The sequence below is a fragment of the Polypterus senegalus genome, chromosome 17 (genome assembly GCF_016835505.1).
Source record: "Polypterus senegalus isolate Bchr_013 chromosome 17, ASM1683550v1, whole genome shotgun sequence".
Lineage (NCBI taxonomy): Eukaryota > Metazoa > Chordata > Cladistia > Polypteriformes > Polypteridae > Polypterus > Polypterus senegalus.
Window position 1 is genome coordinate 36,650,859 of NC_053170.1, and position 144,179 is coordinate 36,795,037.

General features: G+C 39.3%; 5 protein-coding genes across 6 annotated transcripts; 2 read left to right on the forward strand and 3 right to left on the reverse strand.

The window, feature by feature from the left end:
* The first annotated feature begins 5,364 nt into the window (after positions 1–5,364).
* Positions 5,365–16,037, forward strand: tbxta (T-box transcription factor Ta). The gene is made up of 8 exons (XM_039740056.1): positions 5,365–5,652; positions 6,560–6,824; positions 8,744–8,878; positions 8,966–9,027; positions 9,688–9,749; positions 11,067–11,240; positions 12,962–13,085; positions 14,738–16,037. The coding sequence occupies exons 1-8, from the start codon at positions 5,468–5,470 to the stop codon at positions 14,997–14,999; spliced, it is 1,269 nt and encodes a 422-aa protein (XP_039595990.1). The 5' UTR covers positions 5,365–5,467; the 3' UTR covers positions 15,000–16,037.
* Positions 16,038–27,515: 11,478 nt separating this feature from the next.
* Positions 27,516–40,250, reverse strand: gpn2 (GPN-loop GTPase 2). 2 transcript variants are annotated; one of them, XM_039740241.1, is made up of 6 exons: positions 40,155–40,250; positions 38,054–38,499; positions 31,833–31,989; positions 31,545–31,705; positions 27,822–27,952; positions 27,516–27,667 (listed from the first exon to the last, which is right to left on the reverse strand). In XM_039740241.1, exons 2-6 carry the CDS (start codon positions 38,471–38,473, stop codon positions 27,595–27,597), a joined length of 942 nt encoding a protein of 313 aa, XP_039596175.1. In that variant the 5' UTR covers positions 38,474–38,499; positions 40,155–40,250; the 3' UTR covers positions 27,516–27,594. The 2 variants fall into 2 exon arrangements, with proteins under 2 accessions (XP_039596175.1, XP_039596176.1); XM_039740242.1 differs by lacking the exon at positions 40,155–40,250 and adding an exon at positions 40,087–40,106.
* Positions 40,251–44,997: 4,747 nt separating this feature from the next.
* Positions 44,998–64,739, reverse strand: gpatch3 (G patch domain containing 3). The gene is made up of 7 exons (XM_039739742.1): positions 64,104–64,739; positions 60,705–61,144; positions 55,855–56,029; positions 52,962–53,021; positions 52,381–52,502; positions 48,268–48,395; positions 44,998–46,034 (listed from the first exon to the last, which is right to left on the reverse strand). The coding sequence occupies exons 1-7, from the start codon at positions 64,489–64,491 to the stop codon at positions 45,833–45,835; spliced, it is 1,515 nt and encodes a 504-aa protein (XP_039595676.1). The 5' UTR covers positions 64,492–64,739; the 3' UTR covers positions 44,998–45,832.
* A 32,806-nt stretch (positions 64,740–97,545) lies between these two features.
* Positions 97,546–115,926, reverse strand: nudc (nudC nuclear distribution protein). The gene is made up of 9 exons (XM_039739991.1): positions 115,719–115,926; positions 114,906–114,983; positions 108,868–109,077; positions 107,314–107,379; positions 106,311–106,424; positions 103,918–104,112; positions 103,028–103,111; positions 101,152–101,270; positions 97,546–97,977 (listed from the first exon to the last, which is right to left on the reverse strand). Exons 1-9 carry the CDS (start codon positions 115,791–115,793, stop codon positions 97,926–97,928), a joined length of 993 nt encoding a protein of 330 aa, XP_039595925.1. The 5' UTR covers positions 115,794–115,926; the 3' UTR covers positions 97,546–97,925.
* A 13,964-nt stretch (positions 115,927–129,890) lies between these two features.
* On the forward strand, positions 129,891–132,261 carry LOC120517944 (nuclear receptor subfamily 0 group B member 2-like). Its single transcript, XM_039740469.1, has 2 exons — positions 129,891–130,525; positions 130,703–132,261. Exons 1-2 carry the CDS (start codon positions 129,979–129,981, stop codon positions 130,942–130,944), a joined length of 789 nt encoding a protein of 262 aa, XP_039596403.1. The 5' UTR covers positions 129,891–129,978; the 3' UTR covers positions 130,945–132,261.
* The last annotated feature ends 11,918 nt before the right edge of the window (positions 132,262–144,179 follow it).

Genomic DNA, 144,179 nt, shown 5'->3' on the forward strand with positions numbered 1-144,179 from the left:
ATGACCACCTCTTCTGAGTTTTAAACAAAGAGAACCAACTGTAATTAGCCCTTTTTGCAGCATATACTTTATTAACAAGAACTATTACACTGGCACTGAAACTTAGAAATACATTCCATCAAAAGGCCAAAAATACACAGGCATCAATCTACTCTTCAATACAAAACCCTAATGTGTGTCTCTTTATTAAATTGTACTGCCTTACTCTCCTTTCTGACTCAGAAAAAAGGTTATTTGTTTCCATCTCCATGAATCATGACTATTAGACTATTTACTAATTTCAGACAGTGTAAGTACTGCAGAAAATATGTAACATATTCCAAGTGTTTCTGTGTGGAATACCAAGCCTCTGTAATATTTCCCACCTATGTGACTAAATGCAGGTTTTGAGCTACAAGTAATCTTAACTCTTTTATGCCTGTGAAGTAGTGTGGCACTCAAAGACAGGCCCATGTGTGCATTAAACAGATTAGTGTTGAAATTATCATGAATTAGGTGGTCTTCACAATATAATTATAGATAGATAGATAGATAGATAGATAGATAGATAGATAGATAGATAGATAGATAGATAGATAGATAGATAGATAGATAGATAGATAGATACCCATCCATTTCCTAAAGCCACTTCTCCTCTGCAGGGTTGCTGCTACCCAGGACTCTATCCCAACAAGTGTCAGGCACAAAGCAGGGGCAATCAGCCCATCGCAAAGTGAAAACACAGACATCAGGAGCTGATTTAGCAATACCAATCCACTTAACCTGAACGTCTTTGGGCTGTGAGAGAAAACTGAAGACCCTAAGTGAACACAAGGAGAACATTTATTGAACTGGCACCTCATCCAGAATTGGCTCCTGCCTTGTGACTCAGACAATCTCCACACAGATGACTGGGCATAGGATTTCATATTGCGAGGCGGCAACACTAACAACTGCCTCACCATGCCACTTCAGCATTATTTTTTTAAAGTGTAATTAGTTGCTATATTATGAAAGGTTCCAGTGATAAGGATGAATAGTAGAGCCACATCCAGTCAAGTAATTTTTTCCATCATTTAGGAAATATATAGCTTCAGTCTTATTGACTCCTCAGCATCAGGGACAACATTATTGTTGTTGCTTTAACAGATTGGTGTAGGAAAGTATAATGTGAAAAATTGTTAACTGCAGATCAAAAATGATACATTGGGGTCAAACTTGCAATTTGATCATGGAAAGGTGCTATATAAATTATTATTATTATTATTATTATTATTATTATTATTATTATTATTATTATTATTATTATTGTTGTTGTTGTTGTTGTTTTCTTGATGACTCTTCATCCAGCTCCAAGAAAAATGTAGAAGATGCATAAATATGGCTGGGGGTTAAAGGAAATATTGTATCTGAACACTATAAATACCTTGACAATGTATTGTTATTATTATTGTTGTTGTTTTCATCATTGTCATTGTTGTTAGTTATTTAGCAGACTCCTTTATCCAACATGGCTTACAAAGCAAGTTACAATAAAGGCAAGATAAATTAGGAGGTGCAAGAATCAAAAGCGACAGAAAACAAAATTAAAAAAGCAAGCAAGAGGGAGCTGCTCTAATACTACTACTACTATATAATTATACCTGCAGCTGGACTAAGGCAAAAATCTGAATACTAAACTGTCTGTCAGTACAACAACAGCCATCCCATAGGAGAGACTCTAAGCCGTGACAACATATTTGATGAAAAGGCGCGTTTTCAAAAAGACATCTAAACATAAGTAAATTGGGTGTAGTTACAATTGCCAAAAGGATATTATTCCATAATTGAGAAGCATTGCCAGTCTTGGCAAGTCTGGCAAGAGGAAGGAGAGTCAGCAGGCAGAGGCAGAAAGGAGACAATAAAGAGAATAAGAGACAAAAAGTTCTCGGTTTTACACATTTCCATATTACATACCATAAAACAATCACAATTATAAAGTGGATCACATAACATTCCCAAGCTGTTTAATCCAATCACATGCTGGATCCCATCCCCGCAACTTCAGACAGAAGGCAAGAACCAATCCTGGAAGAGGTGCCATTGCATCACACAGCCCACTAGTGCGCACATCCAGAGAAAACAAAACTGACTACACCACGCTGCGGCTTGTAATGCATGCACTCAAAAAAATAAACTTGTAGCGAATTTGTGTATTATTTATTATACAGTGTATATGTATTTATATTATATATACTTGTATATTTAGATGTTTTAATACTTGGAGCACATGATCACACAGGAAGGCATTAATGTGGACTGAACTGATGGTCTTGTGGATTAAACTCTTAACTCATTTAAAATTATTGGTGATCTTACTAAATTAGTTACATCATGAAAACACATTTTAAAATGTATGTATATTTCTTTTAACTGCAATATTGCACTACCAGTATCCTTTTTTAATCCATTTATTTTTATTATAAAATGTATTACCTAATAGTTATTGCTAATATCCTTTTAAAGCACACAACAAACAGCTTTTCCATTCTGCTGTCCTTTTGAAACTGCTTTGTTAGTTTTTGTTAGTATTACCTAAAGTATAAGCTCTGTATGTGTTCTAGAGTATTTGTTTTATGTTTCCCTCATTATTTACTTAAATAAAGTCAAATTTTTATATTTGATATACAACACAATAAATTGATGCTACACAGCAAAATAGCAAGTGCAAAGTTAACAGAGCGTTTATACAGAAATACTCTTTCCAAACGTAGACTTTAATAGTTAAAAAAACCCTTAAACATATATATGGCCAAAGAATATTTCCACATACACATTTTAAATGCTAGTTTAACTCTGCTGTACTTAAAGAAATCTGCTCATAAAGGTAATTAATGTGGCCCAGGACAGGTCTTAAAACCCATGATCAATTCTCTAACACCTAGAAGGTCCTATATAGAATAGTAAACACCATGCTAATTGAGCGGCGTTAGGGAAGCTGCTCTGATTGTCTGAAAAAGTGTTTTGAAAGACTCATCCAACCTCTTAGAGTTTGTGAGACCTACCAACAGGATCTTCAAAAGACAGCAAGCTGGGGTTTAAGGATTGCGGGTGCATCAAGTTCTTTTACTGCCCACAGGAAGTCTCTCCATAAATTGAGTCATGCTTCAGAGGCCACACTGAATCCCCCAGTCAGAAGCACCTTCAAGAGCAACATTAAATTCAAAAAGAAGGTCACTGCCAGAGCTGATTCTTTACCTACTGTTCAGATTAAAACCCATGATTCTCAAACCTGCATAATCAACTTCAAACCTGGCTGGGGTTTTATATTGTATGCAAAGTGATAAATGTGTGAAATGACAAGTAATAAACATAAAATGGACTTCCAGTTAAAACAAAGGATACTGAAAATATTAAACTAAATATGCCACTTCATATTCAAAATGGCTAAAATTTAAGCAAGTAATTAATAATATAACCAACAAGATATGGGAAGAAGTACTAATGAATGTTGAACAGTGCAATGCGTGTTTCTAATGTTTTGTTTTTTTTCCTCATGGAATCAGCATTCACCTGCTTGCTATTTTTACAGATGCATGTTGATAAGACCCCTTACTAATAACCAACAGAAAACGTCTACCAGTATGTTCATGTGATGTATGGATGGATGCATTTTATTTTAGGATGGGGGTTAGAGAGATATGTTTTGGTCTATGGCTGCTTTCATTTCACTATAAGTGCAGACATATTGGGAAAGCTTGAGCTCCTGACAAAACTGATCGCTGTCGGACTGTTCGACTTGGCTTTCTGCGATTTACTAAATAGATGCACTCTGCTCTAAAACATAACTGACAAAATACTTCAAGAAAGATTAGCCAATATAAACCATGCAACCGCATTTGTAAAGTGCACAAGCAAGAAGAACTTCGACCACCGTGTCAAAACCCAGCTGCTGTGAACTTCTCGAGAACCAGTTAACGAATTAGGACGTCAGGTGAGGACGTAAGAAACCGGTGAGCATTCTTTGATGTGATTGCTAAAAAAAGGACAATTTCTTGGTGAAATCATACGGCTGGATTTTTGTATTTCTGTTTCATTGACACTTTGTGGCAAATTTGAATTAATAGTTTCAACTCTTTTCTACTCTAAAAGTAAAGGATAGTACACCACTACCTCAAAATAAATTCAGTTTTTGGTCTTTTTTGAATAAAAAAAATAAAAGGACACGTTTTTTTATGGTTTTTGAAACGAAAGAATTTCATTTAGACGTGAAAACTCGTTATATATTTTTTAAAACCTCTTCGTAATGAAAGATGCGAAAAGTTGGGGTCTATGTTTTTTTTTTTAATATTAAGATACTTGTGTCTGTTTAAATCAGAAGATTCGTATGGTCCCTTCAGAATGGACCGGTTCTTCTAATATTTTAATGTGCGTTTTACCTGAGGACTTTTCACAACACTGCGCCAGCATTCAGTGAAAAGCGCTACAGAAAAATAATTTGAATTAAATAGAAGAATGTGCCTGTTGAGTAGGTTTGCTCTTCTCTCCTTAAAATAAAGAAAATCGCGTAACAGCCCTGCAGCCCATTATGTACTGTTCAGTATGCCTCCATTTGCTAAGAGCAATTATTTTAAGGATTGCATGTTGAGGGTGTATATTGATTAATGGTTTAGATAGAATTGTAATATTTCTATAGATCAATTCTTACAAACTACTCGACTATAAACCAAATTAATAAACCTTATAGGTGCGGAATTTGATAACAGTTGATTGATACAGTGGATATACGAAGGAAGATTCGTTAAATACAAGTTTAATTGAAAATATTTAAAAACAAACTGAGAAAAACAGTTAAACCAAATGCATTAACGGATACTTTATTTAAAAAAAATCAAAATTGATCCTAAATGAAAATCCCAATAAATCCGAATATTATAAGGATCGGGGGTTGTTTTGCATGTTCTCACTTTGTCAGCAGTTAAGTGAACTGCTACAAGTTCTACTTTACTTGTCTCATATGAGAAATCAGCTTATAATAAATGTTTAGTCTTTAAAAGAACTTGCGTGGTGCAAACAGACTAAAGCTGTAACAGCACCAAGATACTACAGTTAACATGAAACATAGAGGGGTGAAGAGATCGTCAAGTACCCCAAAAATAATACACCCGCATAACGCTTTGCCAAGGGAATTTTATATATTTGCGCAGTGTTAACATTACTACCCAACCGTGGTAAAGGAAAATACCACCATGTCAGTTTCCTCTTGCATTTCCAGATCGTTGACGTTTATTTCGTTTACAATAAACCACCAAGGTGACTGTCCTGCAGATGAGTTGCCAGAGTTGCTAATGACTCCGCCCGGTGGGCGTGGCGCGGGAGTTCGGCACGTGGGTGTTGGGGTGGATTTAAATTCCAGGGTGCGAAGAACAGACAGTAAAAGCTACGAGACCTTGGGGGTAGGACACTTGCACAAGTGTGACCGAGTTTGATTGTAAAGAAGTGGGACACAATGACATCCGGCAATACTGACCAGCGCCTCGACCACCTTCTAAGCGCCGTGGAAAGCGAATTTCAGAAGGGTAGTGAGAAAGGGGATGCTTCGGAGCGGGACATTAAGATTGGACTGGAAGATGTTGATCTCTGGATGAAATTTAAAGAACTCACCAACGAAATGATAGTAACCAAAACCGGCAGGTGCGTGAATGGTCTTGGCCTTGCTTACTTAAGGATAAAAAGTGAGAGATCTAGCAAAGTTGGAAGATGAACATATTGTTACATGGCTTCTTTACAAAATCTTCAAAAAATGGCCTTTACTTGAAACATCTAGGAAACCTTTATAGGTTTCAGAATAATAATCGATTATTACTATTGAATTTCAGAATGTAACTTTTTGTGTCTGGTAGAAGTTAATACAGTTAGTTTTTATTGCTGTATAGATTGGATAGCGATGTTACATAAATATTACATTTGAAATATTTTAACGGGTGAAGAAATCTTTTACATGCTTACCATAAATGTAAGAGCATGTCTTACAGATGAGCTTTTTTGCATCTTTTTATTTGTAAGTGTAAATAACAGACATTTCATTCAGTGAAGTGCGCTAGATAAAATATAAATGAACTGAATTTTAAGTTACTCTTCAATATCGGACTTATAATGTACATTCAAAGTCACACGTATAGTTTGTAGGTATTTTCTATTTTTCCGTAATTACAGCACTGTTACCATCATCTTGTTAAACTGTAGTATTAAAGCATCTGATTTTAGAGAAGAATAATAATGCATACGTAAGCAACTACATTTAATTGTTGTACAATACAGCGTTTGTAGAAATATGGGATATGATGAAATTAATAGTATTGATTAAAAACTTCCGAATAGGCGTAAACGATGTACGGGAGAAAAACTTTTGATTCTGGGTGCAAATGCGACTGGTAATAATATGTAATAAATTTTTATACAAATTTGTCTTTAATATTAGTGTTATTTATTTCAGGACAGACCTCGTAAATATATTATTGTTATGCTATTCAGTGTTTAAGTATATTAAAAGAGTACGCAGAATAACAACTAACGTGTCCTTCTTTTTGCTTGTTTTAAGGAGGATGTTCCCAGTCCTCCGAGTCAACGTTTCTGGATTAGATCCCAATGCCATGTACTCCGTCCTACTGGATTTTGTGGCCGCAGACAACAACCGTTGGAAATACGTTAACGGGGAGTGGGTCCCCGGGGGCAAACCTGAACCTCAGAGCCCCAGCTGTGTCTACATTCACCCCGACTCCCCGAACTTCGGAGCCCACTGGATGAAAGCGCCAATATCCTTCAGCAAAGTCAAACTTTCCAACAAGCTTAACGGCGGCGGACAGGTAAGCTGATTTCAACAGATGTTAATAGGACCCCCGTGACTGGCCCGAGAGGGCACATAATGAGGCAAAGGCCGTAGAGACTCAGTAAACTATTTCAGCCACTCGTGTGGTCCCCGTGCATTCCATCAGACAGTCCCAGGGAGCCCCTTAGCCTCTGTCAGCATGATAGCCGCAGAAATCAATCAATTCAATGTCGCCCGAATTTGAACCTTTCATCTCCCTACCCCCGCTTTTTGATTCTATATTTCATTTATGCATTTGATTCACTGCTTAGTATTAGCACAAAAATATTCAAAGCACGACGTAAATGATTAAAATGTTGTTTTGGCAACATAAATCACTACTGCCATGAATTCAAATATAAAATGCTTTTTTAGGCTGAATGATTAAAACTATTTATACCAAAGGTAAGGTCCTTTTGCATTTGTGATGTCTTAAATTACAATTCCAAAACGTTCTATGGATTTAATTAACCACAGCCAGCTGAAAAGAACGTTTGATACTCAATTATGCGCATGGAGCAATCGTCCACTTTTCGTTATTAGAAACACTACTAAGATGTTGAAAATATAGGCGAATAGAAATGTTCCGCTTGAAGAAAGTCATGCATTTATTCTCCTAGATCGTTTTTCCAAAACAGATGCATAAACCCATAAACGTGTTTTAGAAAAAAATAAATAAAACACACCGACATTAACTCCCTGATTGTAAGTTTTGTGCCTGCCTTCACATTTTAAGGCAATCCTACTTAACTCATCCATTCTTTATGAATTCCGTGAAAATCGCAAATATCTCAAAAAACTTTTTTTTTTTGGAAACAAACTACTGTTAGTAAATATATTTAAAATGTGATTTACTATTGTTGAAAACCATAGTTTTCGGGCAAATATCTAAAGGTTGGGAAAATAATATTGCAATATAGAGATCCGTATTTGATGATGATTGCTATGGGGAGATAGACTATATTTATAAAATAAACATATATTTATAGAACATTAATCACTTTGTTGACTATAGTTAAAATAAATCCATCCGTTATTTAAAAAAAAAAAAGAAATCTTCGGTTCAAATTGTTAAAGCCACAGCCCATCCAGGCAGCTCGAGCACAAGGCAGGAGTGGCGTCCCAGCGTGGGCTCTCCATCTCAAACCCTCCGGATGCAATTGGGGGTCATGGCTGCAAACCCAATTTCTGAACAATAGATTAAATAAACAAATGCATACATACATTTTATAATTTGCTTTTAATAGTATCACAGATAGCCAGATTACATTCATAACATACAATACAAGCAATGTAACTATGTTAATAATTTAATGGACCTCTGCCCTATGCTGGACTGGTCTAAGAATGTTACAAATTGGTATTACCATTAAAATAAGGTTATGCGATGCATTTTTAAGATTTCTTAATTCAATTCAGGGTTACAGCGCACCTATCCCAGCAGTGCTGGATCTAAGGCAGGAAACAACCCTAGACAGAATAACAGTTCATCTATCGGACCAGTAACTCACAGTCACAGACACACAGGGACAATTTAGAACCACCAGTCAGCCTGACCTGTAAGTCTTTGGGGGTGTGAAAAGAAAACCAGAGAAACTACGAGGACACTCACCCTACATGCACACAGAAAGAGCACGTGAACTCTACACAGACAACAATCAGAGGCAGCATTCAAGTCCAGGAAACTGCATATTGGCAGCAACACCACTAAAGCACTGCTCCTCTGTGCCACCATATACTACCACATTTTCAAAGTGAATAGAAAAATACAGAAAATGTAAAGGAAATGGTCAAAATCACAGATTGAAATCAACTGCTAGATTGATCATAATAAGGGGCAGACAATAGTTATTCTGTTTGGATGGAAATACATCTTGGAAAAGTTACAAATGAATGAATCCTGTTTTCTCTTCTCAGATAATGCTGAATTCACTTCACAAGTACGAGCCACGTATTCATTTGGTAAAAGTCGGAGGAATTCAAAAAATGATCTCCAGCCAGTCGTTTCCTGAAACTCAGTTCATAGCAGTGACTGCTTATCAGAATGAAGAGGTAAAACATCCAAGGCTACATCTGAGACGTCAAAACCGATGTTGTGTTGTAAAGGCCTTTACTAACTTGCTGAAATTTTGTTTTCAGATCACAGCTTTAAAGATTAAGCACAATCCTTTTGCAAAAGCCTTCCTTGATGCTAAAGAAAGGTGAGCTAAATTTGAATGATTTTTGTTTTTGTACCCTTTAGATATACACATGAATTTAAACATGAGTGTTTCTCAAAAACATGTTTGTAATTAAATCAAATCAATAGGTATCTAACTTGAAAAGCTTGCATAACAATCACATATAGTTAATGTCATATAAACAGTACTAATAATCAGAATTGGAACAATTTAGAGCATTCCAAATAATGCAGGGCTGTTTCCCAGCATACATGAGCTAAGTGACTATCTATCTATCTATCTATCTATCTATCTATCTATCTATCTATCTATCTATCTATCTATCTATCTATCTATCTATCTATCTATCTATCTATCATATAGTGCCTAACATATCTATCTATCTATCTATCTATCTATCTATCTATCTATCTATCTATCTATCTATCTATCTATCTATCATATAGTGCCTTTCACATATCTATCTATCTATCTATCTATCTATCTATCTATCTATCTATCTATCTATCTATCTATCTATCTATCTATCTATCTATCCAGTTCTTGGATGCCCCTAAAAAAGCTAGAAATGCCCAAAACTGAGGAGTTTTTTTTTTATTATTATTTTATGTTAGTCATATTGATTTCACAAAGTTGTTTCCAGCATTTACTTTTAAATATGCCATTTTCATATTTTCCCAGAAGTGATCATAAAGACATTCCAGAGCACATCAGTGACAACCAGCAATCTGGATATTCACAACGTAAGTGAATAACTGAATTGATTGAAGAAGTGTTATGGCATAACAAATTTTGTTATTAGCCTTGTTTTTCAATTTATTTTATTTTGGTTCAGCTGCATGGTGGTGCAGAGGTTGGCCTGGTCATTGTCTGTGTTAGGTCTGTATGTTATTTATGTTAAATGGGAGATGTTAGCCTTTTATCCCATCCAGGGTAGGTTCCTGCCTTAGGTCCAGTGCTTTTTTGAACGGCTATGGCTCCATGCAGCCCTAAAATTAGACTACGTAGGTCAAGTAAATGCATGATAGGACACTTTATACCAGTTCTGGCTCCAGCCCACAATGGTTAGAGCGATGTCGGAAGTGACAGGTGGGGCATGGCATGATAAAGTTCCCAAAAACCCAAAAAGGAGCAGTATACCTGACAGCATGGTTTGGAGGGCTTGACGTGATATTTATAAGGGCCTAGCCCAGCTAAATGACTCCCTGGAGTCGGGTCTGCTTCATTCTAGGAGTGAAGTTCTCTTACAGCTTAAGCAACTAGCAAGATGGGGAGTACCCTGCTTGCATTGCATTTGATGCCTCTAGGGTAAGTGCCAGGTCCCCAAGACCCTAAAATGTGATTAAGCCAGTTCAGTAAATGTATGGATAGGTGATTTATATTGGGACAACATGTTGGCTTTATGGTTAGTGCTGCTTGGGTTGTTATTGCGGTTTCCTCTCACATTTCAAAGACATGCTTGTTAACTGGTGACCCTGAACCTGAATTGGCTCAATAAGTCAGTATGAGTGTGGCTTAAGTGTACCATGCAATGAACTGGCATCATAACTAGGATTGATTATTATTTTATACCCAGTTGTAATGGAAATCACTTCTTAATAAAGTTAGCATGAGAGAAGAATCTGTGTGCCATCCCAGATAAGAGTTAGTCAGGTTACTGTCCTAGTGTTAGTTATCGCTGCACTAATAATGGGGCTCACTCGTCTTTTTAAGTAAGTTGATTTATCTGCAGTGCAGGTGGATTACTGTGAGTGATCCATTGCCACCAATTTAAAGATCCAAGAAATGACAATAATTTAATGATGACATTAATGAGACACAAAATTAACACACATTTTTGGGACCGAAAGCCAAATGAAATAAACCTTTAAGCCCACCTGATATTGAAAGCAGCTGTCCCTTCACAGCTTGTTCATCTCAAAAAAAATGAAACCACCAGGACTTAGCAGTATTAATCTCTCATTCTGGCTTTTTGAAGAGTATTCATTATAGTAAGAAAATGTTGCGTCTTTAATTTCCTATTGGAATTTACGTTCTAACTGACTTCTTTTCTTCCACAGTTGGAGGTTGGTTCCTGCCTGGCAATGGCTCAGTGTGCCCCAGTCCAAACCCTGCTCAGTTTGGGACAGGCCCTTCACTTTCCTCCGGGTCTTACTGTGAGCGATACTCCAGTCTCAGGAATCACAGATCGGCGCCCTACTCCAATCACTACTCGCACAGGAACTCCGCAACAAGTAAGAGCTCCGGCAGTTTCCAGAAAAGCCATCTTATGAATAAAGAGTATTAAGATGTCACCTTGCTGATGTATGTTGCGGCCTTCTATGGCCACAGTTCATCCAATGCGTTCAAAATCTTTTTAAGGGAGTCACACGGAGCCAGTAGTGGGTCAGTTCTAAAGTACTCAATTGGAGAATTAGCTCAGCCTTTTTTCCAAGACATTTTCCTATTTAGTGTGCTTTACACAAAGTACCACATTTAATATTTAATCAACAACATTTAAACTATTGTAGAATGAAACAAATGTTACTATTAGTAGAACACGTTCGCAAAAGAAGTCAATCCACAACCTGTCAATGCAGGCCTCTGCCAATGCCATTGACGTCTGCGCTAGCCAGCGGAGGTGGCCTCATTTGTTATCTAGCTCTAAAAAGATGCTGGAGGTCCTCAAGTTTATGATTTGGCTACTTTAGTACATCTACTGAAGGTGGGAGGTGAAGCTCAGATAATATTATTATTAAGTGAGTGAGCCCTGCTATGCGTTGGTCCCATCCAGGCTCAGTTCCTGCCTTCTGCCAAATGTTGCGGGGATATGCTTGTGACCCCCAAGACCTGACTTTATATAGGTTATATGCCTCATATTCTTATTAGGAAAAATGCTTTGCGCGTATTACAACGGCAACTCACAGCTGGGACACAGATCACCCAAACAGTATTTTTTTACATCGGCGGTCTTAAACTCAGTTCCTGCAGGGCACCAGTGGCTGCACATTTTTGCACTACCCAATTTTCTCAAGTAGAACTGTGTTGCGTCTAATACAACTTCACTTGTATCATTTATTCCCCTCACTTAAAATTTAAAACCCTTTATTGATTCGTTGGCCTTTGAACAGCATCACACATTTTGTGCCTTCTGCCACATACAAGTGAGATGTAAATGACTAAAGGGAACAAATGCCAATCTAGTGCAATTTTTCATCATTCAATAACATATCTGGAAAGACATTAGAGCACTGAGACGGCTCAGTCTGCTCAGATAAATAAAATACTCTTATGAAAGCTGCTGATAATTAGAAATGGCAGAATAAGGACATACATATGTCCCCAAATTAAACATTTCCTTAATAGCTGGGATTAGCATTTGATTTAAAAACTGGCAGGAGTGGAAACCTGCATACACTACAGGCCTCCTCCGGCCGATCTGCTTTACAGCTTTAGACGGCCATTCACTGCAGCGAGTGCTTTCATCCTGTTCACTTCAGTTGAACAGAAATCCCCCAAGTTGAGTTTTGAAGGTCCTCTGAAGTCTTGCTATTCAGCACACTACTTGTGTGAAGAAAAGCAGAATTTCCAATATTTCTGTGAAATCTGCCCTTAACAAGTTTCTAACTGTGTCTGCAAGTTATTGTTGCTGAATTGACATTAAAGTCACAACTGGCATCCACTCTACTAATTCCTTTCATAATTTTAAACACTTGTCAAGTCTTAATCAGTGCTTGCTTAAACTGAGAAACTTCAACTCTTCTAGTCTGTCCAAACAGCTCATGTACAGTATAAAGGACTTAAAGCAAAGATATGTCTGAAGAGCACAACAATAAAAACATAGCAATATACGTAGGAAATGGCCACACATTGCTATATTTGTACTCACGACTGAATGAATGAACATCTTGCTAATGGGTGTTAAAAAATGGATGAATAAATCACTAAGTGCATGTCTTTTTGGTTTGTCTCTTAGATAATTATGTTGATAACGGCTCAGCAGGACTGACATCCCATGACAGCTGGTCTGGAATTCAGATCTCAAGTTCCAGTGGAATGGTTTCTCTTTCCCATGCCAACAATTCCACATCGAGCCCCAGGTGAGCAAAATTACTGCTTGTGCCAACTCTTAAATATTATCATTGTCGTACCAGCAGATTGTAAGAGTGTCTTGTGTAAGAAAGAGATTGCTATACATAAGAGAACTTGATGTGCCCAAAGGCAGAGTTTAAAACACCACACAGTATGTGCTAGTGGTGGCAGAGCACAAAGCTGTCAAATGAACTGAAGTCCACCCGTGACCCTTAGAGAATCTGCTGGGGTCTCAGATATAGAGAGAGAGACAGCGACAGAGGCATCAGTTACGCATGCTGTGTATAATCTAACACTGACCTGATAAAGCTATTATCATGCATCTTTAAGAACATAACCTTAAGTATGTTCAATAATAACACTGCCTTACACGCACAAAAAGCACATTTACAACAATCAAGCAGGTTTGAATAATAACAAGTTAAAAGAAGTGTCCTGCCAATGGTGGTTTTAAGATTGGTAGGATTAAAATGAAAGACAGAATACATGATAAGGTACTATATGATAGATAGATAGATAGATAGATAGATAGACTAGAAGTGACTAGATAGATAGATAGATAGATAGATAGACTAGAAGTGACTAGATAGATAGATAGATAGATAGATAGATAGATAGATAGATAGATAGATAGATAGAAAATGCACTGTATACGATAAGGATAGATGATATGAAAGACACCATATGGATAAACCAATAGACACGGGCACTTTTCCCACGTATGCAGTGATTAATTAAAGGCAGGATGCCTATAGAAGTCGGAGTTTCCTGCACACTGCAATATCAGAAGACATTAAGTTGCAAAATGTACAAAAGCCCTTCATCCAGCACTCTCAAAATTGTCCTCAGCCAAAAAATGTTACTTTTACCAAGGAGGGCACACTGTTCTAAGGCAGTTTACTTTTGCACAGACGTAACGTGTACGTACTTTTCCAACAGTTGGAGCACAATCCTGTTAAGTGACCTGCTAGAGTGTGGAGATCAGACAGGCAGCACTGTGGTTTAAAGTCTACAGCTATCTGTTGCTCCCTAAATTTTTTGAACTCATTTTATGTTTTAAATGCCAGAGCCTAACAGTTAAACATGTACTGAATGATAACACAATACTGAAATCCTCCTAGCAAAAAAATAAAAACAAAAAAAAAAAACAAATCAACCTGACAGGGAATTTTACATTTTGCCCCCAGATTTTAATGTATGAATAGATGTTACCCATTACATTTATGACACCCGTATTGTCGGTAACGCTTCCTACACAGCAGGTAATTCCTTCTTTTGACACTCTCAGTTGTGTGGCTGGATAGCATGGTGGTGCAGTGTTTAGCAAGCTGACTCACAGCTCCAGAGCCTTAGGACTGAATCACTGCCCTTTCCCTAATTTCCCCGTTTTTTAATACTTCCATCTCAGGCACATGCAGGTACGGACGATGGTTCTCATCTTATTATGTGTGTGAGTGTGAGGGTCACGCCATTCTCACCTGTACCCAATGCTTCTAGAACAAGCACTACCTTCCTGCAAGCCTGAGCTAGATAGGCACATTAGAAAATGGATGGGTGGTTTTTGTCTTTCGTTGCCATTGGCACACCATTACAACTTGTGACATAAACAAAGAGGCGACATTGTGGATGCTAACATTGTGTTACTGTTTTTTATATTCAGTCAGTATCCCAGCTTGTGGTCAGTAGCTGGTACTTCACTTAGTCCCGGCTCTCCTTCTGGATCCATCACCAGCGGCTTGTCTTCTCAGTTCCTACGGGCTCCTTCTGTCTCCTACACAGGCCTTGCCTCATCAATGCCTCCTCCCTCACCATCTCCCATGTATGACAATACCTTGGCTGACATCGGAAGCAACGATGTGCAATTTGAAACCTCCATAGCAAGGCTTACTGCTTCGTGGACACCAGTGGCTCAGAGCTATTAGTCTGAGGCTCCAGCAGGCCAGTTGTAGGACCAGCGATCATTAGAGACCTTGTTCAGTACTAGGAGTAGGTGAGAGCTTCAGAATTTTGACAAGGACATCTACCTCAGTGCAACTGTCTCAGTGCTTCAAGAACTAAAGCACCAAGTGCAGTGGACATCTAGAGCGCCATCTTCAGGCTGGCCCAATGTATGACTGACGTCTTCCTGCTGCGCATAACTTCACCTCCATGACTCTTCGTGGCGGAGTTACCGACAGAGTGCCGATCACGGGGTGTTACTGTATATAACAGGCAGTTGCAGGTAGCGATGTTTCTTTATTCTCTGCCACATTACGCTTACTATTTCACTGCAGTATACGAAATTCATTTTTACACTGACAGCCTGGATATGAGTAACCCCACAGTAATATTTAAGATTTACACAATGATGGAAGAGATTTTGCGTTATTTTTCCATTTTGACCAATACTGTGTTAAAAATAATAATAAAACACAAGAACACTTCGGCCAGTTTTACGCTGCGCACCGCCTCTGTGAATCTGTCTGCCGCCATGAACGCCGCAATGCCTAGTTCAGCATCTCCATTGTCAGATTACGTTATCATTTGTCACGCTATTTTCAAGTTTCATAACAAGCTTGTAACACAAAAGAGTGATGAATGTAAACGGCCGACTGAAGGCGTTGCTGTAAATCGGGGTGAATACTGTGGCATTGTAAAAGAAATGGAGCTGGCGCGCGTGTGTGTGTGTGTGGCAAAGGGGAGTCGATGCAATTAAAAGTGGAAAACAATTGGGATTAAATTTCAAACATCTCCTCTTATTTATGTAAAAGACAAGATCATGGAAAACGAGGGAAGAGCCCATGTGAGAGAAAGCAGCAAGGAGGTGGTCTCACAGCGCAGGCCCTGTCGGAGATGTTTGTAAAAGTTTGTGCCGACTCCGGCTGACAACATCAGATGTGTTTTACGTATCACTGGATTTTGGGATATGGATATCTGTACATATATTTTTGTTGTTGTTGTTTCTATTGTATTCATCATAAGCGTACACATCCTTTATTTATGTTATAAAGTAAATTAATGACTTTTTGAAAAAAAAAAGTTTTCTGTTTTTTTGTACCTCAATGTCCATTTGCTTTCTTGCTTTAACTCATAAAATTGATTGGAGTTACACACAGAATGCGAGCCCACCATTTACAGTGAGCAGCAGAACTCGGATTTCCTGTTGACTTACAGTACAAGACAGCGTGGTGCAGGGGGCGGGGAATAAACAGCAGCGTCACGTGGCGGGACAGACACTTTACAGCGGCGCTCATAAACGAGGCCGTAAACCAGCAGGGCTGCTGTGAAGTGAGAAGCGGAGCCGGCGTCTGCAATCGCTGCGCCGCGGACAAGGCTGTTGGCCCCAATAAAATGGGAATTGATATCCAGGTAGAGATGACAATAGCGGCAATTACACGGCCATCGTCCTCGGCAGCCTCACAGGATTGTTTTCAAGTTCTTCACCTGTGAATCAAAATGCATACAAGACCTTCTAAAACAGCTTGGTGGCAAGCATGGCGACATCGTGATCTGGGCTGCTCCACAGTCCGGACTTTTAATCCACAATCTTTTGTCTAATTTGCATGTTCTCCCCGCGTCTCCCAGCATTCTTACTTTCTTCCCACAGCCCACAGATGTGTGTAGACCCAGTGTGAGAGAGTGTGCCCAGTGATGGACTGGCACCCCATCTTCTACCCATTACTATTAGAAAAGGCACCAGCTCTGCATGACTCTGAACTGGGCAGACACATTAGAAAATGGAGGGAGGGCATTAGCTGGTTTTCTTTTCTGCTTTCAGCTACAACACTTACAGTCCACCACATGTTAGACATTGCGTTTGAACCACAGTTACAAAGCTGCTATACGCTCTCTAGAAACTCGCATCTCCATTGCTAATTCATTTGAGCCTGCGCTGTGCTGGTGCCATGTCCAAGTGTTACTCCTGCCTTGGATAAACAGGTTAAGAAAAGAAAGGAATGGATGGATTAATAGTTCATCTTTTGCTGATGTATGATATGCTGTATGATTTAAGAAAAAAATATTGTATAACATAAGGCTTCTGGCCACCCCATCAAAAGTGTCCCAGCATGTGACAGTGACTCAATACAGTCCGGCGCCTTGTGACTCCCTGTGAAAGATCAGGTCCAGAAAGTCCAGAGAGACTTTAAGAGCAATGGTGGCAGCAATGCCATGTGTACAGAGTGTGGTGAAATTCTTCTTTGCATGTTTGACCAACATGGACGACATTGGAATAAACAGTCGTTGTCACGTCTGCATCTTAGAGACTCCGGGATTTGTTTCTTTCCATCTCTTAGTCACATAAGAATCATTTAGCCTCTTAATTCAAGGCGGCTGCTAGTTGGCGGTGCCACACGTCAGCACCTCCATCCTAACGCCGATCTGCCACATACTTTGTACGCCTAACTCGTAAGCTTTTGGCCACATCAGTACAGCACACAGCACTTCAACTCAGTTTGCTAATTTGGCAAATCCATTTGGAAAGAAGTGCTGCAGTAAAACCTGCACAGGACTGAATGGAATAAAAAAAATAATAATTTCCATCTACAGTGGATTCAGAAAGTGCTCAGATCCTTCACTTTTTCACATTTTGTTGAGTTGCTGCCTTGAGTTCAAATCCTTTAAACTCATTTTACGCCTCATCAAGCAACACTTGATACCCCAGAATGACCAAGTGGTCTCCTTCCACCTTGACAGAGCTTGAGATGATGAGCACAAATGGAAGAAAAAAATCCCCAAATCCAGGCGTGCAAAGCTTGTCATGTCATAACTCCAAAGACTCGCTCGCTGCAAAGGGGCTCCAATGAAGTGCTGAGTAAAGGGTCTGAATATTTGCGTCAATGGGGTAGTTCCATTTTTTTTTTAAATTTGTAATAACTTTGCAAACATTTCTAAAATCCTATTTTCACTTTGTCAGTCTGGAGTATTGAGTGTTGCTTGACGTGGAGAAAACCAAATGAATTGAAATGATTTGAGCACAAGGCTGCAGTGTAACAAAATGTGGGCCACGTGAAAGGGTCTGAATACTCTCCATGGCTGAACGTGGCAGCTTATGACCCCAAGCTGAACTACGTAAGTGGAAGTTAAAATACATGAATGGATGGAAGGTAGAGAAGAGGGTCACCTCAGCGTCCTCCAGCACTTACATAATTGGTGTAGTCGGCAGGATTTTGGGGTAACAGTGTCTTGTATATCATTTGCCAATACTGTTTGAGTAATAAAGTAGTTACGGGGTATCCAGTGCAGGATGATTACCACGTTCCTGCCCATAAGGATAGCAGGCCCACAGACAGAAAGGGCATCACAGTGACAATAGCGCATTGTTGGTCTGTAAGTGGCATTAATGCCACCAACGTCTATCAGCATCCACGTGTCTAAGTTAAAGCCGTCAACCAAGAAATACAAGCTGCTAGTTCTCGGTTAAATTTGTGGGCACCTCTGTGCTGTTTGTGCCAAAGCTACTGAGTCCCTAATGAGGAGTGATAGGCATCACTCATAACCATCGTTATAAGCGTAGATAAGACTGCACACGTGTGTTAGTTTAGCGGGCGAGTAGGCCAACCCATAGCAAACCTGAGAAGAGTGAGAACGGGGTCACCCAAGAGCCCTTCACGATAAAACATTTGGTGTAGTCAGCAGGATTGTGTGGTCTCCATGTCTCGTAAGCTGTTTGTCAACACTGCTCCGTTTGGTGATTGAGTAATAAAGTAGATACAGGCCACCTGGAGTGGGGAAGGTTGCCACTTTCTTGCCCACAGGAACAGCAGGATGAGGAGGAGGCCCCAACAGGGAGGATGTCACTCTAAAGTAACGCAGGTTGACATCTAAGTAATCAAGGTGGGCCTCAGTGTTAACGTTTGCAGTGCACCATTTTGTAATGCATGCAGAAATAAACCTTTGCATTTGTCATTCCAACAGATGGCACATCACAAATTTTTGTAGTAATAAATTACAAGGCTACAAATATTTGAAATGCGCCATCTGCTGGAATAACAAATGCCATGCGCCTGTCTCTGTTGTTTACCATTTAGTAAACGGTTCATAAAAGCTGTGTTAATGTTTGTGGTGCACCATCTGTTGGAATGAAAAATGCAACGTACACTCACCAGCCACTTTATTAGGTACACCTCTTCAACTGCTTGTTAACACAAATATCTAATCAGCCAATCACATGGCAGCAACTCATTGTCAAGACGAACTGCTGAAGTCCAAACTGAGCATCAGAATGGGTAAGAAAGGTGATTTGAATTTGACTTTGAATGTGACGTGGTTGTTGGGGCCAGACGGGCTGCTCTGAGTATTTCAGAAACTGCTGATCTACTGGGATTGTCAAGCACCACCATCTCTAGGGTTTACAGAGAGTGGACAGAAAAAAAGGAAAATATCCAGTGAGTGGCAGTTCTCTGTGTGAAAATGGCTCCTTGATGCCAGAGGACAGAGAACAATGGGTAGAGTGGTTCAAGATGATAGAAAGGCAACAGTAACTCAAAAAACCACTCGTTACAACTGAGGTGTGCAGAAGAACATCTCTGAACACACAGCACGTCAAACCTTGAAGCAATGGGCTATAGGAGACCACATTTGGGTGCCCCTCCTGTCAGCTAAGAACGGGTAACTGAGGTTACAATTCGCATTGGGCTCGCCAAAATTGGACAATAAAAGATTAGAAAAGTGTTGCCTGGTCTAATGAGTCTCGATTTCTGGCATGACATTCATATGGTAGGATCAGAAGATGAGTACACTGCGTCGTGCGGAGTGATGGCGCCACAGGGGACTGTACTTTCTCTGGTCCTGTTCAATCTATATACATCAGACTTCCAATACAACTCGGAGTCCTGCCACGTGCAAAGGTTCGCTGATGACACTGCTATCGTGGGCTGCATCAGGAGTGGGCATGAGGAGGAGTATAGGAAGCTAATCAAAGACTTTGTTAAATGGTGCGACTCAAACCATTTACAACTGAACACCAGCAAGACCAAAGAACTGGTGGTGGATTTCAGGAGACCCAGGCCCCTCCTGGACCCTGTGATCATCAGAGGAGACTGTGTGCAGAGGGTGCAGACCTTAAAATATCTGGGAGTGCAGCTGGATGACAAACTGGACTGGACTGCCAATACTGATGCTCTGTGTAAGAAAGCTCAGAGCAGACTATACTTTTTGAGAAGGTTGGCATCCTTCAACATCTGCAATAAGATGCTGCAGATGTTCTACCAGACGGTTGTGGCGAGTGCCCACTTCTATGCGGTGGTGTGCTGGGGAGGGAGCATAAAGAAGAAGGACGCCTCACGCCTGGACAAACTGGTGTGGTAGGCAGGCTCTATTGTAGGTACGGAGCTGGACAGTTTGACATCTGTGGCAGAGAGACTGGCGCTGAGGAGGCTCCTGTCAATCATGGAGAGTCCACTGCATCCACTGAACAGGATCATCTCCAGACAGAGGAGCAGCTTCAGCGACAGACTGAGGAGATCGTTCAGCCCCCACACTATGCGACTCTTCAATTCCACCTGGGGGAGTAAATGCTAACATTATTCAAAGTTATTGTCTGCTTTTACATGCATTTTTATTACTCTTTAATTTAATATTGTTTCTTTGTATCAGTATACTGCTGCTGGATTATGTGAATTTCCCCTTGGGATTAATAAAGTATCTATCAATGTATCTGGTAGGATCAGAATTTGGTGCCAACAACATGAAAGCATCGATCCATCCTGCCTTGTATCAACGGTTCAGACTGGTGCTGGAGGTGTAATGGTGTGGGGAAAATTTTCTTGGCACACTTTGGGTCTCTTAGTACCAACTGGGCATTATTTAAGTGCCACAGCCTACCCGAGTATTGTTGCTGACCGTGTCCGTCCCTTTATGACCGCAGTGTACTCATTTTCTGATGGTTACTTCCAGCAGGATAACTCGCCATATCACAAAGCTCAGATCATCTCAAACTGGTTTCTTGAACATGGCAGTGAGTTCACCCAACTCAAATGGCCTTCACAGTCTCCAGATCTTAATCTGGTTGAGCACCTGGAACAGGAGATTTGCATCATGGACGTCCAGCCGACAAATCTGCAGCAACTGTCAATATGGACCATAAACCCCGAGGAGTGTTTCCAGCACCTTGTTGAATGTATGCCATGAAAAATGACAGCAGTTCTGAAGGAAAAAGGGGGTCTAACCCAGCGTTAGCAGGGTGGACCTAATAAAGTGGCTGTTGAGTGTATATGTCTCTGTTATATGCCACTTGGTAAGTGGTTCGTGAAAGCAGTGTTGTTGCCTGTGATGCGCCATCTGTTGGAATGACAGGGAGAAAGCAAATGGATGGACACACATATACACAGACACTGATTTTTTTATTGAGGTGGGCAGATTCCATTTATATTTCTTTGTAACCTTTCGAGATTTACCTGGCAGTGAGGATGTGTGGAAGTGGGCACGGTGCTGGACTGCTGGCCCATCCCATGTGGGTTCCTGCCTTGTACCTGATTTTGCCCCTCGAGACCCTGAACTAGATTAGCCCAGTTTGAATGGGTTATTAAATCATCTTCAAGGCTCTGACCATGAACCAAACTATTTAAACGTGCTAAAACTTAACACATCGATTCTGAAAATGGTGCCAACACAACGACCTTCGGGCAGCCAGTGTTCTAACTGATCGCTCCACTTAGATAAATCTTTGATGTCGTTTGCACAGTTCCTGCTCCCCGAGAACAGACTGAGACAGTGGACGGCTACTCACACGGTACCGCAGCGTTATTCAGCCGGTCATGGGGACTGCAGCCAATCCTGGAAGCGTCAGGAGCAAAGCAGGAAGAATCTGTGGATGGTGCACTGGAGTGTCGCACGAGCCACTAATGCGGTTAGCCAAAGACGTTTGGGATGGTGGAGGAAAACCGGAGTACCTGAAGAAAGATGTGCAGCTGCAAGAAAAACTGAATTTGAGAGCAGTTGTAGCATAAAAACAGTGACAAGCGGCCTAGCAGTTGACCAAGGTGGGTGCCCCTCGTGTTTAGGGGGCGTCTCTTCTGCTCTTTATTATCTCTCATTGCTCCTTGTTTGCTTTTTAAACAGTGTTTTTACATGCCAGCACTTTCAAGGCTCAACATGGAAAATGCAAGCGGACATCTTACAGAAGTAATTTAAAACATGAAATGCTGAACGTCAGTGTCATTATTCATAGCTGGTTCCCCACAGCATTGTTTGTTGTGTTCATTTTCAGAAACAGACCCCCATAGTCATTTGTCATCAACCAACTAATCGCACATCCATCCAAGGAAGTGCCCACCAAAGGCACAATGCAGGGCTGCATGGGTCACCTCAAAAAAAAAACAGCGCTGAGGAGTCACATGTGCGATGTTAAACAAAAATGAAAAGCCCACTTAGGAAAGCCTGAGCAGAGACCACCTTAACTTGGCGCAGCATGGAATAACCAAAGCCGGTGAGCACTCGGCCTCCACCGAAAACAAGACGGCTCCATCCCACTGACAGGGCCATGTTAAAATCGCCACTCGAGTGCGATGTGCACTTTACAATATGAGAAGGCCAGCACCCACTTAGCAGGCCAATGACAGGGGGTTTGTGGAAGCTGCTAACTGTTGAGACAATATTTTTTAATTTAATTTTGTAAATCAAATAAACTTGAAAGAAGCTGTTAAACCAGAAGACAGCTGTCCTAATATTAAACACTGCAGCAGAAAGAAAGACAAAAGAAAAGAGGAGAAAGCCACCAGAGTGATCAGGCAGGGCGTCAAAGTATATCAAATAAGCCGATTCTTACAAGGAGGTGAATACGGGCATTGTGCGGAGAAACAGGGGCAGGCTGGGACTTCAAATAAATAAAAAGCCCCAATGTGTTAGTCAGTTCAAGCCACCGTTATATGGCGCAACCCCCCGCAGTTACCGACACGACAGCTCAAGAAAGACGGAATAAAATAGAAACCTCCAAGCTGTGGGCGTTATGCAGATTATCAAGAGTCTGAACAGCGGTGACATAAGAACACCGCACCATAAACTACAACAAAAGACGGATCTGGACATAGGAAGCTCTTAGGAGGAGGCAAACGGGGGTCCCTGTACCCCCACAGCAGATTACCACACAGGCTGGAGTTCATGATTTCAGTCCGACACCCATGGCAGTCGTTGGTGACGCTTATGTCTCCCACATAGTCCACGATCTAAATAAAAACAGGATGGATAGTAAGAAGAAAAAGACCCCCGCTATACTGTCTTTACTACAGAGAGGCAGCGCCAGGACCTTTACGTGTTCTCCTCTTGTCAGCGTAGGCTTCCTGTCACCCAAAGACACGAGGACTGGTCCTTTTCCTGATTCATATCAAGGACATTCACTTCAGTGCAGTCAGTAAACCTCTGAAATTCAAAGATGATATGAAAAATGGAGGAATGGCAAACAATTAGAACTGGGCAAGCGCTTACAAAATGCAGTTTAATGTTGAAAAGTGCTACACGTGGACATAAATACAAGATGGGGGACATCGACATACAGGAAGCGACCTCTGAACAGGATTTAGGAGTTTACGTTGACTCAATGCATATACATCTGATTGTTTGACGCACTAGTGAGGCCACATCTGGAGTCCGGTGTGCAGTTCTGGTCACCACAGTACAAGACAGACAGAGCAGCACTTGAAGCTGTGAAGAGGAGGGCAACTGAGAACATCCCAGGACTTGAGGACAGGCCCTACTGGGGCAGACTCACAGAATTAGACCTGTTTAGTCTCGACTGTGTGGGGGGCTCATCCAGGTATGGAAACTCCTCAAAGGCCTTGATAAAGAAGATCCAGCAAAAATCTTTCAGGGCACAAGTGTGAATCGCATACTTGAGGACCCCAGTGGCAATTACTGGGAAATGCATTTAAAACTGAAGCCAGGAAGAACACCTTTACCCATGGAGTTGTGGGACTCTGAAACAAACTGCAGAGACATGGAGTGAAGCAGAAACCTTGAAACCTTTAAGAAGAATCTGGATTCTGGATGAGATCTTGGGACAGCTTAGCTATTAGCTAAACAAACGGGCCAGATGGACTGCATGGTCCCCTTTCATCTGTCAAATTTCTTATGTTCTACACTGGCAAGAGTGGACCTGTGCTGGACTCTGCATCTGTGAGGCAGTTAGGTTAACCACCGATACACAACACACTAAAAAGTGTAAAAGAAGTGAAGGCGGTTGGCCTCCAGCTTTACATCGCACTGGTGAGGCCTCACCTGGAGTCCTGTGTGCAGTTTTGGTCTCCATATTACAAAAAAGACACAGCAGTCCTGAAGAAAGTCCAGAGAAGAGCAACTAGGCCGACTCCAGAACTGTGATGTGAGCTATGAGCAGAGACTGAAGGAGACGAACCTTCTCAGTTCTCAGAAAATGGAGATTAAGAGTGGACATGATTGAAGTATTTAAAATTAAAGGAAATTAGTAGAGCGGAGCCCAGCTATTACTTTAAAAGGAGTTCTTCAACAAGAAGATGCAGACACTGTTAGGAAGTTCACACAAAGTGCCGCAGACACATGGAATACATGACCAAGTAGTGTGGGGTGGGGGGATAGACTTTAAGGACCTTCAATACACGACTTCAGTGTGGAGAAATGAGGTGGATAGGATCGGTGAGCTTCGTATGTCTTGTTTTCCCAACATTCGAATGGGCAGATCTTTCCTACAGGAAGAATGGACTAACATTTAGGTTTGGAAGTTGTATGTGTACACCCCTGGCTGGTGGGAGCTCACGTGGACGTGGTATTCTGTCCTATGGCAGTTCTTACTTCACTGCCCTGCCTCCAGGATCGACCCCAAGTCCTAGACGCCCTGCAATGTGACAAAGCGAGCTTAGGAAATGGACGAGGAGATGGATGAATTCACCATCTAAATAAAAAATCCCACGCCACAAGAACAGAGTAAACCAACACCTGTGGATGTTCTTCACAGGCTTTCTGAAGGCCATCTGAAATGAAGATGTGCCACCTTACTTTGTATTCTTTTTCAGGTGCATATCCATGGCCATTTTCAACTCTTCTTATTGTTGTACACAGATGTTATTTTGTTAAAATGCTGTTGCCATTTTTTTGCCTTTGAATTAAATGTTATTAAAGAAAAATGCATCCAGTGCCGAGAGGATAAGCTCTGACTTTAAACTGGAAGGCCAATTTCCATTTTTAAATTGCACGGTTAGCATAAATTTGTACAAGGTGTCCATGGGGCACCGTGAGAGTTTTCTATAAAAGAGGCGAGATTTGCAGCTGCTTGACTGCCAACTCCCATTTCAATTATGAAACCTAACAGTCCCCTCCAGAGTTCTTTGATGGCTTTGTATGCCCCCCTCTAGAAGTGTAAATGGCCACCAGATATCACTGACTCTGGTTACCTTTCAGACCAGACATTTAGTTGCATGTGTGCACTTAAAGAACCTCTTGTCCTATCAGAAACAGATTTCCAGAAAACAAACATGGTGTTGACAAAGACAACAGCATCCTTTATAAATAGGCCTTTAACCTTAATTACTTGGAAGCTGTCAGCCCTCTGCGCCACAAGACAAAGTGGCCTCGAGCGTCGAGAGGAATGATTTTGCAGGCTGTTTGCTGAGCGTACAGCTGCTGCCGTCTCCCTCTCTGATTTTTGTGTGGTCTTCCTAATGAAGAAATTCTCATACTAGAGTGTGACATTACAGACAACTGAGCACACTTTCTCCAGATCAGCTCAGCATGTGTGCCCACCTTGCCAGGTCCTAAAGCCAGACGTTCAGCAGCAGGCCGTGGCCATCTGACTCCAGGGCAAATAGCGCGGTGTGTTTGTGAGGGCTGAATGTAGACGATGATGACAGGAGTCCTTCCAGAAACAAATAAAAATGGCTGATAATAACCTAGAGGTATACTAACTTATTTACAAAGAGGCAGAGCGTAAGCATCACTTTTATCATTTCATGGTAGAGAATATTAAAATGAATATTATAATTCAATTAGTCGACAAGAGAACGAAAATTGCATTTATCATGTATTAATTAGCATATATAAAAACAAACAAAAGTTACCACTATACTTTAGACCAGGAGTCGCCAACTTCGGTCCTGGAGGACCACCGTGCCTGCAGGTTTTCATTCTAACCCTTTTTTTTTTTTTTTTTTTTATGCGTGCCCTGTTTGTGCTGCTAATTAACTTCTTGTGAATTCATTTTAATTGAATTGCTTTTTTAAGATTTGTTCCCCTGAATCTCGTCATCATTCCTCTGAATTGTTTCATTTCCTTCCTTAAATGGCACCCAAACAGAAATGAAATGTGAAACGAGGGAGCCAACAGAAGACCAACTAAGTCAGGGCCTCAAACTCCAAACAATTTCACTCCAACTGACTGTTTAATGAGGTGCCGATTCTTCTTGTTAATTAAACCCCCCTGTTCTTTTATTCCATGGCTTTGTTGCCGCTCCTGCAGTGCATTAGCAGACATTCCTGAATTTGTTAATTTGTTAAAATGTTTTGGGTGACCTGAGAAGATCGACATTCCTGAGCCCTTCACCTTTCTTTATTTTCAGATATTGTGTGATGGACACCAGTTGTTTTGGCTCATTTTGTATCTCATTTTTGTTTGGCAGCTAATTAAGGAAAAAGAAACACTTAAGGGGTCTGAGTCTTCAAGAGCAAGTCGATTAAAATGAATTCAAAAGAAGTAGTAATTAGTAGCAAAAATAGGTCACTCATTAAGAAAATGGTTAGAATGAAAACCTGCAGCCACGGTGGTCCTTAAGGAACGAGGATGGCGACCCCTGCTTTAGACTGCTTGAAATCCCACCTTCCTCTGACACTCGGAGTCTATGACAGTCCTCCTCCTGCTCCTGACTGTCGAACTCCCCCTTGTGGACTTAGCAGGAAGGGCAGCCTGGCACAATTTAGGTTTACATGCATTTCTCTTACTCGAGTGTCACTACACACCATTATCACTACACAATGTACTTAATTTAACAAAAGCTCTTTTCACATATGCCGGTACTACAGTTAGCATTGAGGACAAATGTGTAGATTAGGTGGACTAGTGGGGGCAACTGAAGCACCAAATCACCATTCAGGTTTGGTTGCTCCATTGCAACCAATGCTGCCAGAATAGACTTTGCCCTCCAGAGAGACCCTAAGGTACAATGTGTGGATTTAGAAAGTGAATGAGAGCCTCTTTTCTAATTTTGTTGTTACATTTTGCACATAGGGATGAATCTAGTCTATAGCAAGGCTGACATAATTAAACCCTCCCAACAGTGGCAATAAAAAAAGTGCACTGTATTTTAGTAACAAAAATAGTTTTATTTTCAAGACAGCATTGAAAGCAAACAATGAGAATAAAAGACAGGATGTAGGAATTAAAACTTATTTGTGTCAAATCGCACAGTTGATAGGGGGTATCAATCAAACACCACTTCCGATGAGCCTCATAGTAACGCCTTTCATGTGGCTCACCTGATTAACGTGCTTCAGTTAAGATTATTTTGGTGCAACGTATACCTTTGAAAGATCTCAGCTCTCCATGGAAGTCTTCCTGTTACTTGAAGAAGTTTCACTCCTTTTATAATTCCATCATTTCCTCCTTCAAAGTCATCACGTTAGGCTCCAGATATTTTTCCTGAACAGCCAGCGTCGTTGAAATTAAGTTAAAGAGAAAACACATTTTCACAAGTAACACCTAAATAACTGATTATGAAAATCTTTAGGCAATGTGCAAAAACACAAACAGAAGAACCGGCACATTTCAAAACACTACTTCTATTAAAGCGAAACTGAAGCAAAGGATATGAGGAGAAGTGAAAGTCGGCTCCCACCGCGGCAGACATCAGGGCCTCCAGGCTCCTCTGTTCCATGTCACCAAAGCAGTACCCATTAGCCTTATCAATAGTTTTCATCACTTGAACCATACTTTCTTTGTCCTAAAAAGTTAAATTAGATTATTTAAAGTATGCGCTCAAAAACAGCAACAAGAAAAAAAAAAAAAAACTCATTTTTTACAGTCCCCCAATTGCAGCGCTGCTTGGATACATAAAAGTGAAACGTAACGTGTTGGTTAAGAAAGCAAAAGGCCACAAGCTCAAACCCTACTCAAGTGTGACATGGTGCAAATCAAACCTTCACGCTCAAGTTGCAACATTAAGGAACATGAAAGAGCATTACGAACACGTTCAGCACGTATTGGGGTCTTGGCGACAGCAGTAATTGGTTGATAATTATTTCCATTAAGAGCTCAACTACTTAGTTAGTAGAAACGAACATCCATCCTGTTTATCGATCCATTTTCTAATCCGCAACGTGAACAAACGGATGAATTTCAAAATTATGGACACACTGAAATTATGTAGTGGTTGCTTCGTTAAATGCAATTTAAAGTGTAAGAGAACAGCTTCTTAAGATGTTACAGTTTCAATTATCTGAATTTCAGCTTCTTCATTAAAATTCAAATTGTTAGTGTTTACTACAAAAGATGTAACTAACTAGCCAGGACCAAAAGAGCACATAGTAAACTTGAAGTGCCCATTCCTAGATTTTCTACACCAGTTGACAATTCTCTTATAGGGACTCTAGCTCACAATTCCTTCTTCCACATGTTAGCCACACGCATCTCATTTCTGGCTTGGTCACAACAACAGCAGGCCTCGGCCATTACAGAAGCCCATATTTCCGCAGCAGCCATCCTGTTGCATGTCTTGACTTTGTCATCAGACGAGGGTGTTAACAAATCCTATACAATTAGGCAGCTCCTCAGACGGGCAAAGCAGCCAGCCCAGAATGTGTTTAATGGCAGGTATGAGATTACTCTGGGCAAAGGAAGTGTCAAGAACAAAGCGATCTTTTGCGATTTCTTTATGTCTATTTGTTCTGTGAAGAGCACTTAACATTGAAAATTAGAGAGCAGAATGTGCGTGTGCTTCTCAACAGACTAAGTGATTTGTTGAGGATAAGGAAGGGGTCAAATATGTCTAAATTAAATCTTCAGGGTTTGTATATGCCTTTTCAACATGACATAGTTTTCATATGTAAAAACATGTTAAATAAATTAATAACTACATTTAAAATTTCACACAAGCATACTAAAATGCTCGAGTACTTGAAGGGTAAAACACGCCAGCAAATAGTGGGCCCACAAAAGCAACAGCAGCCACTGTGCCTCCAAGAAAGTCTTCAGTTTACCCTTGGCTGCTGGGATTCATGGCAATTCATTCCCTTTCTTTTAACTAAAGTCAGGTATTTCATGTAACTTGTACTTTTTACTTAATTAAAAGGACACATTATTAGATTTAGTCTAAAAGGTATGCAATTACCCAAGAGTTAGTGTGTTTGTGTGTGTATTTGTATTTATTGGCAGGCATGCATGCCTAGGGGGTGCTTTTTAGGTTCAGACGATGGGAGACGGTGTGACACAGGTGTGAACTAATTTTCCCTCTTTGCCCTTAGAATGAAGAAGCAGGAGGGCACTGCCAAAGAACAGCAATGTCACTTCTGGTCAGGGTTACGTAGCTCCAGCCCCTTCTGGTTTAATTGCTATTTACACAACCTCAACACCACAAGTCACTGCCATTTTATGAGTGGAGATTCCCCAAAAGCAAAACAAGTGAGGCCTCCAAAATTCAGCCAAGAAGCAGGTCAGGATCTTCACCATCCTGCCAAGTACAGGCTCACTAGACCAGCTAGGCCTCAAACACTGTTTGCTGGCTTTAGCTGGAGCAGGCCCAAAAATGGGGAGCTGGCAAAAATACTATAATATCACAATAAATACAGCAAAAGCCCCACAAGGGAAGAAGGTTACCATAAATCTCCAGTTTGATCACAAAAAGGGCAGATAATAAAAAAAACAAAACTCTCTACTACTTACAAAAATCCTGGGACTTTTTCAGAAGGATACTTTCAAGTCCCGCAAGACGACACTTTGTGCCAAAAGATTTAACCAGGCCTTGGGCCAGAAATAAAAGATAAAGAGTAGATGACATAGTAGAACGTCATAAAGAGGTTCAAAAACGTTGGCACGATACACAAGCAGAGCATGTTAGAGATAATGAAAGTACTAAAATTAGAAAGTCTCAAGAAATGATAGTAAAGATAAATTTTTATTACTCAGTTAAATAACGGAACAGCGAAAGGAGATTTAATATATTGTTTGGATTTAAACTTTAAGTCGGAGACTTGTAGACTGTCTAATTCGTGTTGTCATCAGGCAAAAGTAGTGTTTCTTCCCAAAGAAGAGACGTATCCACGACAATTAAAAGATTTGTTGTTTGGTGAAAGTGAAATCTAGAGACACGAAGCGGCTAGTGTGTTGCGCATGCTGGTGGGGTTGGCGAGCGCTTAGTCTTTATAAATAAATTATCTGAGAAAATAGAAAAATACAGCAAAATAATTAAAAGAGTAAAAAGCGGGGTGCCTTCATAGTAACCAAATCCCAATATGTTAACCAAAAGTCAAAAACATAAGTAAGAGGAGATCTCACCAACAGCAAACACATGAAATGTACTGCAGTTTCCACGAGCCTTTATAGGACTAGAAGAAGACCCTTAAAAGAGACGGACAGGCGGCCCCACCTCTTAACCACCCATAAAACATAAAGGACACGAAAGAACAAAACATTCACACATAGAAACCAAATAATAAACAAAACTGATGAAAAAATACTTAATTAAACGTATATAAACATAAACAACATCAATAACAAATTATAATAACCAAAAAATACATTTATACTTAAGACAGGGCTTAAACATAATATGTAGGCCCAGCTTCAAAAGAGGACGGATCTCAATATTCAGAGACATTTTGTGAGGTCTGGCAATGCCTATAAGACTTAATGACAACTGTGTGTGTGTGTGTGCGTGTATATATATATATATATATATATATATATATATATATATATATATATATATATATATATATATATATAACCTGCTTAGCCCAATTTTGGGATTGCAGGGGTTCCGGAGCAGATCCTGCAACAACTGGGCCATAGGTGTCAAGGACCATGAACAGAGCACCACTGTATCACAGTGAATGCATGATGGCTTTATCAAATGTAGCAAAGCTTAGCAGGATCTTCTAACTGGGCAAGTATCTTCTTTTTTAAACAGGCATTCACTTTTCACACAACATTTAGAGCAGGCTTGATTAGAAAATGACAATGACTGAAAGGCTAGTGAAAACACCCCAAGAGGAACTGTGTTAATCAAGAAAGCTGTACAGTGAAAACATACAGAGCGTCAATACAGCCAAATGTGAGAGAGAGAGAGAAAAGAGAGGCAGAATTAAAAAGAGGAAGAATAAGGATGAGGTTTCCCAGGACTACACCTGAAATGCAAGGAAAAGACGAAACAAAACTGAAATGTTTAAGAATCAAAAACAAATGTAGCCACTTCAATTGCAAATTTGAATTGTGTGAATTTGTCTAAAAAATACTGAGGCTATTTTAGTTTAGATGGGTAAAATTGCACGACACAGGAACACTTTACTTTGAAGAGACTTTGATATGGAGGAGCTTACCTGAACATTTAAAGGCACAAAAGACACTAAACTGTAATCTTCAATCAGTTCCACCAACTTCTCATTCAGGCACTTGAATTTTTTGAAAAATGGATCAGAAGTCAAGTGCTCCAGTAAATAGGACAAATCCAGTACGTCCGTATAAAAGTCTAGATTAAATGCTTTAAAAATAAAAATGAAATAACAAATTGGTATTGCAATTAACAATTACTTCCTTTAAACAACTACTTCTTGTTAAATGTACCACATTAACAAAGTCAGCCATCTGTAAAGTCACATAAAGCATACCCAGCTTTCCATATTGTTCAATTAAGTCCATCTTGGAAAGAACGTTCACATGGGGGAGCTCAACATGCAGCATGGTGGATAACGATGTACACAGCACTGAAATGAACTTGGCTGGGTCCGCACAGTAATGGGAATCCACTAAGTGGACGGCAGCGAGCTGAAGGGGACAAAAGAAAACAAGTTCAGTTTTAACTGGAGTGCTGTGATGAAAGCGTACATCTTTGTTGGTGGCGCTGAGAAGTTTAAAGTCTGGGTTAAGAAGAGCTGACCCCTCGGCAGGACTCCAGCATGAAAACCTAGAAACTGAATAAAGCACCAAATCATCAACACTCTTTGAAGTATTTATTTTAACCTTTACAACTTAGGACCTACAATAAAGAAAACCATCATGTCCTAATTAGTAGTTCACACCAATTCATTCATTCATATCAATTTTATTTACATGTTCCACCAAACAAATTGGCATTATTATAGAAGTGTACTGTAATAATTTCTCTAAAAAGGCACCTTTTGGTTTTTAAAAGCTGTGCTCAACTGTGATTGAGGGCTGTGGAGCTTGGGAAAATATGAAAAAGTCATTGATTATCGCTGCACACTTGAAAAATGAACATTTAAAGTATATTATTTTGAACACTTAGAGCAATTACACTATACTAGCCAACCCGCGGTGTACCATACGCCACATAATCAGGCCGGTTTTTAATGATTTTTAAGCACAGGGAGAAAATTAACATTTGAAAATTCGGTAAAGTAATAAATCAGCAAGAAAAGCAACATTGTAACAATGCACGGAACGAACCAACACACAATCGTCCGTGACTGAATACTGGCGGACCGCCATGGCTCATGTGCCCACCTACAACTTGTCACTTGAGTCGTTGTCATCTTTGCACAGTCCAGATGCACCTGTGACTCACGTAGACTTTCCGTGTTCCTGCAGGAGCATCTAAGAAGACGCATGTTTGTCGAGGATGCGAATTGCTGAATGTAGCGTGTAAAACAGTTTGCTATGGTGCACGCGGTTGTGCATTGTAACCGAAGACTCAGTTTTTAAAGACTGCTTACTTCATTGTGTTTTAACCTCAGTTGTAAAGGATTGTTTTAAGGACCCCAAGGGATACCCCTCGCAAACCGTTTCACATGCTGCATATGGCGATTCACCTCCGCGAGAAACATGCCTCTATGAACAGTCAACATGGCTCGGAGGTGCATGTGGCCTCTATGACAGATGAATATAAATGACGCCATTTTTTCTGTGTCGTCGCGTCCGAGTTGGTGGGCGTGGCTCTGCGAGTTGTCGTTGTATCCAATGGTCTTGGAGTTGGTGGGTGTGGCTCCTTCTTGCGTGCACCATGGGTGTCTTACTTGTCAGCGGCTTAGTGAATCCGCTTTCCATGGGTGTCTTGCCTTAGTGAATTATACATATAGATGTATGACTTCTGCAATAAATTTGGATCTATTAAGGGTGAATTAAATAATGCTCCAGGTAATTACATGCACAAAACAGGTACTGTGGAAGATTATAGTTAAACAACACATTTTCTGTCTAACTTTAAAAAGGTGGTCACTGAAAAAAGGAAGCATGAATGTCCACATGGAATACGTTATCAAGTACTGGGGCTGGCAGCAGTAATTTGGAGACCTTCGAAACTGAAATCAGGGTTAGTTTGGAGAAATTAAGTGAACAGAATTGGTGGGCTTGATAGGCTCTAATGCTCCGCTATTGTTGTAGTTTTTCTACGGCACTTTTTAAATCCTGCTTGCTCACTACAAAGGTGCAAAACAAAAAACTGAAACCACGGTGGATAAAGTAATCGAGTAAAACATGGAATGTCTTCTTACTGTCTTTTCTTTGGTCCCACTGAATTAAAATACAAATACACGAAGAACCTCAGTGGTGTGTACTCCATAAAATAAAATAAAAAATGTATGCATTGCTCTACCTCCCACATTCCAAAAATGTGGACACGGACTCTTAATTTGCCAAGTATGTGCAAGGGTGAGTGTGAATGCAAGTGTGCCCCGTGACAGACCGGCATACCACCCAAGGCTGGTTCCTGCCTCGTGTCTAATACTGCTAGGACTTGCTCCAGTGCCCCAGAGCCTTGAACCAGATTGACTGGATCCGATAACGGATGATGCCCATATGTGAATTTGTGGCTCACTAACTCAGATAGACTCGATGTGAACATGAAATTGATTAAAGTAAATGAGCTTCAAAAAGTGTGTTCTCAGTGCTGATCTGTACGACACGGCAGACACCTGTACAATGAAGTGCCCGTGAGACACACACCTGACATAATGGGAGCTGTGGAAACAAAAGATGGAGAGATCTGGTCTTTGTCTTTGCATAGGCTTAATTTACAAAATGACCAGGAAGGAGATGGGAAGTTGGCTGAGGTCTCCAGGGCTGTCACTGTGCCAGACGTTGTCTTTTGACTTTGTTATAACTGAAAGAGGACCTCCCCAAAGGCTCCTCCAAGTATGGTGTTGACACGCATTTACGTTTTTCTGTCCTCTGATGTCAACTGGCCATAATTCAATAACTTAATTAATGGAAACGTCATGTGGGGTTCTACTTACGCTGATCCGTTTAAAATTGCTTAGTTTTATTGTGTGCTTAAACAACTCTGTACTGTACCTTCATATGTGTGCATTATTATGGAAGACTATTTCAGACAACACTAAATACACAAAAAAATAAATTCACTGTGAAATGTGACATATAAACACAACAGCATGTAAGCATTAATAATTAAATGTTGCTTGAAATATTTTTTCCAATTTTTGTATGCATGCATTCTTTTCTTTAAGTGGCACTGCACACAATATTAAAAAAAAAAAAAACGCAATGAAATGAGAGCTGTCATTTCCACCGGTCTACGTTGAGAGGTTTGGCTCTAGCAAGCCCAGGGTTTCAATTGGTGAATTGCTGGTACATCAAGGGCCACATATACAGCGGACACTTCAGATGTAGACTGCTGATAAATATTTTGGTGCTTCTCAAATTAAGCAGCTGGTTCAACTTTTTCTTGCCCTTGTTTCCGCCACAGACATGCACTTCATGGATGATTTGCCAATCAAAAAGTAGCACTTGGTGGAGCCCACCCTCTCAACTCTGACAGGTGGATGACACTATCCATTTAACGGAGTACTTCACATTACGCTCGGAGTCAATGAAATAAACAGTTAAATAAGTACACCAATAAATAAGCAAACAAAATATATGTCATGACACATCTAATTATTTATGCTCACATATCATTGTGTTTTTATTTTTGATGATCACGTTTCAGAAGGAACTTATTTACATATTTGTTTAATTTTGCCCTCAATGTTCCTCCATACATTTTGTAATTAGTAATTTGTAGAACAGAAGTTACATTTTAACTGTGAACATGTTGCAGTGCTCGGAGCCTGAACTCTGTGAAGAGAGCTATTCACAAATAAAATGAAATCAACTGAACTGAATGTAGCCATCTCAAAATGAAGCAGTAGTCTGTAGAGCAATTCCAGCAACCCTCGTCACAAACTCCTGAGATACGTCAGCCAGTGCATTTTAGACAGGTATTTTCTGAGGGTGCAGAGGGAAACGAAGGTTAAACTAATTATTTTGGCCTTCTGGAAGAAAATCCATTGAGAGAAAGTGTAAATATCACACAGAAAATTAAGTATGTCTGGTATGAAATAAAGGTCCATGAAGCTGTGAAGCAGCAGCGCTAAGCACTGAGCCACTGTACTGCCCCCAGAGTAAATCCAACGACGCAGTTTATGGAACAGTTTGTCAGGGGAAACATCTAAGCAGGATTACAATAAAGAACAAACTGCATCAGTGCACTCAAAGTACCAAGGAGGTCTTAATTATTTAGGATCGCACTGATTCAATCGTGAGGCCTGAGGCCATGTCCATAATCTTTGTAAAATTGTAATAATACTCGTTTATGAAATCAGAGCTCTACTGTTGGTATGTTTAGTAAGTTTAGAGGGGAACAATACTGATGGCCGCTTTAAAAAGTCTGCATGGCTGCTGTCAAAGCTTGATGAAGGCTGTTAGTGTAGTTAATTATTTTACTTTCATTTTGGCAGTCGAGATACCTTTGCACACATAAACACAAATCGTTATTTTTACCATTTATTACGCTATGTTTCTTTAGCTTAATTCCAAGAAACTAAGGGTCCTGAAGATGATATCCAAGCTTTTCATATTACTCTGGGTTATGGATGGATGGATAGATAATTCCAAGGGGAAATTCACATACTCCAGCAGCAGCAAACTGATAAAAAACAATATTAAAGAGTGATAAAAATGCACGCATAACAGCCAATAACTTTATGTTAATGTTAACGTTTACCCCCCTGGGTGGAACTGAAGAGTCGCATAGTGTGGGGCCTGAACGATCTCCTCAGTCTGTCAGTAGAGCAGGACAGTGACAGCAGTCTGTCACTGAAGCTCCTCCTCTGTCTGGAGATGATCCTGTTCAGTGGATGCAGTGGATTCTCTATGATTGACAGGAGCCTGCTCAGCGCCCGTCGCTCTGCCACAGATGTCAAACTGTCCAGCTCCGTATCTACAATAGAGCCTGCCTTCCTCACCAGTTTGTCCAAGAGTGAGATTTCCTTCTTCTTTATTCTGTCTCCCCAGCACACCACTGCATAGAAGATGGCATTCGCCACAACCGTCTGATAGAACATCTGCAGCATCTTATTGCATCTGAAGGGCTGTTCAGAGTGATTTTTTATTTTTTTGACAGACTTTCCACATTCTACGAGTACAACATGAACCAGAAACCCTGGTGGGTTACAGTACCACATGAGCCACAAAGCCTGCTAGGTATGCCAGTACTGCCATGATTTGGTTATGTTAATTACTGCCATTAATTTCTGCTTTCTTCTATAACTTCATCTGTGTGTTGATGTATGCAAATTTTAAATGTACATTTATGTAACCATTTTAAGCCTGTACTTTGTGTACGGTGCGATCTTCTTATATAATATGCCATCGTGGCTGTCCTGTACACATATACTACGTGATGTCTACTATCTGCTTTCAGGGTGATGATTGACCTCCATGGTCAAAAGTCAACCCAGGAAGGTCAAGGCTAAAAGTCAAATAACCTGTAGCCTGAAATTTGGTACATATATACTAAGCTGAAACTCTGCACTACAGCTTTATATTAATAGCAAAGTGTTTTGGAATTATTACTCTTTTTATTTTATTGTAGAATCAACTCTCGGCAGCACACATGCAGTGTACTATCATTTCTGACCTGAAATTTGGCACACATATATGGTCAAGGGAGTATGCTCAAGTCAAGTGTATTCACTCCACGTTATCGTGCAGCGCGCCGTTATTGGTACAAGAATAAACTGAACTGAAACTGAAATAAAAGGCAATAAATGTGCACAGATGTTTTTGTTTGCTCACTCACTTCAGCCTTCATGTACTTCTAAGATGAACAAATTGCCTCTACACCAGGGGTCTCCAACCTTTTTTCCCCGGAGAGCTACTGTTACAAAATGAAAATGGCCGAGAGCTTTTCTAACATTTCTTTGCATTGCTTATTTCAACCCAAACAAACTGAATAAGCTTGTTTTGCCTGAACATTTACAAAATGTTGGGTGTCCACAATTTACATTTTGCATTAAAACATAAAAAAAAAAATATTTAGTTCTCCTGCAAGGGCATTTTGTATGTATTTTCAAGTGTATCTCACATTATTTAATTAAAACGTGAATGCGGTCCATAACAAAACAATGCAATTCCAAATACACAGATAGGACTTCTTCATCTGTCATTTTGTTTCACTTCACAAGAGTATTCACATGTGTGATTCTCCTCCCTCACTCCCCAGCTTCGGGTCGTGTTGCTTAACTCTGCTCAGCTAGCGAATGAGAGAACACTTCAATTCAACTTTGTTTGATATTTAAAATAAAGTGTTACTTAGGTCTTGATGAGTTTGAGTTCCGGATATTCTCTTAAGTGTATGCCACATTGAAAAGATAGATTGCAATTCAGATTGTGGATCGTGATATGATTTTTTGGAAGGATCGTCCACCCCTGATTTGACTAATCAAGTTTCCAGATTTATGTAGTATTCATTTAACCCTTTGGCGAGCTACTTGGAAAGGGTTGGCAAGCTACCGGTAGCTTGCGAGTGACGTGTTGGAGACCCCTGCTCTAGACAATCCCAAACTAGACCTCACATTAATAGCTTACTTACCCTGAAGTTCCATTTCACTAGCTGAGCAAATATGTTCTTTACTGAACTGTGGTGTGTGTAGAGCTCGACTTGTCCAGGGCAGTCAAAAAGAAAATAATGATCCTTGAATTTCTCCAGCTTCTCCTTTAGCCAATCAAAGTTAGCTTCCATGTACTCCATGCAGTATATGAGTCCACCATTAGGTCCCAACTTCAGACTGTCCATTACATCATCAAGGGTCACCAATTCCGCAATATTGACCATACACTCGTAAGGAAGGGTGTCATTGGCTGGGTCAAGGTTCACAACAGCCACCTTGCGACCAAGCTTTGTTAGAAACTCCTGCATGCCAAGGCAGTAGGTGGTTTTACCCGATCCGGGGGGCCCGATGACCACCTGGCCAAACAGCACAGTAGGAGGCTTTGAGTCCCTTTTCATCATTTTGACTGCACCAGTTATAACTTCTCCTAAAACGAGACCAACACATAGAAAGAAATTTAAATATCCTGGAAGTAAAAACGACACATAAATACACACCTCAGTCTACTGTGATAATTCATGAAGAGTTTCCTAAGGAAGCGTAGCAGTGTAAGTGTTCTCTGCATTACCATCTAAGAAATCAATCCTTTTTAATCCAGGAAATTACTGTTATCTATCAATGTACTGACTATCTAAAAGCAGTTCTCTCAAGAGTTAGAAAAACAACACCTGTTTAAGCAATTTGTGTAAATTGTGCAGGATTATTCCGTTGCAACTTTCATCCGTCTCTTGTAATCATTTTTGTGTCCCCTGATGTTCTCTGTCAGCTGCCTCTGGACACACTTAATGTCCTCCTTATCCTCTGGTCAGAACCCTTTTTGTAACTAAACAGTTTTAATTATTAGACATTTTCTCTGCTCCCATTCCTTGGTGGGAAATTCACAAGGCTTTTACAAAACCCAAAAACCTACAAGACGACAGACTGACAGCTAGATAGACAGAACTTTATTTGTCCCCAAGGGAAAATCTGCTCCTCAATTTTTATTTTGTTTTATTCCCCCTTTTTGGGGCTTGTGTGTTAATTTTATCAACGTGTAAACACGTCTCAAAGAACTGAGCAGACATGGTTGCAAGAAAATGTCAAAAAAGAGAAAAGATTTAAGTCTGGTTCCTGCTTATCAAGTGCTAGTAGGGTGTTGTAACGTGTTAGCTGTTATGGATGCAATGAGAAGTCGAGCATAATGACACCTCTTATTGGCTAAATGAACCAGTTACAATATGCAAGCTGTGGAAGCAGCTCGAGCCCCTCCTTCAAGCAAGATGTAATCAAGCAATACGAATCAATCAATCAATCAATCAATCAATCCAAGCTGCCTGGAAAGCTTGCATATTGCAGCTGGTTCATTTAGCCAATAAAAGGTGTCATTATTATGCTTGACTTCTCATGATCCTTATCAAATAAACAACCTAAATTTTTTAAGATGAACTCAAAACTTTTAACAAAAATGACGATGTTTTCTACATCTGTTTCACAACTGCAATAGAAGGAGATCCATTTTTTGTTGGAGTTTATTGAATTAAACACCACGGACAGAAACTGTTCGATACGTAGAAACGGGCCGTGAGTGGTCCGTAGTACAAACAAGCCATTCGGTGTACCTCTAGAACTCAGCTGCTCAGCCACCGGACTCGCACATCAAGGCTGTCAGCAAGCCTTTGGTAATTTCCTGCTAATTATTCCTAATCAATACGAGGTTTCATCATCACCTCGATCTGTTCACTATGTAGGCGCGTTGAAGGCAGACGAACAATTATCGATTAAAAATAAATACAACCCTGAATTAGGAAATCGGGAAGTAATGTTTAACCGTACGTTTAACATCTCCTGCCACACTCTTTTTTATTTATTTTTTAAAATTTCTAGCTTGTAATTGTGTAAAGATCAGATTTATGTTTCTAAAATCGCGAAGGCGTGAATAATCAATGTCGTTAGCGCATAGAGAAACAAAAGCGTTGGTAATGAAAACGAATTATTATTAATAACCGTGAACTGTATTTAGAACTAATAAGTAAACCTTGAGACTGTTATTCTGCAAAGTGTTTTCTTTACACAAGAACGATTAAACGCTGCTTGAAAACTCACCATTTTTAACACAGCCTGATGCGGACCTACGAGAACTGGACAGGCGTCCGTCATAGAAACTGTTCCGGGTGAAACCGACGTTATTTGGTTCCGTGGAGAAAATGGTCCCGTGCGCGTTTATTATGCTGACAAGTCCCACTGAACTAATTTCGAGGTATTCATAAATGAAGTGAACTGTGTGGTCATATATAACATAACTTACTTCCTGTAAGAAATACTCGCTATTTATGTATTTGTTTTAACCCGTTTAGTGCGAAAATTTTTAGTTTTGCACTGCTTTACTACAGTCATTCTGTATCTCAGTTGAGTTCATGTTGGTGTGAGTTACAGTGGCAATCACCTGAGCTGGGCATGTGTTATGGAGGCGCCTACCATGTGGCATTTGTTTGGATTCCAACTCCCTAGTGCAGTGACAGGGACACTGTACTGAAAAAAACTGCCACTGTCCTTGAGACGAAACATCAAACCGAGGTCCTCGCACTCTGAGGACATAAAAGATCCCTAGACATCTTCCAAATTGAGTAGGGTATACACAGAACTGATCAATCATTTAGCTGTTTACATTATTCAAGGTGGATGGTAGACCAGACCACCGATGGGGGAGCTACCCCCTTGGCCCACAAAATCGAACAGTACAGAATGAGCGTTATTGAAACTGAGGGAGGACCATTTATGCAATTTAGGGGATTGGGTGGTGGAGTAGAAAAGTCCAGAGAAGCCTGTCTGAGCTATGGACACTGAGGGGAGCTGTTTTGGTAACTCAAGAGATGTGCAGTCCAGGCACCGAGCGATAAACATACGTAGAGCTCCATATGGGCTTCAACCAGCACTGGATGTACCCCATTGTCCTGGCTAAATTACCCACAACAGCCTGGTCTATCTTGCCTCTAATCATCCTGTGACCCATATTGGCTAACTAGTGTATCTCCACTTCACCACCTAGTAGTTAATGTGTGGTGAGTGTACTGGTGCAGGAATGGCTACCATTGCATCATCCATGTAGATGCTGCACATTGATGGTAGTCAAAGTGCCATACCCACCAATGGTCTATGTACAGTCATGGCACAAATGTTTTGAGAATGACACAAATATTGGTTTTCAGTGTTTTTAGATCTTTTTGTCAGATGTTTCCATGGTATACTGAAGTATAATTACAAGCATTCCATAGGTTTCAAAGGCTTTTATTGACAATTACATGAAGTTTATGTAAAGAGTCAATATTTGCAGTGTTGGCCCATCTTTTTCAAGACGTCTACAATTTGCCCTGGCATGCTGTCAATCCACTTCTGGGCCAAATCCTGACTGATGGCAGCCCATTCTTGCATAATCAATGCTAGGAGTTTGTCAGAATTTGTGGGTTTTTGTTTATCCATCTGTCCCCCGAGGATTGACCACAAGTTCTCAATGGGATTAACGTCTGGGGAGTTTCCTGGCCATGGACCCAGAATTTCAATGTTTTGTTCCCCGAGCCACTTAGGTATCACTTTTGCCTTACGGCCCGGTGCTCCATCATGTGGGAAAAAAAGGCACTGCTCATCACCAAACTGTTCTTGGATGGTTGGGAGAAGTTGCTGTTGGAGGATGTTTTGGTACCATTCATGGCTCGGGATCGCGGGGCACCACCAACCAGTGTAGAGCTTGCTCAGGAATGGCACCAGGCAGGTGTGAGTGCATCTGCATGCACAGTGAGGCGAAGACTTTTGGAGGATGGCTTGGTGTCAAGAAGGGCAGCAAAGAAGCCAAGAAAAACATCAGGGACAGACTGATATTCTGCAAAAGGTACAGGAATTGGACTGCTGAGGACTGCTGGGATACACTCATTTTTCCCCTTTCCAATTGTTTGGGGCATCTGGAAAAAAGAAAAGGTGAGCACTACCATCAGTCCTGTGCCATGCCAACAGTAAAGCATCCCGGGACCATTCATGTGTGGTTGCTCCTCAGGCAAGGCAGTGGGCCCACTCACAATTTTGCCTAAGAACACAGCCGTGAATAAAGAATGGGACCAAAACATCCTCGGAGAACAACTTCTGCCAACCACCCAAGAACAGTTTGGTGATGAGCAATGCCTTTTTTTCCCACATGATGGAGCACCGGGCCATACGGCAAAAGTGATACCTAACAAAAACATTGAAATTCTGGGTCTATGGCCAGGAGACTCCCCAGACGTTAATCCCATTGAGAACTTGTGGTCAATCCTCAGGAGGCAGGTGGACAAACAAAACCCCACAAATTCTGACAAACTCCTAGCATTGATTATGTAAGAATGGGCTGCCATCAGTCAGGATTTGGCCCAGAAGTGAATTGACAGCATGCCAGGGCAAATTGTAGACGTCTTGAAAAAGATGGGCCAACACTGCAAATATTGACTCTTTGCATAAACTTCACGTAATCGTCAATAAAAGCCTTTGAAACTCATGAAATGATTATAATTATACTTCAATATACCATGGAAACATCTGACAAAAAGATCTAAAAACACTGAAGCAGCAAACTTTGTGAAAACCAACACTTGTGTCATTCCCAAAACCTTTGGCCACGACTGTAGACCTTCTTAGGGTAGATTATAAAATAAGTGTTATCAATTATTCTTATTATTGTTATTATTCTGTCCTCCACAACAGTCGACAGCACTCCCAGCCTGCCAATATATATAATATATATAATAATAATATAATAATAAATCATAAAAAAAAATATATAATAATAATTATAATATATATAATCCCTTGATCATTTCCTGGATCTGCTGCCACTTGCCTATGCCTCAGATACCTCCTGTCCAGGTTTGATCCTCACTTCTTGTCCAAACTGATTCAATCGATTCCTCTGGAGAAGCAGCATCTCTGCTCTGAAGTTCCTCCATATTGCTGAACTCCTCACACAAGCATAGAAAATAAACCCAGAAGCCCTGCATAAACAGCTCATCTCATCCTCTTGTACTTGTTTCTTAGGTCACTACACACGGCACAAGACCATGGGTGTGGTTGGAGAATGTGAGGCAAATAGAAAACTGCAATCTTCTTCCAAGAGCTTGCACTCCCTTTCTACCATCATGTAAAACATCACAAAGCATTCTGCTGCTGCTCTTGATAGCTCTTTGTGATCAGGTCTACGGTGCCTTCACTTGTGAACCACACACTGCAGTACTACAGCTTGTCCACTTGGGGCAGCTGCTCACCGCTTGCCTGGAAAGTACAAGCTGCTGTGAAGAGCTCAAATTTCGAAATGGTGGTTCTCATGCCAGCCACCTCATCGTCATCTTCATCTTCATACTGTTCCAGTGCACAGCACAGATTACAGAAGAGGCCAAGACAACATCATCATCTGCAAACAGCAGAGATGTGGCCTTAGGTTCTTGAGTTGGATATGATACACACCTCGGCTGTGTGATGTTTTAGCCAGGGTTCCTTCCCTGGCTTATGTTTGTATTCCCATTCCTTGTCTTTCGAGTTCATTTTTCAGTTTGGATTAAATAAACTCACACACACACACACACACACATGTGCATGGGAAACAGTCATGGGGCTTACCTAAAGCATATAAGACGGAACAGGGGTGGACGATAAGCACTAATGCCTCGTCCTCTTCCTCTGCAGCCCCTCAGCAGAAAAGTCCTCCTGATTCCCTCAGTTCAGCCTCCAGTACTGACCTCACTTCTGTGTCCTACCCCAAAACACACCATTCCTGCCATTCCTCTATAAGATACCATTAAGTTCTATTCTGGACTCAGCCTATTGAGATTACTCGTGGTGTTCATATTTGCTTGCGGTTATTCAAGTGCATGGGGTGGCTTCCCCAAATCTTTTCCTTTGTTTAGTCTCTTACAATGTGATTCTTTATGTTATATTGTTGTGTTCACTTATCATTTATGTTTATGATTGTTTTTGTTATGTTTATGAATATTCATGTGTTCTTTCTTTGTTTTAATTTTCCTTGTGTTTTGCTGGTGGAATGTACTTTGCTGCAGTGTCTTTGTAAGTTTTGCTACTGTCTTTAGACTTTCTTTTTTGTTTGTCTCTTTTTTCTTCTTTCAAAGGATTTCAGACTTGTTTGCTTTCAGATTGCCTTCTTGGTCACTCCTTCAGCCTCTTTTTTGATCTTATGAGCATACCTGTACTGTTATGTATTCTTATTTTTGTTAATAAATCTTCTTTTATGAAGATCATTGTCATGTATCTCTCTACAAGTCAGGGGTTTATGGTAATCCTCTCCTTTGTGGAGGCATTTTGATTATATTTTGAGACTTTTTATCTATGCTTTTTTAACTTTTGAAACCAAAGCCCATTTAACCCATTGTAGGCCAATGGTAGTCAGGCTACCAGGGAGTGAGCCTCATCTGGGAAGGCTAGTAATAATAATAATAATAATAATAATTATTTACATTCGGGTCCCAATTACCTCAGATAATTGGGGTGCTACTGTAGTTTTAAATGAAGCAATCCACCTCAATTTGAGACTAGAGCAGGAATCAGATTTAAGAGGTTTACACTTGTTACACAGTTATTTAGTTTATAATGATTTCTAACATGCGGTGGGCTGGCACCCTGCCTGGGGTTTGTTTCCTGCCTTGTGCCCTGTGTTGGCTGGGATTGGCACCAGCAGACCCCCGTAAACCTGTAGTTAGGATATAGCGGGTTGGTTAATGGATGGATGGATAGATGATTTCTAACAAGCAACATAACCATAAGCAAGGAAATATGCCAAATAAAACATGAAAGGAGATATGTCCTGTATATATTATATAAATATTTTATTTATAAAACAATACTTTTAAAAGTAACATTATCACAACAAACTGTAATATACAGCAATTAATCAAGTACAATATGTACAAACATTTACAAAAAAAAATATAGCTTTATAAAAATATAAAGGGATTGTCTCACTTTGGTATTTCCAACAAGAAACAAATTTAAGATGACATTTTAATTAGTCAATGTCCTTGATATATAATGCGACAGTATAATGCCAGGCCCTAGCAGAGGGACGAGAGTGTGCTGCTGCTGCTGGTGATGGCACGACAGATTCACATGTCATTTCTTCTTCGGCATAGAAAGAAGCTATGGGTGACAAACAAACTGCATGAAGAACTGTCTGTGAACTATGTTTGACAATGGTATCCTTTTGGGGACAATAGTTTCCCCTTAGGAATTAACATGGTGTACCAAACTCCACATAAAGGCCCCAACATTGTATTACGAGGGACAAGGCTGTCAGGCAGCTACCATGTGCGTTTGACCCTCTAATAAGGAGTCGGGGATCAGTTAGACCGAGGCTCCAGGACATTCACATGGTGCTCCTCTCCTGACCAATCCCGGGAGTAGTTTAAAGGCAATGGCTGCCAATTCAGGTGGTGGGAGCGGGTAAACAATCTGTTGGCAGGATTACGAGACGTCAGGGTAAGACAGGCAGAGAAATAACGAGAGGAGGTAGAAAGCGAGTGCTTGAGAGGGTCTGCAACCCCACCAAGAAGACAGGGGTTTGAAGTGTGTGGAGGGAGAGCGGACAAGCAGTAGAGTGTTTATTTATTCCCATTCGGTTTTATTTTGTACTCTCCCGCTGTCACAAGAATACATACACTCTCAAAATATTTAAATAACATATAAAAATAGATGGCATACTGTATCTTGTTAATATCAATACAAATAAAGTAAAGAATCACGCCACAGAGTCCCATCTAATTCTGTTTAGAGCTGCTGCTCTTACATTTAGGCACCCAGTTTTGCCGATACTTCATGCTGGTTGCAGGCTGACGCCGAAGTAATAAATCACCTTTGTCACCGTCTTCTGGCTCATCGTAAATAGTTGAAATTCGAACACCAGAATCACAAGGCCTTTTTTTCGTTTTAACAAAGGTGTTAAGCTTCTCTCCATGATATCTGTAAAATCCAAAATAGAACTTTTTTAAAAATATTTACCAAGTTGCACTTATGATCTGAATTCACAAAAAATGAACACACAAACAATAAAATACAATCATTTCATAAAAACAGAAGCAAAATAAATCGCAATATGGTTTGAAGCTAGTACTACAGGTATAGCTGCATCAGCAAAAAGTGTCCGATTAAATGTAAGACTTCACTTTTACTGGTCTCACTGTGCATCAAACAAGGAATTAAAGAGTCTGAGAGTGAAGTAAAGTAGAATCCGGTTTTAAATTCAGACTGCAAGAAAGTCTACACAAAGGAGAAAAAAAAACTTGATTTGATTAGTCAAGGAGGAAAGCATCCAATTTATAGAAGACGTTTTAAGAGGATTTCCCCCAAATAAACTTTAAACAAATAATCTAGAAAAGTGCTTTGTGTGGGAAAAGGAATCTCAATTATAAATACAAAGGGGGAGACAATGACCGACAGGAAACAACTTCTGAAAAGGATTTAGGGGTTCGTGTTGACATAACATTTTTATCATCAAAGCAATGAGCAGAAGGAATTCAAACGTCATATCATAAAAATTGTTAAATATAAACCAAGGAGCATAATGCTTTACTGTATCATCCACTAGTGAGCCCACATCTGGAGGACTGCGTGTAATTCTGGTCACCACGCTACAAGAAAAGACATAGCAGCACTTGAAGATGTGCAAGGGAGAGCAACCAAGTGCATCCCAGGACCGCAGTGTGGTGTTATGGGTCCACAGCTCGCTCAGCAAAGGCCAGCAGTTTTAGTTATTTAAATAATCACCACACAGCTAATATGTCCTCTCTGCATATATAGAGAAGCGCAAGTCAGTTAGGGAGGACGGTGTACGGAAAGAGAAAGAGACGGAGGTTGCTGAAGAAAGCAGGAAGTGAGTGAGTGAGTGTGAGAGAGAGCACGAGTGTTGGTACGGAAGAGCGAGCGAGCAAGAGAGAGAGAGAAGGCTCACATGGGAGAAAGCAGGCGGCTGGGAAGAGAGCCCACAGAGGGGAGTGTTTGGCGAACATTCAGTAAAGCTGAAGGCAGCGGTCGCACCAACTGAGTGATTAAGTAGCTGGAGTGACCGGTAGAGGAGTCGATTTGGCCGTCGATAGGAGTGGGAGTCCATGAGGCTTTGGGCTGGTGCAGTCCTGGCGTGAGCGCCTTGGCCGCTGGGAAAATTGTCCAAGTCTTGGTCCGGTTGGGAGCCCGACCTAGCCAAGGAGCGGAGGGCTACCAGACCTGAGTGAAGGGCAGCTGTTCCTGCAGGTAGGCGACTCTCTTGTTGAGCAGCCCAGATGGGTGTAGCGGGGAGTCGCCATGGTAGCTGAAGACACCGGGCTTTATGTGTTTGAAAAGCCTGCTTCCTGATGAACGTTTTAACCTCGTTTTAAAGGATTGTTTTTGTATTTTTTTTAACCTCCACGATTGTCTCTGTTTTAATGGATTATTTATTTGATGAAGACTTTGAAAACCACTGCACTTTATTTGAACATTTTGTTTTTGTTTTGACACTTTTGCACGTTTTGCGGTGTTATTGCCTCACTGTCTAGCTCATCGGTGACATTACCAACGGTGTTGGGTTCAAGGACTCCCAAACTGCTGAGGGAGCATGGAGCAGAACCCACATCATCACACGAAGGCCATGTTGTACTAGGCCAGTCTCGAGAATTAAACTTGCTTAGTCTCAAACAGAGAAGACTCCGTGGGGACTTCATCGAGCGATCGATAAAGTAGATCCAGCAAAATTCTTTCAGCTTATCGGTGAATCCCATCATCAAGGACACCAGAGAAAATAAACACATTGTGCAATTAGATCTGAAGCCAGGAAGCACTTCTTTACGCAATGAATTGTGGGAATCTGGAACAAAACTAACGAGACATGGAATTCAAGCAGAAACCTTGACGATGTTTAAGAAGTGTCTGGATGTGACATTAGAACGGCGTAGCGGTTAGCTAAATAAATGAGCTTGTTGGACTGAATGTCCACCTCTCATTTATCAAATATCTGATGCTCCTGTGTACAACATATTTCAAAATGTCTTCTGCTCCTTAAAAGATTACAAAAGTATATTTTTACAATAAAAATTCTCATTTTGTAAAAAAAAAAAAAAAAATATAATAAGCAGGCCTACAAACTGTTATCTGTGCTATTCACTGCTTGTGAAAATTTGAATGTAAAATGAACAAATCTGAACAAAACAGTAAAACCTACCCTAACCCCCTCTTGCACCTGGGATGCTGCCCATCATTTTCAAGAGCCTCCGTTATGCCAGGCTGGCTGTGACCCAGTCCACAGCCCTCTTTCCAGCCCTGCTTCTCCATCAGCCTCCTTCCAATACCCTACAGAAAGAAACACAAAATCAGATGAGGTACTGTAAAATCAAAACCATCATGTTTGAAGTGTAATCTGCACGATTTGGTTTTTGTAAATGTTTTAAAGTAAGATTTTTGTATACGATAGGCTCCAGCTACCCTACTACCCTACTCAGGAAACGCGCATTTGAAAATGGATGGATGGACGGACGAACATTCTACAATTACAACAGCCTAACAGCGCTGTTCAGATTCATTGCTGGTGGGATATACAGAAGAGAAAAATGAAAAACATACAAAGGAGAGCTTCTGTATTTCTGATGTCAGTTATCCAACATCAAATTTGTGGTGCCCCACTGACCACCACTGTAAGCCACTTTTTTTATTTGTAAATTACACGCAATTTAACTATTTAAGTTATGCCACTCTGATGAAAAAAATAGTAATTCATTTAAAAGTACTTTCCAAAAAGATGCACCAGCTTAGGGGCACCAAAATACTGAAGTCTGGCTGCAGATATTGGGTGCTAGCTGGACTCGTAAGTTAAACGTGTTTTTATTTCCCCATTGGCACCTGAATTAGGCTAATCCAGAAATTCCCAACTGAGGCTGATCACTGCTAAGACAATGGCGTAACAACTACAAACACACTGCAGGACTTCACACAGAGACTTTAGCTACCGGGGCGGCATGGTGGCACAGTGGTAGCGCTGCTGCCTCGCAGTTAGGAGACCTGGGTTTGCTTCCCGGGTCCTCCCTGCATGGAGTTTGCATGTTCTCCATGTGTCTGCGTGGGTTTCCTTCTACAGTCCAAAGACATGCAGGTTAGGTACGTGTTAGGTTAGGTGTCCCTAGTGTGTGTTTGGTGTGTGTGTGGTCTGTGGCGAGCTGGCACCCTGCCCAGGGATTTGTTCCTGCCTTGTGCCCTGTGTTGGCTGGGATTGGTTCCAGCAGACCCCCCCCTGTGACCCTGTGTTAGGCAGTAATTTTCCAACCCGGTCTATCCTGACTGACTTTGGCTACCGGGCTTGAAAATCCTGAAATGGTATACCTGCTAATATTAAAGAGACCCCCTTAAGGCGTTTTCATCATTGAGTTATTAGAGCCACTGGGAAGGCAGCACATATTGCCTTTTTTTTTTTACGGCAGCAGGAATCTTTCTGATTGGCTGTTACCAAGTCCTCCCCGTTCTCCCCTCGGTGTCACTATTGTTTAAATCAAGCTGTTCATCCTCATCTTGACATGAAGCATTGAATCGGATGCCTCTTTGCAAATGATGGACCCAGTTGCAGACCTTTGACGTGCAATGGATGAAAACTGATTAATAATGCATTATTATTATGGTTGCTGGAACTAAACAGAGGTGGCATATTTAATTTGATTTATGGGAAAGTAAGATATGTCTGCAGACAAAATGAGATGAATGTTACAGTAATAAAATCGAATTTCAGGAATTATCGGCAGACATGACTGAGAAAGGCTAGGAACAATTACATCTGTAACTGGTATCAGGGAAAATGTAAAAATGTCAAGGGCAGGAAAATGCAAACACTTTCTTACTTTATATCACACTGTTCGTAAATATACGCCACTACCTGTCAAAGCTGCCATTAATTTGGACATGCTGGTCTTTTGAAAGTGTTACAAATGCTGAGATCAGATGCAGTGTCTACAGAAAGCATTCGCTCCATGGTACGTTTTCACATTGTATTGTTATACGACGCTGAATCACACTGGATTTAGTTTGGCTTTTGTTTGCTATTGGTCGACAGAAAAAGACTCTTTAATGTCAAAATGAAAACATATCTCTGCAAAGTGGTCTAAATAAATTATAAATCTAAAACGCAAAATACATCTTCAGCCCCTTCAAGTCAGTTTTTAGTAGATGCACCTTTGTCAGCCATGACAGTCACTGTGCACAAGTCCCTCTGTCTATCAGCTCTGCACATCTGGAAACTTACATCTTTCACTTTTCTTTCTTCACAAGCTTTTTCAGTTTGCATGTAATTGTGCAGTTTTATCTGGTATAGTCTAATTCAAAATATAGGTTAATAATATTTTGTACCAGGGGGCTTTGCCCCCTGCTCACTTTGCTCGCCAGAAGCGCTACATGCCATTGTGAAGAGGGGGGCTGAATGCACCCCAAAAAGACACGGCCGCTCCCTTCTTGCATGCATCTTACTGCAGATGTTGAAGGATGCCAACCTTCTCAGAAAGTATATTCTGCTCTGAGCTTTCTTACATAGAGCATCAGTATTGGCAGTCCAGTCCAATTTGTCATCCAGCTGCACTCCCAGATATTTATAGTTATGCACCCTCTGCACAGTCACCTCTGATGATCACAGGGTCCATGAGGGGCCTGGGCCTCCTAAAATCCACTACCAGCTCCTTGGTCTTGCTGGTGTTAAGGTGTAAGTGGTTTGAGTCACACCAATTAACAAAGTCTTTGATTAGCTTTCTGTACTCCTCCTCCTGCCCACTCCTGATGCAGCCCACAATAGCAGTGTCATCAGCGAACTTTTGCACGTGGCAGGACTCCGAGTCATATTGGAAGTCTGATGTATATAGACTGAACAGGACCGGAGAAAGTACAGTCCCCTGCGGCGCCCTGTATTGCTGCACACAATGTCAGACCTGCAGTTCCCAAGACGCACATATTGAGGTCTGTCTGTAAGATAGTCCACAATCCATGCCACAAGGTGTGAATCTACTCCCATCTCAGTCAGCTTATCCCTAAGGAGCAGAGGTTGGATGGTGTTGAAGGCGCTAGAGAAGTCCAAAAACATAATTCTTACAGAACCACTGCCTCTGTCCAGGTGGGAGAGGGATCGATGAAGCATATAGATGATGGCATCCTCCGCTCCCACCTTCTCCTGGTATGCGAACTGCAGAGGTTCGAGGGCGTGGCGGACGTGTGGCCTCAGGTGGTGAAGCAGCAGCCGCTCCATGGTCTTCATCAGATGTGGCGTCAGAGCAACAGGCGGAAGTCATTCAGCTCACTAGGGCGTGATACCTTTGGGACAGGAGTGATACAAGATGTTTTCCAAAGCCTGGGACTCTCCCTGTTCCAGGCTCAGGTTGAAGATGCGCTGTAGAGGACTCCCCAGTTCCAACGCACAGGCCTTCAGCAATCGTGGCGATACACCATCTGGACCCACTGCTTTGCTGGCACAAAGTCTTTTCAGCTCTCTGCTCACCTGGGCTGCTGTAATTGTGGGTGGGGATGTCTCACCTATGCTGGTATCAGCAGAAGGATGGTTGGAGGATGCAGTACTCCGAGGTGAGAGTGGGTTACTGTGATCAAACCTATTAAAGAAGTTGTTCATTTGGTTTGCTCTCTCCACGTCTGTCTCGATTGCGGCACCCGCTTTGAGCTGCAGCCAGTGATAATCTTCATCCCATCCCACACTTCCTTCATACTGTTTTTCTGCAACTTCTGCTCCAGCTTTCTCCTGTACTGCTCTTTCGCCCTGAGCTGGACTCGGAGTTCCTTCTGCACGCACTTCAGCTCATGCTTATCACCACCTTTAAAAGCCCTTTTCTTCTGGTTCAAAAGGCCCTTGATGTCACTTGTAATCCATGGCTTGTTGTTAGCATAGCAGCGTACTGTTCTTACTGGAACTACAATGTCCATACAGAAGTTGATGTAATCAGTTGTGCATTCAACAGCCTCTTCAATGTTCTCACTATGTGATCTCAGCAATATATCCCAGTCTGTAGTTCCAAAGCAGTCTCTCAGAGCCTGCTCTGCCTCAGGGGACCACTTCCTGAATGAGCGTGTAGTTGTAGGTAGCGCCCTCACTCTTGGTTTGTATTGAGGCTGAAGCAGAACCAGGTTATGATCTGCTTTCCCAAGCGCAGGCAGTAGTTCACTGTTTTTATTATTTTTCCATTTTTTTTACCCTACAGTATATGGAATAATGTCTTTAAAAAAAACCACATAAATTATGCATATGCATGTTGTAAGACGATAAAAAAATTCTATTCTTACACTTTTTTGGCAGACACAGTACCTTTGTATATTTCTCAAAGCTTCCAATCCCTAGACTTTGCAGAGATTCGGTCTCTTCCCCATCTCTCAGTCTTTTTTCATATCTCATTCGTACGTAATCTCTGGCATCCTTGTCACCACCATCTTAAAAAAGAAAGGAAAAAATAACAACATCTAAGTCTTAAATCATCATACTAGAGCAAATGTTTATCACACTTAGTTCATGTTTCCTTCCACTCAAAGCTTACATTACATGTGTTGAAGAACATTTTAAATTGGTCTACTCATCTATAATTCATTCATTCATCCATCCATCCATCATCCAACCCACTATATCCTAACTACAGGGTCACGGGGGTCTGCTGAAGCCAATCCCAGCCAACACAGGGTGCAAGGCAGGAAACAAACCCTGGGCAGAGTGCCAGCCCACCACAGTAATTCATTCATTGATTCACATTTTGATATCCCTGGTGAGGGTTGGGCAACTAAAATATGTAAACAGATTAAAATATAGCAATATAAAGCTGAAAATCTAAAATAAAACTTAATTTCAAATTTATATTAAAATATATAATTTTTCTTCCTGGTAGAAGACACACATACCTTTGTCATAGTAAACACTCATATCCACGTCCCAGTCATCTGCCGTCTCCTCATCAAAATCTGATAAATGAAAGCAGAGATACATTTGTAAAGTAATGAAGAAAACTGAACTCGGCAGGTTTTCTAATTGGTATTAGGCCTCAATCAGTAAAGTTGATCATTAATACATTTTCACCCATTCCCCTCCTTGCATACTCATACCTGGTCCAACTCGGTTATTATTATTATATTACAATTACCAATTACATCATATCTAAATCTCTCCAGTTCATTCTTGAGTAGATCATAATTTCCAGCGTCGTACAGTGTCTTCTTCACATTCAATTCTCAAAGAAGAATTCCTCCTTTTCTATTTCTTCCCACAATTCTCAGTTACTTTCCCCTCTCTTCCTTTGGAGGTCTGTAGCACACTTATCACTAGAGCCTCTAGTCCGTAAGGCTGGAGTGCGGTCCTCATGAACTCAGCGGACAACTGAGACAGTATCTTTGTCTTTGCTCTCTACTACCACAGTTGGGTTTTCCCCACATTTTTAATGGCAGTGGAGTTTATCTGGACTTGGGAACAGCAAGTAACCTTCCTTAAAATAAGGTGGACAGAAGCATGCACTTAGAGATGGAATGACACTAGGAAAAAGAGTAATGCAGGCATCGATGTGGCACGCTCCAATAGACGAGGGAGTGCTGAAAGCCAGATACAGTGGGTACCCAAGGAAGAGAACGGCAATCTCTGCATGCGTACACTAGTGATAGTGATGAGCGGACACTACAACACTTGTGCAAGATACCTGAAGAGGCAAAAAAGAAAAAATGTCTTTATTGGAGACCAGGATGCAAGGCCTGGAAAAGACAGCACCAGATATGAAGATGTAATGGGAAAATATGGAATCGATGAGAGAAATGAAAAGGGCTAGTGGCTCCTTGAATGTGTTAAGCAAAATCCTTTAAATGTAATGAACATCAAGTGCCAGGGCACAGGAAAGTGGAAGATGTGGAAGATGTTCTTTGACCAGCCATCTGCTGACTTCCACATGATCAGTTTACTTCTTCGCATAAAAGAGAACTTCAGTACGATGGTAACAAGAATGATTAAGCTTTCCAAGTGCAGACATTGCATTTGATCATCTACTAGTGCTATGCAACATCAAGCTGAAGAGAACAGTGGCCACAAAGCATGGAAGGAAAGCAGTCATTTTAAGCAGCAGAAAAAAAGATATGGTGACAAAATATGCTGAAGAGAATCTGGAAATTAAGGAAAATCTAGGTTTGGAAGAGAGGAAAAATGATCAGAGGTGCTGTGACAAGCAGCAGCAGCAGCAATGGAAGAAGCAAGAAAGCAACGGATAAGCAGAAAAACTCTGAAGCTGGTGGAAAAAAAATGAGCCAAAAGAAGGATTAAACTGAACTAACAAAAGTGAAAGGTCAGACAAAAGGAAGAAGACTGACCTTCAGTGTGATACAAAAGACAGAACTATTAAGGACCTGAACTGAGATTTCAAGCCACTCATAAGAGCCATCAAAGACACACTGGAAAAAAGTTCTTACAGATGATGATCGGATATCTCAAAGATGGGCTGATCACATCAAACACTTCTACATAGGTATTATCACATATGGTAATGATGTCTGGAAGAACTGAAGAAAACAGACATCAAGCTGAAGGAAATAAGCAATAAAGATGGCAAACTGGAATCAGAAGTAGAGAGAGCAATCAGCAAGTTGAAAAACAACAAAAGCTGCACAGTCAATGAGATACCAGTAAGACTAATTAAGGCAATGAGACCTCAGACTCAGAGGAAGCATGGAAGATCTGTAGTGAGATGGTGTGTCCTAATGGACAACTCCCTTAACTTATCCTTAGTTAAATTATTTAGCCAAGTTGAAATCTGTCAGACTGTCGACTTGGGTTGCAAGGTACTGGCATTCCGAAATTTCAGTTCTTGGTTCAAAAATGAAACAGCCATGTGACAGATTGCCAAAAAACTGAAGATTTCATACAGACATGTCTATTGCCGTCTTGGGAAAGGAGGATTGGACCAGGATAGAAAATGAAGGGGAAGGTCCCGATTCCCAGCTGCACAGAAGAAGAAGATGATCAGTTGAATACTTCTTTAAATACACACTAAATATCAGTGTTATTTGCAAAAGTGAAAAGAGAGTTCTGGGATGCTGGCTGAGTTTCAAAGAAAATGCATTATCTGAAACGAGCAAATAAAGCAAAAAGATTGAAATGGACAAAAGAACACAGACGTTGGATGGAAAAGGACTGGAAAAGGGTATTATGATCATCGCCCTGGAATCATCTTTTTTCTGTTGCGGACATCAGGCTTACAAACTCCTCTCATGGACTTACTACATACTGTAGATTTGCACCTCTGTCTATCAGGTGGGGTGTGTTACCCTATTGTCCTTCATAGAAAACCACAAACTCTCTTTAATTTCAGCGCTCCCAACTCTCTCAGAAGCCTCTCCTCTTTCATCCCCACCAGTCTGGGGAACAGAAGTCATTTCCAATGGGACCACTTCTGGGGTTTGGGGAAAACTTTTAAAAAGCATAGGATTGTAGCACCAGAGCTCCCTCTGGTGGCCGAAGGTTTGCCTGCATTTCTAAAATTCTTTTTCCATATAAAATATCTGGTACTACTGATTAACCTTAAGTGGCCTGTCGTCTCCGGTGTGAACTCCTCTTTTGCAGCTTAAATCCTTATTAAGAGATGCTTCATGACAACAGGCGACTATAATGCTGAGGTTAGATTATTACTCACTTTAAATGTGTTATTAAATTATTAACATAGAAAAAGACAATTAGAAAAATAGTGTGGATGATTATAAATACTTTTCCTGCATCTTCAATTACAAATAAAAATATTAAAAGAAAGTATAGAGATGACAGTACCTCCATTCTCCTCTTGCCAATACTGCGCATCTGTATAGAAAACCAGCCCAGAGCCACCTTTCTCCCACTTCAGTTCAATTTCCTCCTCAAACAACCTTTCTTTTGTTCGTTCCTGGGTTGTCACGTCTTCATAAAGAGCCTCGTGACGCTCCCACTCCTCACAAGTGTCATCATCCTGTTCAGATAAAGTGATAGTAAAGTCAACAAAACCTGTCCGACACTCATACAGAAATAGTGAATTTACTGCAGCCCGCTGCCCACCCTTTCTGTAGCCAGAGAACATTAACACATTAGGTTCCCTTACCAAGACTAAATGCACCAATCACATCACTGCTAATCATTTCTCTTTTTCCTACGTTAACAGTCAATCAACTGAAATCTCCGGTCCATTCATGCATCATCAGACCTGCTAATCCAGTTCAGTGACACAGGAACCAGAGCCCATTTTGACAGCTTTGAGTATAAGGCAGCAATTAATCCTCAGGCACACACCCACAGTCACTCACTCACAAAGGACCAATTTAGAGTCACAAATAAATAAACCCAACATGGAAGGATGTACAGTCATGGCCAAAATTATCGGCACCCCTGGAATTTTCCCGGAAAATGCACTATTTCTCCCAGAAAATTGTTGCAATTACAAATGTTTTGGTATACACGTTTATTTCCTTTATGTGGATTGGAACAACACAAAAAAAGAGAAAAAAAGGTCAAATCTGATATCATTTCACACAAAACTCAAAAACCGGGCTGGACAAAATTATTGGCACCCTCAACTTAATATTTGGTTGCACGGCCTTTGGAAAAAATAACTGAAATCAAGCGCTTCCTATAACCATCAACAAGCTGGTTACACCTCTCAACTGGAATTTCTGACCACTCTTCTTTTGCAAACTGCTCAAAGTCTCTCAGATTTGAAGGGCGCCTTCTGCCAACAGCACTTTTGAGATCTCTCCACAAGTGTTCAATCAGACTCATTGCTGGCCACTTCAGAACTTTCCGGCGCTTTGTATTTTTGGGGTCATTGTCCTGCTGGATCACCTATGACCTCTGACGCAGACCCAGCTTTCTGACACTGCGCCCTACATTGCGCCCCAATATCTTTTGGTAGTCTTCAGATTTCATGATGCCTTGCACACAGTCAAGGCATCCAGTGCCAGAGGCAGCAAGACTTCCCCAAAACATCTTAGAACCTCCACCATGTTTGACTGTAGGTGCTGTGTTGTTCTTTTCTTCGTAGGCCTCATTCTGTTTTCTGCAAACAGTAGAATGATGAGTTTTACCAAAAAGCTCTACCTTGGTCTCATCTGTCCACAAGATGTTCACCCAGAAGGATTTTGGCTTCCTGAAGAACATTTTGGCAAACTCCAGTCTGGCTTTTTTATTTTTCTGTGTCAGCACTGGGGTCCTCCTGGCTCTCCTGCCATAGCGTTTCATTTCGTTCAGATGTCGACAGATAGTTCGAGCTGACACTGTTGCACCCTGAGTCTGTAGAACAGCTTGAATATCTTTTGAAGTTGATTGAGGCTGTTTATCCACCATTTGGACTGTCCTTTGTTGCAGTCTTTTATCAATTTTTCTCTTCCGTCCACGTCCAGGGAGATCAGCTTGTGACGATGTGGGTTCTGGCTCCACACTCCCTTTGCTATTGGAAGCACTCGAACCCAACACCGTCGATAATGTTGCCGAATGAGCTAGTCAATGGAGGCAAATTACTGAGCAAGGGGAAGGTAGAAAGTGCAAAAGTGCTTTTATTTAAAACAGTCAACAAAAACAAAGTTCATAAATAGTGCAGTTCTTCAAATTCATTAAATAAATAATCCATAAAAAGAACACGTGGAGTAAAACCAATAAATAGAAAAAACAATCCTTAAAAACGAGAGGTTAAAATCTTTTTAGGAAGCAGTCTTAAAACCATCAACAAATACGGTGCTCTTCTGTTAGCGTCTCACCTGCTTATCCCGTATGGGCCAAGCAGCAGGCAAGACGCTCTCTACAGCTGCCCTCCTCAAACACACGCAAGACTGGAGACCTCCCGATCCCTGGCTTCGGTTTGGCTCTCATCCCAGCCTCGAGACTTGGACTCCTTGGTCTCCAGGACGCTCACACCAAGGCCTGCCACTCCAAGCCTCCCGACTTCCGCTGCCTTTCTGCGGCCTTCTGCGGCTCGTCGCTTTCACCTTGGTCACTCCCGCTACCTGCTCGCTCAGCGGGAGCGACATCAACACAAACACATGGGTGTCGGCCTAACACCCAGCTTCCATGCAGCTGTCCACGAGCGCTCATTCGCTCGCACGTCCGCTCGCTCTTCGCGGCTCTCTCCCTCTCACCGACCTGCGTCCTCTCCTTTCCTTTCTCTCTCCGATCGTTTCTTTCTCTCCAATCGATTCTCTCTCTTTCTCCCCAACCGACTTGCGCTTCTTTTAAAAACGTGAGGGGCCATCACAGCTGCAGCATTAGCCACGGGAGCAATCACGAATGTGGGCAGTTCCTCACCTGTGCACACGGTGAGAAACGCCCACATCGACGACTGCCCAGCTGCTCGCACTAACGCGCCCCTCACGAAGCCGCCTCGGGTGCGATGATTATTTATTTAAAATCAATGGCCTTTTCTCCACGAGCTGTGGACCCATAACACCACACAGCTACAGTGCTATGTGTTGTGAACTTCTTGATTATGTTGCGCACAGTGGACAAAGGAACATGAAGATCTCTGGAGATGGACTTGTAGCTTTGAGATTGTTGATATTTTTCCACAATTTTTGTTCTCAAGTCCTCAGACAATTCTCGGCTCTTCTTTCTGTTCTCCATGCGTAGTGTGGCACACTCAGACACACAACACAAAAGTTGAGTAAACTTTTCTCCATTTTAACTGGCTTCAGGTGTGATTACTATATTGCCAGCACCTGTTTCTTGCCACAGACGAGTTCAAACGAGCGTCATATGCTTGAAATAAAACGATTTACCCACAATTTTGAAAAGGTGCCAATAATTTTGTCCAGCCCATTTTTGGAGTTCTGTGTGACATGATGTCAGATTTGGCTTTTTTTTCTCTGTTTTTTATGTTGTTCCAATGCACATAAAGGAAATAAACATGTGTATACCAAAGCATTAGTAATTACAACAATTTTCTGGGAGAAATGGTGCATTTTCTGGGAAAATTCCAGGGGTGCCGATAATTTCGGCCATGACTGTATCTGGAAAAAAAAAAACAATGGACACAAGGCTTGTAGAATTGGTGTATCATGTAAAATCCAGAGTGTCCAGGACATGATCTGAACATGGGCAGGGGAGACTCTTTAAACATCTAATTTATGTGAGGTCACTTAAGCTTTGCACTTTTGTAACTTAATATATCGTTACTGGAGTTCCATTACTCAGTTTTAATTAATTGTTGTATATAAGTATATTTGTTTTTATTGTTCTAGGTAAAGTACAAATGTATTCAACACTATTTGATGCCCATCTGAAAATGCTTATGAAAGCTATCTAGACTTTTTTGTTTTATTTTAGTCATGCTTGCAAGCCTCCTGTGTCTGACCTAAATATGGATAATGCTGCACATAATCACTTCTATAAGCAGTAGGCCTATCACTAATATGTACCAGTGGCCACTTTCTTGGCTACACCTGCTTTTTAATAGCCTACTCCCCATCCAAACAGACATTCTTGTGGAAGAAACTCAATATATTTAGCATGCTCAACCAAACATTAGAATACTCAAGACTGATTGCTGGTGCCAGATATGACACTTCCAGACTCTTAGAATCTGCTGCCACCCTAGGATGTTCATGCAGTACATTCTCTAGACTTTTCGGAGAACAGTGGGATAAACAAAGAATATCCAGGGAGTGGACAAAAATGCCCTGTTAATGAAAGAGGTCAGAGGAGAATGACCGGACATGCTCAAGCTAACAGAGAGACCAGAAATGGTCAGTCTACCAGCTCTTTACATCACTGGCGTACAGCAAGGCGGACCTGAAAGAAGATATGGACTACATAAGCAGAAGACCATGCCAGGTTTTACTCCTGTTAGCTAACAGTTACAGTAAGCATGCCATCGGAAAAATGAAGCCAGGTCTGTTGAAGTTAAACTTTTGCTGTTATAAACAGAATATCAGGATGAGCAGCATCAACTCATGGATCCATCTTACCTCATGTAAGCAGCCCAAGCTTGTGGTGGTATTGTAATGATCTGGGGAATATTATGTTGGCCCACAGTGGGCAACTTAATACCAACAGAGTTGTTTGAATATCACAACGCACCTAAGCATTGATGCGGACCACGCAGATGGATATGGATGGACACGATCAATTTTTCCAATGGATACATCCAGCAGGATAATGTGCCCTGTCACAACGCATGCACCATCATTTTAAGCTTTTTCCATAGATATGGCAGACTGCACAGTTGTCAGATCTCAACCCAATAGAGGCCCACTTGAGATGGTGTGAAATGTGGCTAAAATATTGGAACAAACAACTTGACGCTATTTAGTCAGCATGGACCCAAATCCTTAAGTAATGCTTTCCAGCACCTTGTTGAATCCAGGCCTGTACTAGAGAATTGTACCCAATAAAGTGGCCACCGAGTATAAATATATGGACCAGATTTGCATCTAATTATATTAGCATGATGTAGTCAAAGAAAATGTATCGACGTTTTAGGAATTTGATGGCCGAGTTCTGTCATTTTTTGGTGAACAAATGAATAAACATGCTTTGCTCCTCACTTTGATGGAACAAAGAAAGAACAATAAAACCCACACATTTAGTATAACCAATCAAAGTTCTAACAATCAAGTATTCACATTATTATTAAATTACTGAATATTTGCAGAGATACTTACCTCATCTGAGGAATCCGATCTGTGTTTACTGCCTGCCGATGCTAAATCTTCACTCTTTGGGGAGCCCGTGGACACCTGATGAGTTTGCTGTGTCCACTCTTTGTTCATTTCTGAAATTTCAACTCCACTGGCTGTGTAGACGGTTTCTTCCAGTTCAACGGTCTCTGTGTTTTGGTACTCAAATGGGACATTGCCGTATCTCCTGTTTGACCCCGTTTTGTGGAACTTCAATCCAAGTTTTTTTATGATGCTTGGAGGCAATCTGCAGGCCTGTATAAGCTCCAAGAACACTTTACTTGGAGTTCCTACATTGCCATTCGGCATCAAAGCAGGTGGGTTGAGTTCTGGTAGTCTTTTCAGATCGCTTTCCGTAAACTTCCTATTCAGGGATACGCTTGCATGAATCTCCTTTTTGGTTTTATAGATAAAAGTGTTGCACTCTAAAAAAAAAATAAATTGGACTGATTAACTTATTAATTTAATCAGATGGGCAGAACAAAAAATAAAATGCTTAAAAAGGACTTAATCCCATTCAGGGACCACCATCTATCACCATCAGGATAATCACAAAAGACAGGACGACGGTCTACCACTGGGATCACTCAGTTACATTGGATCGATTTAGCATTACCAATGAACCTAACCTTCACAGGAAAAATGGAGGGCATGGGGTAAGACCCACCCATTAGTGGAGAGTACATACAAACTCTTAATTTGTTTTATTTCATAATCACCTCTGTAGTTTCCATTATGTAGGAGAAGCATCCTGCTGAGGTGAACAAGCATTGATTCAGTGGTACACTAACACTATTACCCCTTGATTACCTGAAAAACTGTAACATATTTTCACACTACAAGAATGCAAGAAGTCTAAAATTGTTTGAATTTGTATAATATTAATTGTGTAATATTAAATGTAATTAGTTGCATTCATAAAAATGACTTATTAACAATTTGAAATCACTTCAATTTTTTTGGTTTTTTGCCTTGTGCTTCCACCAGCGAGAGAAAACCCCACATGGTATACAGTAATCCCTCGCTATATCACGCTTCGACTTTCGCGGCTTCACTCTATCTCGGATTTTATATGTAAGCATATCTAAGTATGAGACACCGATTTTTTCTGCTTCACGGATTTCTGCGGACAATGTGTCTTTTTACTTCCTGTACATGCTTCTAAGTTAGTTTGCCCAGTTGATTTCACACAAGGGACACTATTGGCGGATGGCTGAGAAGCTAACCAATCAGAGCACGCAGTTAAGTTCCTGTGTGCTGATTGGCTCAGCGACGGAACGCCGAATTCGATTCCGCGGCGTTTACCAGGAAGTCTCGTCTCGCTCATTCAGCATCAACGTGTTTCGCTGTGTAAAGAGTTAACTTCTGTGCTCTTTTGTGTTTATCTTTGTGCATAGTCAAGCCCTTCATTATGGCTCCAAAACGATCTGCTCCTGCTACTGCTTCAGGGGCCGTGCCCAAGCACCAATGGAAGATGCGAACGCTTGCTGAGAAGGTAACAGTTTTGGATTTGTTGAAGGAAGGGAAAAGCTACACCGCTGTAGGACGCCATTACGGCATCAATGAGTCCACGATTCTTTTTATTAAAAAGGAGGAAAAGAATATAAGATCTTCGGCCGCAGTGTCCTTTTAACCAGGGCGCAAAACGAGTTGTAAGTGGACGTAATAAGGCAGTAGTCTGGATGGAATCTGCTTTAGGGATTTGGATTGAAGACTGCCAGAAGAAGAACAACGGCAGTGCTACACAGTCGCCTGGAGAGGCTCCTTTAGAAGGGCTGTAACGCTCTCCTTTGTTGTGCAGTAAAATTAAACTCATTGTTATCGGACAAGTCGTCGTGTCATTGTTGGCGAGTAACCAGAATTAATTTTTTACGTACAGTACTTAGTACGTGTACATACGTTTAGTGTCACTGTACACAATTTTTCTTGCATTGTACGTATTTATTGCTGGTGGCCTGTCTATCATAATGGCTGGAACATATGTGATATTTTAGACGCTCGGTATCTTTAAAATAATACTTAGGTTTTACTGTATATAGACAGTGTGTTTACATACACAATTTACATAATACATACTGTAAGAATCTTACCTAATATCTAAGAGAATATAAAGGGTTTATGCTGTATAACTGTGCGGGAAATGTTTATAAGAGTGTGGGAGAGTTTATAAGGGATTAAAATATATAAAAATAACCATATGAACATATGGTTTTTACTTCACGGATTTTCACCTTTCGCGGGGGGTTCTGGAACGCAACCCCCGCGATCGAGGAGGGATCACTGTACATGATTCAATGCATCTTTACGTTTAGTTATGCAATACATTGAGGTGCTTGTTGTTCCCCTTTAAAGCCCTCATTTTTAGGCCATTTTGGACTATATCTTGTGCAGGAAATTACCCACCTATAATAAAGATTAACCCAATAGGGGTCTTCAGCAGAAATGATCAGGAGGACTTCAAGTTGTGCAGGCCACATCAACCAACCCCCAAGGGTTTACTCTCTTATGGGATACAAGGGGTCAGTCACTTCATTTCATTTCATTTCATAAAACTTTGAAAAAATGGGGATCAGTAGTATAGGTGTGTGGAATGTCATTGTATGCTATTTCAAGGTTGCTGATCCCTTGACATCTGATTATTTACCGGTGATCCTAGCCCTCTCAGAATGTTAAAAATGACAACGTTTCAAACATAAGCATGTGGGATATTCTTTTAGACTATTTCAATGTCACTGATTATGACTGTTATGGTATTTTTGATACTTTACTTGGGAAACTAGCCATCCTTGGACCTCTATCAGTAGGTAAAAAAATGACAGATTTCTGTTACAATCAAGAATATTTAGACTTTAAACCTTAAAATCGAAGCACACATTTTAAAGTTTCAAAAATCTTATTTATTATGCATTTTAACCTCATGAAGTCAATCATAACACCCTGCATTAGGGTGGCTTATGCTAATTCATACGTTTATGGGAGAATGCCACTTTAATGTGGATGCTATATGTCAGATGACAATGTTATGAGCTTGTCACCCTGTGAGAAGTGCTATTTTTTAACAAACACGCCACAATCTTGTGAGGAGTAATCATCTGAAAAATGACATCCTAAATTATTCTCACGCTTTACACTAAATTCAGTTTGTGCCTCTTAATTAGTTAATGAACGAGCTAATTTTATTTTTTCTGCAGTCTGTTCCCTAGAGGGAAATACAGTAACACCTGCATGAAGCACGCGGTCTCAATGGAAAGCGAGAGAGACAAGAGACATCAGAAAATACAAAAGTAAAGCCCAGTCCCAGTTGCAAAGCCGAATCTCTCGGTTGCCAGTATGATGCAATGAATTAACGGGAAATGAGAATATATCAAGAGTAAATGTGCTTACCTGGATTCTCCGAAACCCTGATCCTCTTGATCACACAGCGGCTGGCCAGCCAGTCTCCTTTCGAATCAACCCACTGGGTCCCCACATACATCTTGATGAACCGCTCGGCCTGCTTGGCTTCTAGTGCCACCACACAGCAGCAGGTATTTTTTCTCGTCGCCGTGATTCGGTCCCGTGTGACAGCCGACGTCTCCTCATTTGGTAAAGACGCCGACTCTGGGTCGAACTCATCCGCAGTCGGGTCCCGGAGTTCCTCCGGTCGGTGTCGGTAATGGAAACATATGAATGATCTCCCTTCAATAAGCTGACTAAAAAAATTTCTCAAATCTACAGATCTAAACTTCGCTGGGATGTTGCTAACAGCACAGTAAACAATGGAAGTCGCCATGTCAGGAAAAACAACGCACGAATCATCACTGCTGACTGACTGCACGGAAGTGCGTCATTATAGAAGATCGGTGTGGCTTACGTGTTTTAAGTGGAGACACCTGCAGACCGCTGTCCGCCTACTCACATGTATGGCATTGTCGCTACCCGATCTGTGGTATCTGTCCAATTTGTGCTCCCGCGTGGTGACCACTAACTGGTATAAACGGTGTTCCGTACCGCGTAGTGACAGGTACAAGTAGTCGGATGTGACGTCATTAACCCGCGCAGGAGTATTTGAGGGATTGAGTCAGCCGGTGAGCGCGCAGTTCAGTGTTTGAAAATGTTAACTTTTTTAATAAGTTGACAACAGGGACTAGTCATCTTTTTTATATATTTTTGTTTTGATTTTCTATCATTGTTGTACAATTAATATTAAGAAAATGTAAAATAATATTATAGGATCCATTATTGTTAAATAGTAAATCATTAAAACGCTTTAAGAATCACATAAAATAGGCAAAGCTTATCGTGATTAGAATAAAGTGGTAAATTTAATACAAGCCTTTCAAACCCCTTTTTCACATGCTATTTTTAAACAAAAAATACAAAATTCAGAATTTTCTGATACATCATTAATGAGTTTACTAAGTTAATAATTTAACTTATTTTGAAAATAATATCTCTGGTCTATGAATAGATAGATAGATAGATATCTATCTATCTATCTATTCATAGACCAGAGATATTATTTCCAAAATAAGTTAAATTATTTTAGTTGCCTTCTTATTTTGCTATAATCGAGTTGTGGTAATGCAACAACCCAGTCCAGTTTTAAACTAAATGAATTTAGTTCTGCTGGTGTTACATTTCCCCAGCATTATATTCAAATTAAAGATAAAAATGTTGTTCTTTCCTATATATATTTTCCTGAAAACCAAAGCGATTTTTATAACTATTCAGGGGAAAAATGCAATTTGACGCAGTCTGCAGTACATTTTGAACATTATAGAAAATGCACTGTGGAGTCTTCATTCATCCTACCGAAGACTTATTATCACTGTCATTTTTTACTTTGCTTGAATTTCTTTAACTGAACATATGTCTTGCACTGTTTTGTAAATTGCACCTTTAATTTTGTTAATTAATCAGTGGCCATGTAGGTTGGGAGCAGACGCCGATTATAGCGCGGTGCCGCACTCACCACGTAGAATCTTCCAAAAAAGGGCCATGTAGGTTTGGATTTTTGTTTCTCCCTAAATAATAAAAACCATCATTTTAAAAACTGCATTTTGTGTTTACTTGTGTTATATTTGACTAATGGTTAAATGTGTTTGATGATCAGAAACATTTTGTGTGACAAACCTGCAAAAGAATAAGAAATCAGGAAGGGGGCAAATAGTTTCTCACACCACTGTATATAAATAGATATGTAAGGCACTTTATAAAATAAGGATAGATAGATAGATAGATAGGAATCTAAGCATTTATCTTACTCTGCGTGTTTTAGTTATGTTAATAGTTAAATGTGCCTCATATTTTTACTATGTTCATTTGTATTCCATGAGTAAAGCTATTCCCACTGACACCAGGTTCGGCTTTTCTACTTTGCAGCTCCAGGGTATTCCATTAAAATGCTGGTCTGGCATCCATAAATTGGTCTTATATCCTGTATCTGAAATGGACTGGTATTCAAATTTGACTGATTCCTTGTTTTTAGCCAGAGCTGTCAGGGTAGACCTGGGAATCATAAAACAATAAAATCTGATTACGCAGATTCAGTGAATGGGTGATTGAACATATTAGCAAACTTCATGTTGGTAGATAGGTTTTCTGTGTAATAGCCAAGAGTCCCGGGTTCAAGCCTAGCCCAGGCAAACCCTACATGGCACTTTTCTCTGGGTACTCCTCTTTTATATCCACATCCCAAATAATTACAAGATACATTATGTTAATTCAAAAACAGCTGAATCATTTCTCAGCTATGCAATAGCTATAGACAGCTTTAAAATGGCTAAATGGATCAGCCTTCTTTCACATCCAGTATTAATGAAGGCTTTCATAGAAGGATTGTCCAATCTTAAATAGATTTCAGTATAAAACATATTGGCCATTTGGATAAAGTCAGTACAAGAAACAAAAGACTGAAATTATGCATCAAGTGTTCAAGCATACGCAGTAATTTATGGGAATCTGGAAACAGAATAACATGGGGACCAAGGGTGTTGCTAGAATGTCATCCTTGGGTGGGTGTTTAGATATGGTGGGTGCGCAACTAAATGCCAAAATAAGCTTTATTTATGAAAGTGTGATCCCATTTCAGTGGAATTGTCTCCTAAAGCAGAACATGCATTTTGTCACTAAAAAAAGACCCTAACATCCTTCCCATGCTGTGTATACCTAACTTTTCCTCCCCTTTAATTTTATAGAATGACATTTCGAAGACCTGCCTCAGCGTTGTATTAAGACAGTTCACTGGCGGAGAGGAACACCCAATAATGCATTTAATATGTAAATTTCTGGACTGTGAAACCAGATATGCTGTACAGAAGAGAGAAGCCCTGGCAAATAATGGTAGGTGATCCAAGTAAAGTATTATCTTTTGGGCTGGGAATTCTCTCATGTAACTGACCATGTACCCCTCCTCCATTGGACCACTGGGCACAAAGAAGTGAACCCCCATGTCGCACTGTGGTTTTTGGACCTTCAACAATAGAACTTAAAAGTTTAACATCAAGAAAGGCCTCTCCAGTCTAATGCAGACACCCTACTTTGAGTCCACTAGGCCAAAGTTTTTGAGGGTGGGCTGTGGGGTCTTATTCTACTTCTGTGGTGTGACACTTTTGTTGCAGGGTGGGAAGGAGTTGAGATTGGCACCACTGACTGACAATTCCCTGCTTAAGCATATAGTCAAGAAGAGCTCCACCAATAGGGGGTGCTGTGAAGCCTCCAAGCCCCACTTGCACACTCACCTCTACAGGCCATTTTGCCATATAAGAGATAAGCTGAGAGACTCCATCGTCACTGTCTACCAGGGTGGGCATCAGACACTCCAGTGTCACTAAAACCTGAGCTATTATGGAAACAAATTCAAAACTAAACTTGTCAAATAAAAGGGCTAGCACACATTTCGTCTACTGCTCCTCTTAAATGTGGTGTTCCTCAGGGATCCATTTTGGGTCCTATTTTGTTCTCTATATACCTTCACCCTATTGGAGCTATTTTTAGGAAATGTAACATTTCTTTTCACTGCTATGCTGATGATACTCAGGTTTATATTCCCATCTGCAACTCTGCAATAAATCAACTGCACAACTGTCTTTCTGAACTAAGATCCTGGATGCCTCATAATTTTCTTGATCTGAATCAAAATAAAACGTTGGTGCTTATAGTGGGTCCTTCAGCTAAAGCCCAAATTGGTTTTTGACTTCTTGGCTCTTTCGCTGTCTTTTGCAAACCTCAAGTCCACAATCTTGGTGTTATCTTTGACAGTAACCTCTCTTTTGAGAAACAAGTAAATTCTGTAGTCAAGTGCTGCTTTTTCCAGCTTCATCTGTTAGGTAAGATCAAGCCTTTTTTATCTTCTAGGGATCTTGAGACAGCTACTCATGCTTTTATCTTTTCTCGCCTTGATTACTGCAACTCGCTGTATTCTGGGATTAACAAATCCCTGATACACAGATTTCAGTTGGTCCAGAGTGCTGCCGCTTGCTTCCTGGTTAGGGCAAGAAAGTCTGATTCTGTTTCTCCAGTATTAGCTTCTTTACACTGGCTGCCTGGCAGTTTTCAAATTGATTTTAAAATCTTGTTGCTAGTTTTTACGTCTTTACATGGACTCGCTCCTGCCTATTTATCTAAATTGTGTTTTTTACACCAGCCATCTAGAGTGCTTAGATCTTCTGGTCAGTTGTTTCTTGTTGTTCCTCATACTAAGTGTAAAACTAAGGGGGACAGGGCCTTTGCAGCTGCTGCTCCTCGCCTGTGGAACTCTTTACCTCATCACATAAAGGAGTCGTCTACAACTGAACGGTTCAAAACAAGATTAAAGACTCATTTCACTTGCATTCTGTGACCTTCAGTAATACTGATGGTTTCCTCATTGTGATTATGTAACATTACTTCTATGTATTATTTATGTTCATTTATTTTATTTCTATTTATGTTAGTCATGTTAATTGTATGTTTTTCTTTTATTATATTATTGTAAAGCACTTTGGCCACAGCATTCCTATGTTGTTTTAAATGTGTTATATAAATAAATTGACATTGACATTTTTCTAAGTAATGCCAATGACTTGTGGTGTTGTTTTTGAAGGTGCTAACAATATATATATACAGTGGTACCTCTGGTCACGACCGCAATTTGTTCCAAAACTCTGGACACGACCCCAATTTGGTCGCTACTCGAATGTAATTTCCCCATAAGATTATAAGTAAATACAATTAATCTGTTCCAGAGCATACGAACTGTATGTAAATATATATTTTTTTAAGTACAAATATAGTTAATTATACCATAGAATGCACAGTTTAATAGTAAACTAAATGTAAAAAAATGAGAAACCCTTAAACAACAGAGAAAACTAACATTGTAAGAGTTTGTGCTAGACATTTATAAACCGTTTGCTGTAAACACTTCTTTTTTTTTAATGTGTTTTAAGCACAGGGAGAAAAAATGAAATGCCACTTCTCTTGTGAAACTTTTCAAACCATTCTCTACTGCCTTTAAATGCCTCACCTTTGCCACTCGAAGAAGGATTTTTTTTCAGCAAATTGCCATGAATCTTCCTGGCTTTCTCGCATATGATCGCCTCACATACGCTATCCCCTGCAAGGTGCTTCTCGTTCAACCACACTAGCAACAGGTTTTCCACCTTTTCCAGCACTGGAGGCCTCTGCTTGGTTAACATTGTAACTCCTTTTGCAGCATCAGCTGCTTTGTTCGGCTCTGTATACACAAACAAAAGAAAATGGAAAACGGAGAATGGGAAATCATTGGCGCTTACGAACGCGCGTAGGGAAACTGGCTGCCAGTGTTTTTGTTCGCCACCAGAGTGTGTGGTCATGAACAGATGCAAAATTTTGGCAAACTTTTTGTTCATAACCCGATTTGTACATGTTCGGAAACGTGACCAGAGGTTCTACTATCTTTATATATATATATATATATATATATATATATATATATATGTGACCATGGTGGCCATTTGGAAGTCGGCCATTTTGGATCCAACTTTTGTTTTTTCAATAGGAAGAGGGTCATGTGACACATCAAACTTATTGGGAATTTCACAAGAAAAACAATGGTGTGCTTGGTTTTAATGTAACTTTATTCTTTCATGAGTTATTTAAACTGGAGTGTGGCATTAGTCGAACATTCCTTCGGCGGATATTAGCTACTCACAAATGGCACCCTTACAAACTCCAGCTACTGCAGCATCTCAATGAGGATGACCCAGATCGGCGCACTGAATTTGCAGAATGGGCAAAACAAAAATTGGAACAGGACCCTCAGTTTACGCAGAAGATTTTGTTCAGTGATGAGGCAAACTTTTATGTAGATGGTGAAGTTAACAAACAAAACCACCGCTATTGGTCTGACACTAACCCACATTGGATAGATCCCTCCAAGACTATTGGAACAAAAAAATTGACGGTATGGTGTGGTATATGGCGTACAAAGATAGTGGGGCCATTCTTCATCAATGGAAACCTCAAGGCCAATGGATATGCGAAATTGCTACATGATGATGTGTTTCTCTCTTTATGCACTGAAGCTGGCACGTTCCCTGAGTTTTTCCAGCAAGATGGTGCACCACCACATTATGGATGTCAGGTCCGAGCATTCCTAGATGAACAGTTTCCTGGAAAGTGGATTGGTCGTCGTGGGCCAGTTGAATGGCCCCCGAGGTCTCCCGATCTGACCCCCTTAGACTTTTATCTTTGGGGTCATCTGAAGGCAATTGTCTATGCTGTGAAGATACGAGATGTGCAGCACCTGAAACTACGGATACTGGAAGCCTGTGCTAGCATTTCTCCTGCGGTGTTGCTATCAGTGTGTGAAGAGTGGGAGAAGAGGGTTGCATTGACAATCCAACACAATGGGCAGCACATTGAACACATTTTATAAGTGGTCAGAAACTTGTAAATAACTCATGAAAGAATAAAGTTACGTTAAAACCAAGCACACCATTGTTTTTCTTGTGAAATTCCCAATAAGTTGGATGTATCACATGACCCTCTTCCTATTGAAAAAACAAAAGTTGGATCCAAAATGGCCGACTTCCAAATGGCCACCATGGTCACCACCCATCTTGAAAAGTTTCCCCCCTCACATATACTAATGTACCACAAACAAGAAGTTAATATCACCAACCATTCCCATTTTATTAAGGTGTATCCATATAAATGGCCCACCCTGTATATAGCTTTAGACTGATGGCCTGTTTCCATTTGTCTGCCAAGATGTTTCTTTGAATTCCTCTAACATTGTCTTGCTGATAGGCGGGGGAACTCCTTGTTCTACACCTCTGACACGCCAGAAGAACTTCTGGGTCCAGCTTTAAAAGGAGTCTCCATGGCCGAGGCAGGTGAGTCGGAGTTGGGAGCAGAGCTGGGTAACACTCACCCAGAGTGGAGGCGGAGGAGTAGAGAGAAGTTTATTATTTGTAACAATTATTGTGTAGAAGAGCTTGTGGAAACGTATTTGTGAAGAAGGAAAGATAAGTGTTTTCAACCCAGGATTTGTGGCTGTTTAATTGTGGTTTAGGGTTTGGGGCATGTGACCCTCCACTTGCGTGTGTGTTTATACAATATAATACAATATAGTCTTTTTCCTTTAAAACTACCCAAAAAGCAAATTCTGATAAGACAGTTTTCATTAGAGCTTTAATGACCACACATCTTTTTTCATTAACTTGTTAAAGCGACTTGCAGGATTTCAGATAGGAAAACAAAATCTAAAACATAAAAGCTTTATTGAAAACCAATTCTAAATGGGGAAACGGATACAGATAACAGATGAAACAGAGAATATTCAGTAGAAATAAAGAGTATTGGGGAAGATAATGTGGTTTCAGTATTCATCCCTTAAAAACATTGGAGCAGCTTTTTGATATAGAACACCAAATGAAGTCTTAAAATAGCTGTGCACAATAACCTTGTGCTAAAAATAAAAAGGCACACAAAGGTTATCTGCATAGAAGGTTGTTGTGCCTACAGATGTCAGCTGAATCTGTTCTTTCACTGCAGCATACCTTGAAAAAGCTTATTTGTAGCATGTCTATCAATATATGTAACATAACTATGTCTGTCTATCTATCTAGTAAATAGTCAGTCAGTCATTGTCCAACCCGCTATATCCTAACACAGGGTCATAGGAGTCTGCTGGAGCCAATCCCAGCCAACACAGGACGCAAGGCAGGAACAAACCCTGGGCAGGGTGCCAGCCCACCGCAGGGCACACACACAAACACAATTTAGGATTGCCAATGCACTAACCTGCATGTCTTTGGACTGTGGGAGGAAACCCACACAGACATGGGGAGAACATGCAAACTCCACAAAGGGAGGACCCAGGAAGCAAACCCGGGTCTCCTAACTGCGAGGCAGCAGCGCTACCCACTGCGCCACCATGCCGCCCTATCTAGTATATAGAACCTTTCATATCTATCTATCTATCCCTGTATAATGTGTTATGTTAATTTCATTATGTAGATGAGTTATACATCAGGAAGAAATATAATAATGTAATCTGTATCTACTTACACCAGCATGTATAATACTGGCTAAGTGGAAGTGTCTATTCAATTGCAACAAATTAACAGATTACATATCATTTGGTACTCCTTACGAGAACATTTTTTAAGATCTGAAAGCATTACAGACCGTAAAATACTTTCCTGGTTTTGCACATATCGCTCTTTAGTCTCCTAGAATTAATCGCCATAGGAAGTACAGCTGTTGCTCTTTACCTAGTGGGGTTTATAATGTCATTTTTGTCGCATGTACAGAGCACAGTGACATTCTTACTCGCCTATGTCATTCATTTAGTGTGCAACATGTCACCACTATCCAGTGCCATGACTTGTTAGTATTTTGAAACTTCTGTCTTCTTCACCTGAAAAATCTTAACCTTACTAGCCTGCCATTTTTAGAAAAATGAACTTTGAGTTCCTGTGGTGTGGTCAGAGTGGATTTTTAATTGTTAAGGAAAAAAGCAAAACCTTATGTTACAAAGGATCTAATGTTCACTTGTTTGATTTATAATGAGGTACGTTTTACTGAAGACCACATATCATCCTTTTGCTGAGGAATGGAGTGATATTCATACTGTATGTGAGTAGGACAAACAACATTATGCTTACTTATGGAGCAAGAAAGAAATGCATCAAAATCCTGCTAAAATCCTTAAGAACTGAGTCAAAACTTTTATACTAAAACAGGCTCTAATTAATCATATTAAGTATTCATACCATATATGTGAAAATGTAATATGCAGAATGAGTTTTAATTTTATTTTATCAAATCTCATTTGGTGTCAGTGGAGAGGGGGGCATATCTGTGCAGGATCAGACCCAAGGCAAGAATAGAAACAGGACCCCTCAATGGTTCAAAAGTCCACTGGAGCGCCCGCTAATAGACAACCAACCACACCGTGCTGATTTAGAACTATCACTACTTACCATAATATGCACATCTTTGGGCTGTGGGAGAAAACCACACACAGACATGGACAGAAAATCCAAACTTTACACAAATCACTGCTTGTTTAGATGAGGAGTCACCAACTCCAGTCCTGGAGGACCACCGTGGCTGCAGGTTTTCATTCTAACCCTAAATGAGTGACCTGTTTTTGTTGCTAATTAACCTCTTTTGAATTCATTTTAATTGACTTGCTCTTGAAGACTCAGACCCCTGAATTGTTTCTTTTTCCTTAATTAGCAGACAGACAATAATGAGATACAAAATGAGCCAAAACATGTCCAGCAAACTGTGTCCATCATACAATATCTGAAAATAAAGAAAGGTGAAGGTCTCAGGAATGTTGAACTGCTCAGGTCCTCAAAACATTTTAACAGTGCTCTTAGACAGAGAAAATTCTGAAATGTCTGCTATTGCACAATGAGAGCAGCAACAAGCCATGGAATTAAAGAAACGAGTTTAATTAACAACAGGAATTGGCGTCTCATTAAGCAGTTGGTTGGAGTGAAATTGGTTGCAGTTTGAGGCCCTGACTTAGCTGGTCTTCTCTTGGCTCCCTCACTTCACATTTCATTTCTTTTTGGGTACCATTTAAGGAAGGAAATGAAACAGTTCAGAGGAATGATGATGAAATTCAGGGGAACAAATCTTAAAAAAGCAATTCAATTAAAATGAATGGAAAAGGAGTTAATTAGTAGCACAAACGGGGCACTCAATAAAAAAAAAAGGGTTAGAATGAAAACATACAGCGTCGGTGGTCCTCCAAGACCGGACTTGGCGACCCCTGGTTTAGATGGTTTAACCTGATGTATTTCAGAAGAACGTAATATTTCTACTTCAATTAAATGAATAGACTTCTGTTTTCCAATCCCACTTCAGCTGTCGCTCCTCTCTTTTATGTACTGCAGTGTTAGCAGAGTCAGGGGACCAACACCAGTCTGAGTCATGCACCACAGCGGCTCTGTCACCAAATCACTGCAGCGTCACTGAGCAGTTTGTTTACAGAGGTAGAGGACATTGTGGAAATGTCACACTTGTTGTGGTGCTCTTTAATTTTAAGTGTGATTGTTCTATATGATAAAGAAAGACTGTCATTACGTGGCACCATACATGATATAAATCTGTGCAATTACGCCAGCTAATTCTTCAGTATTCTTATAAGGTTAATACTAGCATTTTGTTCTCCCTGCATCTGCAATGCTTTTCACTGCATACCCCAGCTTCTTCATAAATCAATTTTCATTTTATGTAACAACGTTAAAAGTGTGCACTTTACACATGCTAACAAAGACACGGACTTGGCTGACTGGGCACTCTGTGGACCCTGTGATGGACTGGCACCTCATTCATGGCTGCTGATGCTGTCTTCAAAAGTTGATGGGTGCCTTCTTGACAGATTACATTTTTTGTAGTTTAGATCTCTCATTTTTGTAAAACAAGTATCAGAAATATTGTGTGGGTTATTCCACTGTAAGTGATCCTTGCATATTCCAGCAGTATTATGTGTGACATACAGTACATTAGACTGAGAATGGCATCACAGAAGGCAATTAGGTTCTCATGTTTCCTCCATAATAAGCTTTGGGTGATTAAGGACCACTGGATGAGGATTAGATGATGAAGAAAAGAGAGTGGCAGACACATACAGCATGTACTGTACATATAACATAGCACTCTCAAATCCACTTCATCCAATTCTGAATTGCAAGGTGACAAAGCCTATCCCAGCAGCACCAGGCACTTTGCAGGAAACCTGGACTGGGCACCCTCACACAAACCAACATGGAATTGGAAACTAACCCAGCACACATAACCTTAGGGAAGAAACGTGAAACACACACGGCTAAAGGCAACATTTAAAGCTAGAACGCTGGATTCATGAAGCAGCAGTTCTGCCCATTCTGCTACAATGCCAGCTTACACACAGATGCAGTGTCACACACATGCGCATGGGACGCAGCTAAAGGGCCCAAAAGAAGGTAATTCCATGCCGGGCCAGGAGGTGGCAAAGTACAATAATCCTTTCTCTTTTATCCCTGAAGACCAAACACTGGAAATTCTGCCTGGTCCTGATGACGCCACTTCCTGTTCCGGGCCCAATGGCATCACTTCCAGTTAAGGGCCCAATGATGTTATTTCCCCTGACTGACTTTAAAAACCGCCATATTCCCTCTGTTTGTCAGTTCTGTTTTGGACTCTTGTCTGTAAAAAGGTACTGCTCATATTTTTTGCCTTTTTCAGCCAGACGTTCAAGTATATGGGGTGGCTGCCTCCAAACCTTTTTGTGGTGTCAAGATGTTTCTTTTCACGACAGTATACATATATGTGTATACTCACTGGGCAGATTAGTAGAACACCTGTACACCTGCTTATCCATTCAATTATCTAATCGGCCAATCATAGGGCCGTAGCACAATGCATGAAATCATTCAGATACAGTTCAGGAACTTCAGTTAATGTTCACATCAAACACTAGAATAGGGAAAAATGTGACCTCAATGTGATTACTGGTGCCAGACAGGCTGGTTTGAATATTTCAGTAACCTCTGGTCTCCTCTGAGTTTTACACACAACAGCCTCTAAAGCTTACTCAGAATGGCACAAGAAACAAAGGACATAAATGCCTTGTTGATGAGAGAGATCGGCCAGACTGGTTTGAGCTGACAGAAAGCTACAGTGACTCAGATAACCACATTGCACAGTATAACTGTGGTAAGCAGAAAAGCATCTCGGAACGCACAACATGTTCAACCTTGAGGCAGATGGACTACAACAGCAGAAGACCACGTCAAGTTCCACTCCTCTCACAAACAGAAGGCCGAGGCTCAATAAAATTGGAGAGCTGAAGACTGGAAAAAAGTAGCCAGGTCTGATGAATCTCAACTTCTGCTGAGGCACACAGATGAGGTTAGGAGCAGGCACTGATACAGCGCATTGCCGCACCCTCCTCACGACAAACCAACTCAGGGTCGAGTGCAGCCATGCAACGGGTGACACCTCAGCACCACACAAGTTCAGATGGAGTGGAACAGTGTGAGATTTTTTATGGTGGCTGGAGTGCTAATTCTGCAACCAACCCCCAAGTTTTTCCCTGCAGGTTGGTGGGCCTACATGCAGGGATGGATGCAGATTAGTGTCATACCCAGGACAGAGCAATTGCAGGTTAAGGGCCTTGCGGTCAGAATTTGGTGCCAACATCATGAATCTGTGCATCCCACCTACCTTGTGTTAACAGTCTGGGCTGATAAGGGTATTGATGTAATGGTGTGTTTGGAATGTTTTCTTGGCATATTTTGGTCCTGTTAATACCAATCAATCATCACTTGAATGCCACAACTTGTTCAGTATTGTTGCTGACCATTAGCATATCTTCATGGCCACAATTTGTCCATCTCCTAATGGCTAAGTCCAGCATGATAATGCACCATGTCACAAAGCAAACATCTCAAACTGGTTTCAAGACCATGGCAATGAATTTAGTGTCCTTCAGAGGCCTTAACAGTCAGCGGAGTTGAATCCAGTGGGACACCTTTGGGATGTTGTAGGACAGGAGATCCACAATATGAATGTGCAACTGACCAATCAGCAAAAATTGTGTGATGCAATCATGTCGACATGGACCATAATCTCAAAGGAATGTTTTGTACATCCTCTGGAAGCCATGCCACAAAGAATTGAGACTGCTTTGAGAGCAAAAGACGGCCCAATCCAGTATTAATATAGTAGTCCTAATGATTTGCTCAGTGACCTTAATAATAAACTAGCGGGCTTTGCCACCTGCTCGCTTCGCTGGCGTGATCTGCATCTCAAGCGGCACTTTGAACGTTTAAAAACCTGCACAGCAGCTGTCCTTTTGTCTCACTGCCTTGTCTCTCTTCTCCACCAGACCTCCTCAAAGACTGTTCGATCTCTTTTTGCTGTTCCGTTATTTCACCAAGTAATATTTTCCATTTGATTGCACTAATGCAATCTTTACTATCATTTTTTGAGACTTTCAAATCTTCCTACTTCCATTATCTCTAACCTGCTCTGCATGTGTATTGCGCCAACCTTTTTTAAATTCTTTACGATGTTCTACTCTTCCGGCCCCAGGCGTAGTTAAATCTCTTGGCACAAAGTCTAGTTTCGTGGGACGTGAAAGTGTCTTTCTAAAAAGGTCACTTTTCGTCTTGTTCCAAGTTTTTTTTTATATAATAGAGACATATAGTGTTAATTTAAAAATACATTATATGAACCATGTCTTTGTCTACTCAAGTACTGGCCCTAATTGGAAACGCCACATATGCAAAGTTTGGGAGAGAAAGTTTTTTAACATTAACCTGCTGATGAAAAAATGCCAGTGAACAGTTACTGCATTGAACTTGGAATTGTTATTTATTAAACCTGAGCAGACCTGAAAAACAGCGCTATATGAGCTACAGAGCGCTGCATCTGACAGCCGGGAATTCAGTTTATGTAAGCAGGGTAACTCTGCACTGCCATCTGCTGGACACACTTGAGTCTTTATGAACAGCAAAGTCGTCTTTGTTTATTTACTGCATGCATTGCTATGTGCTTGCTTAATTTCTGAATTTGCTTATATCTCAAATAACATTTCTGCATTATAATAATAATAATAATAATAACCACTCTGAAAATCGCTTAATCCAACTCAAGGTCACAAGGATGATGATAATAATCTACTATATAATAAAACACCTGTGTCTCCAGTCCTTCAGAGCAATGGGATTGGTCATTTTGGCTTTTTTTTTTGTGATTGGTCAGTTTCACTCTTGTAACACAATGGAGACAGGAAGCGTGAGTGTGAGACGCACTACAAGGAGTAAAGGTGCAGGAGGTATGCTGAGAGTCGCCTTCAAAGTCTGTAAGTCAAAGGCAGGCAGTGAGGTGCAGTGGTTAAAGCTTTGGACTTCAAACCCCAAGGTTGTGGGTTCAAATCCTGTTCTTGACTCTGTGTGACCCTGAGCAAATCACTTTGCCCGCTGGTGCTGCAATTGGAAAAAGAAATGTAATCAATGGTATCTCAAAGGTTGTAAGTCAAATAAATAAATGTGTGTATAAAAGTGGACGGGGAGTGAGCAGGACCCCACAAAATCTGAGAGGTAGGCTTTATGGGATTGCATTCAACAAGATGGAGCACCAATCAAGAGAAGAAAAGAGCTAAAGGTACACATAAGGCAAGAGATATCAAATATTTTTAAATGTCTTTAACAGGTAACAAGGCTAGTAAATAATAATTAAGGACAACACAATTTAGCTATGGTTAACACTTCCTCATGGATTCAACATTCTGGGTTTAAATCCAGCGCTTAGGCATTGCCTGCTTGAAATCTCCTTGTTCCTCCAATATGTGCTTAGATCTTCCTAACACTTCCCAAAGATGTGCATGTTAGTTTCACTGGTGATTCTAAGCTGGCCCAGTTAGTGTGTCTGTGTGTTTGTTGTATACAATGGTTGAATGCACCATCTAGGGTTGGTTCCTGCTTTGTACCCAGTGCTACAAGGATAGGCTCTGGCCATCTCACCACTTGGAGTAGAGTTAAGCAGATTCGAAACGTTATGTTATTTTATAATCATAATGACTGCGGTTGGCTGGTGCCCTGCCCGGGTTTGTTTCCTGCCTTGTGCCCTGTACTGGATGGGATTAGCTCCAGCAGACCCCCATGACTCTGTAGCTAGGATATAGCAGGTTGGATAATGGATGGATGGATAATCATAATGATTATAATTGCTGCTTGGTGGCACTTTGGCTAGTGCTGATTCCTGGTGACTTCAAGAGATGAAGTTCAAATCCAGCCACTGATTTCCTGCAACATCCCCAATAGATGTGTGAAGGTCAGTGAGGATGAGTGCATGAATGTGCTTTATGAAAGACTGGCATTCCAGCCAAGGTTATTTCTGTTGCTGGTGATTTAAATAGATTTCATAATGTAGAATTATATTTTAAGTATCAAACAACATGTTGGCACAGTGGTTAGCATGGCTACCTCACTGCTGTGGGCTTGAATCCTGGCCTGGCCGCTGTCTGGGTGGCGTTTGCACTTGTGTGCGGTTTTCTCCACGTCCTCCTGCTTTCCTTTTACATCTCGTTTTTTATTAAATACAATAAAGGTCTATATTTTAATTCATTATCATTCATCATAGTGTCACAGAGTTGGCGGCATATTGTAAGTTGTTCACACATAAAAGTAGGAATTTCACTGTAGTTCTGTACACATGGCGCTGCTGGTACTGCTACTACTGCTAAAAATAATACAACTCCGAAAAAGAGAACAGAGACTCAGAAGAGGATCAAGCAGTTTATAATTATTCACGTGAATCAGCATAGTCGAAGCAAGTCCGACAGTTAAAAAAAAGCATATGCAAGACCCAGGAGGTATGACTGTGCGCGAGTCCGGACACTAAAAGCGTCTGACAAGCAAATAAATGCAAATGTAAATGTACCCTGTAGAACTGGACAGACATGAGGCCATTCTTAAAGAGGACAGAAAACAAAAGCTCTAGGCCAATCAAAAGCAGCAGCCCTTCTGCCAGGCCGGTCAGAGTCCGTGCTCCAGTGGTCCTTGCCTGCTATCTGACTTCATGTTTTGTCAGGCTTTAGGCACAGAATTGACAAATGTATTTGGGTAAATCCTAGTCCAAGGTCCATGATCTTTAATCCAGGAATATATATTTTTTTAAGGCGTGATCAATATTTGTTAACTTTTATTTGCTGCCAAAAAAAAACTAGGCATTAGGTCTTTAATTCTAGGATCCCAAGGTTTGAGTGACCTGTCCTCTCTTGTTTATTTTAATGACGCAGAGCAGAGGATGAGGTAAACAAGTACAGTTTCAAAAACATAGTGAACTCATTGTGCCTTACATTACAGCTGCATTTCAGTAAACAACAATCCATGCCAATAATTCAGTCAAACAAATTTAAAAAAAATTGAGATGATTTCTGCAGTTTACTGGAGTTACTGTCCAGTTTTGAAGTTTTTGTATTTAGAGTAGCATACACTTGGCGAAAGAAAAGAGAATCTGCACGGTTCATTTTAAGAGTATTTAAGATGACATAATTCAGTGGTCTACACCCTGCTTCTGGAGTGCCGCAGTGGCTGTGCACTGATCTTCTCTTTAGATGGCCTGTCCCACCTCTTTTTTTTCCGAAGTCTCACAAATTACCCATAATATCAGTTGAATGCACTCATTTCCCTGATCCACTTGTGGCAGACTTAACCCCACCCAAGGTTTGTTCCTGAAGCAGAACACTAGAAACATTTTGACAAGTACAGTCGAATCCTATCTACTTAACTCTTCCAAAATAACTTCAAGTTGTGTTTTGAAGGTCCATAAAGTTCTACTGTCTACCAAACTGCTTGGTCACTTATTCCACGTGTCTATGGTCCTCTGTGTGAAGAAAAACTTCTTAACATTTGTTCAAAATTTACTTTGTTGAATAACTCATTTTAAATTAGCTGGGATCCACTATACTCATCTTCTTCTTCTGGCTGCTCCCATTAGAGGTTGCCACAGTGGATCATCTTGTTCCATATTTTCCTGTCTTCTATATCTTGCTCTGTCACACACCTCACCTGCATGTCTTCTCTCACCACATCCATAAACCTTCTCTTAGGCCTTCCTCTATACTAATCTTTTCATAATTAATATCTTGATATCAATTTCCGTAAACTGAAAAGGTTCACCACTTTCAGTTGTTCCTCATAGTTCATACCTTGCAGTCCTGGAATCAGCCTACTCGCTCTTCTCTGCACTTTTTTAGTGCTGCTACATATTCCTTGTAGACCAAAACTGCACATAGTACCCCAAGGGTACTATCAAGTTTCAGACCATCTATTGTGTGTTTAGATCTACATTTCTACTTTCTATGTGCATTTACTTTCTTGACACTTCATCTGCCACAAATCTGGCCAAACCTTTATGCTATCCAAATCCCTCTGTAATTGGGTTACCTAGTATATCGGATACTGAAAAACTACCAAAAAAACTCATTTTTAAAACAGTATGTTACCAGCATTTCATTAATTTCAGTACCAGCAGTAAATGGTAGTTTTAGGACCTCCCACCCCTGCCAACTTTGACATCTACTCTGTCACACACCCTTTGAGTATGAGGCAGTCTCATGGCTTCTACACTGAATGTAATACCACCCCAGGATGTAAGAGGGTGCTGTCATTTACACATCCTCCTCTTTTATGTTGTCACACACGTGCGCATGGGAGGCAGCTAAAGGGCTTGAGTAAGGACAATTCTGAGACATACCGGGATGTGGCAGAGTGCACTGACTCTTTTTCTTCCTTGCCTGCAGACCATTCCTGGGAGATTCCACCTGGCTCTCCTGACGTCGCTTCCGGAACCGGGCCTATCCAAGGAGACCTTGCCGGTTCTGGGCCCTGTGATGTCACGTCTGGGCTCGAACCAATGGCTGAAGACCTCAATGAGCCCGACCCCTATGATCTCACTTCCTGTCTTCCCCTTTAAAAGCCTCCACCTTTTCCCTTTTCCCTCAGTTCTGTTTTGGACTTGGTTTTGTGCACAGCAGTGCTATTTTCATTTAATCGACTTTGCAGCCAGGTACTCAGTTATACGGGTGGCTGCCCAAACCTTTTCATGACTCAAAGGTCTCGTTATTATGACAATGTGCAGACCAGAGGATCTGAGAATCAAGAACAACTGAAGACACGCCCACTTCTGAAACCAAGCACCTCCCCTTTTGGGGTAAAACACATATAAAGGCCACCAACTTCCTGCAGAAGGCTGTCTGATACATGGAAAGGCAAATTGTATTTGCGTAAATTATTTTTCTAAATATTTGGGGATCACTGGCTGGTGCCCCAACTCTTCCTGCTGAAAACACATTACTTTAACATGGCCTTTTTATAACTTCACTTTATCTTAATCCTGATACTCTGTATGTTCAGTTCATCATAATAACTATTCATGGTGGCTCTAAAATCCGTACTGACCCCTACTCTCTCTTCTGTTTCTTTTTCCGGTTTCTCTGTGGTGGCGGCCTGCGCCACCACCAACCTACACAAAGTACCATGATGCCCCAGCATTGATGGACTAAAAGCCAGAAGTCCACGTGATCATCATCATCATCATCATCATCAAATCCTTCCGTGAAAACCATAAATACTAAGAGGACTGTTTCATTTATGTTAGGTAGAATGCCCAGAGGGGACTGGGGGGTCTCATGGCCTGGAATCCCTGCAGATTTTTTTTTTTTTTCCGGCCGTCTGGAGTTTTTTTTTTGTTTTTCTGTCCCCCCTGGCCATTGGACCTTACTCTTATTCTATGTTAATTAATGTTGACTTATTTTATGTTCTTACTGTGTCTCTTATTTTTCTATTCTTCATTATGTAAAGCACTTTGAGCTACATTTTTTTGTATGAAAATGTGCTATATAAATAAATGTTGTTGTTGTTGTTGTTGTTCCTCTGTGATGTGCCTCATTTTTACAATGTGTTTATATAAATGTGCTGAAGACTCCAAGGAGAACACACACACTTCTCAACCCCGCCGCTCCTCTTCTTGATTTCCATAGTGCGGCAGAGCAGGGAGGCTTGTGGGTCTGTGGACCTGGAGAACGAAGCAGCTGTTAGACAGGGGAGGTGTAAAGTATCCCTTATTTGCTAGGGGACCGTTTGGGTACCAGTACTGAGGTCTGAAAGCTGGTATTGATATCAAAGTCAAAATTTTACTACCAATCCAACACTGCTATGGAATGAGTTGCCCGATTCTAGATTATCTACTGTTCCACCTAGCTTGGTATCATTTGCAAACTTAACCAGCTTGTTATTTATACTCCTATCCAGATCATTTATATATACACTGCTCAAAAAAATGAAGGGGACACTGAATCATCCCAGTCTAACACCAACTCAATTAAGCTTCAGGGATATCAATCTGTCCAGTCAGGCAGCATAAGTGATTGTGACTCAACTTCACCTGCTTTGGTGCAAATGGAAGTGACAACAGGCGCACTGGAGAGGCAACAGCAAGACACCCCCAAAAAGAGAATGGTTAGCAAGTGGTGGTCACAGACATTAGCTCTCTACTTATCCTTCCTGACTGCTTCTTCTCCAGTAGGCATAATGCTGAACAACACAGAGCACACACGGCACCTGCGACAACATATCATTCACATTTGACATTTGTCCATTCATTCAGCGTATAATCTGATGCTACAGAAAGGTTTTCCCTTACATCAGGTTATGTTTTTTGTTAAAACGCGACACACTGTCCGCTAGGGTTTATTTTAGAAGACTGACTACAGATGGTTCATCGTGAACAGGCGCTTGCTCTCTGTCTGTCGGACCAGGTTAACAAGAGCACCTTTGATCTCTGCAGTTAAAATCACCGCCATTACCTTGAGCGTCACCTTCGCGAATGTGATGCTTGGTGTGCCATCTAATTGTTCCCACCCAATTTTAAACAAAATTCACTCATGGTTGCCTCCAGACATATAAATTACAGTTCTGGCTTCAGCGAGACTAGAGAGATCGAGACATGCCTAGATATGAGGTGGCACTTTCAATCTTGTGCTGTGCTCCTGAGCTGATAGATCTTTGATTTGGCTTGGTCTCAGGATGGACATTGATGAAAGAAGAGCTAGAGATAACGCAACCCGCTGCTGGCATGTCCTATATTTAGGCCAACTTTGTTCTTTCTTATTCTATGCCTTGAACCAAAAGACATCATATTTTACAGGCCAACTACACTCCCGTATTCTAGCCTCATGCCTCTGGAAAAGTCCTGGCTAGACACAATTTAATATCTTGAAGCTTCTACCAATCAGTGTTCCACTGGTGGCACTGGGCTAGAGTTCAATATTACTCTTTGTGTTCCAGTCCAGAAACTATAGTTGATGTGTTAATTGAGATGACCCCAAGGTCCTCATGATTTGGTCATTCTTACTATATATACTGACTTAATCACATCTTGTCTGAAGATGGGGCCTGAGTTGCCTCAAAAACTTGCATATCTTAATTTTTTAGTTATCCAATAAAAGGTGTCATTTTGCTTGACTACTCACTATACAGTATATACTGACTAAACAGTTACAGTGCAAAGCTTTCTTTTATACCTAAATGTTTTTGTCTGGTGCACACTTTATCTTTGTAAAGATAACAGTGAAACAGTCTATTACAGCATGAAAGCAGACACACTAAACAATTCTTCAAAGTCTCTCCCCCTATCAGTCCTGCATCCTCGAGGATCAAGCACCCTGGACTTGAATTTTTTGCCTTGTCTTTGTCCATGTGGAGTTTGCGTATTCTTCCTGTGTCTGTGTGAATATTCTTTCTGCGTCACCAAAGAGGTTTGTGTTAGTTTAACTGGTGATTCCAGACTGGCCCTGCGTGACTGTGGGTGTGTACGCAAGCGGGACCCTTGAATGGACTGTCCGGTCTGATTCCTACCTTGAGCTCAGCACTACCATGACAGACTCCATACTCTGTGACCATGACTCAGATGAAGTAGTTTTGAGAATAATACTTTAGTTATAGTGTATTTGTAATAGTGTACTGTATGCTGATCTTGTAAGTGCAATGCCCGTTTCTTATACATTAAAAAAATGCTTTGACCAGTTTGTGAAAAAAGAGACATGAACTAAACATTTCATTTCAAGTAACACGAAAAGGTGAGCTGTGGTCAGTTTCATAATGCAGTGGCAGAGATTTGAGATTAAGTAAAATAAAAGTATCTGCAGCAGGCGTATCAGCAAGGCCGTCTACAGCACGCAGGTTCCGGCTTATTGTCACATGCGCAGAGTAACAGTGAAATTCTGAATTGCTTATCTGACCAACACGTTGCCAGGGTCAGCAAATGTCAATTTGTTTATAGAGCACATTTAAAACAACATCAGTAATGCTGCAGCTAAAGTGCTTTACAATAAAATATACAATAAGCATTAATAAAGTAAACAGAATAAAATACAATAAAACCATAACACAATCCAGCTGTAAATTGAAATGAACAAATGACTATAAGGAAGGAACCATCAGTATCACTGAAAGTCACGTAAAGCTAGAGAATAGAAATGTGTCTTCAATCTAAGTTTTAAACAGTTCAATTGAGGGGGACTCCTTGCATTAATTAGGTAAAGAATTCTTAGATGAGGTGCAGCAGCTGCTAAAGCCCTGTCCCCCTTAGTTTTGCACTTAGTACGAGGGACAACAAGAGACCACTGACCGGTAGATCTAAGCTCTTTGGATGACTGGTGTCTAACACACAATTCAGATGAATAAGTGAGAGTATGTACTGATTTAAAAACCGGCATCAAACTTTTAAAATTGTAGCAGGGCTACATAATAGCAGGTATTTTTTATGTTTGTGCTCAGTCGCGTTTTGCTCACGTCGTTCCGTTTACTATCGTGTGTAAGTAAATATTGTCCTCGGAACACAAACAGGGAAGGATGATGTTTGGGGTAAATAGGATATATACAGTACATTGAATTTTTCACCTGTGTCTTTGGGATAGTGGGGGATTGTGTACATATATACAATATTTAGTATTTGCCCATCCTTGTATGTATATATATTTGTTCACTTTCGTCATATCTGTATTTGATTTTACATCTCTGATTTGCATTGCTTGTTATTTCCTCACTTGGGGAAAAAGGACTGTTTGTAAGGAGTACGGCTTGTTATTATCTGGAGAATCCTCAGGTTAGCCAAGTCAATAGTCTTGGTTGTGTAGTTGCCAGTCTGGGTAAAGGGGTCAGCCGTCCTTTACAAAATCAGTTCTCAGACTAACGGGTAGCCAGTGTAAAGAGGCTAAACTTGGAGAAACAGAATCCGACTTTCTTGCAATGACTAAAAACATGGGCAGCAGCATTCTGGACCAGCTGCACCCTGCACATCAGGGATTTGCTGAGCCCAGAATACGAGTTGCAGAAATCAAGCACAAGTAACTTTCACAAAATGACTAGGAGTTTAAAAAAAAGGCTTAACCTTGGCTTAAAGACGAAGCTGCAGAAAACAACTCTTGACCACAGAATGTATCTGTTTCTCAAAACAAAAACTACAAGGCAAATGTGAACCTTACCTTGAAACCTTTGGATTCTTCCTTTCTCATTCCAAACATTACCTGAAAATCTCAGCGATATTAGGATAGAGCAGCTTAATAAAATACAACAGTCTTAGAAATACTGGCTTAAAAATATGGAATTGGATTAAAGAGTCATCTTCCTAATAAATGAAAAAAGATCATCAATACATGTGTGCCCAAGATGATAGATAAATGAAAAAAGTCACAGTGCATGTACATTAATAGATCAGCGCTAAACGCTATACATTTCAGATATTTTCCATGCTGGGTTTTATTTTGTTGCAGATAAACATTAATTAGAAAGAAGGCAATTTTATACATTTGGCTTTCACATACAAGTCAGCAAGGGTTTCATAGGCACAAATTGGTCAAGAAGTGACCTTCAGTACATGATGAAAAAAAGTATAAAATTGCAATACAATTTGTTCTTACACAGCCCAAAATCACACAAGGAGTGCCACAATGGGCTTTAACAGGACCTGTTTTTGACAGCAACATCCCCGTCCCCTCTGCCCACCTTGACTCCCTTAGAAGAAAAGAGAAAAACTCTCCAAAAAAAAACAAAAAAAAACTTGTAGGGACAAAATGGAAGAAATCTCAGGAAAGGCAATTCAGAGAGAGACCCTGTCCAGGTAGGCTGGGTGTGCAGTGGGCGTCAAAAAACACAGAACAGAACACAAGTAATCCTCAGTACTACTCTGTGCATCCCAAGTGTCACTCATTGCTCAACACTTCTATATTCTACTGTGACAAATTATAAAACTCAACTGATTTATGTATACTTTAATGTATATTTAATTTTATAGTAAAATGTTCATGTTTTAATGCAGTGTAATAAATCATAAGTGAAATAGCATGCATTTGAATTTGTACTGCTAGTCACAAGCTTACACATTGTACTTTGTCCATCTGTCTGTTTTCTTTACCAGTTAGCTGGGCACAGAGTCGCGGTAAGCCAGACCCAATGGTGGCAGAAATGAAACAGGACACCTGGACAGGACACCTGTCCACATACGCACCCCCTCATTTTGGGTTAACAATGAACCTGATCTGCATGTCGCCATGTTTCACACTGGTATGCCTTCCGTTTGGAGCAAGAGGACAGCCACATGAGATTGTTTCTGATTGGTGCAGTGTATGATTTCTAAACGGATTTCTTTTTGTAAACTTCACCTTGTAGACTATTGTCGGGCAACCGGTGCGCAGTGCGCCGTGCAATTTTCTAGGGGCGCCGAAAATTTTTGGAAAATATTGAAAATTGCTAGTGTTTTTGAACTTTTGGTTGATTAAAAAGATAATATTTTAAAAATATATATATATGTTGGAAAAACATAACGGAAATGATGTCCAAGAAACGCGAGAGACTTCAAATAATCGACAAGGTAATGCGCGTCTGTCTTTCGAAAATTGATCCTCGCATCAATCTCATATGTGCTGAAAAACAATCTCAACGTTCACATTAATTAAATTTAAGATTTATCCTTTGATTCCTTTATTAATAAAATGTCTTTCAAACTTGTAAAATTAACTGGTTTTATTAGCGATTGTCACGATTTTATTTATTGGCAGTCCCTCAGGTGCGCCGCTACTCGAAAAAGGTTGCCTTTCACTGTTGTAGAAGCACCTTTACGGTACATGTGTCGAGCGCAAACAGAGACCACCATTCCTGTGTTGAGGCTGTGTACTGTAGCTGTGCCACACCTGTTCTTTTATTTAATTGCACTGCTGTTTGCCAAGTGCATGCTGGTCCTGCCCGTTGTGCCGTATTTTGTGCACTGTTTTGACTCTGGAGTCCAGCATTATTGACTAATGCTTCTTAGTATTTTTCCCAATTCTTTCAGCCACTGCATGCTCTCCATACAAGTGCCATTTATTCGGATGGCATTGCCATCGTTCAGATTTCTCAATTAATGCGCACAACATTTCTGGACATGTTATCATTTGTAATATCCTGCAGGTATCTGTGTTCGTCTATACAAATTACACTTGTTTGTTTGTGATTTATAGTTTTTTCTTTGTCATGACGTATTCAGACATTGCTACATATTCATTTATTGCATGATTTATGTGGGCACAAATGTATTTCTGCAAATATGGGCCTGTCAAATGCAGTTTATGTTCACTGTATTTTTACATGTGCTATCCTTTCTGGGCATTTGTATTAGGAACCCCCTTGTCAGTTTATTAAGTCAGGCTCTTGTCTCTTAAATCATTCCTTTAAGCTGCGTGTTTGGCAAGCCATGTTGCTTAAAGAAAAAAATATTTTATTTCAGGTGTACAGTTGTGCTTGAAAGTTTGTGAACCCTTTAGAATTTTCTATATTTCTGCATAAATATGTCCGAAAACATCATCAGATTTTCACTCAAGTCCTAAAAGTAGATAAAGAGAAACCAGTTAAACAAATGACACAAAATTATTATACTTGGTCATTTATTTATTGAGGAAAATGATCGAATATTACATATTTGTGAGTGGCAAAAGTATGTGAACCTCTAGGATGATCAGTTAGTTTGAAGGTGAAATTTGAGTCTGATGTTTTCAATCAATGGGATGACAATCAGGTGTGAGTGGGCACCCTGTGTTATTTAAAGAACAGGATCTATCAAAGTCTGCTCTTCACAACACATGTTTGTGGAAGTGTATCATGGCACGAACAAAGGAGATTTCTGAGGACCTCACAAAAAGAGTTGTTGATGTTCATCAGGCTGGAAAAGGTTACAAAACCATCTCTAAAGAGTTTGGACTCCACCAATCCACAGTCAGACAGATTGTGTACAAATGGAGGAAATTCAAGACCATTGTTACCCTCCCCAGGAGTGGTCAACCAACAAAGATCACTCCAAGAGCAAGGCGTGTAATAGTCGGCGAGGTCACAAAGGACCCCAGGGTAACTTCTAAGCAACTGAAGGCCTCTCTCACATTGGCTAATGTTCATGTTCATGAGTCCACCATCAGGAGAACACTGAACAACAATGGTGTGCATGGCAGGGTTGCAAGGAGAAAGCCACTGCTCTCCAAAAACATTGCTGCTCGTCTGCAGTTTGCTAAAGATCATGTGGACAAACCAGAAGGCTATTGGAAGAATGTTTTGTGGACGGATGAGACCAAAATAGAACTTTTGGTTTAAATGAAAAGCGTTATGTTTGGAGAAAGGAAAACACTGCATTCCAGCATAAGAACCTTATCCCATCTGTGAAACATGGTGGTGGTAGTATCATGGTTTGGGCCTGTTTTGCTGCATCTGGGCCAGGATGGCTTGCCTTCATTGATGGAACAATGAATTCTGAATTATATCAGAGAATTCTAAAGGAAAATGTCAGGACATCTGTCCATGAACTGAATCTCAAGAGAAGGTGGGTCATGCAGCAAGACAACGACCCTAAGCACACAAGTTGTTCTACCAAAGAATGGTTAAAGAAGAATAAAGTTAATGTTTTGGAATGGCCAAGTCAAAGTCCTGACCTTAATCCAATCGAAATGTTGTGGAAGGACCTGAAGCGAGCAGTTAATGTGAGGAAACCCACCAACATCCCAGAGTTGAAGCTGTTCTGTACGGAGGAATGGGCTAAAATTCCTCTAAGCCGGTGTGCAGGAATGATCAAAAGTTACCAGAAACGTTTAGTTGAAGTTATTGCTGCAAAGGGGGGTCACACCAGATACTGAAAGCAAAGGTTCACATACTTTTGCCACTCACAAATATGTAATATTAGATAATTTTCCTTAATAGATAAACGACCAAGTATAATATTTTTGTCTCATTTGTTTAACTGGTTTCTCTTTATCTACTTTTAGGACTTGAGTGAAAATCTGATGATGTTTTAGGACATATTTATGCAGAAATATAGAAAATTCTAAAGGGTTCACAAACTTTCAAGCACAACTGCAGTTGCTCTAATGTCACTTAGGTTTGAGTGCTTGTCTTGCTGGTATATTGAAATTCATTTTGATGCTAAGTCAAAGCTTCTTCCTCTGCTGGTGCTTGGTGTTACTGCTAATTTGAACATATTATCCGCTTTCATTTTTTGAAGGGAAAGATATAAAAGCACAGAGCCGATCACAAAATGGGGCAGGCAAAAAGAATATAGACAAAGGTCTCAGCCTAAAAGCTCAAAATAAAACCGAAGCGTCTAACTACATCACACTACAGGATTTTTCCAATAATTTTCAGTCACTTATACATAATCTTAATGAGTTGGGGACACTGGCAGAGTGCTGCCATGACAGCCAGGCGTGTAGTCTGACATCCCCAGTGACTCAGTTGAACCCTTCTGCAATTCACCCAAACTAAATCAAACAAGTTTGGTTTTGTCTTAAGTCACGGTAGTGGACTGCGTGCGTGTTTGCGTGACAGCCGATGACTAAAGAGTTGTGGGAATGAAGAACGCGGATGTTTCAACCGTGCAAATAGAAGAGAGATTCCATCTGAGCTCGCCATACCTGGAAGGCATTCATACGGTTATTAGCTGAGCTCCGTCCTAGAAAGTCTTATGAGTGGTCTTCAGTCGTGATTCCTACCTGTGTAATCTAACGTTCTCAAGGCGATGAGACCCAGCACTTGCAGTTGTCAAGTTTGACAGCCCCTCTGACTAGAACTCGTGTAATGCTACAATGGAGTAGGCAGTAATGAAGGTCAAAGGCACAAAGACGGTTAATACCACAACAGTCCCTGAAACTAAACCCATTGAAAGCTACAGTAACTTTTGCCAAGATTTTTTTGTCAGAAATTATCCACTGCGGGATAGCACACACACACCGATCGACGCTATGTTTATAGCCGAAGGTGTAATGAAGTCACCACAACTGCAACAATCACAATCACATGAAGACTTCAAATTGTGTTCAAAATAGTTCTTCCCAAAATGCCATCACAGTAAGCATAAAAAAAAAGATTAACCATCACCAAAAAATTATCACGTTATTAAAACTAATACATTATTATTATTATTAAAATAATTATTATCAGCCTTATTATTAAAACTAATTAGTAAAACTAACATCATAACTGGAATTTAGACAGTACAGACCTCCTTGATATTTCACATTTTCCAACAGTAATCACAGTGTTCCTATGTCACGGTGCACTGACGAACTGGAGGGGCAGCTACCTAAGGGATCCACTGCAGTTTTGGCTTCCACTTTTCTGTTGCCAACTCTTTCACTTATGTGTTGGCAGACATGGTGCTTGGGCGACACCTTCAGGGCCCCAATAAGCTAAGCAGTACCACTCCTTGCCAGAAGGGGATGCTGTCACCAATTTCCTCTGCAGTCCTGAAGAACCCTCAGAATTCAGCTGAGGTCACTTTCCTTGTTTCCCTGCAGTCCCACCTCTTGTAGATCTCACAGTACATTAACTCATCAACCACTAGAACAGGGTGTTCATTAATAGATCAGAGTGGACAGGAGATACTTTAATACTCATCTCCTTATATAATGCGCTACCGTGGCTGTCCGTTTGTCTGTCCAGGATTTTAAATCACCTGTAGCTTGCAAAACATTTGAACTACTTATCTAAAATGTGGTACGCATACACTACGCGACATCTACTGTCTGCTTTCAGGGTGATGATTGACCTCCAAGATTATTATACTTTTTATATTTTTTTGTAGAATCAATTCTCAGGAACAGCCAGCAGGGCGGCAGTGCAGCACATGTGTCGAGTGCTGTTCTCATTCCCTACCACCTTCGCCGTCACTTCCCTTACATCTTCATATCTTAAATCATTCTTCAGTATAAGTATTAAGTAACTGCAACAGAAACACTGACTTAATCAGTTTTAACGTGAAAACATGACAACGAAAGAAGAGAAGCAGCAGCGGGCTGCTAGAGCTGCACAGGAAGCAACAAGCAAATCAACATCTGAGCAAACAAATGCTAAATGTACAGAGAAAGAGGATTAAAATTATGAGTGCTCAAGTCAAGTGTATTCGTGCAGTGCACCTTTACTGGTAATAATAATAATAATACATTTTATTTATATAGCGCCTTTCCCATGCTCAAGGCACTTGAAGCAGTTACAGGCCTGACGTCTTTGTGTAAATCGGCTATGGCTGTTTAACTTTTTACATTTTTTTATTTATTTATTGCTCTATTTAACAGGGTTCATCATGGGGGTGCCTCAATTCTTTCTGTAACGCGTTACCATTTACTGATTAATAACTGGTACATTAAGAACTTCATTTATAGATAATGTGCATATATTTCTGTATACATATTAAATGGTGTTGTCATTTCCTGCATCATGTTGTAACTTTGCATGGACAAGCCCATGAGGTAACTTAAACATAGTGAAGTGTTGCTGCTGTATGGATTTATTTAAAATGTCTGGATTTTCTTTACTCCACATTTATTTAAATTGTCTACACATCTGGACTTTCTTTACTCCACATTATTCATTTATCTTCCACCTTTATAATTTCTAATTATGACATTTTCCAACAAACTGATAACTGACCATCAGTGTAGCCCATCCATAACTGAAGATCAAGTAAGAAAACAACTGAGGAAGTTGCGCCCAGGAAAAACCACTTGGCCAGATGGAGTCAGTCCTCAAGTTATTAAGGCCCATGCTGACCAACTTTGTGGTGTCCTCTTTCACCTACTCAGTCTGTCCCTAAGGCTTCAGAAAGTGCTGCTGCCGTGGAAAACATACTGTATTGTTCCTGTTCTAGAAAAGGCAGGCACCACTTCACGTAATGACTACAGATCAGTAGCACTTACGTCTCACATCTTGAAGACCTCTGAGAGACCGGTCCTGGACTATACGAGTCCTCGTATGGTAGACCACCTGGACTCACTGCAGTTTGCCTATCGGACAAAGACTGGAGTGGAGGACACAGTTATCTGTCTGCTCCACAAAGCTTATTCTCACCTGGACAAAGGATTGTGGACTGTGAGGATTATGTTTTCTGACTTCTCTGGTGCCTTTAATACTATCCAGCCATCCCTGTTAAGGGGTAAACTCAGAGATATGCAGGTGGGTGAGTCTAAGGTGTCCTGGATAACTGACTATATGAGACTCAAGGACTGTGGTTTTGACACGGATGTGAGAAACACAGGAGCACCACAAGGAACAGTCCTGTCTGATTTTCTCTTCAATCTGTACACTTTAGACTACACATATAAACGCCAGGTCATGGCACATGCAGAAATCCTCAGATGATTCTACACTTATGGGATGCATTGATAACAGGGATGAGACAGAGTACAGAAGTCAGTTTCAAATTGTCTGCATATTAACATCAGCAAAATCAATGAACTGGTTATTGACTTTCACCGCACCAAAGAGTATCTATGTCTGGTCACTGTTAAAGGAGTGGATGTTGAAGGGGTCCGTGTTAATGACAGGTTGGGCTGGTCTTGGAACACAAACTAAGAAAGGGCAGAGCAGGCGCTTTTTTCTTAGGGGACAAGTCAAGTTGGCAATACAGTGCGTTGCCGCACCTACTACACGACAAAATAACTCGGGATCCCGGTTTGCAACCCCCCAGGCAGACACGAGGTCCAGCCAGGTGTTGCGTGGGTAACCCCTTAGCCTGGTCCAGCCACTTGGGTCCCCAACAATGAGGATCTTACAAGCCGTATCTCCCTCGGGGAAACACACCACATGGCCGTAGTGCAGTAACTGCCGCTCCACTCACAATGCAGGTAGTGTGCCATGGCCTCCATGAGCAACCGCTCATTCGATACAAAGTCAAACCAATGATACCCAAGGATTTTCTCTGTCTCTCTCTCTCTCTCTCTCAGGGGACTGTGCTCCTTTAATGTGGGAAGTGACATCCTTCACATCTTCTATAACTCTGTGATGTCCCCCAGTGTGATCTTCTAAACTGTAGTGTGCTGGGCTGGTCACATCACTTCAAGAGGGGCCCACTGAATCAACAAGCTAATTAAATGGGCAAGCCCACTTATAGGATGCACTCTGGACCCCCAGGAGATCGAAGTGAAGGAGAGAATTAAAACTGCTTGCCATTATGAAGAAGCTGCACATCCTCTCTGTGTTACACTAACATGGAGAACTTTTAGCCAAAAAATTATTCATCAGAAATGCATCAAGAAACGCTATGGGGGCTACCAACAGCAATACGTCTGCATAATGTCTCACTGTGCCTGTAACTGTCAAGGCAGAAATTTTCTTCCTTTAAATTCATTCTATCCTGTATCAGACCGAAGTGTGTGTATGTGTGTATTTATTTATTTACCTACTTGCTTATCTACCTGTTTATGTATTTATTTAAAGTTCCTCAGCAAAAAGAGACAAACAAAAAGTTCTATCTAAAAGTCCACGTGTCTATCCTTCTCCAAAAAACCTCTGTCACTTTCTTGTAAAAGTCCCTTCTTATTTTCCATTAGTTTTAAAAATCTTAATCTTGCATTTTTGCAGTCAGTTGGAACAAAAAATAAAAATAAACGGACCACTGCAGTGCACTTGACTTTCTGATATTGCTAACTAATTGGCACCTCTGTCTAGAAGAACAGCAGCAACAAGCACTCAGGGGGGCTCACCTGCGCCCTCTTTGGTGCAGCATGGTACTGTCTGCCTCACCTTCTGCCTTTTCACTACGATTTTATGTCCAATCAGCAAGACTAAATATGTCACACATTCATTAAAGATATTAGCCAGACTGTGGATTATCAAGGCATATAATAAACATGTCTGCAAATGTTATATTGGAGACATACAGAGAAACAGAAACAGGCACGCGCCAATTGTATGCATCAACCCCATGTATGAGGAAGAGCAAAGTCTGTGGTGAGGTGAGGCTCGTTGCTAACACACCTCGCATTTCTCCGCTGTATTTGAACAGGAAATACGTCAATTCAGCGGGTTTGACTATAAACATCAAAATTATTGGAATCATACAGAAAACAAATTTATAGCACAGACCAGTGGACACATTTATTTTATGTTATCATTATTAGTTTTTTTACTTTTCATGCTGACTGCCTCTCCTAACCGCATGTCCCTGCTACAAGTGTCCCTTTCCTCCTGCAATGCTTCACATGCATTCTATGTGAAGAAGCCCTCGTTTATAAAGTGGTTAAATGCTTCCTCTTTCATTTATTTTTAAAATCTTACTGTGACATTAGTGCTGGAATGTGAGTTGTTTGGTCACATCGCTAAAATGGATATTTTGTTTATGCTTACCAAGACATTGATTGCTCAGTTCATGGCGGTGCAGTGAGTTACTGGGTTGTACTTCATTTATAAGTAGCAACTAAGCCACAACAAGGGCTAATTGTGAACTGAAATTATATATCATTAGATGAGAAAAGGATACAACTAAATTAATCACAGAAAAGAAAAAAAACTTCCTAATCACTACTCCTACCAAGGTAGACCAGTTATTTTTAAAGGATTGGTGCAAAACAGTATTTGCTTTAAACATCTTCAATATTTTTAAACATTTTACACATTTCTTTGCTCACTTAACAGGACAAAAATTTAAAAACTGTGCTTCAACATATTGCACCATATAATATCTTTACAAAAAGGCCACTTGTCTGTCTTAACAACTGGAATGCATGACACATCTTTTCTTCCAAAATGCATTTTTTCCATAACTTAGATGATAACCTGCTTGTTTATAATACTTTAAAATGTATTAAATTGTAAACTTGTTTGAAGTAAGCAGATTTTTTTTACAAGTTAAAGAACAGTAGCACAGTGTCATATACAGAATTTAGATTTACAGGCTTCATCTTCACTGTTTTATTATACAGTATCAACATTACGAATGACTCTTTTCTGTTTTGACCTTTTATACAGGTAAAGTCAGTTAAAGCAAATGTTATAAACTAGTATAATAAGTAACATCTTGTTAAAAAGAAAAGTCTAAAAAATGTACATGATTCCATTCCCACATGTTTCTCAAGCCAGCTGATAAATAGGTAAAGAGCATTTTAGTAGGGCAATAACCAGAAAACCACTGACCTTATCAACTCAGTTCTCAGCCTTGTACAGAATACATTTTGAAAAACACATTTTTATACGGAGGGGCCATTTCAGGTCATCTAGGGATTTTCCTCCCATCATTACAATGCTTCAGTTGACTAAAGGTCAGAGGACTCAAAAGGTATAATTAAATATATCTGGCTTTATTATGAAAACAAATACAACAATATTTATTACATGGAGAACTGGCTAATAAAAATAGCAAATTTAAAGTTTTGCTAGGATATAAAATAAGAAAATGGCATGTCATTTACAATAAATCTTTCTTTTAGCAGTGCATGAAAATATACCAAAAAAATTACACTTTGATCAAATAACATTCTTCCCACATCAAACAGAGGTAGAACAAGTTAAATGAAACAAATCACAAGGATCTTTAAATCATGAGCAGTATGATACTAAAGATGTTACTATCCTGTTGAAATCCTGTGTCTGAGCATTATCTGTGTAAAGTCTGCACATTCTCCAGGTTTACATTCGTTCTGAATTTTTTAACACGTTTGTGAAGACTGTTATGGAGTATGGCACTATTGGCAAACAGTGCTGTGTAGGTGCCTTCTGACAAAGCCTGAAGCAAACCAGCCTGGAAGAACGGGGCAAAATGATACTCAAACAGTGTGCAAAGCTGGTACACACTTACCCCAAAAGACTTTAATCTGTTGCTAGTTCATCTACAAATATTAAAATGTCTGGATTGAATACTTATGCAAACAGTGCATTTCCTTTTTTCCCCACACGAAGGTTTTTCTACTTTGAAATTAAAATACCACAGAAAGTAACATTTCAATGTGCTCAAGAGTCTGGCAGCAAGAGGTGACCTGAGTAGCAATAAGAATAAAGCACAAGGCACATTAACACATTTACAAGCATCTGCTCAAAATTGGCATTAAGGACAATCTGAATTTATTGTGGTAAAAAAAAAAAGGAAACCTTGAATATGAAAAGTCCATTGCAAAGCTACATGCATAAATTAGACTTTGGTTTAATAAAAGTCAGACAGCAAGATTACCTGCAGCACCATTGTTTTACTTTGGATAAGTTCCAAGTTAACAGAGGAAATGCTCTTACGGGTACAACCTTTCTCTTGGCCACATGAAACATTTTAAAATAAGCCATTGCATACAAGTAAAAAAGTAACAGGTTGATAGTTATTATGATAAGGTTTTGTATAAATTATTCATTTTACCTTTCTGTGTTATATGAGGTTTTATATTGTAAAGGCAATGTACCTACCTGTGTTTAATATTCCATTTCATACAAGAAAAAAAAAAAAACCTTAGTAAAACAAACCATGAAATATTCATTCTCAAAAATGTAATTTTAATTAACTTTTTATTGATAAAACAAAATTATAGATTTTGGGAATACAATATGCAACAAACTAAAGATGACAAAATTTATTGACTTGGTCAAATATTGGTAACAGCACTTCAGAGAGTTAAACTGGGGCAGTGTTCATTCTACTAGGCATACACAAAGTAATTGGGAATTTATTTAAGTTTCTACCCATCGCACAGCTCATACTTACAAGATGTGTACAGGCCATGGTAGTGCTCAAAATAAGACCAGCATAAAAATGAACACAAACAGGCAAACCCTTTTGATCTGTAGATAACCAATATAAAATGTCACACATTCCCTCCAGATCAAAACGAAGACAAAAAGTTTGTGTTTCATCCATATAAACCATTTTCATTTTCGTTACTTGACTGTTGTCACACCTTCAAAATGGTTGCTAGTTTCTATTTTAGCTGAACTTTGCTTTAGAGAAATCCATTTCTGGATGTTGTTCCATAAACCTGCAACACACAGAGCAAAAATAATGACTGTAGAAAAATACCACATAAGCATACTAAAACAAAGAAAATTATTAATTTCATGATCCTTTAGATCAATCCACATTAACCTCACACTAATAATACTAGAGATGGTATTCTTTTGAAATGAAGCATTTAATGTTTCACCTCTAATGGACACATTTTCTATTATTTTTCTTATTTATTACACTTCAGTAGACTAGAAAATACTTAAAGAAAGATTACACCTATATCAAAATATAAATAGCTATTAATACAAACCTATTTCATATAACCTAAGACATTCATCCATTTTCTACATGTGCTTTACTGGCCCTGGTGAAAAAGAAACAAGTGAAGGGCTGCTCCTAACCTGCAGCACACACGTATGTTAACTCTCACACTGCACAAAGAACGGTTCTCAACTGCTATGACATCGGCTCTTTGAACTATGACAGGAATTTTGACTTCTCAAAAACATCCTACAATAAAATGAGAAAAACACACAACGAAAGGGACTCTACCTTTAATATACAAGTTAATATGTTCAGCTTGACAATGTCTTTATCATTTTTTTTTGTTCAAGTTTAAATATTTCACAATTAAGCTGAACTATTAATTTACATTTCAAAGGTTCAAGTTGTACCCGTTTCAAAAGTATACCCATGATAGTGTTTATTGCTTTCTTGTAATACTGTGTCCTCCGTGTCGGTCGCAAGCTGCTCTCCTCTTGAAAAGCAATCCTTATCAAGAATGTTATCATATAACAACTACAGGGACTAAAGGATTATATTACTGCAATATCCAGCAGCTGCTAAGCTGTCTGTAATAATAAGCAGGTTTTTTTTTTCTGTCCTACTGGAGTTGCAAATATTCACTTATATTCACTAAACTTATATCACAGATGAAAATGTTGAACAGTATTTGTCACTTTTCATATCTACTACACATACGTGAAGAAAGAAAATGAATAAACACTTTTCAACATAGTTCATCTTGAGTTTTAACCTCATTCTCATGTGGTGAGAAAAATGGGAAAAAGGTTATTTCAAGTTGATGTTGGCCCACCTCACAATGTGGGTTAGTAGAAGTAAAACTGTACAAATAATGATAAGTATATTGAGCCATGGCAAAAAATAATTAACAATGTTGTAATTAAAATAAGTATTAAAATACAAAAATGATGACGCCTTGAGTAATGTACAAAAATATTCTAATTTCTTCTTTCTAAATAACACAAAAGTGTGCACCAATGTGCATATTAGCAATTATTGGCAGATCACACAGTGTTAGACCTAAATTTAGCATTACAAATCGTAATGCAGAAAACACAATAATCAAAAACTGTATCCTGCATGACAATCAATGCAAGAGCTGTAATTCAATTCTGTCTCATTAAAATAGGTGTTTGCTAGAATTCGTTTAATTACATTTACTAGGGGGCTTTGCCCTCTGCTCACTTCGCTCACCAACCCCCCGCATGCGCTACGCACCAGCCACTTTGCGTCTCTGTTGCTTGTGTATGTGGATTTCACTTTCACCAAACAACAAATCTTTTAATTCTTGCGGATACGCCTCTTCATTGGGAAGAAAGACTACTTTTCCCTGATGGCAACACGAATAAAACGATCTACAAGTCTCCAACTTAAAGTTTAATTCTGAAAAATATATTCAATCTCTTTTTGCTGTTCCGTTCCGAGTAATAATTTCTGTTTGTTTGCACTAATGCAATCTTTACTACCATTTTGAGTCTTTCGAATTTTAGTACTTTCATTATCTCTCACCTGCTCTGTATGTGTATCATGCCAACTTTTTTGAATTCTTTACGATGTTCAACTTTGTCATCTACTCTTTGTCTTTTATTTCCGGCACTGGGCACAGTTAAATCTCTTGTCTTGGCACAAAGTCTCGTCTCGCGGGACAGGCAAGTATCTATCTGAAAAAGTCTCGTCCCAGGATTTTTTTTATTATAATATCATAAAGTTCCTCACTCTTGACAGCTGAACACAAATAAAATAATGCACTTCATGGAAGCTCATCAAAACAGTACTGAATCACTACAATCAAGGCTCCACTTTTCTATAACAACTAAAAATACCCATCACACAGTTAATCTTAAAGAAGAAAAAAACTTTTAGTTTAACAAAATACTGGATTAGTTTTAAGTCAGTACAGGTCATTTAACTACTAAGAGCATAGGCTTTACATGCACTTGTAAAATGTTGAGTGAATCTGTACATCAGCACTGCTTTAGTACTGTTTATCATTTGTGGGTTACAGCAAAAATATGTGCATGCTAATAAGAAAAATCTATTGACATTATACACAGAAATTAATAGAATTTTTTAGAGGAGAGTAAAATATTAGCAAACAAAATGGAGAAGTTTATTTTGCATCCAGAAAAGTACAGAAAAAATATGGAAACAATAGATCTAATCTTATATTAAAGGCCTACCTGAAGTAGGCATTATAATTACAGTAAGAAACACGCAATAGCTGGACGCACTCAGTGCATCATCATGCAATGCTGTCTTTTATGTAACATACAGATAAAATGTATCCTATAAAGCATTAAGAATTCAGTTATATTGTCTCTTTTACAATGCAGAGATACTATGATGGCAGGCTGTAAATTTCAAGCCAATTGCAATTATGGTTTCTTGAGTAAAAAGTAATACCACATCAGCATCACTACTAAAAAGGTAACTTGGGGGCATTTCTTGGTTCTTCGCTAGCTTGTACAGTAAACTCATAATCATTTTATTGCAATAGTTTACCTTCCTGAACTGACCTTGACTGCAAAACCATGTAAACTGAAAGGTGACACTAAGTAGAGTCACATTATTTGTCTTTGCCCACATAATAAAAACAGCAATCAAGACTATTTGCAGTAGTCGAGGTAGAATAAAACAGCATAAGGAATCTTTACAACTCTTTCTGTACATACATACATACATGACATTTTCTTTAGCTAATCATTTTAAAATAACTTTTCCCTGTTTTCTCTATGTTGCCAATTTATTTTCCTACCTAATAACATTACAGTAAAAGACCAAAAATAAAATGTATAAAAATGTACTTAAGCAGTACATTTAACAATTAAAATATACCACAAAAATATCTCAATGTGTCATGGTACATTTCTCTTTCTAATTTCATTTTTCAATATACACTTACTTTTTAAGAATATCTTGTTTCTTCTGTTCATCTGAAGTGGGTAAACCCATAGATTTCTGCCTCTGATCATACATCATTTTTTCTACCATGCTTCGGGTTTCTCCATCTAAATCAGATAACTATTCCACAAGCCAAAACATCAAAATATATCAGGTCACATTAAAAGTTATACAATGTTGTTATTACAAAAAGCCTTTATGGAAAATGAATCCAAGCATATTGTTTTTTTAATACAAATTCAATCAGTGTGTTTAGCTGAAATGGCAAACTTTTAACATTTAATAAAATTGATTGTTAACAATCTGTACAAGATAAGGAAGATAATGTAATTGAAATTGAATTCACATGATATAAACACATATTTCACAATAATTTCAGATTCAGAAAATCTCACAACGCTTCAGTGTTTTTGTATGTCTGATTGGAATAAATGTCAGATATAGTAACTACAGAAAGATTAAAAAAAGCAAATACTCTGTAATAGATGATAAAATATATACTTCACTAGAACAACCCTGAAGCATTTCACTGAACTGCTTAACATGAAACTGCCACAAGTAGCTTACTATAATCAACAATTAATAAAACTTATGTCCTCCAATGGTTAAAATTCAAATATGTTTAATAAAGGTTACATTTAACAACTTCTTTCACATTTTCTAAAAATGCCCACGCAAACTCCCTAATACAATTGACTAAAGGATGAATACCATTTTTTTATTTAAAACAACTCTAGCATGTTTACGTTTTACATTTTTTTTTACTTTAAGTGTCATTGCATATTGCTGCACGTATTCTGTAATGAAATGTGACACAGTGAAAAGAATGCACGACAGTAAAGAAAATTATAATGCCAATTTTAAAAGAGAAATAAAACTGAGAGTACAGACATAATATAGCTGTCTAAGCCATTCAGTATGCATAAAACAATACAACACAGTGGTTAGTCTTGCTGTCTCAATTCCAGTCACTATCTCTATGAAGTCCGTACTTTCTAGTCACTGCAAATGTTGATTGTCCTTCCAAATTCAAAAGAAAGAAGTTTTAGATTCAACTGATGATTTTACATTGTCCTAGTATAAGTGAGTGAGTGTAGGTGTGCCTGTTGGCTCTAAAATGGACTGGCGCCCAGTACACAGTTTGTTCCTGCCCTGTGCCCGATGCTGCCATTATTACTTACGGCTTCCTGAAATTACATGAACTGGGTTAATAACATTGACCTATGGATGGTGAACACAGATTCATGTTCCCTCAAAATGCTCATCAGGATATGCTATTAGAACCTCAAAAAGTAAACAGCAACAAAAATATGTCAGCTTTCTATAAATTAGACTTAAAGAGAGAGAGAGTAGAAAGAGAACTGAAGTAGACATGTTTCAAGTAAACCCAATATGCTCAAGCTCACAAAGCCAATTTAAATCAAAGAAAAGTGTTAGAGTTACAAAGAAAGTAAGCATAAGTATTTTATTAGCAGCCTATTAAAATATCAGTAGTATTATGATTTTTATATATATTTGATAGCAGAGTATTATATTCTACCAATAATTTATGATGTACAAAGGCAATGCTAAACCTCATTTTAACAATTGATACCTGGCTTTCACTTTGCATCATAAATTCAGCAAAAGCAAGTTTTCCTTTAATAAATTATATGCAGTTAATGGTGATAAACAAATGGCTACTTGACTTATTGAACCCAGACATAAGAAAATGAAAAGACACAAACACCTTCTTGGTCCCTCCCTTTTTAAAAATGTATTTAAAAAGGATATCCTTTCTGAATAGGTTACATAAATACTCAAATAACAGCCAATTCAGGATAGTGAGATGTAAAAAAAATACTTGTATAAAATGTTTCAAACAAATTACTTTGTACCTTAGAATTTTCTGGACAAATCTTCTTGGTGTTGAGCTCTGGGTCAGTGGCTACCAGCTTACTCCACCATTCCATTTTATTTATCTGTAAAAGTTATATTATTGAACATTTAACTATATAATCTTCGCTATTTCTCAAATGTAATTATTATCAAAAACTACACATATGAAAAAATTATAGAAACATGTTAGTCCAAACTAAAATGCTAGCTAATAAAATGGTACAAACCCGGCTCTAATGCATACCAAGTATGTATCACCTTCTTGCCCTACATGATGCACTTCACCAGTATTCTACCTATGCTTATGTACAGAAGAACGTCAAGTTTAGTTGCATATTTCTCTCATTTAAAAATTGCATAACAACTAGCCACAGCCTTGTCAAGACTCTATGCTTATTAAACTATATTCCTTGTAAAATACCTTCAAACAAGACTAAAATACTAAGATAGGTGTATTTTAGTTATGTCACCCTGTCAAGTTTCATAAAGCACCCTGCATATCAATGTCAATCAAATTTTGGTGCTTTGGGAATTAACTGTTAATATGGATAAAGTAATCAAGCTCAGAAGCCCAGTCTTACTCCTTAAAATATGGAAGTTAATAATATTTGGACTGAAAAAGAAAAAAGAAAGAAATCCAACAATGTTAAGAGAGACAGACACAACAAAATTTCCATTCCTAACTACAAGGAATGAAGGAAGCTTATAAACTATATTTACTAATTTTCTGTAGACACGGGTGATGAGTTTTTTTTCCCTCCACTTTCCACACATTATTACACTATCATAGAGCTTTTCAATAAAAGTAACCACACTTAATGATATGTTGAATTTTTCAGTGATAATTAAGCTGCAGACATGACAACTTCATAACTATGTAAAAACCTACCTTTTCTAAATGTATTGTAATAGCCTTGCCATCTTCAATAAGCCATGAGCTTTCTTCTACTTTCACATCGTTGTACATGTCACAGTCAATTACTGGAGGGTGTCCCTTTAAACCCACTTTTAAGTGTCGCCTCTGGAAGTCAACCACCACGTCTTTACCTTTCAGTCTGAACCGCACATCAAATGGAATAACGATCTGTGGCATATACAAATTGAAACCACAACAAATAAAAACAAATATTAAACCTTGAATTTTCCATCATACTTCACATTAGGAGTTTTCACTTCCTTTTTTCTACAAGCAGTTACTTTAGATTTTCCTTTCCTCTAAAGACATCACAATAATCTATATGATCTTACAGATGCATTTCTATAACATCTTTTCTATGTTGTGAATCTCAAAAATGATTACAAATACGTTAGTTACATTTTGTAATTCAAAGATAAAGAAAAATATTAATAGCTAACTGATGAGATTAAAATATGGATAAAAATCAGGAAAAATTTTATAAAAAAAATATATATGAATTTCCAGCTTGGAACTTCTGTCAGAATGATCTTTTAAAAATATACATTAAGCAGAACTGTTGATGTCACAGCAAGCTCTGGAGACAAAAAATTCTGATAGAACTGCTCATAAACTGGTCACGCAGGGAAAGTATATCCCACATAACACTATGAATGCCATGCATGAATTGTTTCACTAATACCAAAGTACTGGTCCTGCAGAATAGTCCTACTTGTGCAAAAATGGTCTACATAAAAAGCAGTTAGAAAGACACCTTTCCAAGTACCCCAACATTGAACTTAACAATGCTGTGCATTGATGGAACAAAAATGTAACCTTTTTGCTATAACCAAACAATACATGGGCCGGGGGAGGGGGACATGGGATTTGGACAAGATGAAACATTTTAATAAAAGTCTGGACATCTAACCAACCATTAATCATGAGTTTGGATCTATCATGTATTAGGAGCAGCCAGTTATGCAGAAAATGGACTGATAGAAGAATGGATTCAACTAAATACTAACAGAACCTAGGGCACAGAAAAGAGTTCAGGGCCAGTAAGAAAATGAACCTGAATAGAGACACCATACTTCAACTTCAAACATGAAGTATGGACTACAGAATTTAAGGACTGATTGGCACGGTTCTCAGACTTTTTATTTTTTTAAAGTTTACAAAAAGGTTTATAAAAAAATAAACGAACAAGAGAGAACACACATTTTAAAAGAAAATACAGACTTTTGTTAGCACATTTTTTACATACAGTAGATGTTCATTCCGCAAGCTACATGAATGAAAGACAATAAACTGTAAACAAAGATAGGTCTCTATGTGAAGGTTAAAAATTTGGGCTGTGCTCTTTTTTCTTTTTTTTATCTTACACTGTATAGCTTAAGAGTCCTATGATTTTTTTGATTAAATCAGACATATGCTGTTTAATGAGTCAATCCACCTAGGAATATACACTGACAACAAACAGTATTAAGGTAGTACACAGAATTGCAACAAGTGCAGATTTATGATGAATGATACCTTTTCAGTAGGCTTTCCGCATGAACACATGGAAGACTTTAAAAGGAAAAAAAAATAAAATGAAAACTTTTTAAAAGAACACTAACAGCATCTTGCTAATGTTGCTGGGGTTGCTTAAGTGATCCATCACACTCAAGCAATTCATGCTTACGTACAAGTCCAAATTGTTTCCAGGACTAACAGCAAGAAAAATGTACAACTCCAAAAACCATTATCCTTGAGATTAAAGGAATACACCACCTGAAAATGATGTTTTTTTGTTACTTATCCAATGTTGTTTGTGGTAAAGGCCAAGAAATGTTTTATCTCATGTTTTTTTATGGAGAATGGAGATAACAATGTTCTTGACACAATTAGCTTCTATTGAGACCAACGCTGAACAAACAGCAAACATAATCAAAATGGCCACTCGTACACTAACAACATCTCAAACAGATATATTTTGGCCAAAGTAATGCTAAATAAACCATTTTTGGAAAATTCTTTTGTAAACAGCTAGGGAGCACATTCAAATAGAATCAAGCTTTTTGAACTGAAGACCTGCCTCTTGATTATTATTATTTACAACAAGTGGTAAGTGACAGATGAGGAAAAATGTCATTTTTGGACAGAGTATTCCTTTAGTGGGAACAGAAGGTGGCCTGTTTATCACAAAGTCCATTCATATTACCTTAGTGCTATTCTATAAAAAAAGGGCCCTTACTCTAGACCACAAATCTTCCATCAGGTCTCTTTATGTAGCACCATTTTGATTTTGATCTTGCTTCTTTAAACAAATTAACATAACTTATCAATAAAAGAGAAATACCAAAAATAAATAATACATATACAAATTACAGAAACAAACTCACGTCAACTTCAGAAAGGGTTTGTGTCCATCTGTAATTTGGTAAATCAGCACCATTTCCTGAGTTTGGTTTCATTTTTCCTTTATCTTTTTCATCTTCCTCACCTTCTGAATCAGACTTAAAAATTAAATGAACATTGAAAAAGAATATTAAAAACATGATATTGAACCTTACACCAAATAGCACAAAAAATTGTTCCAATTAGTTATTTATGCTAAATAACCCCCAGAACACTTTAACCATATGTTGTAATGCAAAAACAAAAATACAAAGAATGAAAAACAGAAAAAAAACAAATTCTATGAAGCTGCCTACAGGCAAATGTCAAAAAGCTGGCAGAAATGTGTGTCCTGGGCAGCGGAAACATATTAAAACTCAAGGCCAGAGTATAGAAACACAACAAGTAACTTGAAATACAGCAGTTTAATTCTTATTTATTATGAGGATAAGTATGCAAGCATATTGCTCTCATGTGTGATGTAATAAATATACAACTAGAGCCACCATGGTTCCTGTTTCTAGTGTAAAAACAGGTACATTCTTCTAGAATGTTATCCAGTCTCTCATTCAAAGAAGGGGGTATTCTACAAATAAAATGACTGGCCATTTTACAGCAGAATCCTGTTATTGGCTTTATCTTAAGTATACTTGATTTTATACAGATGCAACCAGTGTAATCAAATGGTTTTCACAAACAAATAAGTGGTTGCAGTTTATGAAATATGGAAGAAAAATAGCAAAGTAGTATTAATGCTGAAAATGGCAAACTTGAGCAGTTTAAGCCTGAAGTAGAATGTAATGTTAAACCTACTTTTGTCCATTTTTACAGAGTTTAAAACTGGGTACAGCACAGATAGGATATTGTAAACAGTACAATGTGATGCATAACTGAAAAGCACACTTATAAAACAATGGCACAACAAAACTAGTCTATTAAACACAGAAAAGTTAGAACTACATATGGGGTGAGACTAGTCACAGTCTTTAAAAAAACAAAACAACTTACCCCTTTATTATCAACTTCACTGGTTCTATCTTCTGTGCTAGCAGTACTATTTTCTGTTTTCTTCTTCTGCAGATATCAAAGAAAATAAAAGGGGCATGTTATTCCAACAGAAAAGTAATGAGGACATTTACTAGATAGATAAGATACTTTATTAATCCCAAGGGTGAAATTCACATACTCCAGCAGCAGCATACTGATAAAGAACAATATTAAATTAAAGAGTGATAAAAATGCAGGTATAACAAGTAGTTAAATTTTACATACTTTCACTAATCTCGAGCAATTTATTTCACTAAACTTTACTTCCTTCATTCTGGAAGGTTCAATGTAAACCATTTAAACTTTGCAAAATTAAAAAAGTCTGCATTCTAATCAGTGCATGAAATAAAATTAGAAGATGTTGACTAAAAATGTTATTTTCAACTAAAATATTAACATTGTATGTAGATTACAGAACAGTCTGCAATAAATCTAAAAAGATGTACAGCCCAGCTCCTAAAAAAAGTAAATAGTACCTTTTTTGTTTCCCTAACCAATTCCTTTAAAGAGGCAGTGACATGGAAATTGACCAAATTAAGCGAAGATTATTTGTATCTACAGTGATGCAAACATATGAATACACATGAATAATGGGCAGCACAGCAGCGGAGGATAGTGAAAGTGAGATGAAGGCAAGGCTGCACCAGAGATTTGACACTAGGTTTGTTACTATTGATGTTAATGTGTTAAATGAAATTAACAGCAGAAGGTGAGTAGTGTGGGTTTAGAAAAGAAAAGCCTAAACATGAACACGGATGGATGGAAGGTTTAAGAGTCATGCAAGAATCATTCTCATGTATTTCTACTTTGTGTATGCAGTAAAAGTATTGGAAAGTGTTCTTTCCAGTGAGATAAGAGAGAGCTTTTTTGAAGGTTACTCTGTTGGCTGCATCGGCAGATGGTTTGTTAAAATAAAGGGTGTGTCATATGCCGATAAATCCATTGGGAATGCTGCTTCTTTAAAGGAAGATGTAGTGACGCTTGGTGATGCAATGGTAATGTGAGCAAAAGTTTAATGGGCCAGCCCCAATGTTCCCTTAATAGGAAGCATTTCTGGAAATGATGATAAATGTTTATGGAAGTTCTGAAAATAGTTTTATCATGTACTGGACTGGTAAATAGTTACTATGGTTAATAGAGGTGCAGGAAAAAAGGCAAAGTTAAAAGAATTTAGATGGGAATGATCAGGTGGGTTTGTGGGATTTTTTTACTGAAAGCGAAAACAACAAATGCAAAATTAAGATACAGAATTAATCTGGAATCAATAAGTTTTATGGTGAAAAGCAACAAATTAAGGCATGAAGGTAGAGAAGGATTGGGTCAATGTGTGGGATACAATAAAGAGAGAAGACCACCTCAAAAGATAAAGTGAAAAAGAAAGAAGCGGAAGATGTCATAAATAATAGGTCTTACTCCTAAAAACACATCAGGCAAATTAAATTAGGGAAGTTGAAAGAATTCATGTATAAATTGGGCGATTCCAAAAACTGCCATTAAAAGGGTTGTTACTTCTACCTTTTCAATCTCTGATTGTAATCTCTCTGCTTCTTCATCTGTCAGCTCTTTTATTCTTGGTTCTTCTTTATCATGCTTACTGCTCTTTTCAGCAGCAAGTATGGCTGCTCTTTCAGCCTTTTCACGTGCCTCTCTTTCCAGTTTAGCTGCTTTATCTTTTTGTGCTTTTTGAGCCAAACTGTTGTGGTGAGAAAAGACTTCTTTGACTAACTGAAAAATAATACATTAATGTTAAATTAACATTTATAGCAAATACTGCTTAAGCTATAAAACTGAAATACAAACATTTGTAGTTGCATTGTTTGGCAGCTTATTACTTGCAATGATCTTCTGCAATCCAAAGAAACAAATAAAAAATATATGTTGCTACAAGCAAGAGACTTTAAGGAAATGTATGGAAAAAGCTCTACATATAGAACAAACCTTTGCATCAATAAAAATAACTTGTGCAAAATAGTCATGTTGATAAGTATTTTGAATAGTACACAAGCTTGGTGAACTACTACAAATAAATAATAATAAAAAACAAGGTCGACAAACTAGACTTTGTACTTACTTGAGGCAAACAAGAAACTGGGCCAAATCAGTGAACACAAAAATTTAAGCTGTTTATCAAATCTAGACAAGTACAGATCATCCAGAAATTATCAGAACAAGTACACACTAAATATAGCTTTCCACAGACTAAATATAATCCTATGTCAGGAGAAATAAATAAAGAAAAGAGTTACAACAATTTTATTTTAGAATACCATTTAGAAGAATGACAAACCAAGTATTTTTCTTTTACAATTATACTGAACTGTTAAGGCCTAAACTAGACAAAATATAGTTATCTACAGCCAGTTAGTGATAGGCAAAGTTTACACTGCTACCTTAATATGCATGCATATTTGCAGAACAATACAGTATTTTAAATGTTTTGCACAGATAAAATATATATATATACATTCACACACACATACATACATACATACATACATACATACATACATACATACACAGGAGTGTATGTTAGTCTACTCTAAAGAGAAAAATTAATCAGTTACACAAAATGTATAGTTTGATTTATGGCATATAACTGCTATTTATAGCATATGAACTCAGTTATTGAGGACATACAAAATGTTTCTGTTTTAAGACAGACAATTTCAACAATTCACTTAAGCTTTTTAAATGTGAGTTTTTGCAAAAAAAAGTGTGCAACTCGTTCTGTTTGAAATATATCACTAAAACCTACATTTTCCTGACAAGTGTCCCAGAAAAATAAGCGTACCAAATTTCAATAAAATCGCTCCACTGGCAGCCGAGTTACTTTACAGACAGATGGACAAACATGACAGTGACAAAAGGGGCTTTTGTATTTCAAGCAAACATTAAGATTAAATAACTCCATTTTAAATGCTAATTGGTGGTTCGAGAAACCTTTGTAATAGCATTGGCAAAACTGAAACCTGTTATTTTGTTTGCTTGGGTTGCAAGGTATTAGCATTCTTAAACTTCAGTTCTGGGTTCAAAACTGGCCAAAATGAAAGTTTTACCAAGTAAATGTCAATCTACAGGGTGGTCCAGATCTAATTATGCAGATCCAGATTGTCTGGATAACTTTGATTTATGTGGGGACGATTCCAGTTCAGCACAAAGATGATTCTTCATGTCGTCAGTTCGCACACTTCTCGATGGACTGGGATTTTTTTGTGTGATTTTTTATGTAATAAACTTAAGTTATAGCGCAATGAAAATTGCATAATTAGATCTGGACCACCCTATATTGTTTTTTTTTTGGCAGAATGAAGGTTATTCCATGTGACAGACTGCAAAGCTGTCTGTCTACTACTGTCTTAAGAGACAAGGGAAAATTGGATCTGACCAGGATAGAAAAAGAAGGGGAAGGGACAAACGCACAACTGCATAAGAAGATAAGTACATCAGAGTCTGTTGTTTGAGAAACAAACACCTTACAGGTCCTCAGTTGGCTTTTTCCTTAAATAAATGCCAACTACCAGTGTTGTCTGCAAACAGAGAAAGGATGACTCCAAGATGATGTCTATAATATACCTTTCCAGTAATCTTCTATCCAATGTCTGTGTTCTTTTCCCCATTTTAATTTGCCATTTACCAGTTTTAGATATGGCTTTTTCTTTGAAACTCTGCATCTTAGGCTATCATCCCAGTAGCTATTACTATCAAAAGCCTTGAAAATTTCTTGGTGTTTCCAGACTTCTGACTACTACTGTATATTGCAATGCAATCCTACCTAAAATTCTTAGGATTATCTAAAATTACTACAACAGTTTGTACCTTTAAATATACATACATTACATGGCTCACATATTTTGGAATGATATACCTGCTAATATAATAGGAGTCTGCATTTAATTGAACATTGGACGACAATTATTTTAACATGACATATGATATTCCTGTTGCAGCTGCTGAAAAGTCTGTTCGTGTTGTGGTTTTAAGCAACGGTATAAATCACTTTCTTCACTCTCTTTTTCTCTGTGTATTGTGGTTGTGCTTCATGCATCACCCACATAAATATCAGACTAGGCATAGGAACCCTCACCCTGATATCACCCTCATAAATAACAGACTAAGCACAGGAAGTTTAACAAAATCATCAATATAGCTTTTCATTTCACTACTAAACGGGAGCTTTGACTTGTTGGAAAGAAGTACATAAATATGTGGTTGTCTATATACAGTCATGTGAAAACATTAGGACACCCTTTGAAAGCATGTGGTTTTTTGTAACATTTTTAATAAATGGTTATTTCATCTCCGTTCCAACAATACAGAGAGATTAAAGTAATCCAACTAAACAAAGAAAACTGAAGAAAAGTCTTTTCAAGATCTTCTGTAAATGTCATTCTACAAAAATGCCTATTCTAACTGAGGAAAAAGATAGGACACCCTCACATGTATTCCCTCTTAAATTGGCTCAGATCTCACACAGGTATATCACACCAGGTGCACATAATTAGTAGATCGTTACTCTGCATGTTGAATGAGGCTTGCCCTATTTAAACCTCAGACATTTAGTTTGGTGTGCTCCTGACTGTTGAAGTGAGAGTGAGCACCATGGTGAGAACAAAAGAGCTGTCAGAGGACTTCAGAAAAAAGATTGTAGCAGCCTATGAGTCTGGGAAGGGATTTAAAAAGATCTCAAAAGATTTTGAAATCAGCCATTCCACTGTCCGGAAGATAGTCTACAAGTGGAGGGCTTTCAAAACAACTGCCAACATGCCCAGGACTGGTCGCCCCAGCAAGTTCACCCCAAGAGCAGACCGCAAGATGCTAAAAGAGGTCTCCAAAAACCCTAAAGTGTCATCTCGAGAACTACAGCAGGCTCTGGCTACTGTTGATGTAGAAGTACATGCCTCTACAATCAGAAAGAGACTGTACAAGTTTAACTTGCATGGGAGGTGTGCAAGGAGGAAACCTTTGCTTTCCAAGAGAAACATCGAGGCCAGACTGACATTTGCCAGAGATAAAGTTGACAAAGACCAGGACTTCTGGAATAATGTTCTTTGGACAGATGAGTCCAAAATTGAATTATTTGGACACAACAGCAGAGGACATGTTTGGCGTAAACCAAACACAGCATTCCAAGAAAAGAACCTCATACCAACTGTGAAGCATGGAGGTGGAAGTGTCATGGTTTGGGGCTGCTTTGCTGCAGCAGGACCTGGTCAGCTCACCATCATAGAATCCACGATGAATTCTACTGTGTATCAGAAGGTGCTTGAAGAACATGTGAGACCATCAGTTAGAAAATTAAAGCTGAAGCGGAACTGGACCATGCAACATGACAATGACCCAAAACATACTAGTAAATCAACCAAAGATTGGCTGAAAAGAAGAAATGGAGAGTCCTGGAATGGCCAAGTCAAAGTCCAGATTTGAATCCCATTGAGATGCTGTGGGGTGACTTGAAAAGGGCTGTACGTGCAAGAAACCCCTCAAACATCTCACAGCTGAAAAAGTTCTGCATTGAGGAGTGGGGTAAAATTTCCTCAGACCGATGTCAAAGACTGGTAGATGGCTACAAGAACCGTCTCACTGCAGTTATTTCAGCCAAAGGAGGTAACACTCGCTATTAGGGGCAAGGGTGTCCTATCTTTTCCTCAGTTAGAATAGGCATTTTTGTAGAATGACATTTACAGAAGATCTTGAAAAGACTTTTCCTCAGTTTTCTTTGTTTAGTTGGATTACTTTAATCTCTCTGTATTGTTGAAACGGAGATGAAATAACCATTTATTAAAAATGTTACAAAAAACCACATGCTTTCAAAGGGTGTCCTAATGTTTTCACATGACTGTATACACTCACCTAAAGGCTTATTAGGAACACCTGTTCAATTTCTCATTAATGCAATTATCTAATCAACCAATCACATGGCAGTTGCTTCAATGCATTTAGGGGTGTGGTCCTGGTCAAGACTGACTCCTGAACTCCAAACTGAATGTCAGAATGGGAAAGAAAGGTGATTTAAGCAATTTTGAGCGTGGCATGGTTGTTGGTGCCAGACGGGCCGGTCTGAGTATTTCACAGTCTGCTCAGTTACCGGGATTTTCACGCTCAACCATTTCTAGGGTTTACAAAGAATGGTGTGAAAAGGGAAAAACATCCAGTATGCGGCAGTCCTGTGGGAGAAAATGCCTTGTTGATGCTAGAGGTCAGAGGAGAATGGGCCGACTGATTCAAGCTGATAGAAGAGCAGCTTTGACTGAAATAACCACTCGTTACAACCGAGGTATGCAGCAAAGCATTTGTGAAGCCACAACACGCACAACCTTGAGGCGGATGGGCTACAACAGCAGAAGACCCCACCGGGTACCACTCATCTCCACTACAAATAGGAAAAAGAGGCTACAATTTGCACGAGCTCACAAAAATTGGACAGTTGAAGACTGGAAAAATGTCGCCTGGTGTGATGAGTCTCGATTTCTGTTGAGACATTCAAATGGAAGAGTCAGAATTTGGCATAAACAGAATGAGAACATGGATCCATCATGCCTTGTTACCACTGTGCAGGCTGGTAGTGGTGGTGTAATGGTGTGGGGGATGTTTTCTTGGCACAATTTAGGCCCCTTAGTGCCAATTGGGCATCGTTTAAATGCCACAGGCTACCTGAGCATTGTTTCTGACCATGTCCATCCCTTCATGACCACCATGTACCCATCCTCTGATGGCTACTTCCAGCAGGATAATGCACCATGTCACAAAGCTTGAATCATTTCAAATTGGTTTCTTGAACATGACAATGAGTTCACTGTACTAAAATGTCCCCACAGTCACCAGATCTCAACCCAATAGAGCATCTTTGGGATGTGGTGGAACGGGAGCTTCGTGCCCTGGATGTGCATCCCACAAATCTCCATCAACTGCAAGATGCTATCCTATCAATATGGGCCAACATTTCTAAAGAATGCTTTCAGCACCTTGTTGAATCAATGCCACGTAGAATTAAGGCAGTTCTGAAGGCGAAAGGGGGTCAAACACCGTATTAGTATGGTGTTCCTAATAATCCTTTAGGTGAGTGTATGTATATATGTATATGTGTGTGTGTGTGTGTGTGTGTGTGTATATGTGTATATATATATATATATATATATATATATATATATATATATAAACAGTACTGCGTAAGTTTCACTAAATGTTACTTTGTGCAATACAGTTAAAATATTTGTTAATAGGTACAGAGTTCTGTGCATTGTAAATAACCTATATACAAGCAAACTATTTTTTGCATGAAATAAAAAGTACTGTCTTTTGGTAGAATATGATAAATTGCTTAAAATAAGCTATCCGTGCCTACAATAATAACGGTTCACAAATATGCCGCTAAAAGAAGCACATTTTACTAATGACTAATGCTAAAGGGTAGAGTTATTTCAACACAACATGACATGACTACATAACATCAGAAAATGCTAAATCTCATATGTTTCCCCTGGGGGAGGAAAGAAAAAAAGAAGGCAAATCCATTTCCTTTACAAATGATTTATTGTACACATCTTGCCACTTACCTTCTCAGCTGCACCAGAATCCCCACCAGTAAAAAAATCTGTCTTGCGTCTCAGAAAACTGAAGAATGTATTAACCAGCTGAAAAAAAAGCAGAACAATGTTTCAACTTTTTGCAACATAGTTAAATGCACACAAGGTTGTGAACACTTAGCATTTTAATCAAAACCAACAAGTAGAACAATGCCCTTAATGGCAAACTCTGAATGCTCTGGACCAATATTTAAAGAACAGAGCAATTACAATACCTGTAAAATAACCGTTATTCACAGAAAATGAACACCCGAGTATGTAATATTGATGAAAACGTTTTTCTTTCATTCAGATTAATTTTTTTCTACTAGCTTGCTTTTACTTAGAAGCCTTGAAAATAGTTTTTAAAAATGCTCTATGTATACTGAATAGTGCAGAATGCAATCAAATCGATCGTAGGTAAAATGACATCATCAGAAGTGGCTTTATTCAATTTCTCACAGTGAGAAGGGTCCCTTTTATTTTGATAGATAATATATCAAATTTAGAAGTTTTTTTTTTTGTAATCTTTGCAAATTGATTCATGCTTTCACAAGATGAAAAACACCATCCAATTCCTGTTGAAAAATTATTAAAAAAAAGTGCATTCAAATTTAGAATTTTATATTGTAAAAGTTAAATAAGCAATACGTGAAAGCATTGACAAAAACACCTTTTTCAAATAACAATTATATTCAAACACTATCAAATTATAAAACTTTATTGTATCTTTACAAAACAGTAGCTCCAACGGTTTCTAATTCTCATGATATAATGGCTGCCCACCCCCCACGTTTATATTACCTCTTGCACACCACCTTCATGCTGCTGTGCCATGGCCAACAGCATGCCATCAAATCTCTCCTCGTCTTCACTCATTATGTGATTTAAAATATACAAATCTTTTCACAGCAAAGATATTTCACAATTTTCTTTACTCGCTAAGGAGTTGCAATCACAACAGCACAATCACGTTCACACGACACAGAACCACTCACTTCCTGGAAACAGGCACCGCCTACTGACCTGCTGTCTTCGAGGATTCAAACAGCCATTGGTTTATGCGGAGAGTGACAAGAATTTGGACGAATTAAATTCAAGCCCATGTAACGTCTGCCCGCCTGGACGCGCCAGTCGATAGGAAGTGTAGTTTTTACAATTTCCGCAGGATGCTGTCTGGTCGTAGAATGTTCTGGAAACCCGTTTTTGAGTAAGATATTTTGATATGTTGGTTCAGAGTTAGAAAATTTACCTATACAATTCCTATTAATTAAATTACTAAAATACACACACTTATAAAATTATTATGATCACCAGTACACCTGCTTATCTATGCAACTATCTAATCAGCCAAACACGTGGCAGGTCAGGAGCTTCAGTTCATGTTCACGTCAGTTACCAGAATGGGTAAAAAAAAATGATCTCTGTGATTTTGACCATGGCATGATTGTTTGTGTCAGACACACTGCTTTGTGTATTTCTGTAACTGTTGATCTCCTGGGATTTTCACTCACTGCAGTCTGTAGAGTTTACTCAGAATGGTGTGAAAAACATACAGTGAGTGGAAGTTCAGCAGATCAGAAAGTTAGAAAAGAATGTCCAGAAAGTGCTGACAGAAAGGCTACAGTAACTCAGATAACTGTTCTCTACAACTGTTTTGAGCATGGATGGGCTGTAACAGCAGAAGACCACGTTGGGTTCCCCTCCTGTCAGCCAAGAATGGACGTACTGCTGTTTGAATTAAATTAAAAATATTAAAAATAAGAAAGATGAATGAGAAATTTCTGTCTCTTAACTTGGTACTTTTTGAACAACGAGTGTAATGCAGGGAACTTGCAAAAACTCACATATGACTAGTCGAATAATGTTATCAGAAGATAGGCAAGCTTTTATAAATATTATTACACCACTAATATGTGGTGATCGATTTATTGGAATTTGCATAGTTAAATTCTGGAGGGCAGCGGTGGAAATTAAGTGAAAATATTTTAACAAAGAAAGGCACATTCTTTTGAATCAAATATCTGCAGTGGAAGCAATGGCAACTTTCGAAAAGTATCTACAATAGATAATATACTGGCACAACGTAGTCACTGCTAACCAAGAGAACTTCATGAACTGAGTTCTACTCAAGTGGCTTGCAAGCTCATTTCTCTGGGCTAATGTGGCTGCACACTTTCATTCCAACCAGCCTCAGCTTTTAATTCGATGTATACCTTAAGGAAGCTTTCATTTCCTAGCTGATGTATTTTGGTGTTGTTCCAGAAATTACAAAATATGATATGATATGATACATTTTAATTGTAATGTAGCAAGCATTATACAGTATATGTCACATGGGGTTATTTTTCTCCTGTTCAATTATACATTTCAAGTTTTTTATGATGTTCTGGTTATTTAAGTCATTATTTACTAATGAATGTGCTAGTGGGTATGACAAGAAAATAGTATTTACTTTTTAGCATTTAGTGTAATTTGCCCTAGTGTCATTAATTATTATTAGGATACAATTAAGGGGACAAAATCATAGAAAAAGGGACAAAAGGAAATTAAGCATTTAAACCTATATAAATCTCTTAATACTGCACTTTTCTATTTGCAGAATAAGAAGAAAGAGAAGAGAGAAAAATGACCAGCTAATTAAACAGCGAGATCAGGTAGGAGGTAAAATGACTTAAGGCTTGTGTAACTGTTTGGATCAAAAAAATGAAATCATTTCCATGTACATTATATGGTGAAAATATTGTGGACACCTGACAGTCACACCTATATGAGCCACAAGAATTTGTAGTATGCCTGTGAGAATTTGTGCCCTTTCAGCCAAAACAGTATTTTTGGTGTCAGGTATTGATTGTGTATGAGAAGACCAGGCTCACAGTCAGCTTTGTATTTCATCCCAAAGGTGTTCAATAGAGTTCTGTGCAGGCCACACAAGTTCCTTCATGTCTTTATGTACTTGACTTTGTGCACAGGGACACAGTCGTGCTGCGAACAGAAAAGGGCCTTCAAGTAAATGTCGCCGCAAAGTTGGAAGGGCACGATTTTCTAAAATGACTTTGCATGTTGTAGCATTAACAGTACCCTTCACTAGAACCAAAGGGGCCTAGCCCAGACCCTGACAAACAGCCCCAGACCATTATCCCTCCTTCACTAAACGTACGCATGGGTCACAGTTGCCATAAATATAAGCAAGCTTTCACGTCAAATGTTCTTTTATACATTTGCATAAGAAGTCCCGTACACACATTTCAAGGCTCTTTTTTGTGTGTACACAAGCTTGGTGTTGATATTGCTTGCTGAGGCAGTTTAGAACGCTGCTGTGAGTGATGCCACAGAGGAAAGGCAATTTTTACGTGCCATGTGCTTTGGCACTGTGAGCTTGTAAGGTCTACCACTTTGTGGCTAAGCACGTTGTTACTTGTAGATGCTTCCACTTCACAATAATAGCACTTGCAGTTGCTGATCTAGCAGAGACGACTTTTCACATACTGACTTATGGCAAAGGTGGCATCAATGACAGTGCTATATTTAAAGTCATTAAGCTCTTGAATAAGATCCATTCTACTTCCAATGTTTGTCAATGGAGATTGCGTGGCTGTCTGCTTGATTTTATGCACCTGTTAACAATCGGAGTCGGACTGAAACACCTGAACTCAGTAATTCTGACATAACTTTGACCATATTGTGTCATTAATGACACTTTTCACTAAAAGATCCCATATGATTTTGTGAGAACCGACAGAGAGAAATATTAATTACAAAGCAGCATAAAAGTATGTGTATGGCTAAGCTTGCATGAGAAATTTTAACCCAGTTTACATTATATAATGAAATTTCACAAAAACTGCAGTATTTACAAGAAACTGTTGTGTGAAAAAGGAACACACCTTTTCAATAATATTCAAAAGACTAAGAGTTATAATAAGATGTCACAGAATACTTGGGACTGTTTACTTTGCTGAAAAAGAAGTTATGCATAAGGAATAATAAGCCAGACAATGGAATATGACAATTACAGTAAATACAAATAGCATAATGGTATTCTGAGGACAGCTGTGTCACGTACAAGGGACATACTTGTATTTTAAGAACATGAGGTGTTAAAAAAGTGTAGAAAGAAAGATGCTGTAAATGAATGCTAATAAAAGAACATCAAATGACGATACGTTTTAAAAGTACATTACTTTGCTTAATTTGTTGATTCAGCACTACATTTATATCCATCAATTCATCCATCTGTTTTTTGAATTAGTTTTTTTATGTTGCAGTGTTGTAGGATGCTTTAGCCTATCATGGCAACACTGGGTTCAGGGCAGGAAACAACCCTAAAAAGAATGCCAGATCATTGTAGGAGACACTAACACACAAGCATGCTAATTCATTTCTGGTCACTTTGGAGATGTTAATTGATCCAGTCATTAACTTAAAACTTACTCTGATGAGTAAGTGTTTGATGAAAGTGCTACATTCTTTAATAATAATCATTTCTTCATTTCATAATGATTGTCTTTGACCTGACTTTTTTCATCAGCTATACTTTCAGTTTCCTCTGTTAGCTATAACACACTGCAGTATTCATTTATACACAGATCATGTTTATAGAATACACTTTACACAAAACTGCAACATGGGCATTAATGACAAAATAAAGCTCTATAACAGCATTTCTGTACTGGATCATATAATGCACTAGTAAGACCTCATCTGGAGTACTGTGTGCAGTTCTGGTCACCACGGTACAAGAAAGACAGAGCAGCACTTGAAACTGTGCAGAGGAGAGAAAATACATCCTAGGACTTAATGGCATGTCCTACTCTGACAGACTCGGGGAATTAAACGTGTTTAGTCTCAAGCAGAGGAGACTAAGTGGGGACCTAATCCAGGTATTCAAAAACCTCAAAGGCATTAATAAAGTAGATCCAGCAACATTCTTTCAGCTTAATGGTGAATCACATACTTGAGGACATCCGTGGAAATGAAGGAGAAGTGCATTTAAGACTGAAGACAGGAAGCACTTCTTTACACAAAGAGTTGCGAGACTCTTCTACAAACTACAGAGACATGGAGTTGAAGCAGAAAGCTTGGCAACCTGTAAGAAGTATCTAGATGAGATATTGGGACAGCTTAGCTATTACATATACAAATGGGCTTGATGGACTGAATGGTCTTCTCTTGTTTGTTAAATTTCTTATCTTCTTATGTTCTAGTTTTAATGAGCGGGTCCATGTTTCTGTAGTATTATGATAGTTTCAAGATAAGAATGCAAATGTTAATTGTAATGAGTTAATAGTAATTTAAATGTGAACATGATGTAATTGATAATATTTTTCCTGTAAATGGATGAAATGCTTAGCATTCTGAACTTGTTAATGAAACAAAAGTAAGAGACTGTATGCTCTGGGTTCCTATTAGGTAAGGTCTAAACAAATCCAAATCATATTATGTGATATCATATACTGTTAAACTCTGTTCCGTACTTGAAATATTTTTATTTTACTATTATACTGTATTGAGGATTACTTTGCATGTGTTTGTTCTGTGTATTGTATTGTTTTGACCCCCTTCTTTTAGACACCCACTCCACACCCAGCCTACCTGGAAAGGGGTCCCTCTATGAACTGCCTTTCTTAAGGTTTCTTCCCTTTTTTTACCCTATCAGGGTGTTTTTTGAGGAGTTTTTCCTTGTCTTCTTAGAGAGTCAAAGCTGGGGGGCTGTCAAAAGGCAGGTCCTGTTAAAGCCCATTGCAACACTTCTTGTGTGATTTTGGACTATACAAAAATACATTGTATTGTATTGTAAATTGTAAGGTAAACAATAAAGCAGGTTGTCTCAGAGGAGAAACCTCAGGAAGTCCCCAAAAACAGTAAATGCTACAAAAACAACCTCATCCTAAACATCAGTAAAACAAACAAGGCCATTGTGGACTTCAGGAATCATGGCAGAAGTCACACACCCATTATCACTGACTGCTTTTCAGAGGCAACAGTGAATAACTTCAGGTTCTGTGGCCTCCACATTTCAGAGAGGCTGAGATGAACACTGGACTCATTATTATGAAAGCACATTAGCACCTTCACTTGCTGAGAGCTAAAGAAGTGGAGTATGAAGAGAGCAACACTTAAAAGCTTTTACCAAAACTACAGTTAAATGCATTCTCACTATTGGATTACAGTATGGTATGGTGAAGCCACAGCTCAGGTCAAGGTGTGTGAGGTCTACTCAGAAGATTATAGGGACTGAACTACCTTTTTTATATTGACAGCAATCTACCTAATTTACTGGCACAGCAAAGCACAAGATATGTTAGGACATAAATCACCCTGGCCTAAGCTGTTTTACCCCCTGGATTCTGATAGGTGACATCACAGAATCAGAACACTGCCAGCCGGATTCAGGAATGTTTTTTCCCCAAAGACATTCACATCATGGCAATTTAACCTGGCACATGCACATATCAGAAATACTTTTTGATTGACTTTTGTCTGTTGTCTTGCACTGATGGTTGCACTGTCCTTCATTGCCCTGCAGTCTGCTTGGTATCGCATTCTGTCTGTGAAATGAGTGTCGCTAAACAAGTAAGCGTTCCAGTGCACTATTTGCACCTGGCCAATAAAGAATCTTGAATCAAAATGTATTTGAAATAAAGCCAAGATGTCTGCTGCCATATAACTATTCAGCACATTCCAAACAATAGCAACTGGTCTCCAGAATAAAGGGAGTGGATGAATAAATGGTACATTTTCTTTATTATTTTTTCTTTCCAGGTGGTACTATTATAATTTGTCTATCAATAACAATAATGATTATAAAAATAATAATATATTTACCCTGCGGTGGGCTGGCACCCTGCCCGGGGTTTGTTTCCTCCCTTGCGCCCTGTGTTGGCTGGGATTGGCTCCAGCAGACCCCCGTGATTCTATAGTTAGGATACAGCGGGTTGGATAATGGATGGATGGACAATATATTTACCTTCTGAGTGCCTTCCTGTGCTCAAAGCTATAAAAAATAAAATGGGTACAATAGGCACAGCAGTACAAAGTTTAATAAACATCTGAGCATAGAAGTTACATATTATCAAACGTTTTATCCATTGTTAGACATTTTAGTCATGGAATTTACTTTCTTTCTCTTTTTTGACTCAGTTAATGTGACGACCAGAACTACACACAATAATCCAGTAATGCCTGTGCAGTCTCCTTCTAAAAATGAGGATCTGGAGCACCTGTTGTGCTCCGGAGGGTAGAATGATTAAGTTACACTAAATTAATTTACTTTGATATAGTCAATAATATTGTAAGTGTGGAATAATGTAAAGCTTGGATGGAGATTTCAGGTTAATAAGGTAATTCCAGGACCTACACTAGAGTAACCTATGCACTAAATAAACTTAATCAGATATGAGTAATCAGCCTAGGCTGTGTAATTCCTGGTTTTTGCCCTTTGAATAAATTACTTTTCTTATCTGTAAACATTGTCTGTGCTTGGTACGATAGTGATAACAAAAGGGGAAATTATTGTATTAGCTTGTATCATCTCAGACTGGCTACTTCAAGTGTAGTTAACCCAATAAAAAGCTATTATGGTTTGCCTGTTAAGGTGGGCTAGTAGCAGAATAAAAACCATGATTTTCTGCTTGCATTACAATACAGACATTTGAAAATCGGAGGCTTAGAGTTTCCCATGATGGGTGTTTTGCATGCCACAGCTGCTGTCTGTCATATGAATAAAAAGAAAAGTCACAATACTTACTGTATTTAATGTAAGAACATAAGAAATGTTACAAAAGAGAAGAGACATTTCAGTTTAATAAGTTTGCTTGGGAAACTACATTCTAAGTTGTCCCAGTATTCCACCCACCCATAGCTAGTTGTCTCAGTATCTCATCCAGATACCTTTTAAAAGTCATGTAGGTTTCTTCTTCAAGTTCAACAACAGAGACTGGACTCAGTTGTAAAGCTTTTAAACTGGACACACTGGTTGGCTTATTCTTTTACAGTAATGCTAGATCTCTCATCACTTATATCTTTCCACTCCATATTGAAATCTTCTCCAGTAAGATGCTTAGAGCACCTTTTCTGTTAAAGTTACTTTTTTATGGTGTATTCTTTTCTTTTTACTTTCTTTCATCTTTCTTCTCCTTAAAATGTATAACTTAGTGATTTCACCTCAAATTTGGTGAAAATCCAGAAATGTTCAGCAATTTTGGTGAAGTCGGTGAAATGTATTGAAGTCACTGGAGAAGGAGAAACTGCACTAGTTTTGAGTGTATTATAATGGCGCAATGGTCTATTAAGCATCCCCGAGGGCTGGGGAAGCCTCTCCCAGTTATACTGGAATGATGATTGTGGCCAAAAATGTGACCTGAGCTGTGAGACACCAGTGTTAACCACTGCACCGCCATGCCTCTCAGAGATACAATTATACTCTGGGTCATTTATCTCTCTCTGTGTCTGACACTCACAGTGACTGTGAAAAAAGGGATCAGTGTTATATACTTGGGGTGCTGTCCATATCACTACCTGATTTACACTACATAGCGAGAAGCATGACATGATTAATCCAGGAGTATTGAGACAATGTGCAATAAATCTATGCAGAACAATGAAGCATTTTTAAAATATTCTCATTACGGTCACCTTATGTATGATTCGAATGAAAATACTATGAGTTTTTTTTTTAATGCATGTAGGTGCAAATTCGTCTGCTGTAACGATCAGGTAATGACATCACGCATGCATGAATATGCCATTAATTGTTCACACTTATGTAAATCAGATGGGGCGGTGCCATAAAGTGTCCGATGCAAATTGAGCAAATAGTGCAGATCGGGTATTGACATCCCCATCCCAAATGGGTGCAACAGCTCTGTGATATCATGCTGGCCCAGCAAAGCAACATGGGATGCAGGGAATAACAAGTTTTCCCAAGACGACCATCAGGCAAATTTTGAGGGAAACATTTGGCAAACAAGGTTACCAGTGAACCCAGTAATTTTGCTGTGAAAAACACTATGACAAATGTTGCCAATCAACACTAGTTATAATGAAAAAAAGAAATTCTTGGACTTTCTGTGTTATGCCTTTGAGTGGTCCCTTTGCATATGGCTGACCCTCATGGGCATATCCTGGAATTCTCTATTAGCACAACCTCCATTATATGTATTTACTTTCATGGGTGTCCCCATCTTGTGTGGTTGGTCACTATGATGCTACATGGTTGCTTAGCAAGTGATGCATATGCCATGTGGCTCAAAAATATCATGGCAGCCATGTTACATAAAATGGCCACTCAGTTAAAGTAGCAGCAATTTTTCAAAAAGTTAAGGATAAACATCCTGAGAGACTTGTACTTCACCAAAATCCAGTTAGGTTCAAATTCTAGTTTTGATTTAGCTGTGCATTTTTAATTTGAGTGTAACATCGATATGGAAACTGATCTCAACTTTTAATGAAAGATAGATACTTTATTAATTCCAATTCCGGCGCCGGAAATAGAAGAAATACAACTTTCTGATGATTCTTCTGAAACGTCACTAAAAGAAAGACTAATAATAGATCTCTTCCACTCCTCCAGGCCAGATTAAGACCCTGGCAGGCCCCTGGGTGATGAAGACAGCTCTCTAACAGAGACTTGATCTTACTTTTAACATTTCATTTCAGCAAGCAGACAGCTGGTCATTTCATGCAGCACAGTTGTTTAGACTTTTGATTTTGGTGCTCGGACACTCGATGAATGGATAGGGGGAGGTTTCCCACGTAGTAATTTCAGCACATGAACACTTGATTGTCTCAATGATCGGATAAGGGGGTTCAAAATAAAAGGCCCCTTTGCCACCAACGCCCCTGAGTACACGACCAGAATACCATGATGGTAGATCTGCTCCTGCATTCTTCTAATCTGCTCATGGACTTTAAAGACAAATTTTCATTGTTCATGACAACCATACCTGCATATTTTTGAGATATGTTTTGAGATAAGACTACAAAGAGAAAACCCCATGGAAATAGGGGCCAAACATTCAAACTCCACAAAGAGAATTGGGTCTCATGGAGCAGTGAGCCACCACAATGTCCATCGTTTGATTTTATTTCAAGAACTGCTATATGAAGATTTACATGGTTAAATTGCACATTGTGCATGTCCACACTAATAGTGACTAATCAGGCATTAATTTAACATCCCTGAGGCAGCAGTACAAACTATTTATTAGCGCCTGTTGCATTCCAGTGCTGAACTGGCATAGCCGTTGTAGTGCCATTAATAGCTGGTTTATCCAAATACCTTCTAGGTGTGTGTTCTTCACACGTTTCAATAATGTGCTCTTCAGCTGAAGCTCTAAATGCTAAAATTAATTAAAGTGATATTATCAAGATCTCTATGGCACTAAGGATTTATGAGTCGAATTTAAAGACACAACAAAATCTTGAACAAAACTACAACTGTACAGGTAAGCTTATGTACATTATGAAGTAAATCAGAGCCTTGTATGGACATCCATATATAAATGTTACAAAGCAAAGCTAAGGTCAATAAACAGGAGAAAAAGGAAAGAAAAATCACTTCCTTATAAAATAATTATAATTGCAGATAAAAAGCGACATGGTAATTGATCATTGTTTACCAGCAGGGTCCTCTGGGTATCTGGTGCATGATAAAGCCTGCCCCCACTTCCTCAATCTTTGTGTGCCATGTGTCCTGCAAAACACATACAGTATAGGTGGAGTGAAAGATTGCACAAGACAGACAAAGACAAAGAACCTAAGGCAGTTCTTCAGTAAAGTCAGTACTGAACTCTTCGTCTGGCCTGGTGTAAATACATGAGTTTTTAAATCTTATTCTCTGAACGTCCATGAACAAAAGTGGGAATGTAGCTAAGGGAATGAAGATCTGAGGGTCATTCAAAGAGACATGGAATGATGGAGAGAGGCTTGTAAAGATGTGTAAGTGACAGGGATAATCTGAAAAGCAATAATATGGGACTAGTGGAACACATGCAGACAAACATGAGTTGTTGATAGCCACACCTTCTGTCCCAAACAATAGAGAACAGCACCTAAAGTCTGGAGACCTCCTAAAATGAGAAATATGAATCAAATGACTTATCACTAAGGACGCTTGAACAATCCGAGTCTAAAGAAAAAATATGTAGATTAGAGACAATCAGAAAGTATAGAAAATAGATATGTGATATGGCAGGACCTAGATAAACTAGATAAACTAATCACATACATTATCCACCTTGTGTGTGTCCTTCTATGTCATTCCAAATGATGGTGGCACATCACAAACATTGTTATAAATGCATTGCATTAGTCATTTGGTGCGTCACAAATATTAAGAAAACGTTTTACGACTCCCATACCAAATGGCATATAACAGAGGCTTATGCCTCATGGTGTACTGCAAATGTTAACGCTGCGGCCTATGTTGTTTATTTAGATGTCAATATGAATTAGATTGGTAGCACAGCTAATCTATTTTAAAAAAGGGTATGTTATTAATTTTTTGTGCATTTTTCTTCATTAATTTACGAGCCTGCAAACTTCTTTTAAGGGTTTTCTGGAGCCCTAGATTCTGAATCTTGCATTAGTTTTAGGAATGAAAGCTTACTGTTGTTACCTTTTTTGTCACCATTTTATTTTGTTCATGATCACTACCATGTTGGTCATCCCATCATTAGGTCAGCTCCGCAATGTTAGGGCCTTTTCTCAGATGTTGTGAACTACCAATAATGATGTGACAGGTTAAAAAGTCGCCATTCCAGGCACTTTCTTTTACAGGTTTGAGGATTCCAAAAACCTTTTAGGCAATCAGTTTTTTGTTTAAAACAACCTTTATTCTAAACTACAGTTTGGTCTTGATTTGTGCCAGAACTTTTGACTAAGATTTATTTTCTCATTTTGGTTTGGTTGGTGATGCAATCTCCATAATTTTGACTTTTTTCTAGCTTTGACTGTTGACCCCCTTTAAAAAACGTACTTACTAGTGTGCTAGCATAAAAATCTGTTGGAGAACCATGAAATTTCAATTGTTAGGTAAGTATAAATTAACCATTTCTATATGTAAAAGTAATTTCTTTAGAGTCCCTAAATGTACTGCATTGGAAAAACAGATCACGGTCATCACATAGTGAAGAACAACAACAAACCGGATCAAAAACTAGTCTGAAATAAAAAATTAAACAGTGGCCCCAGGGTTTGCTTCACTTTCCTGACATTGTGTGGTCAGTGTAAACTAGCCATTAAAAAAATCAAATAAAGTGATGAGAAATGTTGCAAATAATTTCCATGCAGAGTGTCAAACAAGAGTTTTTGCAACAAAAAGCTAAGCAAAAGCAGCGTCAGGTGACAATCTGGCTTTTCAAATGAAGATCTGAAGAGCTGTTGATCTTACAGACATACCTTTATTAGGGAAAATGAGCACTGTGACAAAACTTAGCAACTCACCTGGTCATGTCACCTGCCATACTGAATCTTAGCAGAAAAGACAAAACAAAATGGATAAAACAATACAAAAACATTCCTACCCGGCTGATACACCTCACAGACAGTGAGCATAATGATAAAAAAGAGATTCTTTGTAAATGTCATATAATAATTAACAAAAACGGTGCAAAGGACTTTAAGTCACAAATATCAAAGACATCCCTAAAAGTGAAAGAGACAAACTGTTAAAAACTATTACTGTAAAAACAAAACAAATTTTTAAAATGTACTTATTTATCGGATTGATTCAAAAAGGGGATGTATAGGAACACAAAAGGGGCAAAAATAGGAGGTTTGTTAAAATACAAACTTAAAAGTGAACAACACCAAGAATCAGAAACCTTAAATCAAAAGCAGATGGTCCAAACCATGAAATCCATAATTAGAAAGACAAAAAAATTCAAAAAGACAGGAATAAAAGAGCTGAAACCGCCGTGGGCCAGCAGCTTCTCCTTTTATATGACTGCGGCAGTACTCAAGCTGCATCATTAGGTGACCCATTAGGCTCTACATAAAGGAGGCAGGGCACAAAACAAAGAAAACTAAAACATATAATACTAACATACACCAAAATAAATGCAAAACAATTATTAAACTTTACCATATCAATAAACTAAATATTAATTTAATCATATGATATAGAAAAGCACCCTGCCCAGGATTGGTTCCTGGCTTGTGCCCTGTGTTGGCTGGGATTGGCTCCAGCAGACCCCCGTGACCCTGTGTTCGGATTCAGCGGGTTGGAAGATGGATGGATGGATATAGAAAAGGAAACAGACAATATCAACGATATATGTAATGTTTAGATAGATAGATAGATAGATAGATAGATAGATAGATACTTTATTAATCCCAAAGGGAAATTCACAATCTCCAGCAGCAGCATACATTTAAAAAACAGGAAAACATTTTAAAACAAACGGAAAACATACTTGAGTCAGGGATGATACTCTGGCTAAAACTTAACAGAAACCAACCTTGTACTGATAAAAGAGACATTTTATTAAAACCAGAACAATTATACGGGTTAGGTCTATGTCCACACTGCTAAGTTTTCCTATAAAAACAGCATTTTAAAGGAAAACCATCTCCATCCTTTTTTTAATATCATTTACAAAAGTATATCTGTCCACATTACAATGAAAAAAACACATATGACATAGACGTTCTCCAAAAGTGGACACACGCCCATCAGTGAAAAAATGTTGGCTGGGATGGTAACAGCACCAAGCACGGGTTTTATCAAAAAACCATTGTAACCATTAACGTATATGCCACACATGCAATATGTAACATTCAAAATGTTCAAAACACAATTTAGATGCATACATGTAAGCAAGCACAACAAGCGCCACGGAAAGCAACGTTTTAACGCCTGTTATGTTATAATATGATTTTCTTCTGTGAAAAGTGACCAGTCAAGGAATGCAATGTTGCAATGAGCAGAATCCAGTCAGGAAAGGGCCATGAAATGAGCACCAACCAACCAGAGCATGATAAGAGTCAGCATATTTAAAAGTGCATGTTTTCTCCATCCACATTACAATGGTCAGGCTGTATTTCTAGAAGCATACAGCTCTGGAGACCATTTTCACAATTTGCTATTTTTGGGGGTTGAAAATGCCAGGGTAGTGTGAATGAGAGGCAAAAATTACACTAATGTCTGCATTTAAAAAAAAAAAAACGTAGTAGTTTGGATAAAGCCTAAGTCTGGAGCGTTATCTGGTAAGTCAATTTCTTAAAACCATTCTAAATCAAGAGACAAACTAACACAAGAAAATGATATTTAAGATTACAGAGCTCAAGTCAGAGCATCACTTGCTACTCATGCACTTCATTTTATACAAAGGCCTACCAGAGAGCAGACGTGTCAATGACATGGCAGTTGGTCATTGAGTAGTGACTAGGCATGGCTGAAAACAGGGACATCGCTGCTTTCCTGAGGTCAGTGAATTTTACTTTGGGACCCCGTGAAAATAAACAAATAATCTGATGGTTGCTGTTTTATATAAGTCTTTTTTATAACTAAAGTGTGTGTATGTGTGTATTAGGAATACACTGAACTACAGAATTCTTAAAGATTCCGGTCCAGCCATATCACAAAGTATATATGTACTGCACAGTAATTTTAGCTTGCGTCATAAAAACAAGGTCACTTTCGTTTTCATAAGAAGATTTCCAATGTTTGCTCTGGCCCATTTCCTGCTCAATAGGTGCAAGCCAGAGATGATTGCCTCTTTATTCTGTCTGTTTGATTACACCCTTAGTCCTTGGTAGCTTGGTACAGGTTGGGTTAATGACTGAGGTAATGCAGATAAGACAGCAGCACCCTCCAATAAACTGTCAGACTTCATTGAGAAAAGCTTATCTGCTCCACGTGGAGCAAAGCCTCCCAAGCCAAGCAGTCCAGGGTCATTTTGTTTTTCAATGAGAGTTTTTTTTTTGTTGGAGGGTCAAGGTTGCCTTGTTTTACTGAGTGGGAGATACTCTGTATAAATAGAAGAAAGATGCTTGAAGACAGGTACTGAGTACTTGTATTTCCAGAGAACAACTTATATTCATTTGTAAGACAAGGAACATGGCCTGCTTTGAAATGTTCTATGAACAATGTGAGTGCTTCAGAAAAGGAAGCCATCATTCGAATGCCATACTTTACAACATTTTAAGCCAGAAAGACACAATGAATAACAATTACAGCGTCGGGCAGTATAACTGCCACTGCAAGGTCAGGAGATCAGTCCGTCTCAAGAACCCCGAGAAAACCTGTCAGGGGGCTTCTGACATTCTGGTAAAGACAATCAGCTTCATGAAGAACCTGCCATCTTTTCACCAGCTTCCTATAAAGGACCAGCTGGCTCTCTTGCAGAGCAGCTGGGCCCCACTTTTCATTCTGGGGCTTGCTCAAGAGGGTGTGAACTTCGACGTGACAGATGTCCCAGCTACCAGCATGCTAAAACGCATCCTTCTGGACGGTCAGATCCCTGAAGCAAGTGAACCTTTTGACAGGCCACAGCCCACTTTGGTTGGAGTACAGCGGCTAAAATCTTGCCTGAATAAACTCTGGAGCTTGGATCTCAGCCCCAAAGAATATGCTTATTTAAAGGGGACTATTCTTTTTAATCCTGGTAAGTACGTACCTATAGGCATGCTATTTTTTATTTAAAATAGAACCCACTGGTGTAAAACTAGTTAGCCAAGAAATGGTTTTAACATCTTTTTTGGCAAGTTAGTTATGTTTCCACTACACTTTGGCAGGGCGTTGCTGAAGGATTGATGTATGTCGTTTCTCTCGTTTTCTCCAGACGTTCCAGGACTTAGGACATCCCAGTTCATCGAGAGCTTGCAACAGGAGGCCCAGAGAGCCCTCCACGAGGTACTCGCACCTCTCCATCCCGAAGACACGGGACGTTTTGCTCGCATCCTTTTGATCGCTTCCACGTTGAAGACTATCACTCCCATGTTCATCACTGAACTATTTTTTCGTCCTATTATTGGTCAGACGGATCTCCTCGACTTCCTGGCTGAGATGCTTTTCGCCAGATAAGTGAGATTCCACACAAGACTTTTTGGAAAAGCTGCACTGTGGTGTCTATGCGCCTGCATTCCGTGGACGAGCGCGCAGCCGGTAAAGCAGACGGCCGCCTCGCGGCTCCGTGGTGCTAAGGCGATGCAGGAAGACCCGGATTCCAATCCTGCTCTATTAGAATATGTAAAACGCGGCACTTCATGCTTGTATTATATATTTAGTAAAGAGGACTGTAAATCGAAAAGGGGGTATTTTAAAAAATATTTCACCAAGTCATCTGAACTCTGTATTTAACCCAAGCTCTATTTAGACTGAACACAATTAGGATGAATCGAACTAATTTGGCTGGCGAATATTCTTACTGAACTGCACATTTTAAATTACAATCCACTTTTAACAACATTTTAAACTTAAGGTGCATAATGTACATATTGTAAAATGATGCTTACAATTTATCATATTAGTGATGCAAAAGATGAGTTTCAAATGGCACCGGGAGCACAAATTATATTATTCAGTTTAACGCCGCGTCCATGACTGGCTCCTGCCTTGCATTTAATTTTGCCAAAACAGACTTCGCTTCCCCCTCCACCCAAAGCAAATGGAAGAGTGGATGATATTTTCTGGTGTTTCTCAAATTCCACCTCCGTTTTTCATTAATGCGGAGCGCATATTTCAGAGGCAAAGATCAAAAAACGACAGTTTAAATTTCTCAGAGAGGCTGAAATTGTGAGTGGGATAAAACAATATATTCGACCCCGGCTCGGAGGAGCTGCAGGAGAATCAGTCCGCAGGAAACCCGGTGAGGTATAAACTGTTTTACAGATTTACAGTTCAAGTACATTTGCTGTGTTATTTGTCAGTTTTCTGAATTTACCGCAGACCTTGGAGACGAGTAGCCACTCCTGCGCTTAACGGGATGTGCAGACCGCCACTTTATACATTTTGCTGTCCTGTAAACCGATGAGGTGAACCGGTGCGTTATTTTTTCACACTGAAAAATACATTTGAAAGGCAATACCAATCAATATTGGTGATCAAGTCACATGTGAAAAGTACTATGCAAATTAGAAAAGACTGCAACTTGCACAGTCCTGATTTGAGCACCGCTCACTTTACATATGATTTTTCCAGACCTCCCGTTAAATGTTCTAAAACAGACAAAATGTTGACATCATTATAATGAAATACTTGCAAAATGGATTGACAGGTCTATAAATTGTATACTGTATAGCTTATGATTGTGTGGTGTTTTATTTGTATACATGAGGAGCCTAAAGTGTAAAATAACTCTATTTTCTTTTAAATGTTCAGGAGAAAATAAATATTTTTTTAATAAAGTTTTTTGAAGTTTGCAATGTTTGTTTAGTTTGGAGTGGATTAAAACAGACGGGTGAAACGCGAAAGTGGCGCTCTTATTATGTGTTCTATGTCTGCATTATATGTTCATCCAGAACATGTTTTATCAAATGGTAATCTGGAGGGAGGGAGGGAAGTGGGCTTTTAATTCCATCTCTCACTTCCAAGGACACTGGATCTAATTCCGGATCGTCAGTGTTCGTTTGGAGCTTGCATGTTTATGCCACTTGTTGGATAAATTGGGAACTCTGCGCGACCATTTCAGAGGAAGGGTTGAGCTCAGTAAATAACATGAATGTTTCAAACGCATTAATCCATTCATCTATCCCATCTATTGCATCATTTCTTGTTTCAACACCAATAATATAATATACACATTATATCGGGATATAGGCCTAACCTAAAAACTTTCAATAACAAATCAGATGAGGAATATCGGGATATAAATGTGCGTACAAGCTCCATTCTTTGACTATTCCCTAGCTGAACCTATTAATCAATCAGTCCATTTACGAAACTCGCATTTTCCCTGTACACATTTGCAAAGAGAAGGGGCAGCTCCTTGAAACAATTTCAGGGCTCACTCAGACACATGCTAGGACCACTATTGGACAATTAAACTGATCGGGTTTGAGAATTTTTTTAGCAATGAAAGGGGGCACCGGGGCGCTGTGAAGCGCTGCGTCACCCTACCATGTCGCCAACCACACTGTCTTACTTTCTCAGTTAACTTTGTGTCGGTGCTTTTGTCCCTTAATTTTCAATTTTACCTGTAAGGTATTCTGTTTTTGCTATCAGTCTTCTTCTGTACTTCTTTTAAACAGACGGCGTTAAATTCAACAAACCGTTGCCCGGGACAAAGCAATAAGTGGTTTAACAAATCATAGAAATGTCTTTAAATTCTTTTTTTTTTTAAGTTTTCCATTTCAGCCTAGAGCTTATGCATTTTGCACTCCTTTTAGATTTGTAAAAACACAAACCAAAGAAATTCAGAATGGGAGAGGATTTCATCGGTTGGGGACACACGTGCTGACAGCACTTCGAATCACCTGCCATGAACATCTATGGGGCTGTGTGGGAATAACTCGAGCACACGAGGCACTGGGGGCAAACAAAACGTTAAGATAAGGGGCTGAGCCGACAATCATTTAGTCCTCAAAACAGCCAAACTGTTACATCGGTTAATGCATCAGTAACTATACACCGCCTTTTTACTGTTACCCGACATTTGCGGGATAGACAAATGAGCGTCAAAATCGCGCCGACAAAATCGCGAAAGTTTCATTAAATATGAATTACTAGTTTAAAGCATATATAATAATAATAATAATAATAATGTTTATTTTATAAGTCAATATTATGAGACGCAGCATGCCATCAGCACGGCACGCAGATAGTCCTTAAGATCACGCCCTGCATATCTAGGAAGAATTGCAGCAAGACGTCTTTATAGTTGAGCGTATTTAGACTTGCTGGCTGCCTGACTGCTGGTAATTCCGCTTTGTATACGACGCGTTATGCCAACCCTCGACTGAGTTATTTGTTCGCGGCATGCCATCAGCAGTTATAACCGTTATAACCTAGCATATAATGTGTACATAATGCGCACGTGCGTGTCCCATTCTCTTGGCCTCTCTCGCGATTTCGTCGTGGCGATTTTGTCGGCGCTCATTTGTCGAAAACCAGTTAGCGGGTTTGTCGGCGCTCATTTGTCCGTCGCGGTTTTATCGGGGCGGATATGTCTATCGCGCTTTACAGACCCGGTCTTTAAAATACAACAAAGTGGTTAGGACTGCAAGAAAAAATCAAATGAGATGCATCGGAAACTTTAGAGAAAAAAAAAACAGCAACAAAAAAGTGGTATTTTAATATTATAATAGCTTTACAAAATCTTCAGTACTGCAGCATTGTGAATTTGTGGCAATACACTTTTTCATAAAATATTACTGTACAGTGAATCCATTAAATGATTTTGGCCACTATACCACTGCTTAAATGTAAATTTACATACATTTTTCAGTTTTAAATAATTTATTTACACCTTAACCTGTATTCAAGCATTTTTTACTTTGTGAATATGTAAATGTGCAGTTACTTTAATGTATTTACAACTGGGATTACAAACCCTGAATGTAAAATCTCTGCGGCGGCATCGCTAACTACTGCACCACCATGCCGCTCTGTACGGTGTGCGTGTTTGTGTGTGTGTGCGTATAGTCAATTTATGTATGTGTGTGTGTTTGTGTGGGCGTGCATTTAAACTGGCACTGTAGCGACGAGATATGAGAGGACCACCGCCATCACAATGAACTTACCGTTTAGGTAGGTAAGGTTGTGTTATGTCTTGTGAGAACGAAATATAATAAGTGTTATTATCTTTTGGTCAGCGTTTTAAACCTTTTATGTACTTTAATGTAATGCATACCTAGGGAATAATTAGACTAAATTAGACATACGTTAATGTGAAAGTGAATGCATGCTATGGCACCATTTTGCAACAGTCAGGTGAAAAGGATTGACAATTACATTGTCAATAAAGTGTAATATTCTACTGCTTATGCATCAATACTAATAACTGTTTATTCTACTCGTGCATCCATTTCTATTCCCACTTCTTCACAAATAAAGCAGTATTTATTCTAGCAGTAACAGGTGAAAGACAGCAGCATAGCCTTGCTTGGTAAAGATGGTAGTGCTTCACAAAGTGCAAAGAAAGCATGAGGAGAACATGCAAACTCCATGCAGAGGTAACCACACTGATAGCTGAATGATTACAATGTGCTGTACATACTGTAATTTTAATTAAAACAAACTTTAAATGTGGAAAGGGTTTCAGTATTCCTGGAGGTTTACTGTGCAGAGTTACCTTATGATGTAGGTAGGCAGCACTGTCTCACACCTCCTGAAATCAGGTTTCAACTCCTGGCCTGGCCACTGTCTCTGTGTGATTTACACGTTTAAATGTTGCCCCTTAATGTGCCTTTTATGGGTGAATGAAAACTAAAGTGTGAAGACTCTTTACAATGGATTGGCATTCCACGCAGGTTTGATTTTGGCTTTGCACTCATTACTGCCAAGGTAGGCTTAAAATCTCTGTGGAGATATAATAGACTAAAGAGCTTCAGAAAATGGATGGAAGGATAAATCAAAGGCATAGGAAGGCTAGAAAAATGACCTAAGTCACATCATTCTAAACCATCATATTTTCACTTCAGAAGAGTGATATAGACTTACTGTATGTGAGACTATTTCATCTGTATTTTATATATAGTAGCAAATTACAAGATGAATGCAACAGCAAAGTGCCCTGCACATACTGCGCCTGACTAACACAGTTATGGTCTCAGTGTAGGCGGGTGACTTGCGCACGATCTACACATTGAGTCAGCTCTAAGGTTTAAAACAGCAGTCCTGTGGCTTTTGGTCAAATATCTCAGTCACTGGGGTCAAACACCTGTTAGCACTCTAGTAACTCCAATTGGAGCTGTAAATGTTAAGTAATAATATAACAGAATACATGTAAAATATTTCTGAGATTGGAGCAAGAATTCAAAGGAAATATTGTGCAGGTTTACTAGCAGGCCTTCACTTTATTGCTGTCTGATTCATCTGTCAAGGTCAAACATAAGCCTGAACAATGGCAGCCCACAAAAACCCTGTGTCACACGCGCACACTCATATCCAGCACCCACGCAGACACTCCTCTCACTCAACTGAACTGAATGAAGATCTTTATCAGCATGATATAAAACCTTTGGCTAAGAGTCATTCTTTACTTACAGCACACATAAGCAGGCCACATGGATTCAGGTCTACTTCAGTCCTGGTATGGGTGTACACATGAGGGGAGCTCAGACACAAAATGCGCTACGCAAGCCTTATAACTCCGGTGTCATACACTGTAGTGCCTCTCCAATGGACTCAGCCAGTCATTCAGTCATCAGTTCATTCACCCATCACCATATTAAAGAGTCACGAGAAGATGGAGCCAATTATAACAGTTATATGCCACAGATGGATGGGTGAGAAGACTGGAGGTCACCTACTTGCACATCAGGAGAACATACAAAGCTCCCCAAGAATCAAACGTTTTTAGTATAGTGCCTTTATAGATCACACCATAAAAAGCCGACTTATAGTGCAAGACACACAAGAATCAGATTAAAAACAACATGGAGAATGTAGCAGCCTGGATATTATGATGGCAAATGTGTTGAAAATAAACACAGTATAGTAACCTGTTTCCAGTTGTTATTTTGACATCAAAAATGTAATATAGTGTTAAGTGTTAAATGTTGACTATCATGATTCACCCATCATTCAAATATTGTGCCCACCCTGTGGCCCCTTTGACTGTATTTACCTGTGGATATTATTTCCTTCAATTATGTCATTTAATCAGTCATTCAATCTTTCTACCTTCTGAACCTACTTTTCATTAAAGTTTTTTGGGAACCAAAAGTAACTCTGGTGAACTTGAAGGCTGGTGTTGTTGAGGATGAGTTGAGCTGAAAAGCATATCATATAAAAAGATTTACAAGCCCATGTATTCTATCACACTGGCGTGCTCGATGCGCACTGGAAATGAAGCCGCAGGCCAGTACTGAATACTGAGTGAAGTGCTGATCGACATGCCTGCTACAAGAGGACACAAGAACTCAAGAGTACAGAAGAGCTGAAGAGTTTAGTTATGACGATGGATATAAATATTTGCAGCTTATAACAGAACAAGATAAAATTATCCACCCATTTCTTCCCTATCCGATAATTCCGAGTCTCTGTCTAAAGGATGAAGCATCAGGTGGAAGACAGCAGCCGGCAAGTCTATGGCAGGCGCACTAACTAATCCGGGGAGAATTGATGCATGTTAGTGGGTGGTAGGGCTGGGGGTCGTATTGGCGTGCAGATACAAGGATGACGTAGGAATCGAGACACAGACCGTTCAGTTGAAAAGCATTACTTAAAAAGGAGGAGATAATTAAGAATTGAACTGCCACAAATATCTGAAATATTTTCATTTAAAACGTCAGAAAGACTTGGCGTGTCTGATTGAATAGTGAAGCGTCCCTGTGTCCGGACCTGTGAGGGTCCACGTTCCTCAGGTGGCCGCAGACCGTATGTGTATTTGCATGCTGATGTTTGAAAATAACCGAAGTGGGGCGGGGCGGTTGGCATGTATTGGGGGCAAAGGGGTGAAGCCAATTGAAGCGCCGAAGAAGACAACGGTCGTTTTTAGGACCACATATCATTAGTCTGGCATGTAGGGGCTGATCTCATACCCCTGTCTCTCAACCACCCGAATTGTTACAATATGTAGTTATAATATATCGTAGTTTGAGTGTGAGCGTGAGTGTGTCTGGACTAGGAATAAGCTGCTTCACACTCCGCTGTTCATATACATATGCAAACAAAATTTGGATTTATGGACTCGTAAATCTGTGCAACCACTTACTTGATACTGCTACTACGAGGAGCGTAATTGACCTGCAGGAGGTTGTAGAGAAGTAGACAAAACTAACTGCGGTAATGAATGATACTGCACATCTTGGCACATTATTATTAGGTACTTTTAGTCAACGAATTATTAAGCGGAAGTGTGTCAAAACGCTACGTGGCCTCCTTTATACCAACGGTAATACACCTTAAATGCAATAACGCCTCCCTGTGGTTGCTCTCTTAACTTCAGACAAGACAAATATTTTTTGTTCGTTTCTGTATTCTTTGCGTGTTTAATGGGGTTATTTTTGTTGTTTGCTCTAATATTAATATTGTTCTTGAGCTTCTCTAAACGTTAAATTTTCCGTTAGGACAAGTCAATTATCTATCTATCTATCTATCTATCTATCTATCTATCTATCTATCTATCTATCTATCTATCTATCTATCTATCTAGTGCCTTTCACATCTATCTCTCTATTATATAGTGCCTTTCATATCTATCTATCTATCTATCTATCTATCTATCTATCTATCTATCTATCTATCTATTACATAGTGTCTTTCACATCTATCTATCTATCTATGGTCTAAAAATGAACACTCATTTTCTGTACATTATCGAATTAATGACGGGCCACCAATCCATCACATGGCACACTCGTACAAACTTCTCTTTCCAAAAGTAACTAATGTTCATACCAAATTCAGGCAATGCCCATCTAATAACCCTTTTCCAAGCCCCCACTGTGTCGACTGCAGGGTTGCGAACACTGGAATATACCCCTGCACCATGGGGCACGTGCACTACGCAGGACGTATGAACTGACAGATTTAATGCAAACACCTGCGCCCCCTACAGTGTTAAGAAATGGAGAGTGCGGGTCTCGCAATTCTTTTTTATGTTTTGCTGCCATCTAGTGTGATGATGTCAGAGTTACATTTTTTTTCTTGCGCGCTAACCATGTTAAGAATATCAGGCTTGATTTGGCTCTGATTAAACCCAGATTAACCAGTTTGTTAATCAGATGCTTTTAAATTTGCCCTCAGTCATTTCCTGGGCAGAAACTTTGAAGTCATGAAAGGACATGGAAAAATTAATTCATAATTCATAATTCTGAAAATAAATGAAGAAAACGTTTGCTCCATTCCTATCTGGATGTCTGTGCTGTCTATATCCTTTGGATCAGAACGGCTATTCCAAATTTGTTTTGGTGTGACTGTTTCTTATCCTCATTCACAGAGCTAGTTAGATTTTGAGCAATTCCGTTTACTTCTTTTTGCAGGCTTTAGTATAAACTGCCCAGAAAGAAGAGCAAAAATACTGAGTAATTTTTAATATAAAACATAACAAAATAAATATGTAATGATTATATATGACAGTCAAGTACATAAAAGATGTAAAACAATATCACTATTATTCATACATTTTTGCCTGTTTACCATAAAAGTAGCAGCCATGCCTATTTCAAAGTCATTTGTAAGATGGTCAATTGTTGGTCAAAGTCAATTGTTTTTGATTAATTTTTCATCTTGTGATCAGATAACATGAATTGTGCTTAAGGACACTGGCAGATAGATTTACACGTCATCCCTTTGAATACTATCTGCCTGACTAAATTTATATGATGAGTTGTGCTGCTGTAGCTCACACATGAAAGTTTTTCTATTCATTGTTCCATGTGTAAATCTAAGAAGCAGTTTAGAAAGCATGAACATGCATGACACCCTGTGATGAACTGTCACTGTCACTCTGTTCATTGTGGTATCCTGCCTTGTGTTCTATGCTGCAAGGAATGGTTCCAGCCCCATGACATTGAACTGATCTAAGTGGGCTCTGAATATTATTGGGTGGTTGATTGTGTCACCTGAATGCAGGTGGAGAGTGTGACATGACAGCACAGAAACTGGCACCACTTGTTGCCATTTTTGAGGCACCTGGGTTTATCTCGTAGACAGGTCACTGCTTTTATGAATTTTGAACATTCCCTTCATGTCTGTTCTGCTTTTCTGTCAGTTATGTGTGTTATGTAAACCCGCAGTCTGAGGCAGTGTACAGTACATAAGCGTGTCCAGCAATAGACTGATAATCTATCCTGAGATGACACCTGCCTGGAACCCAAAGCTGCTGGGATATTCTCAGACCCCCTTAAAAAAGAAGAAGCAAGTGTTAAAAGTGAATAAATGGATTGGTGGATGAGTGGATTGACAGAGGCAAAACTGGCACTGAACGTTGGGTGGACCAACCAGGAGTGATAAAAAAACAAAAAAAAAGCTACACTGGTGACCAGGAAGCCCCTGTACATGCCAGTTAAATCAGTGGCACCCAAGAGTGGAGAGCTCAGCAGCTACTAAATAATTATAACTTCTATTATATAAATGATTTTACAGATCCCCCTTCATTATTCATCCATCTTCCATCCATCATATTAATTATTGTAATTCAGCGCTCCATTGGAGACATCTCTAAAAGATTTAAATAAATTTACAAAGTTTAACAATATCTCTAGATTCTGAAGAGGCCTGTCATCTACTGGAATGTTACAATTATCTTTAGACCCATCAAAGAAACAAGTCTTTCACATGCATAATTTGTCAATACCTGATAACAGGCTAATTTAGAGCACCATTAAAATAAATCAGAGCATGATGAATTTTACAAACAAGAAGTGATATTTCAGAGTGTTGGGTTAACCTAAAGCTAAGTGGTTCCAGCATCTCGTGCAGTCTGTAATGAAGGGGTAGCAAAACATAGACATGTCGTGTCATATGAGACCATCACAGTCACAGTTTAGAAATCTGGAACCCGTCTACTCTCATTGGGCCCAAGATGTTGTGACTGGAATTTTCTCTAAAGCAAAATATGTGAGGTCTTCAAAACTCAGCCAAGAAGCAGTCCAGGATCTTCACTGGTCTGCCCAGTAGAGGCTCACTTAGTCCAACCAGGCCCCAAAAGTAGTACTACTTGCTCCTGTCAGGTGGAGCAGGCCCAAAAATAGGGAGATGGCAAAACATCTAAAAGTATCATAAAAATAAAGCAAAAGCCCCACCAAGAGAAGGTGTAAACCCGCAGCTTGTATACACATGGCAAACAAAGAATCTTTATAAATTAAAGTTGTATTAAAAAATAGTAAATAAAGAACAAAAATGTAAAAGATCCAAAAAGGCAAAAAAGAACTGCCTAAAAAGGCAACCCACAGTAACCAATTTCACATACATTAAATAGAGGTCAAAAGCCTTAAACAGAGCCCAAAAAATGTCACCAAGAAATTCCAAAAACTAACAAAAATCATAACGAAGAGAACTTACCAACTCCAAGCACATATAATGTGCTGCATTTCCCATTAGCCTTCTGGAAGCGTCATGTGGTAGGTTGGTAATGTACTATATCAGTGCATGCTCCTAGCCTCTCTCCCTCTCTCTTCTATGAGCAGTCTAATAATGGTGATTGACAGGTGGCCCCGCCTCCTGGGGAACCACCCACAAAACACAAGGAACAGGGGTAATCATACTGTCGTATATAGAAACTGAATAATCATGAAAATGGCAAAAATGCATAATAATACAAATAAACACATAAGAATATAAAGAAACTAAAAAATGAATACAAAAGACAAAAAGAGGAGTTTAAACATAGGCCGGGGGGAACCCTGACCAAAACATAACAAAAAGAGCTTCTATAGTGCAACAGGATCAGGGGCTGCTTACTGATGCAGCAGCCCAAAGTTTGCAGTTAGCCTCTGTATGTGAAGACCTAAAACAGAGAGTAGCAGGACACCATAATAAGACTTTGTAATGCTGACAGGGAAGTTTCTTCTAAATTCAGACTGCACACTATTTTGCAAAACAGCATTGCCTGGCTGCACTTGTGATGTCTCCTTTGTTGTCCTCGATGTACAGATCTGCTGTTTTGCTGGAAGAATTCTCTTTGATGCACCTGGTGACATCACTTAGATCTTTAAAAACCTTGATATCAGCTACAGTTATTTGTTTAGTAGACACTTTCATGCAAAGGGAATTGCAAATATAAAGGCCATGAAGACAAATACGAGCAAGGCAACACACACATACTATTTAAAGGCAGCACATCACACACTCATATATGTTAATTACCTATAGTATGTTCATTAGGGGGAGGTATGGTGGTGCAGTAGTTAAACACCCAGCATCCCAAACTGTGCTGCTGTTTGTGTGAAGTTTCCATTTTCTACCTGTGTCTACTTGTGTGTTTTCTTAAAGTTAGCCTGTTTTTCATTACTACATCTGGAAAGATGTGCTAGTTTGGGTAATTATTGTCAGAGACTACCAACCTGTTCAGGACTGTGCCTGGCCTTGTGCTCAGTGATCCCATAACTTTTAACTGGATTAAGTGGGTTTGAAAATGTTATATTATGTTAATTATAAGGGATGACATTGTGAATCACGTTCTCCGAAAATGGATTAACAGATTAGAAAAAATGGACGGATACAGTAGTGGTAAAGTGGCTAGAGCTATACCTGCATAGCTCCAGAGATCAGGGTATGAACCCTGGCCCAGTCACTGTCTGAGCCCACATACCATTGGTCAACAGACAAAACGTTTCCTGGACCAAAATATCTAAAGTTCCCCAGTTTTGACCCCCTGAAAATGAACATGACCATGAACATTTAATTTTAGCTCTGGTTCCTGAGGCACAGAGACCATCATATGAGAGGGGAGAGGTCTTCTTCAACCTATGAGAAAAGTTTCCAAGGTTGAGTGAGGCAAAAATAGATATGAGAAGCTGTCAAGGATGATCACTTTAATGAAATTCTCCATGGTATGGAATAGCATGTGTTGGGACTCTTTTAAACAAGTCTGTGCAGATTTCCTAGGAAATGAGAGCACACAACTACAAGGACATCATTGAGAAGCTGCTTTCACCCCCTCACATGTTGGAGTGCAGCATCTCTGAAAATTCTTCTCCCATTTGGACTTCTTTGCTGAAAACAGTGGTAGGATGAGGGATGAGCATTGGAAACGTTTACGCCAAGAAATGTCAGCAATGGAATGGCGATACCAAGGGGAATGGAGAAGTGCAATGCTTGCAGATTACTGCTGGACAGTGACAAGAGATGCCCCTGAAGTTGGCTACAAACGGCAAGTGAAACAAGAACATTGTGGGCCTGGCAGAAGACTTTGTTACTGTTATGGAGCTATTAACATTTACCCTAGTTTAGTTAAAATGCCATACATACATACTATGCATTTTGTGTATAATCATTCCCTGAATTTTTATGTTGAGTTGTAGCTAAAAAAATAGTAACATTTTGTTTACACTTTATGTACATGAGACGTCTTTTTTGAATAAGAATGTTTTTTTCATTAGAGCAAAGTACTTTTTGGGTGTATATTTGGGTTCATTTGAAACTGAAATTGAAAATTTGTTGACCTGTTGTTTTGTCATGTTTGGGTCCTTGAGTGACAATATTTTACCCTTTATACTCTATTATGTAGACCATAATAGAATATCTCAAACCCCATACTCTTACCATGTTGTAGTTCTGTGCTTTTCCCTTCCTTTTATATCTGTAAACCTGGAGGAATAAAAGAGCAGGCAGGAGAAAGTTACAGGCTTAACTACAGTGGTGTGAAAAACTATTTGCCCCCTTCCTGATTTCTTATTCTTTTGCATGTTTGTCACACAAAATGTTTCTGATCATCAAACACATTTAACCATTAGTCAAATATAACACAAGTAAACACAAAATGCAGTTTTTAAATGATGGTTTTTATTATTTAGGGAGAAAAAAAATCCAAACCTACATTGCCCTGTGTGACAAAGTAATTGCCCCCTTGTTAAAAAATAACCTAACTGTGGTGTATCACACCTGAGTTCAATTTCTGTAGCCAACCCCAGGCCTGATTACTGCCACACTTGTTTCAATCAAGAAATCACTTAAATAGGAGCTGCCTGACACAGAGAAGTAGACCAAAAGCACCTCAAAAGCTAGACATCATGCCAAGATCCAAAGAAATTCAGGAACAAATGAGAACAGAAGTAATTGAGATCTATCAGTCTGGTAAAGGTTATAAAGCCATTTCTAAAGCTTTGGGACTCCAGCGATCCACAGTGAGAGCCATTATCCACAAATGGCAAAAACATGGAACTGTGGTGAACCTTCCCAGGAGTGGCCGGCCGACCAAAATTACCCCAAGAGCACAGAGACGACTCATATGAGAGGTCACAAAAGACCCCAGGACAACGTCTAAAGAACTGCAGGCCTCACTTGCCTCAATTAAGGTCAGTGTTCACGACTCCACCATAAGAAAGAGACTGGGCAAAAACGGCCTGCATGGCAGATTTCCAGATTAAATCACTGTTAAGCAAAAAGAACATTAGGGCTCGTCTCAATTTTGCTAAGAAACATCTCAATGATTGCCAAGACTTTTGGGAAAATACCTTGTGGACTGATGAGACAAAAGTTGAACTTTTTGG

Excerpts from the sequence above, each read along its gene's own strand:
- tbxta (XM_039740056.1), top strand. The coding sequence starts at position 5,468 with ATGACATCCGGCAATACTGACCAGCGCCTCGACCACCTTCTAAGCGCC. Across the intron at positions 5,653-6,559 it reads ATAGTAACCAAAACCGGCAG|GAGGATGTTCCCAGTCCTCC; the intron begins GTGCGTGAATGG and ends GCTTGTTTTAAG. Across the intron at positions 6,825-8,743 it reads AGCTTAACGGCGGCGGACAG|ATAATGCTGAATTCACTTCA; the intron begins GTAAGCTGATTT and ends TTCTCTTCTCAG.
- gpn2 (XM_039740241.1), bottom strand. The coding sequence starts at position 38,473 with ATGATGAAAAGGGACTCAAAGCCTCCTACTGTGCTGTTTGGCCAGGTG. Across the intron at positions 27,953-31,544 it reads TTGTGCCTTTAAATGTTCAG|GACAAAGAAAGTATGGTTCA; the intron begins GTAAGCTCCTCC and ends TTAACTTTTTAG. Across the intron at positions 27,668-27,821 it reads GCCGACTTTCACTTCTCCTC|GACGCTGGCTGTTCAGGAAA; the intron begins ATATCCTTTGCT and ends CTTAATTTCAAC.
- gpatch3 (XM_039739742.1), bottom strand. The coding sequence starts at position 64,491 with ATGGCGACTTCCATTGTTTACTGTGCTGTTAGCAACATCCCAGCGAAG. Across the intron at positions 61,145-64,103 it reads CAGGGTTTCGGAGAATCCAG|AGTGCAACACTTTTATCTAT; the intron begins GTAAGCACATTT and ends TTTTTTTTTTAG. Across the intron at positions 52,503-52,961 it reads GAGTGTTTACTATGACAAAG|ATGGTGGTGACAAGGATGCC; the intron begins GTATGTGTGTCT and ends TTCTTTTTTAAG.
- nudc (XM_039739991.1), bottom strand. The coding sequence starts at position 115,793 with ATGAGTGAAGACGAGGAGAGATTTGATGGCATGCTGTTGGCCATGGCA. Across the intron at positions 114,984-115,718 it reads ATGAAGGTGGTGTGCAAGAG|CTGGTTAATACATTCTTCAG; the intron begins GTAATATAAACG and ends CTTTTTTTTCAG. Across the intron at positions 109,078-114,905 it reads ATTCTGGTGCAGCTGAGAAG|TTAGTCAAAGAAGTCTTTTC; the intron begins GTAAGTGGCAAG and ends ATTATTTTTCAG.
- LOC120517944 (XM_039740469.1), top strand. The coding sequence starts at position 129,979 with ATGGCCTGCTTTGAAATGTTCTATGAACAATGTGAGTGCTTCAGAAAA. Across the intron at positions 130,526-130,702 it reads GACTATTCTTTTTAATCCTG|ACGTTCCAGGACTTAGGACA; the intron begins GTAAGTACGTAC and ends CGTTTTCTCCAG.